General features: G+C 36.3%; 4 protein-coding genes and 2 long non-coding RNA genes across 6 annotated transcripts; 4 read left to right on the forward strand and 2 right to left on the reverse strand.

The window, feature by feature from the left end:
• Window positions 1-37,779: 37,779 nt before the first annotated feature.
• On the forward strand, window positions 37,780-42,963 carry LOC133805141 (glycolipid transfer protein 3-like). Its single transcript, XM_062243247.1, has 6 exons — window positions 37,780-37,969; window positions 38,216-38,271; window positions 38,669-38,799; window positions 41,672-41,813; window positions 42,275-42,421; window positions 42,928-42,963. The coding sequence occupies exons 1-6, from the start codon at window positions 37,780-37,782 to the stop codon at window positions 42,961-42,963; spliced, it is 702 nt and encodes a 233-aa protein (XP_062099231.1).
• A 4,179-nt stretch (window positions 42,964-47,142) lies between these two features.
• LOC133804310 (uncharacterized) lies at window positions 47,143-48,395 on the reverse strand. Its single transcript, XR_009878416.1, has 2 exons — window positions 48,216-48,395; window positions 47,143-47,458 (listed from the first exon to the last, which is right to left on the reverse strand). It is a non-coding gene; the product is annotated as an uncharacterized LOC133804310 (long non-coding RNA).
• A 5,188-nt stretch (window positions 48,396-53,583) lies between these two features.
• On the forward strand, window positions 53,584-57,999 carry LOC133805585 (protein argonaute 6-like). The gene is made up of 4 exons (XM_062243766.1): window positions 53,584-53,619; window positions 57,272-57,386; window positions 57,472-57,545; window positions 57,901-57,999. Exons 1-4 carry the CDS (start codon window positions 53,584-53,586, stop codon window positions 57,997-57,999), a joined length of 324 nt encoding a protein of 107 aa, XP_062099750.1.
• Window positions 58,000-58,256: 257 nt separating this feature from the next.
• On the forward strand, window positions 58,257-61,529 carry LOC133805020 (uncharacterized). Its single transcript, XR_009878760.1, has 6 exons — window positions 58,257-59,219; window positions 60,369-60,442; window positions 60,558-60,656; window positions 60,751-60,838; window positions 60,931-61,099; window positions 61,179-61,529. It is a non-coding gene; the product is annotated as an uncharacterized LOC133805020 (long non-coding RNA).
• Window positions 61,530-75,765: 14,236 nt separating this feature from the next.
• On the reverse strand, window positions 75,766-80,825 carry LOC133805586 (endoglucanase 10-like). The gene is made up of 6 exons (XM_062243767.1): window positions 80,447-80,825; window positions 80,023-80,333; window positions 78,331-78,825; window positions 77,997-78,132; window positions 76,990-77,165; window positions 75,766-76,149 (listed from the first exon to the last, which is right to left on the reverse strand). Exons 1-6 carry the CDS (start codon window positions 80,823-80,825, stop codon window positions 75,766-75,768), a joined length of 1,881 nt encoding a protein of 626 aa, XP_062099751.1.
• A 2,714-nt stretch (window positions 80,826-83,539) lies between these two features.
• On the forward strand, window positions 83,540-84,643 carry LOC133805587 (uncharacterized). The gene is made up of 2 exons (XM_062243768.1): window positions 83,540-84,218; window positions 84,315-84,643. The coding sequence occupies exons 1-2, from the start codon at window positions 83,540-83,542 to the stop codon at window positions 84,641-84,643; spliced, it is 1,008 nt and encodes a 335-aa protein (XP_062099752.1).
• The last annotated feature ends 59,536 nt before the right edge of the window (window positions 84,644-144,179 follow it).

A 144,179-nucleotide genomic window follows, 5' to 3' on the forward strand; every position in this document is an offset into this window, starting at 1 on the left:
TTCCTTGCTGGGCATTAGGCTCATTCCTTTTTGTTTTATGTGCAGGAAAATAGCTTTAGAGGCGGTAAGATTCGTGGACGCTTAGAGAATGTGTATCGATGATGAATGGAGTCAAGGAGTTGAGAGTTCGATTTCGAGGATGTAGTCATTTGTTTATGGTCTTTATATGTATTTTCCGCACTTACTATGTAATCCCTTTATTTTATAAATCATGTTTTGTTTTGTTTTTTTTAAAACAATGGGATCCCATATCCTTTTTGGTATTTATGTAATTAACTCTTATTTCTATAAGTTTTCTAATAAAATTATGGTATTTTCGCAAATGTAAGTTTTAGTAAGAATTTGTATGTATAGTTTCGTTAATGGTCCAAAAGTCTAGAGTAGTGGTCATTACAAGAAAATAAAGAGTTATTTTAAGTTTTAAACAATAAAGATAAGAATATCTTATAAATTCTCTAAGATTAATTTGACCGACCCTAAGGCGACACTTTAATTGTTATAAAATTTTATCGTGGAAATTAATCTTTATTTTATGTGTTTTAATTGTGCTCATGCATCACGTTTAATTTCCGAAACTTTGATATTTATTTTTCTAAATATATAATAATATTTGTATTTATTTATTTATTCACAGCAAAAATGTCTATTGGTGAATTACACACCGATGCTTTTCTCAAATCCTTGGTTTTTGAACCTGAAAATATGCAACACTGGTTTCGAGGCATGTTGACCATTTTTTCTTATAAGAAGATGATGTCAACAGTCTATGAAAAACCTCCAATAGAACCACCTCTGGCTACTAGCTATGAAGCTGAAGAAAAATATGCAAATTGGATGAAATCCGATCGGTTGGCACATTATTGCATGCTTTCAACCATGCCTGACGAAACAAAAGAAAAATATATACACTATAACTCAACACATGAGATGTGGCGAGCAATGACAGAGGAAGTCTTTGCTGAGTGTCATCGTTTATATCAAACGAAAAAGGTAAATAAGATTTACATATATTTTTTCAACTTTGAATAGTAGATTCAAATACTATGAATATCATATTCAAATTTTTTGATAGTAGATTCAAAAAATATATGCCACTAATCTATTTTTCTTTTGTTTTTCCTTTCGTAGAATTAGAACCCTGAAAAGGAGGAAGAGACTAATGAGGATTTTGATAGCGAGTAAAGAGCTGGAGAAGTTGGAGAGTAGTTTTTATTTAGTAATTTTATTGTTAGTTGAACAATTTAAATTTCTTTATTTTGTTTTAGAAATTTTAAATTTCTTCAAACAAAGAAAACTACAGTCTAGAAATTTAGTTTATTGTTAGTAATTTTGATTATTAATGTTTGGAAACTTATTTCTATTTTTGCATAACATTTATTTCTTTATTAATAAAGTAGTTATTATATAAAGAAATTATCTATTTACTTATTATGAAAATGCTTTGGGATAAACAAAATATTTACATACTTATAATGAATGACAAATTTTTATAATTCTGAATTATTTAAAACAACTAATCCTAGATCTATTAAATTGATTCTGATAGTGAGACATATCTGTAGCACTTGAGATTGGGCCATATTGGTCTGGACAGAATAAATAGGCTTATAAAGGATGGTCCTTTAAGAGAACTATCTATTAGATCTCTCCCTGTTTGTAAATCCTGTATAGAAGGCAAAATGACTAAGAGACCTTTCTCTGCAAAAGGTTCAAGAGCCATAGAGCCACTTCAGCTAGTACATACGGATGTTGCAGTCCACTTAATGTACAAGCAAGAGGAGGTTATGAATATTTCGTCACTTTCATTGACAATTATTCAAGATATGGTTACCTACACTTAATGCAAAGAAAATTTGAAACTTTTAGAAAGTTCAAAGAATTTCAAGCAGCGGTTGAAAAGCAATAAGGTAAATCACTAAAAGCACTTCGATCTGACCAAGGAGGAGAGTACTTGGATTTTGAATTCGAGGACTATTTACATGAGCATGGAATTCAATCCTAAACTCACTACACCTGAAACGTCACAGTAAAATGGTGTTTCAGAAAAACGGAATAGAACGTTATTAGATATGGTTAGATCAATGATGAGTTTCTCATCATTACCACTGTCATTCAGGGGCTATGCGATTCAATGTGTTCTATACATATTGAATGATGTTCCATCTAAGTCTATCCAAAAGACACCCATAGAATTATGGAATGGTTGTAAATCTAGTTTACACCATTTTCGAATTTGGGGATGTCCTGCACATGTGCTTAAAAGGAAAGACTGGGAAGTTGGAATCACGCTCTGAAGTGTGCATTTTTGTGGGATATTCCAAAGGGACTAGAGGTGGAATTTTCTATAGTCCAAAAGAAAATAAAACATTTGTATTGAAAAATGCAACTTTTCTTGAATATGACTATGTTAATAACCACAAACCTCGCAGAAAGGCTGTTTTGGAGGAGATGATCTCGAATGAAGTTGCAAAGTCACCAGCAATAACCAATGAAAAATGGCAAGAGGAAACTGCTAGTTCTAGTCAAAATTGTAGATAACCTCGTCGTAGTGGGAGGATTAGTAAGTAACCCACACACTATGAACACGAAGTTCAAATGCTTGTGTCTGACACAAACAAAGACGATCCATTGATATTTAAAGATGCAATGAATCATTCTGACGAGGAAAAATGGCAAGAAGCCATGAACCAAGAAATGGAATCGAAGAATTCCAATTCTGTCTGGGTTCTTGAAGATCCACCTGAGAATATCAAACCCATTGGTGGCAAGTGGATATTCAAGAAGAAAAGATGAGTGGATGGGAAAGTAGAGACTTTCAAAGCAAGGCTTGTAGCCAAATGTTACATACAGAAAGAAGGAGTTGACTATGAAGAAACCTTTTCTCCTGTAGCCATGCTAAAATCCATTCGTATACTCTTATCCATAGCTACGTGCATGGATTACGAGATTTGGAAAATGGATGTCAAAACAGCTTTTCTGAATGGCTACCTTGACGAAACCATTTACATGTCTCAACCAAAAGGGTTCGAACGAGCTTCTTAGGTCCATTCATGGACTCAAACGAGCTTCTAGATCTTGGAATCTTAGATTTGATGACACAAGTAAAACATTTGGTTGTTGAACAAAATGTTGACGAACCTTGTGTCTATATACAAATCAAAGATGATATAGTAGTTGTTGATCGCGTTTTTGGCCAACGACGTGAGAACGTAAAAAACGATAAAGCCTTCAAGAGAAATTAAACGACACAGACAATTTTGAACAGAAAGTAAATAACACACACAATTTTTATAGTGGTTCAGCCCCAATATATTGGTAATAGCCTAATCCACTTAGAGTTGTGATTATAGATATGTACTCAAGATCAGATGAACTGAGCCAACTGAGTTTCTTCAGTACAGATTACAAGAATACACGAATTCTTTCAGATACAAGCACTTTCTCTCTCTAGAAAACTCAGACCCAAAATTTCCCAAAAAAGTCTCAAAAGAAGAAGAAGCCCCTTTTCTAATCCCATAAGCCATATATTTATAGGCTTAGGATCATACATCTGATAACCCCTAGAATCGGGATATTCCATTATATTTATTATATTTAAATTACAAAAATATTCAAAATGTAACAGAACCCCAAATTTGTGAGAAGAATAAGAGATTCCCGCGTGTGCCAAGACCGATTCTTGTTGAAGCCGTTTCTGGGAATCTTGACGTAGTCAAGCTCTATCTGGTTAATGAATATCACCTTCTGGTCACCTCTACTTGGACAGTCATGCACTTGGCCGGTAAGACATACACTTGCTTGTAGGACATGCACTTGTTGGTAGGACATGCACTTGCTGGTAGGACATGCACTTAGCTGGTAGGACATGCACATGACCGATCGACCAATGTCATTCCTAGCAGTGTCACTCCTGGGCAGCAATGTCACTCCTGGGCAATAATGCCACTCCTGGGCAGTAATGTCACTCCTAGGCAGTAATGTCACTCCTGGGCAGCAATGTCACTCCTGGGTAGCAATGTCGCTCCTGGGCAGCAATGTTACTACTGGTTTAACATGGCATATCTGGTCTAACATGACATATCTGGTCTAACATGACATATCTGGTCTAACATGGCATAATGAGCTACCCTTAAGCCAAGTCACTTTATCACAACTCTGAGGAGCCAATATATTTATTGACTTATCAATGTGTCTTTTACGGACCATGTACTGCCACTTGTCACCTCTATTGCCACATCATCGATCTCCAATTTTTGGGGATAATAGTAGTATTCCTCATTTTTTACGTTGATGATATATTACTGATTGGAAATGACGTAACATCATTATCAAGGGTAAAGGACTAGTTAGCTGAACAATTCCAAATGTAAGATTTGGGAGAAGCCAAGTATGTTTAGGGCATTAAGATTCTTAAAGATAGACAGAACAAAACTTAGGCACTGTCTCAAGCAACTTATATTGATAAGGTGCTAGAACGCATTAATAAGCAAAACTCCAAAAAAGGTGATATGCCAACCCATTCTGGAGTCTTCCTTTCCAAGGAGTAGTATCTCAAAACACCTCAGGAAGAGGAAGAGGAGACAATATCCTTATGCCTCAACAGTAGGCAGCCTGATGTACGCTATGTTGTGTACAAGACCTGACATTTGTTATGCAGTAGGGATAGTCAGCCATTATCAATCCAATCCTGGATTGAGTCATTGGATTGCAGTGAAGAATATTCTCAAGTATCTTAGAAATACTAGAGATTATATTCTTGTATATTCAGGTGGAGACCTGAACCCCACTGGTTACACTGATTCTGATTTTCAATCAGACAGAGATAGTCGGAAATCGACTTCTGGATCAGTGTTTATTCTTGGAGGAGGAGCATTAGTCTGGCTAAGTATTAAACAAGCCAGCATTGCAGACTCCACCATTGAAGCCGAGTATATAACGACTTGTGAAGCAGCTAAGGAGGCTAAGTGGCTCAAAAAGTTCTACTCCGATCTGAAAGTTGTTCCAGAAGTGGAGAAACCACTTGTTCTTTACTGTGACAACAGTGGAGCAGTGGCTAATTCTAAAGAACCAAGAAGCCACAAGAGGGGAAAGCATATAGAGCGCAAATACCACTTGTTTAGAGAAATCGTACATAGAGGAGATGTGTCCATTCTGAAGTCGTATCAGAACACAACTTGGCAAACTCGTTTACGAAGACGCTTCCCGCAAAGCAATTCGAGGGTCATGTACGTAATATGGGATTGAGAGTAATGCCTCACTTGCTTTAAGTACAAGTGAGACATTGTTAGGAGTGTGTCCTAAAAGCATGTAAAAGATGTTTGTTATTTCTATGAATAAATAAATACAATGGTTTGTTATTATTGTTATATTTGGATTATTAAATTATTGTTTGAATAATTTTGTAAATATCAGAAAAATTCTATATTCATTATTGAGGATGTGATCTTGTATTAGTACGAGAGAATTAAGATCACATGAATGAATAAAAATAGTCAACAACAACAAATTAAAATTATAGAATTCTTTAATTGGAGTTGTAAGTACGGTTTGTTGAGTATCATGATGATACAAATAATCTAGATTCGGATTATTGATGTGGTAAGACATCTCGGTAAAGGTAAATACAAAAATGGTCAAAATGACTTATTTCATAAGTAAAATATTTTTCTATGCATCAAACATAATTATTGTATAATTATGTGTAATTAATTAATTGTGAATTAATTAATTATTTGATTTAACAAAAATATAATTAATTTTGAATTAATTTATTTTTGGGAATTTTGGTATTTAAATAATAATAAAAAATGAGAAAAATCACATGCCATCCCTGGCATGTGATACACGTGTAGCACAGTACACAGTCACTGTGCTACACGCATAAGAGACTCTGAGTAGTTTCTTGGTTCCACAATTTTAGTTATTTAAATATTAAATAAATAATGAGATATTGTAATATGATTAAAATATTATTATTTAAACATAATCTGATAACTGATTAGTTATTTTCAAATTGTTTAAAATAACTAATATTTTATTTTTAATATATTGGATATATTAAATATATGATATCAGTTTTTCAGAACGTAACTTTTCAGGGATAGAAAAATACCGTGAAATCTCTCTGAGAGAAAAAGAACAGCGATACAAGTATAGGTCACTGTTCTTCACAAACTTAGGTCCAAACTTTATCAGATCTCATGTGTTGAGAACATCTGATAAATAGATTTTGTCTATTATTCTGTATAGCGAGCCCACACTCATTATTTGTGTGCTGAGAACATTTTGGAAGATCTTGGTGTGAGATCTCAAGGATTTTTGCCATACAAAAAGATAGCAGCAAGGAAGGACCTGAGGTAATTTTCTATTCATGCCTTTGATTCAATATATATATGCATGTGAAGAAGTAGATCTAGAAATCTTATGGGATTAAATTAACAATTTTGATTGTTGTTTCGCTGCGTATAATCTCTGATTTGATCTATAAAAACCAACAGAAACTTCCCAAACCTTACTCCAAATGAGCATTTAAGGGGGTTCAACTTCATGCAATACTTTCTAAGTATTGCAAAGCACTCCCCTAGATCTCGTACATGCCCCCCAACTTCTTTTGACTTGACCAACATGTCATCGACATATACCTCCATGTTTTTGCCGATCAAGTCACAGAACATGCCATTCACTAAACTCTTGTAGGTGGCACCTGTGTTCTTCAAGCCTTATGACATAACCTTATAACAGTAAAATCCTATATCTGTCCTGAAGTTGGTATGCTCCTCGTCAGGAGGGTGCATACTTATTTGATTATACCTAGAGTAAGTGTCCATGAAGGACAAAATTTCATGACCAGAAGTTGTGTCAACCAACTGGTCTATCCTGGGCAGAGGAAAATAGTCCTTGGGACATGCTTTATTCAAATTGGTGAAGTCCACGCAGGTCCTCCACTTCCCATTGGACTTGGGTACTGACACTGGGTTAGAAACCCAGGCTAGGTAGTAAGCCTCCCTGATGAACCTGTTTTCCTTCAGGCGCTCGACTTCTTCTTTTAGAGCTCTTGCTCATTCCTTGTCAAGTAGCCTTCTCATATGTTGCACTGCTGGGTAGTTTTCATCCACGTTGAGCACGTGGCTAATCACAGTTGGTTAGATACCCACCATATCCTTGTGAGACCAAGCGAAGACTTCTTGATTTCTTCGCAAAAATTCTACCAGTTGTGCTCTCACTTCCACCTTTAAATTCTTTCTAACTTTGAGCACTCTGGTCATTTCATTCTCATATATCAGGACCTCTTCTAAATCTTCCACAGGTCCTACTCCACTACCCAAATCCCCAAAGCTAGGATCAATGTCATTCCCTCACTTTGGGCAACACCCTATTTGGTGACTTCATCACCGAATAGGGTCTGCTGCACAATAACACCAAGAGTCATTTCCTTGTCGGTAACTTTTAAAACTTTTTCTTGGTCGATAAAATTCACAATGTCGTATTGTTCGATGCCCATCTCGTATACTACTTCTTCTTTCTCCCCACACATAATCGTGTTATTCTCGTTGGTTCCCCTCCGTGCCTTAACCATTGAAGCATTGTAGCACTCCCTGGCTTCTCTCTGGTTTCCCTAGACACATCCTATGCCCGCACTGGTCAGGAATTTCATAGAAAGGTGCCTTATAGACATCGCTGAGTGTAGAGCCATGAGTAGTGGTCGACCAATCACCACATTGTATGCCGACGAGAAATCTACTATAAAAAATTATGTCATGACTGTCTCGTGCCTTGGAGCATCTCTTGCTGTGACCGATAACTTGATTGTTCTAGCCTGTGACAAACCTTCTCCAGTGAACCTGTAAATAACTTGAGAGCATGGCTTCAAGTCATTGACAGACAACTTCATCTTTTCAAAAGATGACTTGTAGATAATATCCATGGAGCTTCCCGTATTAACTAGGCACCTCTTTACCTCCATGTTTGCAATCTGGACTGTAATGATGAGGGAGTCATTATGAGGATACCTGACGTGTCCACCATCATCCTCTGCGAAAGTAAGAGACTCACTCTCATACCAAGGATTTTTTGGAGGTCGCTCCTCAACAGTCATGACATCTGATGTTGCAGCAAACTCATGTTGAAGTGTCCGGGCATATCTCTCCCTTGATTTGTTATTGTCCCCAGCCAAGTGTGGACCTCCACATATAGTGTCTAAGGTAAAATCCACAAGCTCAGGTTGCAAGGGTGGAGATCGCTGTTGTTTGAACCTAGGATTGTTGTTGCTTCCTTCTCCTTGGGGTTTATCTGCCCGGTACTTTTTCAACTTGCCCGACCAGAGAAGAAATTCTATCTCATCCTTGAGGTGATTACATTCATTCATGTCGTGATCATAATCTCCATGGAAATAACAAAACTTATTCATGTCTCTCTTACTCATCTATTTTCTGATGGGTGGAGGCTTCCGGTAGGGAACCTCCTGATGACTAACGAGATATATATCCGCCCGAATGGTCGAGAGAGTGGTGTAATTAGTGAACTGAGGTTCATACTTGGTTGGCTTGTCGTTTGATCCCGACTTAGCCTTCTTCTCTTCATGGCGGTCAGACCCATTATTCCCATGTTTCTTTCCACCATTTTGACTATTTCCACCATTAATAGGAGGGTCAACTGATCCGCTCGGATTGTTTATGCCTTTCTCCTCTTTCTCAATTGCATCATCCAATTTCATATACTTGTCAGCCCGGTCAAGAAATTGTTGAAGTGTTGAAATTGGGTATCTATGAATACTATCCCATAAGGGGCTTTGGTAAGTGATTCCAGATGATATGGCAACCATCTTCCCCTCATCTTCTACAACGCTTGCTCTATTGGCCTCTCTCATGAATCTTTGTATATAATTCTTTAGAGATTCATCCTTTCCTTGTTTGATATTTGCCAAGTGGTTGGTGTAAACTGGTGGAGTCCGGGCAGCACTAAATTGTCTACAAAACTCCTTCCTGAATGTGTTCCCATGAGGTAATGTAATTCGGTTTAAGCTTCCAATACCATTCCTGAGCAGTATCTGATAGCTTAGTCGGGAAGAGTCTCCACTGATAATCATAACTCACCCCGAGCAGTTCCATCTGATCCTCAAATTTCCCAACATGCCTAATGGGATCTTCTTTTTCTGTATACACCAGTAGCACTGGTGCTTTATATTTTGCTAGTGGCTGGGCTGCCCTGATCTGAACACAAAATGGGCTGCCACTCATGTGGTCTACTGCATCTATCCCAGAAGGCCGTTTAGATAGGCCCTGCACTGCAGCTGTTAGTGCGACAAGCTGGGCTTGGATGGCTATTGCAACTGACAAGGCTCCAATATTTTTACCTACCTGGTCGGGCATTTACATCTGGTGGATTGTCCTCAAGTATTTCTACTTGATTGACAATGCAGACAAGATCTCGCCCTTCAACTTGGACGGTCTTCCTCTTGTTGCTGATAGCATCCCTAAGATCCTTCCGGGTAGCATGTCCTCCTAACTGATTGAACATTATACTTTTCGATTTTTCAGAGGGCTTACTACGCGGGACCTGTTCCTTCCCACTGCATTGCTGACAAGATGCAACGACGACTTTTCGGAACGGCCCGGGCGGCCCCTTCTTCCTTCTTGTTGGTCATTGCCCTCTTTTTCCTTTGACTGGTTGGTTTGATGACTATGAGCCTCATCTCGACCATATCCATCTTTGTATTGTGGAGTTTTCTTGTCTTGAGGAGCTCTGGTCTAGTTATTCTCGGGCGGGGTTTTCTTACTACCTGACTGGTGATTTCCTAATTGAGAAGTTTCTGACCAGTGGCTTTTGAAAAGGTTTCTAGAATACTCCCTTTGTGTCGACACAGTCCTAGACGGGCTTCATCATCTGCCCGACCAGTATGATTGCTTCGACTTCGGTTTGGTCCCCGAGAATCAGCCCTGCCAACAAGGGACTTCTGATCAGCATTGTTGTTTCTTGCTCCCTGGGCAGCTGCTCGTGCCGTGGCTTGGGCATTGTCCTGGGCTGATTGAGTAGCTGCTTCTAGAGCAAGGGCTGCTTCACAATGTCGCTGATCGGATTCCTCTTGTCGTCGTTTGATCTCTTCGCTTCTAGCGTCCATGTCCCATTTTTGCCATTCGAATTCGGCCTTCTACCTGACTATTTCTTTAGAAAACGACTCTTGTCGAGCATTGAACTACATCATCTCTTCCTGAAAAGCCCCCATGGCTTCTTGGAGTTATTCGACCTCTGGGGTTATCTCCTCGAGAGTGACCCTAGGCTCAGTGTCAGGGTCCTCAAGTGCTGGACCTTCTGGTCTAACAGTTCCTTTTGTAGTTGATACACCGGGCTTCTTGGGCGCCATAATTGTAGGATGGTAATGTGTTTCTTCTATTCATGCTCTCAATGAAAGCACCAAAAATATTGACCACGATTTTGGCTAACTACGAGTAGACGCAAAAATGAAAATAATCCTAATAGCCTTGAACAGAAAATAAAACGACATGACTAATTTTATAGTGGTTCAGCCCTAGTTTATGGTAATAGCCTAATCCACTTTAAGTTGTAATATATGAACTTATACTTAAGATCAGATGAACCTATTGGTTGTTTTAACCAATTTTAAATTAAATAATAAACAAATTAAGATTACAACAATGTGGCTACTACTTCGAGATATATGCGAGATTCACGCTTTGTAGTTGTTACTGAGATTCGTAAAAAAGTCACTGGGCAGCTAAATCTTGAGACTCTAACAAACTCGGTCGACTAAATCTTCCTTCTGATGTAGCTGGTCGGGTAAACCTCCCTTCTGATGTCGCTAGTCGGGTAAGCCTCCCTTTCAATGTTGCTGGTTGGGTAAGACACTCCCTGACCCGGTAAATTCATACCTGGTCAGGTGAATCACTCCCTGCCTAGGTAAATTCTTACATGGTCGGGTAAATCACCTCCTGACCAGATAAAATCATCTTTTTGGCCAATGTTCTTCCGACCAGTGAAATGACGAATCTGTAGGTCATCTTCTAACCCTTACACTTCCCTTAGCCAATACGTTCATTGACCATTATTGTGCCACTTGATGTCCATCCATTGTCATGTGTCACTTCTGATTGTCACGCCATTGAACTGAAATTTTGGGGATAACAGTATTTTCAACACATGAGACTCTTGATTATATGCTAGAGAGAAATGTTTATCTTTTGTGAGAAAAAGATGATCAGTTTTTCTGATTTCTCTTGTAAAATGTTATATTCCTATTTTCTATCATATAGAATATAAAGATATTATTAACATAATAATAAGCAAAAAAAATTGATCATCTTAATAATAATAAATAAATGATTATTAAAGACAAAGTCTCACATTCCATTTTAAAAACCATTTTCAAAATGTTTTATTAATTAATTAAATAAAAATAAAAACCCAATAACTGATCACTATCACTAGTGGTACATGCATATGATCGAGGAAGGCCTATGTGTGTAACACTTCCCTAAAAAAAGGATTTTATTTTTGTTGAATTTTTATTTTAATTAATTAATAATTAGAAATTCAAATAAGGTATTATATTTTTAAGGAAAAGATAATAACTTAAATTTCAAAATTCAAAATTTGAATTTTCATTATCATCTTATTATTAATTAAATAAATATAATAATCAAAACCAATTTTGACTATCATATTTATCATCTCACACTTAAATATAATAATTGATTAAATCACATCCATGTATGCTATGTTAATATTATTTAATTTTTTTATATTTTAATATTATTTTAAATTATTAATGGAATACACATGTCATTAATTGATTTAAAAACTACAAAAAAGAATGGTGCTGTTTGGTAACAATTAAAAAAATAGTTTTTTATTTAATTAATTAAAAATTTGAAAATTAAATATAAAATAATGTTTAATAACTCTATTTTTATTTATTATTTTTTAAATTTTAAACAAAATTTATTAAATTTTGAAAATAGAAAATTTTCACTTTCAAAATTTTTTTAAACCGATTTTTACTTTTAGTTTTTTTCTTCTTCTCTTCTTCAAATCAGCACATCATTTTATATTGTTAAACAAAAAATAAAATAAAAGTTATCAAACATATTTATTATTTTTTGTTTTTAAAAACAAAAAACAAAAATAATTATTAAACATATTTTTATTTTTTTAAAATAAAAATAAAAAGAACAAAAATAAAAATAATATTTTCATTTTTGTATTTAAAAAATTCAAAATTTTTTTTTTTACCATGCACAACCAATGTAATGTAGAGTGTAATTATCATTACTCTTTAAATTTTCACCATTTGATAAGTTGATCAGTAAAGTATTTTATGCGACAGTAATATGTTATTGCCGTTTTCAAAATTATGAATTTAATAAATATATATATAAAATAAAAATAAAATAAGGATTGATAATCACATTATTTATGATTGATAGTCACATTAATTTTACTATAAACCAAGTGGCGGCAAGATTGCAAAATAATAGAGTGAAAGAGTTGGATAAGGATCATGTATTATTAGACACTAATTTACTCTATTAATTAATCTAATACGTACCTTATAAGTAAAGTAAAGTGAAAGTTTCAAGCCAGATTGGTTTCAGCTTTTATATATATGACCTAAGTCTAATAACATGCTACTCCACAATATATATATATATATATATATTTATTTATTTATTTATTAATATATTGAATTGATTAGTTCACATAATGCACAAAAAAATTGGTTAATATATGTCATTGCCATATGCTCTTGTAGGTCTTGTCCTATTTTGAGATTATAACAAAGAATTGTCGCTTAGGTCCAATAATTATTTTTTATGTATGATTCGTTTATGTTAATTCAAGTAACTCTTCTAACTGTAACTGCAGAAAAGGTGGGTTCTAACGACGGCATATACATATATTAATGAAAAATTAAAATTATATAATAAGAATTATATTAAATCATATCTCTCCTATATAAAAAAATATCTTAGTTTTAACAGTAAATTATAAATATGACTTAAAGTTAAATAGATAAATAATTAAACAAATTAAAATATGATATTTTGGAGATATTTTATAATGATAATTATTTAAAAATAATAAAAACATATATTTTATAACTTAAATCAAATTTAATTAAACTTAAACTTCACGTATTAGAATAATATCATATTAAACATATAATATAATATAATATACTATCAACTAGTAACAATTTTTTTTAAAATAACAACAAACTTAAATTTAAAATCACATATAATATTAACATTATATTAAACATGTTATCCAAAAAATTAGCGTTGATGACGTGGCAAGTGATCCATGGACACGTGGCTGACACTTGGAAGAGCTCTGCTAGGGCATCGACCAGAAGACGCATTAGAAGCAGTAAGCAGCCCAGTCTTACCTGCGACCAATCTGGTCGATGGTTCCGCATACAAAGCGACATTCCTGTGAAGATCTTTGTAAATCCCGAATTTAACTCACGCAATCTCCTAAGTATCCGATTATTCAGGAGAGAATATCTGTAACAATCTTTTTCTAATCCCCATTGAGCCTATAAATTGCAAAAGATAGCTCAAGGAAGGGACTTTTGGCTTTTGAACTATTTGAGACTAGAGTAATTCTCCTGGTGATATTGTATTGTTCTTCAGAGGTTAGTGAAACTCATTGAATCCTTGTTCTGTGATCACTCCTTTGATTCTTATATCAATAACAGTCTAAGTGGACGTAGGTTATTACCAGACTCTGGGGCCGAACCACTATAAAAATATCGTGTTTTTATTACTTTTTGTCATTACGTTCTTCTCCACACATTCATTCATATCAAGCATATTCTGACTCTGTGTCAGTTGACCAAAATCTGGGTCAACATTCTGGTGCTTTCATTGAGAGCTTGATTTATCATTGCTGGGAAAACTAATGGCGAAAGCTGGAAGGAAAGCTGGATAGGCGGCCGCTGCTGCGCCATCAAATCCACCTCCTCCTCCCCCTGCAAGCGTGGCGGAGGATGAGCCACATCTGGACTTTGAGGAGGAAGAAATGGATGATGCAACGCTGAAGAGTACCCTGGGGGCGTTGCAGGAGGAGCTGGCTAGTCTGAAAGCCAGTCAAGAGACTGCTGCCGAAGTTGTGGCGCGGCAGCAGCAGGAAATTGAATGGCAGCGCGTGGAATTAAGCGAAAAGCAGGCAAAGATGGACCGCCGCCAGAGCGAAGCCATGGCAGCCCTTGACGCGGCCTTGCAACTGGCAAGGAATCAGGCCACACCTGTTTTGCAGCCCGACCAACCTGTCAATGGGCCACCCCAGAGGGGTCCTAATCCCAGCCCACCAATCTAGCCCTCGAGTCCGCAAAGGCCCGAGCAGCCTCAGGTGCCCCATGACGATGTCCCACTGGACCCCGAGGCGCAGCCACCATCCCAAGCGGGTCGCGACAATCCCTCGCAACAGAGGCAGAATAGGGCCGAGCATTAGCCTCTAGTCCTAGACGCCGTAGGGGCGATGAGCCAAACCTACCGAATGGAGGTCAATATCCCCCTGGTAACAGGAGGGACTCAGAGTTAGGCTTTGCGGTCCGGGGTCCCCCACGGCATGATAATGCACGGGGACACCACGACCAGCGCAGGCCACCCTCTAACGTTCGGAACGTTTCAGTCAGGGATGGAAATCGAGGGAACAGTCAATCCCACCATAGCCAATCAAGGTTCAGAGATGGCCATGGGTATAATGAGGCCGACTCAGGCAAGGGAAACGCTGGCCGAAGGAACGAAGAAAGAGGTAAAGGTAGGAGCCAGGTACCTCAAGATGACCAACTCGATAGACGGGATGCTGGAGGGCAGCCCAGGCAAAATAATGTCTTCAATCGGCTCGGGGGTAGCGAGCAACGGAGAATAGACAAAGATTTGCGTGACGTACTCAACGTTCACCGCGAGCGGCATGGCGAGAACGTCCCCCCAGCAACAGAGGCCACAGCGATTCGTGCCGCTGTACAAGCCCAGATAGACGCCCTCAACCAAACAGTGCAACAGCTGGTCGGGGGAAGGACATCTTATATAGACCACGATAGGAGGAAAGGCACTCCTTTCGTATAAAGGATAGCGAATGCTGAAACTCCAAGCAAGTTCAAAATGCCTACACTTCCGAACTTTGACGGGTATGGAGACCCAGTGTCTCATGTCAATAAGTTTGAAATACAAATGGACATTCAGAAAGTGTCCGAAGACGCTCGGTGCAGGATCTTCACTGCAACACTTTCTGAAGCCGCGCAGGAATGGTTTTTTAAGTTCCCTCCCACAAGCATAGTTTCCTGGGAAATGTTCGTAAGGGAGTTTTACGAACAGTTCTATGCAGGTCGTGTGCATCCGACCGAAGCAAACCAGCTAGTTGAAATTCGCCAGCAGGATGGAGAGTCAGTAAAGGACTACATCCAGCGCTTTATGCGAGCGGCGGCTGGAGCAAAAACGGTGGGGGACGAAGGAAAAATGATGGCCATTACCGCAGGGGTTAAACGTCGTTCTCCCCTCTGGAAAAGTCTCCGAAAGGAAGGAGTGAAGACTACCCAAGAATTTTTGGACCGAGCTGATCGCTACATCAAGCTCGAAGAAGCCATTGCTGACGATGGAAAGCCCTCAAGCAAGGATAAGAAGGCTTCCGAACCCGCTAAAGCTGGCAATGGTTCCAAACCTAATGGCAACGGCAAAGGCAACGACAATGGTAAGAATGGTGGAAAACGGCCGTATAACGAGCCTTCCACCTCCGACAATAAACGAGCCAAGGGTAATCGTTATGAACCTCGGTTCACTAACTACACTGCCCTCGTCGAGTCTCGGGGAGAGGTTTATCAGGCCACAAGTTCTAGTGTGCCTTATAAAAAACCTAGCCCCGTTCGAAAGGATATTTCGAAAAGAGACACTACCAAGTTCTGTCGTTATCATAACGACTACGGACATGACACCAACGAATGCAACCAGTTAAAAGACGAAATCGAGTTCCTTATTAGACAAGGACACTTGAGAAGATACGTACGGGCCTCGGGAAATTCCCAACGAGAAGCTCCGGGTAGCAACGAGCAGGTGCCCACGCGCCAACGCTCGCCACCCTTATAGCCTGCCCCTGTGACTGGCACACTCTTAACCATCTGTGGAGGCCCGCACCTCGCGGGAAATAGCGGAAAGGCCAGGGAATGATATGCTCAGACTCTGCGCCACGACCAGGACATCGAGATGATGATTGTGGAGGACCATGCACCAAAAAAGGCTCGATTAGAGGAAGCTGAGATAACCTTCTCTGACGGTGATGCCCAACACGTCCGGTTCCCACATTCCGATCCGCTGGTCGTGGACATCCAGATGGCCAACATGATGGTGAAGAGGGTACTGGTCGATACAGGAAGTTCAGTCAATATCCTGTATAAATCAACACTAGAACGCATGAAATTGTTCGTTAAGGACTTGGAGCCCTACAACCAAACAATATACGACTTCTCTAGAGAAGGACTCGCCCCCACCGGATTGATCAAACTGCCAGTGATGACGGGTATAGTGCCTGCAACACGGACATTACTCGCCACTTTTGTAGTGGTCGATTGTCCTTCGGCGTACAATGCCGTTATTGGAAGGCCTATATTGGTTGATCTACGGGCTGTCATCTCTATGTGGCACTTGGCCATGAAGTTCCCAACAGACTCGGGGGTAGGATGCGTGTTGGGGAACCAGAGGGAAGCCAAGGAGTACTACAACTCCTCAATCACAAAGGCAAAGAATGGAACGTCGACGAGCACTACCTCAGATAGGTTACAGATGGCAGTAGATATACAAGCCCAATCCGGTGATGAAATCACCAAATAGGGTGTTGCCCAAAGTGAGGATAGAGACTTAGATCCTCGCTTTGGGGATTTTGAAGAAAACGTTGGACCCGTCGAGGACCTGGAGGAGGTCCAACTCGACAAAGAAGACCCGACCAGAGTCATGAAGGTTGGGAAAAACTTAGAGCCTACCACGAAGCACGCACTGGTGGAATTTTTGCGAAAGAACCAGGAGGTTTTCGCCTGGTCGCATAAAGACATGGCTGGGATAGATCCCGCAGTTATCAGCCATGTCTTGAATATAGACAAGACCTTTCCACCCGTGCAACAAAAGAGAAGGCTGCTCGATAAAGATAGATCGAGAGCCTTAAAAGAAGAAGTTGAAAGACTAAAGGAGAATGGGGTCATCAGGGTGGCATTTTATCCATCGTGGGTCTCCAATCCAGTGTTGGTTCCCAAGCCTAACGGCAAGTGGCAGACCTGCGTGGATTTTACAGACCTCAATAAAGCCTGCCCAAAAGACTGTTTCCCACTCCCAAGAATCGACCAGCTAATCGATGCAACTGCAGGGCACGAGATCCTCTCATTCATGGATGCATATTCAGGCTACAACCAGATTAGCATGCATCCCCCTGACGAGGATCACACCAGCTTTCAGACCGATACGGGCTTATACTGTTACAAAGTAATGCCCTTCGGACTGAAAAACGCAGGTGCGACTTACCAGCAGCTAGTCAACCACATGTTTAAGGAGCAAATCGGAGTAAACATGGAGGTATACATGGATGACATGCTGGTAAAGTCTAAGAAGGCAGAAGGACATATAAGGGATTTGTAAGAGTGCTTTAGTGTATTAAACAAATACCAGATGAAGTTAAATCCCCTCAAATGTTCCTTCGGAGTTGGATCAGGGAAGTTTTTAGGGCTTATTGTAAATTCAAGAGGAATCGAGGCCAACCCCGACAAGATTAAAGCCCTGATCGACATGGAGTCGCCAGAAAAAATCAAAGATGTACAAAGTTTAACCGGGAGAATCGCAGCCCTAAGTAGATTCATTTCGAAATCAACAGACAAGTGTGTCCCTTTTTTCAATCTACTTAGGGGAAATAAGAAGTTTAAATGGATATGAGACTGCGAGCATGCATTCCAAGCCTTGAAAGCCCATATGGCACAACCTCCCATCTTATCGAAGCCAATCGAAGGAGAAACTTTGTTTATTTACCTGGCGATTACTGAAGTTGCTGCTAGCGCGGTACTAGTGTGAGAGGAAGAAGGCATACAAAAAGCAGTCTACTATGTTAGCAAGAGACTGATCGGGGCAGAATTGAGATATCCACCAATCAAGAGGTTAGCATATTGCTTAATCCTGGCCTCTAGGAAGCTACGCCCCTACTTTAAAGCCCATCCTATTACAGTTCTAACTGACCAGCCCCTTCGGCAAGTCCTCCAAAAGCCAGAGGCGGCTGGGCGATTATTAAAATGGGCAGTCGAATTAGGGCAGTTCGATATGACTTATTCATTGCGAGCAGCAGTCAAGGGACAAGTCTTGGCCGACCTTATTGCAGAGTTCACTGAACTCCCAGACAGTGAACAGTGCGAACAACCTAAAGTGCCTGAGCCTCAAGACAAAGCTCCTTCGTGGAAGTTATTCACGGATGGGTCATCCAACGAATCCCACGCTGGAGCGGGAGTGATATTGATAACGCCGGAAGGGCATCGATTTCACTGCGCCATCAGGTTCGACTTCACCGCGTCAAATAATGAAGCGGAATATGAAGCACTCCTCGCTGGGTTGAGGATGGCGAAAGATATGAGCATAAAGATGCTTGATATTTACAGTGATTCACAGCTGGTGGTGAATCAAGTGCTTGGAGAATATCAAGCACGAGGCTTAAAAGTGGTGGCCTACTTAAATAAAACAAAAGACCTGCTAGCCCAGTTCACTAAATACACCCTCCAGCAAATTCCGCGAGATCATAATTCAAATGCAGATGCCTTAGCCAAACTCGCAAGCACGAAGGATGCTGACACTTTAAACATTGTGCTAGTAGAAAGACTAAGTAAGCCAAGCATACAAGCGGCCGAATCCAGTATGGAGATTCGAATGGAAGATACATGGATGGCACCTTATTTGGAGTATCTGGCAAATGGTACGCTACCAACAAATAGAAACAAAGCCAGAACTCTACAAAGGCGAGCTGCTAGGTACATACTGTTCGATGGTGTTATGTACCGAAGAGGATATTCCTTGCCACTACTCAGATGCGTTACACCAGAAAAAGCTAAGGAACTCATGAAAGAGGTGCATGAAGGCTTCTATGGGGATCACGTTGGGGGGCAAAGTTTAGCAAAGAAGATTCTAAGGCAAGGCTACTTCTGGCCAACTATGAACGAGGATTCGATGGAGTTTGTACGAAGATACGATAAATGTCAAAGATTCTCCAAGATTCCACGAGCAGCTCCAAACGAATTAAAACAGATGCAAAGTCCGTGGCCTTTTGCAGTATGGGGGATAGATTTGATTGGATCCCTACCCACAGGGAAAGGCAGAGTAAAGAACGCAGTCGTAGCAGTCGATTACTTCACCAAATGGGCCGAAGCTGAACCGCTCGCTACCATCACGACCAAGAAAGTCCTTGACTTTGTTATCAAGAACATTGTCTGTCGATATGGTTTGCCTAAAAAGATAGTTTCAGACAACGGAACCCAATTTGACAGCGATTTATTCATCGATTTCTGCGAAAGATATGGAGTCATTAAAAGCTTTTCTTCAGTTGCACACCCCCAGGCGAATGGGCAGGTTGAAGCCGTGAATAAAACTCTTAAAGACACCCTGAAGAAGAGGCTTGAAGAAGCTAAGGGAGCGTGGCCAAAGCAACTGCCTGAAGTCCTTTGGTCATATAGAAAGTCTCACCAAAAAGCGAGAGGGCATACCCCATGTTCCTTAGCCTATGGATATGAGGCAATGTTTCCTGTCGAATTAGATCCCCCTCACATCGACGCCTAACATACGACCAGGACCAGAACAGCCAACTAGTGATGGAATCCCTAGACTCGATTGACGAGATACGGGAGAAAGCCCAACTCCGAGTTGCTGCGTACCAACAAAAAGTCGCTCGGTACTTTAACTCCAAAGTTAAAGAAAGAAAATTCAACGTCGGAGACTTGGTGCTACGACGAGTTTTCTTAAATACCCGCGACCCTACTGCTGGGGTGCTCGGACCTAACTGGGAAGAACCTAATCAGATTGAAGAAGTCCTTCATCCAAGCACCTACAAACTTGCACGCTTAAACGGAGATCTCGTTCCACGTTATTGGAATGGAGAACACCTGCGCAAGTATTATCAGTGAACAGTTCTTTTTAAAGGACTGGCTTGTATTAGTTTTTCTTTTTACAAGTTTAGCAAAGAGGGTTAGCCACATTGTATGGCTAATCGCTCGTATATGTAAGATTCTATTTCAGAATCACTCGTAAAGACATGTTTAGTCCATTTTTAATACGAGATTATAAGGGACTGTGCGCAGCCAGTCATTCTTGCCAACCTTTGTGAATTTATATTTACAAGTATTTGTTCATTACGTGTGTTGTTTTGCTGGATTACAAGTATAATTTTTTCACACGAACATGAATGTTCGAACAGGTCATGGTCAAGGCAAGTGACCAAGGACCTAAAGCTCATCGATCACTTGGGGGGCATATAAGGCACATCGATAGCAAAGCATACCGTGAGGTATGTAAACACATGAACAAAATGAGTGAAAGCATGCTAAGGTACTTAGAGTATTTTTCAAAATTTATATTTTGTTAAATCATGCCAAAGTACTATGCTAAGTTCGGTCATACGGACAAATGTTATAATAAATGAAAATGTTATAGCATCATGCAATCTTTTACACCGCAAGCATCACTGCTTGGATGTAACTGTTCAAGTAAAAGAAAAGATTTACTGCCCGTGCAGCAAAGTTTAAAATAAAAATATTGTCTTTACATCACGACCCGTGGGTCGTGTAATCAAAAGAAAAAAAATAAATGAAAAAGCTCAAGAGGCATTGGGAGCAGGAGAGTCCTTGGCAGCATTCTGGTTGACAGCATCCTCAGCAGCCCCTTCTTCCTCTACGCCAGCGATGCTTGGGGAAGTAGGGATCCTCGCTCTTGCCTCCTCTTCAGCTAGTTGGGCAGTGCAGCGAGCCAGCTCGGCAGCCCTGACATCCTCTGAAAGATAGCTGAAGTCGGCTCCCTGATTGTGTTTCCAGAAGTTGTAGAAACATCGGAGCGTCGTCCTCTTATACCTTTCCAGATTTTTGGAGTTGTCGAGCTCCAACTGCTTTACTTTGCCCTCAAGAGTGGCGATGGCCTCGTCCTTGGGCTTAAGCACCTCTTCCAATCTTTTGACTTCGCGAAGATGGGTTCGGCTGGCATCTTGATACTCCTGCCTCGACTTTATCGCAGCTACCTTTGCAGCTTCAGCCTCCGACAACTTGGTCACCGCAGCATCCCTCTGTTGAACCATCGCCTCCAACTCCTTAGTATGCCTGGCCTCTACAGCCGAAAGCTCCTCGACTTCTTTCACCTGATACCTCTCAATGGCCTTTGCCCTAGCCTGTTCGATGGTGGCTTGGGTGTGGGTGCGGGCAGTGGTGGCAGACAGCAATGCCTGAGGACAGAGGATAAAAGTTAGAACCTGTGGCAAAGACTAAAAAGACTGAAGCCAAAAAGATAAAGAAGTACTTACGCTGGCTATTTCGTTCAGGGTCCTATTCAGAATCAGGTCGACCGTCATACTCTCTGCCTCAACCATTGCATCCTTGACGCGGTCATTCTTCCCGATGTGTGCAATACGGTCTTTGGCTGCACGTACGGCACGACTCGAGAGTTTGGCCCCAAGAGTTTCTTCTCGCTTGTCTTGCTCCCTTCTAGGTGCGGCCGGAGGAGGGTTCATTGAAGCAGGGGGAGTCTCCTTCTCAACAGGGGCCGGAGGATGAGCAGAAGTTTGCCCAGTAGGCACGTCCCTAGGAGGGTCTTCTGTTCGACTCTTTTTTGCGGGTCCCTGGCTCGTCTCGCCAGTGTGTCTCCGTGACGAATTTCTCCGAAGCTGAGGAACTTCCTCTTCCTCCTCAGTTTGCTATAAGTCGAAGACGTTGGGAGTGGCCATATCTGCACATAAGTAAAAACATGCAAAGGGTAAAGATAAAAGCAGATGAAGACTCTTTATCAAAACGAAAAAGAAGGTCACAAAGTTAGTACCCGAGCTACAACTACTGGTCGTTATACTATTGACTCTATTAGTCACACACTCACTATCTAGCATGAAGAAGTCTGGCCCTAGATTTGGAGTATATGTAAAGTTGCCCTCCCTGTCAAACAAATGACAAGGAATTGGCAAACTATTTAAAAGCAAAATAATTTTACTGTTCTCATCAGAGGATCCCCCCAGATCCACAACTGGTTCTTTGGCCTTTTGTTTCCCCTTGCCTTGGGGAGCAGAAGGCCATTCTGCGGAAGGATTGCCCGTGGGCTCCCTGATTGTAACCCCCGTTGGCCTCCTTCGAGGAGGAGACACAGGAGGTTGCTGCTCGGGAACCCCCTCGGCAGTGGCATCGTCTACCACGGACCCTCTTGTTTCATGGCGAGGAGCCAGGAGGCCAGACAACCTCAAGTTTTCATCAGTAACCAGGGACTTGACGCTTTTTTCTGCGTCTGTCATCCTGGCCAGCCTATTGGACCTCAACACCATGTCTGGTGTTGGGGTCGGACGTAACCATGGGCCTGAAAGACAAAGTGCAGTTTGAGAAAAATGAAAGGAAACTCCTTGATTAAAAGTATCGACCAGTCAAAGACGGTACTTACCTCCTCAAGCGAAGGCCAAGTTGTTGCTGGTTATGTCCGGCGTAAGGAGGTACTCCTTATTATACTGCCCCACGTTCGATATGTGCGTAGTGTCACTCAGGAATGTCCAGTTTGTCTCCTGGTGACAGAAGTGGAAGAAACCCGTTCCATATTGTTGCGGGTTGGATTTTAGGTCAAAAAGATAATTGACCTCATGAGGGGTAGGTTCTGGCCATTTCTTGAGTTTGTACAGGATATAGAGTGCGACCAGCATCCTATATCCATTTGGAGTAATTTGGAAGGGGGCGACTTCGAAATAATTCGCCACCCCCTAATAAAAAGGATGTAGAGGGAGGAAAGCCCCCGCCTCTATTTGATACCGAGACCAGGCGCTGTATATACCTCCGGGAAGGTTAGCCCTTTGGTCTGCGGCAGGAAGTTTGATGGTGACCCCCGTGAGGGGATATTTCCTGAAGTAGTTAGCAACCATCCGAAGGGTCACTACGCTGGTCGGGGAGGTATACCACTCGACATCAGGTAGATTCTGATGGCGAGGGCGGGCTCTAATTTGGATGTTAGGGTCAGGAACAAGATTGTCTCGACCGCTAGTCGAGGGAGCCCTAGCCTGCGAATCAGGCTGGGCAGGAGAATTTGGACTGTTTTCAGACTCAGGTCTTTTCTTGCCTACGGATTTGGAACGGGCCATTTGAGGAGGAGAAGGACGAGGTCTGGTAGAGGATCGTGAGAAGGGAATCTCGTGGACTCGGTCGGTCGGTTGTTCTTCGCCTTCGAGCAACTGGGCAAGAAGGTCGTCGTCGATGGGCTGTTCACCTCCCCACAAATCTGGCATCAATGTCTGCAAACAGAAGAATGAGGAGGTGAGGATAAAGAATTTTTAAAGGCTTTTTAGAATAACGTTGGTTGAGTATAAAAGCCAAGCTTTTATACAACAACATTCTAACAAAAAGCTAAATTTTCCGAACGAACAGTTTGAAAGACGGATCAAAGGGTGAAAGTAAAAAGTTTTTCAAGAAAGCTTTTTCAACTCCCCTTAGGGCGGGAAAAACCTATTTTCCAACTAGCCTAAAGATCGAATTTTTACTTCGATTTTACGTCCTAAAAGTATGATCCTGACTATTAAACTAACTCGTAACCCTTTTTTGCCTACAAAACATTCTACTCACAAGCGTCTCAAACCAGAAACAGATGAACTCAAACAGTCAACATACAGAAGCATGCACATGAAAATTTGGAGCATAAGAATTCGAAAACTTACCAAGAAAATGATCGTGGAGATGGAAGAAGAGTCTTTGGAAATCAAGGAACTCTCGGGTTGAGTCTTGAAAATGCAAAAGAATGGTCTCTGGAGAAGATTGAAGCTCTGGTTTTTAGGGTTTCTTGAGAAGGCAATGGCGTGCGTAAAAAGAAAAAGAAGATTTCGGAGGTATTATATAAGTTTGTCTGTGACATTAAAAAGGTGTAATCATCAGTTTCCCTTTTTCGAAGTATGGGGAAGCGGTATGGCCGTCGAATTATTACTGGGGAACCGAAAAGTCATGATTAGACAGAAGTAGGTTACTTTTTCCAAGAACACACGAAGGGTTCTGACACGTAAGGCGGGGTTACCGAAGAGTCGTTCACTCAAAAGTTTATTTATTGCTCGTGATAAATAAACTTGGGGGGAAAATGTTATCCAAAAAATTAGCGTTGATGAAGTGGCAAGTGATCCCTGGACACGTGGCTGACACCTGGAAGAGCTCTGCTAGGGCATCGACCAGAAGACGCATTAGAAGCAGTAAGCAGCCCAGTCTTACCTGCGACCAGTCTGGTCGATGGTTCCGCATACAAAGCGACATTACTATGAAGATCTTTGTAAATCCCGAATTTAACTCACGCAATCTCCTGAGTATCCGATTATTCAGGAGAGAATATCTGTAACAATCTTTTTGTAATCCCCCTTGAGCCTATAAATAGCAAAAGATAGCTCAAGGAAAGGACTTTTGGCTTTTGAACTATTTGAGACTAGAGTAATTCTCCTGGTGATATTGTATTGTTCTTCAGAGGTTAGTAAGACTCATTGAACCCTTGTTCTTTGATCACTCCTTTGATTCTTATATCAATAACAGTCTAAGTGGACGTAGGTTATTACCAGACCCTGGGGCCGAACCACTATAAAAATATCGTGTTTTTATTACTTTTTGTCATTACGTTCTTCTCCACACATTCATTCATATCAAGCATATTCTGACTCCATGTCAGTTGACCAAAATCTAGGTCAACAAAACATATAATATATAATCTCTTGTTGTCACTCTCAAATTCAAAAACTAGAACAAACATAAACTTAAACAAAAATAAATTAAAATAGAATATTTTAAAGATATTTTATGATAATTTAAATAATTAAATCATATTTATTTAAAAATAATAAATTCATACATATCAATTTCTGTGATAGTTTTTTTTATCAAGTGATTGGAGTTCTTTTTCTTTATCAAATTCACCAAAAGACATTAGGAGATACATTAGAAATTAAAAATAGTTGATACATTATGACTTTTTCTATTCTTATTTTATTCTATTATTAATTTCTTTTTAAATATTATTGTAATTTATATATATCATGTAGTCATGTAAATATATATCTATATCAATGTTGTGTTTAGATGTCATATATGTACAAATTATTACAGATTATTCATATAAATATTTATATATACTATAAAACTATAATTCATTCTATTATATATTAAACATCTTTTATTTATTTTTATGATATTGTTTATTTATTTAAAATTTAAATGATAATTAAAAGAATATAATAAAAATAAATACATGTTTGAATAAGCATGTTTACAACTTTAAAACTAAGCAAACGTGCATTGCACGTTGCTACCTAGTACATATATATTAAACTGTAAAATCTAAAAGTTGGAAAACTTATTGTAGACATTTTTTATATTACTCAATCACTTTTATTTAATTCTCACAACGTCAATTATCAATTAATTAAAGATTTTTGTGGCAATAAAATATCTTTGATTATTTCCTTAAATTGTGTGATTTCAAATATGTTTATTTATACCACCTTATATAAATCAATTATGCATATTATTATAATAAATACCCTTGTGATTTTTGAAACAAATGTTGCTGGTTTGTTTCATTTTCTTAAGTTTGTCTGGGTACATGCTTAGTTGTCTGATTGCCTAACTGGCTAGACAATTTAAGAATCTGACAAATCTGATAGACTTTCCATTCAGGGATATATTATCATCCCTGATTTTGTGAGCTGCGAAAGGTGGACTTCTGCTTGCTACAAATAGAAGCTTTTGCAACACTTACTTATTCCATAGGTCGTTGTGTGTAATTCTTATTGAAGAGTGAAGTTTGTATTTTGTGAGATTAAGAGTGGAAATATTTAGTCTTGTATTTTAGTGCATGTTACTACAAGAAAAACCACTTTGAGGGGCGAAAATATTAGAGGCGTGTAGCCCCTAATATAGCAATATCAGGGACGACATGTTGTAAGTCGCCCTAATATTATGGAAAATTATTAGGGGCGACAAAATGCAATATTAGGGGTGACATGTCACCCCTGATAATGAGATATTTTACCTGAAATTTGGGTGCCATTTTAAAATTGGTGAAAAGTATTAGGGGTGACATGTTGCCCCTAATATAGCAATATCAAGGACGACATGTTGTAAGTCGCCCATAATATTATGGAACATTATTAGGGGTGACAAAATGCAATATTATGGGAGACATGTTGCCCCTGATAATGAGATCTTTTACCTGAAATTTGGGCGCCATTTTAAAATTGGTGTCGCCCCTGATATGTATCCGTGAAGACTTTTAGGGTTATTAGGGGCAACACGCGTCGCCCCTAAAACCCATTTTTGTTGTAGTTATTTCTATTGTGATTGCTTATACAGTCTTCGGGAAAAAAGCTGATCAAAGTCTTTCTTCGGGAGGAAGAAAGCATCAAGGTTTTCGAGAGAAGAGCCACACAGGTCTTTCTTTAGGGGGAAGAAAGTAATCAATCATTATCGAAGGGAGTTCGAGTGAAGAGCTGATTATTGCATAAACAAGAATGGTATTGGAATACAAAAAAATGTGACAACAATATATAGGGAGTCTAATTTTGTATAAGTTATTGCTTTTTTATTTGTGTTTATTACTAATAAGTTTCTTCTCTGAGTGTGGCTCCATGCACTAGAGTAATCGAACCATGTAAAAATCTCATGTGTTGATTTTTATATTCTTATGATTATCCTGTTTAAGTCTGATACATCACCATTCAATTGTGATCAATCAGATTGTGTGTTTGACCCATCTTCTCATTACGTTCTACAATTAAAATAAGCTGATAATTACTTGGTAATTAATTAAGAAAAATATAATTTTAATTGGTATCAGATCACGTCACTAAACTCTTAGTGAGATCTTGTGGTTATCCGTTTTTGTGTGTTTTCTACTTTGTCTTTCTTTACAGAAGCAGGATCGGTATCACGTGCCCCATTGTTGAATGATACAAATTATCCTCAGTGGTAGGTAAAAATGAGAGCCTTTATCTAAACAATTGATGAGAAGGCTTGGAGGTCGATCCTATCAGGATCGACAACACCAATTGACACAAATGAGAAAACTATTGTGACCACGTTAAAACCTGAATTAACTTGGACAACTGAATATGACAAATTGTCGAGTTACAATAATAAGGCATTTCATGCCATTTTTAATGGTGTTGGAGAAGGTCATATCAAACTAATCTCTTCTTGTGAAATGACCAAGGAAGGCACTACAGGAAAATAGGTCTACAACGACGAATTTTTTCATCGCTATAGATCCAGAAGTCGTTGCTATAGACCTACAGCGACAACATGTCGTCGCCAAAGCATCATCGTTGTAGGTCTGTATGTGTAAAGACCTACAGTGACGACAAAACGATGTCATCGCCATAAGGTTTTTCTACAGCAACAACATGTCGGTTGCAATAAGAAATCTTTTTTTCTTGGTTGAACTAGGCTATTGCGACGACATGTCATCACTATAGGTGTTTATTGAATTTAAAATTTTGAATTTCAAAACCCTCAACTATGACCAATTTATTAATTAAATAAATAAAACCATTTTATGTAATTAAATAATAAAATCAATTTATCAATTAAATAATACAGTAAATTTATTAATAATAAAATAATATTTAATATTAATATGATATCAAGATAAAAAATAATTTTGTTCAACTTAGTACAAACATAAGTAGTATAGTCTCCAAAATGTAAAAATCAACACAAAATGTTAATAAATTTTAAAAAATAATACAACCAAAATAAATGTCATCTAAATTAATCTCAAAGTCGTCGTCATTGTCGGGCTGCTATGGTGGTTGTGGCTGTTGTGGTAGAAATTGGTCCAAGCCTGGAAAGTTCACCATCATGGACTATATCATATTCATGTCCAAGTTCACATGCTGAAATTGTGGAGTTCGGATGTTCGGATTTGTACTTGCATAAATTGTTGCATTTGTTGGAAGTTGCTGTTTTGGGTCATAATGGCTTGACTGAAGTGTTGAACCATGGACTAGAAATCCTAGCTGGTACCATTTAAGGGCCGACTGTGTTGGGCATAAATGGTGATGCCTCCAACTATGAAGAGGATCTGGTGGCCCCTGAGGCAAAGGTACTAGTGCCCTTCAACTTGCGTCCAATACCTCGGTTGTGGCCACGACGTTGACCAAGTACCTTTGAGACGACTTATGTCTCATCGACAGACGCACTTCTTGCTGAAGATTCAGATTGGGATTGAGATTGTGTCTGGACTTCTTGCTGCAAGGCTTCCTGCAGTTTAGAAACAAGATAATTAATACATAATATAATTAAATAATAAACATTTATACAAAACATAGAAAGTTACTTACATATGCATCCTTAGCATTCGTATTCACCAATCCACGTTTGGGATGATTGTGCATGTCATGGAATGTATCAATAATGATGGACAACTCCTTAGTCTGAAGATTCATCTTTTGAAAAGAAAATGTAACAAAATATTGGTTAAATATTGAAATTATTATTAAGATAACTGAAAATATTTCAATTTATCTACATATTTTTATTTACCTACTTAAATCGAGTATAAGCATAAGAGGTCGATCCATGAAGACTTGGATACTTTTGTTTTGCTCTGTTGGCAATATTTTCCTTTGAGCGTGGAGTGGTAAGAATTTCAACCAACTTCTGCCAACTCTCGTTGTCCATGTCCTTCGGTGAATGCTTTCTGGCTATCTCAATATTATCATACCCTCCATGTCCATTGAAGTATTTTTTCTTGCGACCTTTTCTATCATTGTAGCAATCCTAAAACTCTCGATCAATCCTAATCCCTTTCAGTTGCCACTCAGGGAGAGCTCAAGGACGAATGGAAAATTCCTTCAAAAAAAATTAAAACTTATTAGAATTTTGAAATTATAAAAAACATTATGTGTGAATAAGTTGATAAATTTACCTCAATCTTTTGCATCAATCCTATCTTGTGCTCATCCGGATACTCTACCACGAATCATAATATAACGACACATGGCGACCAATAAGGTTACCAACAAGTCTCGTGAACAATGTCCCAAAATCACCAACTGCTTTGTAGGTTCCCTCCTTCATATCAAATTGTAGAGTCAATAGACATTTATTGTCATCGACGAGCTGCTGCAAATTTTTAGATCGAGATCGACCTCTTCTTTTTGCGGCAGCCGCTGCATATTTTAATTAAACAATAAAATTAAATTGAATAAAATAATAATAATTTGTTATTTATTGATAAAATATAGACTAATTATAGTATATTACTTGTCTCACTGGAAGTAGGCACCAACGTAGGATCTTGAGGAGGATCACTACAACAAAAAACAATTTTAGGGGAGACCATAAAAATCGCCCCTAATAAATTGTACCTAATAGTGTACATTAGAGGCGACATGTGGGTCGCCCCTAATATTCCAATATCAGTCGCCCTTAAAATTTGATATGTCGCCCCATACTTATTCACATGTGGCAATATTTTTGGTCGATTTTTCGTCCCTAATACTTGATTATTAGGGGCGACAATGTCGCACCTAATACTATTTTATTTATAAAAAATAATCGATTAAAATTTATATTATTAAAAACATATATATTTAAAAATAAAAATATTATATTAAAATATACACGTAAGCATATAAAACAAAAAACATTAAACACATAAACAAAATAACTAAGATAAAAAAAAATAAACACACATATACACATATATCAAATTAAAATATACACATAAACAAAAAAAAATAAACTTTAAAAATTATACAAATAAACATAAATATTAAATTAAAATAAACATATAAAAAAACATGCACATAAACAAACAAAAAAATTAAACTCATATATCAAATTAAAATATACACATAAATACATAAACAAAAAGCATTAATTAAATTAAACACTAAACACATAAACAAAAAAACTTAAACATTAAAAATTAAACACATAAACACACATAGACAAAAATCAAATTAAAATATACACATAAACTCATAAACAAACAAAAAAACATTAAACACGTAAACAAAAAAAAATTAAACATTACACATTAAAATATAACACACAAACACACACACACACACATATATATCAAATTAAAATATACACATAAACATACAAACAAAATACTTTAAACATTAAACACTAAACACATAACAAAAGAAAATTAAACCCATAAACGTACATACACAAATATCAAATTAAAATATACACATAAACACATAGATAAAAAAAACATTAAACACATAAACAAAAAAATAATAATTAAACATTACACGTTAAAATTAAACACATATATCAAATTAAAATATACACATAAACATGCAAACAAAAAACTTTAAACATTAAACACTAAACACATAAACAAACAAAAAATTGAACATTAAACACATATAAATAAATTAAAAAAACTTGAACAATAAGCACAAAAACACATATACACTTGAACAAACTTATCAAGATTTTCATATTAGTTATTTTTTTAATTATCAAACTTATTTTCTTAATGTTTTTTAATTATCAAACTTAATTTTTTTAATACTTTTTAATCACTAAATTTAATTTAATTTTAATTAAATATTAACATTATTTATCATTTTATATTTTTTTAAAAGGTTAATTTAATTCTTAATATATTTCTTAATTTAATTAATTAACAATGGTAAACTCAAAATTAAATAATTATTTATCACATCAATTAATTTTATAATGATTGATCCTAACACTATTAAAATTTCTCATAACTCTACAAAAATTTCGGCAACATAACGACTATATTTTAACTTATCCCAAAAATTTAAAACCCTGCAAATGACACTCAAAAAATTCCCAAAGCATTCAGAATATACATATTATTAATCTAATTTAAACACTATCATATCATACATTTTTATACACACATTCACAATATATGTTCTACACGTACACATATTACTAGCACTACACATCGATCTATACACACATTCACATATTAATTAAATTAATTAAAACAACATAATCAAGAAATAAATAAATATCTTAATGCCACAAATTAGAGATACCCCAATACATATATAAATATATATACACTCAGTACACACACATTACATATATATATTTACAAAAAAACTAAAAAAATATATATAAATATATATACACTCGACACACACAATATATATATAATATATATACATACACACAGCACACACAATTATGTATATAAAATATAAATAAATAAAAAATAAAATTATATATTTTATATCGGCACACATATATATTTATAAAAAAAATGAAACACATATATATATATACATACACACGACAATATATATTCTTATACAAAAAATATAAATAAAAAAATATATAAATATGTATACACTGCACACACAATATATATTTATAGATAAATAAAAAAATTAAATAAATATATTAATATATATATATTGTTACACCCAAATTTCGAGAATATAAATTTTGATCTTGAAAGTCAGGCTCATAAAATATAAGCTCGAAATAAAAATTTTCGTCATGTGATCAACATTAATGAGAATTGAGTTTGACAGTCTCACTCAGTATTAAAACGACGACGTCGGAATTGGTGAGCTCGGAACTATGCAGTCTCGAAGGTGTTTCGAGGTTACGAGTCAAGCTCGAAGTTACAATGACAAGGGTTCAATACTTGTATAAATTTCTTGGTTTTTTTTTGGCATCAGACCAGAAAGTTCGAGCTTAGGCATTGTGAACTCGAAGAGGACGATCTCAATAAAGTTACTTGTTAAGACCGAGGCAAATCGAGGTAGCGAACTCGTGATGATTAGTCGATCTCGAAGGTATGTAAATCATATGTTCGAGGTCGATAATCTAGTGTGAATATAGTTACTGTTTTAAAATCCCGATATTTAAGAGATTTGTTGTAATCTGTTAATAAATCCAAAATGTCAGGGGATATTATATATTATAAACGCATTTAATTTTATTTATTTGAAATTTGAATAATAACTTCCCGAAATGTGAGGGGAGATATTCTGTAAACCAGTCTATAAATAGACTAGAGAAATACATTTTTGGACACACTGAAATTGGTACTGGGAATACTATGCTGAATTGCTTTCTAAAGGTTTTTGAGAATTCCACAATTAAATAATATCGACTCGTGGACTAGACAGATTTTAATTGCTGAACCACATAAAAAATCGTGTGTTTCTTATTTATTTTTCTGATTTTGTGTTTAGTGCTCTTCATTTTTAAGTTGACGAAAAATAACGTTAACGTATATATATAATAGTAAGAGAAATAAAAAGCTTACCGGTGGTGGTCCAAGAGCATCGCAGCGATCTCCCCCTTGTGGTTGTGGTGGTGGTGGTGCGACTAGCTCCACGTCCCTGTCATCGTCGTGGTCCGACAGGCCCAATGTTGGTGGTGCAGTGGAGAGAGAGAGAGGGATTTTGATTTGGGTAAAATTTGGAGAAATTTTAATATAATAGGTTTTGATTTAGAGATTTGGGTAAAGATTTTGGGAAAATGGAAGGGGTTTAGAGATTTGGGGAAGAAAGAGTTACTGTGTTTTTTTTTTCCTGTTTTAGGTGCAAATGGTTAAGGAGACAAGAGGGTTGGGGTATATATAAATATCAGGGGCGACACGTCGCCCCTGATTATTTTCACTTTAAACAATCCACCGCCTAAATTTCCCACCAAATTTTGGTCAAAAAAGTCTATTTATCAGGGGTGAATTTTTTCTATATTAGGGGTGACACGTCACCCCTAATATTGTTTCAGAATATTTGGGGTGACTACCCATTGGTCGCCCTCAATTTCTTGTATATTAGGGACGACTCTCTGTCGCCCCTAAAAGTGATTTTTCTTGTAGTGTGTCACCTGCTCCATCACTGCCATAAGAACGAGCAACAACAACAGACATATCTCTATAGTTTATATAATTATTAACTTTAAATAAGTTATAAAATAATATTAATAAAATGTAGGGCATCCACATTAAAATTTCAGTAATGGATTGGAAACTATTGAAAAACAAACATTGTTGAGAAAAGTCATATATTGATTGAAAAGTCTTCAAATGAAAACATACACATTAAACATACAAGAAAATATTATTCTTCATCAATGTTGATTCCTACATCATCTTCACTAATTTTGTCATCCTCATCGTCATTGATGAAATCATCATCCACATCCGGAATAGATCGAGACGTTTCCCCAATTATGCTGGTGTGACCAAGTCGATCCAAAGGCATAACCTCCAAATCTCCTAATTCCACAGTGAGCACAAAATTCGATGAAGTACTATCATGCACGACATCAACCTCGTTATCATCATCTATACTTGGATGATCTCAGATCTTTCAATGATTGACTTCTTCTACTACCCTTCAGTTTTTGTTTCATAAATGATCTTCCAAGTAGAAAACTTGTTTGGTGGAGTGGCAAGAATAAACTTCTCATTTTTGTACCATTTAGAATTAACCATGATATTAGTGATGTTATTCTCAATCACATTTCGACCCTTGCGTACATCGGTGTTAAACCATTTGCATCGAAACAATGCTACCGAGTAACCATGGGAATAGCATAACTCTAAAATCTCGTCAAGTTGGCCATAGAAAGTGAAACCATCAATTCATGGCACCAAAACTCCATTATTCTGAGCGATACGTCTTTCTTCACGACTATGTACCAAAAAATTCGCACTATTAACAATGCATGCAGTGTAGGAGTATGCATTCTAATTGAACCCATTTGCTAAAGCAAATAATTCATCGGTACACTCAGTTGACTCTACTTGTCGCAGACGACACATCTATAAAGTATGACACAAAAAAAGAAAACACAATGAGATGAGTATTAATCGATTGGAATTTCGTAAGAAGTCTACAATTTTGATAATTTATCTTAAATAACGGGATTTCAACCCAACAATGTTTTCATCATTGTCAGTTACTTTCTTAGAGAAATTTGAACCGAAACCAGTAAGAAGTCTAACTCCTTTTATGAACTGACAAAAAAACAGAAGCAATCAGTCATCATCGCAGGGAGATCGAGTGAAGAGTTGATTATTGTAGAAACAAGATTGGTACAAAAGAGTGCAACAATAATATAGAGGGAGTCTAATTTTGTATAAGTCATTGCTTTTGTATTTGTGTTCATTACTAATAAGTTTCTTCTTTGAGTGTGGCTCCATGGACTAGGGTAACCGAACCATATAAGAATCTCATGTGATTATCATGTTTAAGTGTGATACATCACCATTCAATTATGATGAATCAAATTGTGTGGTTGATCCATCTACTTATTACGTTCTGCAATTAAAATAAGCTTATAATTACTTGGTAATTAATTAAGAAAAAAATGGAATTTATAAACTTTGAAATTAATTTACAAGAGTTTGTTAATTAAAATAGAAAATTGTACTAAAACTAAAATACATATGTAAGAGTCCTACTAGCACAGTGTTGTAGGAACTTGATTATTGGGGGGAGGAGGTGCCTGTTGAGAATATATGAATCCCGAGCCTCCATCAGCCACCAAATGTGCTCTTCTAAGGCTCGTATGCGCTCCATCATCTCCTGCATTGCCTTAGCAGTAGGCGGATGTGGAGGAAGTACTGTTGTTGATGTATGTTGCACCCTCAAGCTAAGCCTATGATTGCATCTCATCTGATGGCCACGATGCCTTCCAAAGACCAATTCAACAAGGGAAATTTCGTCCTCTTTAGGCGTGGAACTCACAACTAACGAACTCGCAGAAGATTGTGACTGTTGCGTCTCACACCACACACAACTTTTCCTATATCATACATTTTGCAATATCAATATGAACTGTAAATAAACAAAGTAAAAATCTCAAAAATATAAAAATGAACTTATATAGTTTTTCTTCACTTCTTTAGAAACCCACCCTTTGCTTGATTTATAATGAATTGATATCCAAGTTTTTCGAGATCCTAACAGAATACTCATATATAAATCTTTTGTGACTAAATGACACTTTTAGTCAGAACAAAACAATGCTTGTGACTAAAAAAATATTATTTAGTCACAAGTTATGTTACTAGTATATTTTAGTCACAATCTACTATATATAGTGATAAATTTGTTTTTTAGTCACAACAAAATTGTGACTTTTGTGACTAATACTTTTAGTCGCAACATTTTTAGTGATAATTTTTTAAGTCACAATTTTGTCAATTCTATACACAAAATTTGTTGTGACTAAATATATGTTTTTTGTAGTTAATTGTTTGATAATTTGATATGGAGTGGTCATTAGCAATTTAATGGTAATATCTCATTTCTATTAATTTTATACAAGAATAATTTTGCAGTTGTGTTTGGTGATAGTACTCTGATGCTCTTGTTCAAAATAGAACATAGGAGTTAGGCATTATTGGACATAAATTGGTTTTTCAAAAATAAAAACCTAACTCTCTAATGTTTTTGCTGGCATGTATAAAAATCGTTTGATGGCGAAAAAGAAGCGACCCAAAGTTAACTATTGTGATACTTTTAGTTTTGTGTGGTTAAGTCTACCATTGTAGAGGTTATTCTTTCTCCTGCTCTGAATGAATAACGAGTCTCTGCGACTATTGGATGATAATAATTACGGGTGTGTAAAATCTAACCGATCTAATTACAACCTACTACCAAAAATTGGTTATCTAATTATGATTGGATCCAATTTTTGAAGATCCAAATTGAATTGGTCAGTTATTAGATTAGATGTGCAAAAATCTAATATAACCGACCGAACCGATCTAATTACATTTATTTATAAGTTTAAAATATATTTAGGTTGGATTTGTATTGTTTTGTATCATTCAAACTAATTAGTGTTTCTATTTATATTATTTTTTAAATTATTTGGATGAGTAATTAATATTTTAGAATTGAAATATATATAAAATTGGGTTTAAAATTTTATTTTTTTTAAAACAAATATTCAGCCTAAATAAATGTTCCAAACATTGGATGGTTCCAATCTAACCTAATATATAAGCAGATGAGGCATCCAATGGATAGAACCAATCATAATTAGATTGAATTTGATTGGTTGAGTCAAGTTAATTGGATTTGATTATTGTGAAAATCCATCCAAATAATGATTTGGATCGGATAGGCCTAAAAATATTAGATGTGAACCGATGAACAATCCATGACAATAGTACATTCTTCTCCCTCCCCCCCAAAAAAAACCCCAATTTGATATAGTTTTGTTCAAATAATCGTATCTTGAATGAAATAAATCGCAATTGTTTCATTTATTAGTAGATTTCACCAATTAAACCTCTTCCAAATGACTTTATTTCTATATCTCAAAATACAAGTTTGGACTTATTTTTCGATCAGCTCCAACATGTGGGGCCCTATTAGTTAATTAAATGTTGTACACAGATTTAGGTGTCTACATACATATTTAAATGCTTTATCATAATGAAAATATAAGAGATTATCTCCCTCAAATACTCTTTGATGTTAATATCTACAGCTGAGATGTTAATAGTGGAATTAACCTAATTAAAGTCTTTCTCATTGATTTATTCAAAATATATATCGAATGTCAACACATTCACGTCATCAAAGTGATTTAAAGTCATGTTTTTATCCATTTATTTATTTTATTGATTATTGATGTTAATTTGAGGATCAATTTGGTCGAAAAGATAAATAAATTAGTTTAAGGGTTAAGGTGGCACATTTTGAAAGTTTTTAAAAATGGACATAAATAACATGACTAGTAATAGCACCAGCTGGCATTAATTAATGATATATACTCTAAATTACTTTAAAAAAATTATAAAATAAAAAACTTGACAGTGTATAGATAGATTGGATTTGGTACTTTATTGGGGAAAAAACGACTTGCATGCATGTTGGTGATTAAAGTAATTCATCATTTCATATATATATATATATATAATATAAACGTTTACTGTTCTTTCCAAAGTCAAAATAGATATAATTAAGGTCATCATTACCTTGTTTGATCAAATCTAAAGGTCGTATTTGGTGTAGATTTAACCAATGTTAATTTCAGCATGTTATTTAAGTTATTCCTTATTATACGCTCTCATTTTAGGGCACAACAAATTAGTCAATTTTAATTAAACCCAGAACAAGTACTGGGAATAATTAGTTAGCTTTTATAATATACCAAGAAAAACGAAACTACCAATTTGACAAATACGTCTATTTTTTAAGTTTGAAATAGCAAAGCAACCACTAGAATTATTTTAAATTGTAAGATTTTATTTTCATTTATTTTGGACGAATATCAACTATGTATTGAACAAGGAAGTCAACACATCTGGCTTTCCTGAATTTTATTTTCCTTGACATTGAAAAGATAACATAGAATCTTAATAAATTAGAAGATTATTCGATATATCTATTGAACTCAAACTTAAAAAAATGGAAATTGTGTACGGGAACACTTTAATTTTAAATTAATAATAATGCATATACAATGTTTCTCGATATTAGATAAAACAAAAATAATGACGAAGACTTATATATATAAGTAGTACTAATATATATATATATATATGCATACTTCATTTATTTATAAAGAGTTTTCGATTCTCAATGAAGAGGAAAAGAGAGATGGAAGCTATGTCATCGGAGAAAAAGTCAGAGATAAGATCTGCTATTGAAGAGCTTTCCATGTTAGCTAATCTTAGAGCAAGTCATGATGATCACAATCATGATAATATTGAGCCAAAAATCCCCTTTCAGCCTTTTGTTTCAGTCTGCAATCTTCTTCTTCTAGTCCTTGGTTTGTTCTCTTTTTTCACATATATATATATATACTGATATAGATATTTTATTGTTTTTAAAAACGTGTCATTCATAAAACCCTAACACCGGGCTAGCTAGAGACCTGTATATTCTTGTTTATAAAAGAATCCTGTTCCTGTGTATACACGTATATTTATATGTATAGGCCCCATGTATATATATATATATATGCGAGTCTGAAAGAAAATGTGTGTACTAATATATAGTCAAGCTTTTTGTGTAGATAAAATTGGCCCAACAATGGCTGTTCTGAGACAAGATATTCATCAGAATATTCAGGTATAGATAGGGAGTTACAACTACGTACGTAATTACATTAATTCCATCATATATAGTGAATTATTATTACTACTACTAAATTTAATGTTAATTTTCTAATAATTTCAAATATTATAATAATAATATATTCTCTACTACTGGTTTCTAAATTTTCCAATCAGATGGGGTTTTGATTTTCGTTTGCTTTTGTTCTTTGTTATTTTTACATCTGTATCTCCAATGATTGCTTATAGACATAGATATAAATATTGTTATATATGTATATATTTATTGGTTAGGCATAACTAATAATATATATTACCTTATCCTTTTATTTAATTAATTATATATATGTCTGACATGCATATATGTAAATATATATATATATTTATTGATGACACATGCAATATTAATGTAGAGATTAGAAGTGGCTCATGAGGCTGATTCTTCAACTTATTCTAATTTGGTTGAGATTTTGAAGAAAGAAGCTGCTCAAGGAAATGCAAAGAAAGTTAACAGCTGTAGTAGAGCCTTGCTTTGGCTTACTAGGTAATTAACAATTGAACATTTTAATTGCACTTTTACATATATATATATATTATATAAACGTATAAATATTAGGATTATGGATAGGATCGTTCTACGTAGTTAGGACAATCACTACAGTACAGTATAATATAGTAATTTTGTATATATATTAGCAATACTTGCGGCCAAAGTGATTAATTTATTCAAAATGTTGCACTTAAATACTTAAGCTAATTTTTTTCACAGGAAAAATACACAAATTTAATTTTTATTTGCGCCATTAGTACTTTACATTATCATCTAACAGCATGTATTAATGGTGTAAGCAAAAGTTGAACTTAAGTACTTTTGTTGCAAAAAAAAAAAGTTGGATACTTAAGTGCAAATCCAGATAATTTATGTACTTTTACCGCAAATATTATTTTTTCATTAAGTTTTATTATAAACTTATAAATTCATAATCTTAAATAGAATAACAACAAACCATTAAAATCAAAATAAAGATGTCAATTTTTTTTAAAGATATGATAATAATCAATTTTTTTTTATTTTGATTGTATTAAATTAATATTTTAGGATAAAAGTCAATATGTCAAAATTTTAACTTTGTTTTAAAAAATTGGTAAAAATAAATCAACTTTGATCAATATTCTAGGATAAGTATATTAAAATTTAACTTTGTTTTAAATAAAAAAAAAACGGATATCTTTCTTTTGATTTTAATAATTTATTATTCTATTTGAGATTATAAATTTATAATAAAAAGTTAATAAAAAAAATGATATTTGCAGTGAAAATATTCAACTTTTTGCACTTAAGTATTCAAGTTTTTTTTTTGTGGCAAAAATATCAAAGTTCAACTTTTATTTATAGTATTAGTAACCGCATTAACTATGTCGTTATATAGTAACGACGAGTATTAACGGTGCATGTAAAAATTAAATTTGGATACTTTTGCCATCCAAAAAATAAATTGTATACTTAAGTGTAATATTTTGAATAACTTAAATATTTTCACCACAAATATCTCTAAATATTATAAAACAATTAATTAAGTTCATACATAATAATGTTTTTTGAAAATACAGTTTATATATGTGTTCTTAATATTACGTAAAGGGGTTAGTTAATTTCTTTCTTTTGTCCAGAAGGACCACATCCAAAAGCTATTATTGTTAGATTTTTTAAATATATATATTTACTGTTAAAAATGCAAAAAAATTATGATTTTTTTTTTTACAATTTTATATTAGTATATATTTTGAAATGTGGTAAATTTTGAAATAAGTAGAGAACATGGTGTTTTTAAGAAATAATTATTTCAGTTGGTCATTGTTGATGATTGAGAGTGCGTAACTAAGTAAATTACAATATTCAGTAATAACTTTACACATGTTATAAACTAAATAACTATATTGGTAAACTATAATGAGTCACCAATAAACATTACTATATATCTTAGAGGTGATCATAAGTCTTAAAAATTAATTGCCTTTGTTAGCAAGATAAACCATAGTTTGGGGACTCATTTTGAAAAATATCAACCAGCAATTATAAGTGTTAAAATACCTGTAATTTTAATTAGTAAATTATGGTTGTATTATATATAGGGTTTATACCATTTTACTCTTTGTTTTGTCTAAATACACACACCTCTGAGATTTAAAAATATCATATTGTACTCCCATTGTTTTGCAAAAGTGTATAAAAAGACCTTTCAATTAATTTTTGGTTGGTTTTCTTAAAAAAGAGACCAAAATACCCTTATTAAAATTATTTAATATAATATTTTATTTATTAATATTTATAACAAATAAAATATTAATTTTTTATACCATTAATATATATATTTGTCTTATAAATAGATATATCATATATGTAATACCTTTATAAATATATATATATATATATATATATACTAGATATAAGTATTGTACGTTAGTTTTATTTATAGAATTTATTAATTATTTTTATTAAATTTATATTAATGTTATATAAATTTCAAATAAATATCTTATTTTAATTAAATAATTTATTTATTTTTGTTTAAGTTTATATTTGTTCTAATTTTTTAATATAGGAGTGACAACAAAAGATTATATATTATATGTTTAATGTAATACTAAATATTATACACAAATTTCAAATTTAAGTTTATTGCTAATTTAAAAAAATAATAATTTGCTGCTAATTGACAGTAGATTATATTATATGTTTAATATGATATTATTCTAATAAGTAAGTTTAAGTTTAATTAAATTTGATTTAAGTTATAAAATATATAATTTTATTATTTTTAAATAATTATCATTGTAAAATATCTAAAAATATCATATTTTAATTTGTTTAATTATTTATTATTTATAAATAATTATCATTGTAAAATAACTCAAAAATATCATATTTTAATTTGTTTAATTATTTATTATTTTTAAATAAGTATCATTGCAAAATATCTCAAAAATATCATATTTCAATTTTTTAATTATTTATTTCATTTTATTTAAGTTTAACTATTTACAAACTACCGTTAAATATAAAATTATTCTGTTAAATATAAGAATATGCCATTAAAGTTAACATTAAAAAATAAATAAAAAACTTTTAAAACCAAGAATTTCCCTTATCTACACACTTATTATATAGAAGAAATATGTATTTATAATCTATATATTATTATGTTCATCAAGCATTTAGGCATCACATACAAACACTTTACTATAATGTTCTTTTTAGTTTAAAGTTCTTTCAAAATAAATTCAGAAGTATACATATGTATATGTATGCAATTACCTTATTTAATGTTTTTGTTTCTTATATTAATCAATGACTATGGTGTTAATTAAGATACTAATAATAATTAATTTAAATGCTTTTCTTATAATAATGCCAGATCATTGGATTTTACTGTGGAATTATTACAAAACTACTCAGCATCAGGTTCGGATGATGAGAATATGAATCAAATAGTGGAAGATGCTTACAATATTACCTTGAAGCCATGGCATGGTTGGATTTCCTCAACTGCCGTTAAAGTAAATATATTATTACACTATATATTTATTTAAATATTATTTTAATTTATATCTTCAATTAATATTAATTGATCATTCACCAATCATAATTTCATAAGAATTGAAATGAAGATCTACCTAATTACCCTTTGCCAAGTCCGTTTCATTAATGAAATTTCCTTTAAAAATAAAATTATAATAAATAATAATACTCAATATCAAAATAATTATAGCACTTTATCTTCTAGTCAAATTTTCATTTGTGTACAAATGATTTTTACTAATATATATTACTAACTCACAATATATGTTTTTGCAAATCTACTTAATCATCATCCAATCTCTTGGGCATATGCTTCAAGTTATGGCTTGATTTTATTGGATTTTTTGTTAATAATATATTATATTTTTTATATGCACTAATATATATAATTAGTTTTACATTGCACATTAAATATTAAGAATTGAATAATATTTTGCAGGTAGCACTAAAACTAGTGCCTGGTCACAAAACCTTCTTAAACGCACTCATGGAAAAAGATGATGAAAACCCAGACTCCCTTAGAGAGGAATTACAGACTTTCGTTTCTCTACTCAAGCCTCTTTTGGAAGATATTCATTCTAGCCTGGTACAAATATTTAAGTTAATCTATATTATTACAAATATATTGATCATGATCATATTTAAGTTAATCTATATTTTAAGCATTACTAATATGGGTGTTTTAACCCCTTAGAGTTTTCTCTTATTTTTGGCATGATGTAGATTATAGTTATAGTAGGTATCTTATCAATTTTTGATAATTTAGAATAATTTATGATGATGAAATCAAGTTTAAAAAGTCTGCTGATTTTACACGCGTATTAACAGGCATACGTGAAACTTATAGTCTGAACTCTTATTATTTCGATCCCATAAATTATTCAAAATTTATTGAAAATTGACGAGATATTTGCTATAATTACATTGTACACCATCGTATAACAAAAATTTTAGGTTATAAATCTTCCACGTACTGAAAATAAAGAATGCATTACCGATATAGGGGTAGTTAATTGATCTAGAATTTTCATATATATATATATAAATATATAATTATTTCATTTTTACATATCTGTAAGCTTATTTTTGCAGAGAGCGCATGGGGTGGATCGGCTAAAGTCTACCTAGCTAACTAATATATAGTAGAAAGACATAAACTTTTTATATAACAATGTAACATTCACCCTTCTGTATAGAAATTCATTTGAAAAGAAGATAATAGTCTACTCTTTTCTTTACGGGTCGAATAAGCAAAAATTGTAATCATTTTATTTACTATTTGTTTTTTTATCTAAAAAAGTTATTTTAAATAGAAGATTCCATATCAAAATTTTATCAATAGTTTCCTTGAAAGCAATTTAAATATATAGGAGAACTCGAGCAAAGAAATAATTTGGGCCAAATGAATTCAAGAAGTACTCGTAATTCATTAGGTTACGAATGTAGTTATCATCATCACATACAAATAATATAAGGAAAAATTACACATTGCACTCTAATTTTTTTTAAAAAAAATTAAAAAATATGGATAACAATTTGTAATAGTTCTATAATCCTTTGTTATAATTTTCTATTTAATCTGTAAATGTTGCTTACTGTTGGAATATCACAACAAGGCTTGAGACTAATCTAGAACATTCACAGATGCAACACGAATTACCCTAGTTTAGCCCCAATATGGAACCTACATCCAGCTAGAGCTCGTCTACACAGAAGTTCTTGAATCCACTATGTACAGTAACGATACAAATCCAGTCAAGACAATTTGTTCTTGACAACTCTCACAAATCTCTCAAACACTATGTGAACAATCACTCTTAGAAAAGACAAACAAGTAAATGGTACATACTCTCTTACGCTATTTTCTCTCCAAGAATCAACTCACTCTATGTTAGTTTCTTAATTAAAAAGTATTACAACTCTATATATATACTGACCTAAGTGGATACAAGAAATAAAGGAATAAGAAAATGACAAGTGGCTGTCAATGTTGTTACTATGAGAATTAAACACTGCAAATTCCACCTTGATTCTCATGAGTAACAACTTGTCTTTAAGTCTTGTGTGTGGAGTCCTAACTCAAATCCTTTGTTTTCCTTAGCCAACACTAATATGCAGCAAACTTAAACAATGCAGAAATTCGCTAACAGTTAAAACTTTGGTACTCAAATCAGTTGGGTTATCATCTGTAGAAACCTTCTCTAATTGAACAACTTTCTTCTCAATCTTGTCCCTTACCCAATAGAGCCTAACATCAATATGTTTACTCTTTTCATGGTAAACTAGGCTCCTACACAAATGGATTGCAGATTGGCTATCCGAGTAAACTATAGCTTCAGTTTTTAACACCTTTATCTCTTTCAATAACCCTTGCACCCATATGGCTTCTTTGAAAGCTTCAATTTCTGCTATGAACTCAGCTTACGTGGTTGATAAAGCAACCACTGACTGAAGCTGAGACTTCCAGCTTACACATCACTTGCACACAGTAAACACATAGGGAGTTAGAGATTTTCTAGTATCTCTGTTTGTCGCATAATCCGAGTCTACAAACCCATCTAGACTCACTTCACCTTTTGTTCTTCTGAAGATGAGACCATAATACATTGTCCCCTTGACACATCTCAACAGCCACTTAACTCCTTTCCAATGTGGTACACCTGGATTAGCCATGTATCTACTCAAAACACTTAAAGCGTGAGCTAAATCAGGTCTTGAACTCACCATTAGATACATAAAACATCCTACTGCCATTGCATATGGATTCTTGGCCATTTGATCCTTCTCTTCTTGTGTCTTTAGTGACTGCTCGTTTGAAAGTATGAAATGACCTGCTATAGGAAGTTTGACTAGTTTTGCATCAAATATATTAAACATCCTAAGCACATTCTCTGTATATGACTTCTGAGACAAGACTAGCAATTCATTAGATTTGTCTCTCTTTATATCTATTCCCATAATCTTTAAAGCACTCCCCAAATCTTTCATTTTGAACTCTGAATTCAACAGCCCCTTCAACACCATTATTTTATTCTTATTCTTACTCATCAATAACATATCATCAACATATATGCATAAGAACACTGGTTCATTCTCTAAATTTCCAAAATAAAGACAAGTATCATACTTGGACTTCTCAAAACCAACTTTAGTGATAAACAAGTCAAACCTCTTGTTCCATTTGCTTGGAGATTGCTTCAAGCCATATAGAGACCTTTTCAACAAACACACTCGATGTTTTCCTTCTGAGTTCTCCACCTCGAACCCAATTGGTTGCTTCATGCAGATGACTTCATCTAACTCTCCTTTTAGAAAAGTAGTAGTAACATCAAGTTTCTCAATCTCCCAATCAAACTGAGTTGCTAAAGTCAACATCACTTGGATTGTCTTATACTTGATCACGGGATAAAAAAATATGTGTAGTCCACACCTTCAACTTGAGTAAACCCCTTGGCTATCAACCATGCCTTATACCTTGGAGGTTCTAAAGCATTGGCCCCTTATTTCAACTTATAAACCCATTTGCATTCTATAATATTGTACTTTTCTGGTGTGACAACTAACTCCCAAGTATTATTCTTCTGAAGTGAATCCATTTCTAACTTCATGGATTTGAGCCATTCTTGAGCATTAGGCCTAGACATAGCCTCTTCATAGTCTTCAGGTTCATTCTCAAACACTGCCTTGTCTGCTGCTAATATTCATTAATGCAAGAATTACAATCTTTCTTCTTAATAAGATAGTAAGTTTACAAAATCTTTTTATATTCAAGTTACGGATTATAAAACTCAACCTAGAGCAGAATTTTCTATATTTCTATGTCAAATTCAGCATTAGGAGGCAATAAGAACAATAACTCAAGAGAACCACAAAAATAATCACGATACTTTCGTTCAATGATCAATTTTATGTCCCAGCAATTATAGCATATCCAAATCTCACTTTTCAGGTTTTGATTCAAAATCATATAGATTATGAAAATAGATGTCCAATCAATTCTCAAACAATAAAAATAAATTGACAAGATCTCAATAGAGGAAGAAAGAAAAAAAAACCTTACTTTAATTCATAAAAGAGTTTCAAGTGATTCAATTAAAATCCCTAGTACAAAAACTAGTTCATGTTCATCATTAAGAAATCCATAAACAAGAAATTAATATAAAGTAAAGATAAAAAGAAAATAATTCTATGTCGATCCAAGCTCTTCTCCAAAATTATCCCAATACTCCTCTCCCAGTCTAGGTCTGCCAAAAGTCTATTTTCTTCTCCAAAAATCGTGATTAAAACCTAATTAGAATTTCTACTAAACTTGCAATGACCAAAACACCCTTCATTAAAAATCTATGTTTTTCACATTTCTGGACATATCCTATGGTCGCAAGATGTCATTCTTGCGGTCATAGGATTGCCCTAGAAATGCCCAACTTTTCTGGAATTGCAGCCGCAGAATCATATTCATGCGGTCGCAGAAAGTGCTATGAAACACTGTTTTCCACCAATTTTTGTCCTTTTCCCGGCTTTTCCACTATGTTTCCACACCTAAGCCCTTCTACACCCGAAAACATAAAAAAACAAGTGTAAAATAGAACAAAACAAAACTAAACACCTAATACTCTACCTGAAAACACATAGATAAACGAGTCTAAAAATCGTTTATCAAACTTCTCCAAACTTAACATTTGTTCGTCCTCAAGCAAAGAAAACAAGACTCAAGACAAACTAAACAAATAAATACAAACACTAAACAAATGAATTAAGACAACCACAATTTTTATGCCTCAAAATTACTGAATGACAAACATATATAATTTTCAAAAAATAATTGACAAGTAATCTAGATTTCACTACTACAAAAATTGCATGAGAAGTCGGTTAAAAACCGACCTATAAACGTTCATAAGTCGGTTTGGAACCGACCTCCCATGTAATGACTTACCATGTAAACACATGGTAGGTCGGTTGGCGCCAAACCGACCTATGGTGTACAACAGGGTAAGTCGGTTGTACAACCGACCTATGGTGCGCAACAGGGTAAGTCGGTTGTACAACCGACCTATGGTGTACAACAGGGTAGGTCTGTTGTCCAACTGACCTATGGTGTACAACATGGTAGGTCAGTTGTACAACCGACCTGTAGTGTACAACATGGTAGGTCAGTTGTCTAACTGACCTATGGTTTACAATATGGTAGGTCGGTTGTCCAACCGACTTATGGTATTCTATTTTTTTTCTTCATATTTACCTGTATTTTTTCATATTAACTTATAGAACCCTCACACTATTGAAATATATTGAAATCGAGCACCAAATAAAATAGAACCAATATCAAAATTACTAAAGTCACCAAAAAAAATACACTTAACATCACCAATATATATCAATAAATTTACAATCTTCAGATCTATGAAAATCAAACTTAAATCTGTACAATTTTACAATATTCAATATATATATATATATAACACAAATATACACTCAAATCTATGCAAATTTACATATATAACTCATAGTACAAATGCCCAACTCTAATCATAAGAAGCAGAGCAACGAACTTCATGATCACCACAGGCACTCTGATAGGCACCAACATCATTCTTTGTTATGCCATTGATAGCGTCCATTCCTAAGAAGCTAGAAAAATTCATGATCAATATACAAAGCAGTAATCTTATCACTTAAAATTCATAATAAATTTTAAAAAAATCAGTTTGAATGCGAAAAATGAGTTTCATGCAAAAAATTTGAAACATTTCTGTTGTGGCATCTTAAAATCATTTAAATACACTTGTTATATCAAACACTCTACTAAAAGCTCAAAACTCTAAAAAAATATATGGCAAGTTTTCAAGTTTCAGCATAATAAACTTAAATAATCAGATTGAATGCCAAATATGAGTTTCATGCAAAGTTTTTGAAATATTTCTTTTGTGGTATCTTAATACCATTTAAATACACTTGTTAAAGCAAACAAACCACTCAAAATCAAAAGAATATGACAAGCTTTCTTGAAATTCAGCATAACTAAAAAAAATTCAGATTGTATGCCAAAAATGAGTTTTAGAAAAAATTCTTTTGTAACATCTTAAAATTATTTAAATACACATGTTGGAGGAAAAAAAACCACTGGAAATTAAGAAATTCAAAAAAATGGCAAGTTTTTGGACTTGCTGCAGCAGGGGATCCAAAAAAAAAATTAAAACAATAAAGGCTCAAAAGTAATAACAAACAAACATAGTATGTATATATAAAAATTAAGAAATTAAGTTATTTTTCTATATAAGTATATATAATGACAGAGAGAAAGAGAGTTCAGATTAGTATAATATTAAAGTGAATCAAACTCAAACAACATTTGCAATAATATTAACACAAATATTTACCTCCAAGGCTTCTGTATAATTCCTTTCAGTCTCAGAAATCTGATTTTGTGCCTCTATGGTTATTCTCTCAATTTCATCAGAAAATACTGTCTGCATATGGTTGGCAACTGTTACCAAAAACACCATATATAGCAACAGGGTACCTTTGATTGTAATTATACACAATCAGCAAAGTTAGCATCCGCTATCAAAAAAAATGGGAATGATTCAGTTTACATTCATAATCATAAAAAAAAGGGAATATTATCAGTGTAATGATCAAATCAATACTATTATCGTGAATATTATATATTCGTATATCCTTAGAGTGACTATTTGAGGATGAGCAGTGGATATTATTAATAATTACTCAACATCATGATGTATTTATATTTAGTTATTTATACATTGAATGATTACCCTTATTATTACTTTATGTATGAATGATTACCCTTAAATGATCCCAACACTGCACATGCTTTCTTTTTTCTTTATATATATATTGTTTAGAATTATTTGGGTTCTATGAACTAGCCTTTCAAAACTTGAGTCAATGCATAGAAAATGACACAAAAGAAAAGTTTGGAACAATTTGTTGTATGAGTCGTCCAATCTGTTTGGTTGAAAATTCTAGACCACACCAGCATGTACTGTTGGACCTAATAAAGTTGTGATTGTGAAACAGAATAATATATATACTATACTATACCATGCACTGGCTAGTTATGAAATGAAACAAAACAGAATAATATATAAGATAAAAAGAGGTAAACACATGAAGATAACAAACTCAAATGCTATATATATATACTATAAACAAACTATAAAAGGGAATTAAACAATATTGGACATGAAATTAAGCAAAGCAGAAAAACTTTTGGATAGAATGCATTATTTTACCTCTAAATTATACTGTTTTACTCTAAGAATCTCAAGCAAAAAGATGTACAGAATGTACAAATTGAGAATTGGATAACATAATACTTGGAGCAACGTGAGAAAACATAGCTACATCCTACATAAATTGTTTCCATGTCATTATTCTCCTATTAAAAGTTTTGGTCAACTGATCTTCTAGTTTCCCACTTAAATATGCGAGTATTCTTTCAATGACACATTTACCAATATAATTAGTAAAGAGAGGAAATTAAGCCAATTAATGCAGCAGCACAAAAGTAACAAGGACATACATTAATTAATAAATAATACACAATCAAAAGAATAGAAGAGGTAAAATAAGGTTAGAGAGTAAAGTGACAGGGTGAGATAAGAGCGTATTGTTTAATTCTATATAAAAGTTTTTCTGCTTTGCTTAATTTCATGTCCAATATTGTTTAATTCCCTTTTATAGTTTGTTTATAGTATATATATAGCATTTGAGTTTGTTATCTTCATGTGTTTAGAATGCATATATAGTTGAACTTTTACTGGAAATTTCGTTTACAGTTGAACTTTCAATCCATACAAGTGTCAGCAAGAAGATAATTTATTTTAATACATACTCTTTGATTTGAATTTAGAATGCATATATAGTCAAAACAAGATAATATTTATATGTTGCCTTTGACAATGAGAGGTTTGGTTTCCCTATATTTGAAAGAGTTTATACATACCAAAAAAATTAATGTGTGTTCAGTTCAGGTTAGGAAATGGAAATATATGAGCTGTAAAACTAAAGGGTGTTGAGTATGAATATGTAGAAGAGGATCTCCTTTTACAGTATAACCCAGCTCACAAGAAGATTCCAGTGCTTGTTCATGGTCGACAAAGTTCATAGATGGCAAGGTAACAAAAAATTAATGACAATTCCAAGAAGAAGTTCGAGTCATGGTCAAGAGTCAAAGTATTGACAAAAAATATGGTAGGTTTATATGATCATGCAATTATTTTATACTAAACAGTCATTTTTATACTAAACTACTATTTTGATACATTAATTCCAGCTTATTTTGCAAATACACAGTACAAACTGATCTTTTCCATTTTCTTTTTCTTACTTATCTTCTTGGCAGGAAGATAGGGTAAGAGTTCACAAAAAATGGAAGAAGTCCAATTGCAAAGCAAGTTTAAAAGCTCCCATGACCGAAAGTCAAAAAAAGGCATACCATATACACATTTTCTTTATTACTCAAACAAGAAGCAAAATCATATGAAATGGGAGAGCCAAGATCTCAATCATATTCTTCAATTAAAAACAGAAGAGAAGAAACCAACCTCGTGCATCATCCTTGGCGGCTGCAGTGGAGCCACCCGTTGAGCCAGTGCTGCTGCGGCGGACCCCAGAAGAAGATAGAGGCTTGGATTTGACAGATGAAGAAGACTTGGAATTGGAGTTAACAGAGAGAGGCCTATCGACCATGAGTGAGCTCCTCTGAGCACCACCATTCCGGTGATTAAAGCCACCAGAAGCAGCAATTGCAAAGAAAGAAAGAGACTTTTCAACAAAAAAGATTTAGCACCAAAAAAGCTTAAGAAAACATTTGAAAACCCCTATTAACTGCTTTGGCACCAAGAAAACCCCTCCTCTGCGAGGACTACAAAGAAAACCCAAAAACTAATAGAAAATCCAAAAAAAAAAAACACCTATATATATTTATATATATTACCTGATAAGAGAGAATGAGGTCCGACCAAGGGTTTATTGGGAGGCGACGACGATTGCGACGGGAGCTGCAAGGGAAAGAATCAAGGCTGGGCTGTGACGGCTTTGAGGGGCTGGCCTGCAACGACTTCGTGAGGGTGGCCTGCAACGACTTCGTGAGGGTGGCCTGCAACGACTTCGTGAGGGTGGCCTTTAGGTGGCTGAGCGTCGAGGACTTCGGGAGGCTTCAGGTAGCTGGCTTCGGGAGGCTTCGGGAGGCGTCGTCGGAGGCCAGGTCAAGAAGAGAAGAGTGGGAAATCGAGAACAAATGAGAAAAAAGAGTGGGAAGCCGAGGAAGAGAAGATGCAGCAATTTTGTTTTGTTTTTGCAGAATTTTCTTTAATTCCAAATAATTATTTAATTTATTAATTTATATTAGAAAATTATAATATATGTAATATTAATAATTATTTATTTGTTTATACTTATTTCTTCCCTAAATAAATTATATATATGTACTATTTAAATAAATTAATATGTTTTAAAATAATTTTAAAACAAATTAGAGTATATCATGTCTTCTAAAATATTATTAAAGAGATACTCTAAATTATTTTATGAAATTTTTTATTTTTAAATTATAAATACAATTAAACTAAAATATTTTGTTATTTATAAAAATTAAATTAATTTTTTTTAATTACAAATAATTTATTAATTTATTTATATTTTAAAAATTATAATATATATAATATTAATAAGTATATATTTTTTTCATACCCAAATAAATTATATATATGTATTGTTTAAATAAGTTCATATATTTTAAAATTTCAATAATATAAAACAAATTAGATGATCTTCAATAATGTATTTTTATAATGACATGGTAGGTCGGTTCTATACAACTGACCTACCATGTCACATGAGAAGTCATTTCTCACACAACCGACCTACCATGTATTCTAAAAAATTATTAAAAAGATACTCTAAATTATTTTATGAAGTTTTTTATTTTAAATTATAAATTCTATTAAATTAAAATATTTTCTTGTTTATAAAAATGAAATTATTTTTTTAATTACAAATAATTTATTAATTTATTTATATTTCAAAAATTATAATATTTGTAATATTAATAAGTATATATATTGTATACTTATTTCATACCCAAATAAATTATATATATGTATTGTTTAAATAAATTAATATATTCTAAAATTTAAATAATATAAAACAAATTAGAGTATCTTCAATAATGTATTTTTATAATGACATGGTAGGTCGGTTCTATACAACCGACCTACCATGTCACATGAGAAGTCATTTCTAATACGACCGACTTACCATGTATTTTAAAAAATTATTAAAAAGATACTCTAAATTATTTTATGAAGTTTTTTATTTTAAATTATAAATACTATTAAATTAAAATATTTTCTTGTTTATAAAAATGAAATTAATTTTTTTAATTACAAATAATTTATTAATTTATTTACATTTCAAAAATTATAATATATGTAATATTAATAAGTATATATTTTTTATACTTATTTCATACCCAAATAAATTATATATATGTATTGTTTAAATAAATTAATATATTTTAAATTTTAAATAATATAAAACAAATTAGAGTATCTTCAATAATGTATTTTTATAATGACATGGTAGGTCGGTTCTACACAACCGACCTACCATGTATTCTAACAAATTATTAAAAAGATACTCTAAATTATTTTATGAAGTTTTTTATTTTAAATTATAAATACTATTAAATTAAAATATTTTCTTGTTTATAAAAATGAACTTAATTTTTTTAATTACAAATAATTTATTAATTTATTTATATTTCAAAAATTATAATATTTGTAATATTTATAAGTATATATATTTTTATACTTATTTTCATACCCAAATAAATTATATATATATATGTATTGTTTAAATAAATTAATATATTTTAAAATTTCAATAATATAAAACAAATTAGTGTATCTTTAATAATGATATGGTAGGTCGGTTCTACACAACCGACCTACCATGTCACATGAGAAGTCATTTCCCACACAGCCGACCTACCATGTCATCTAAAAAATTATTAAAGAGATACTCTAAATTATTTTATAAAGTTTTTTTTATTTTAAATTATAAATACTATTAAATTATTAAAATATATTTAATTAATTTATTTATTTATACTTCAAAACATTATAATGTAATATTAATAAATATAAATTTTTTACATTTATTTCATACACTAGTAGCTTACATGCATATATATTTATAGTTTAAATAAATTAACATATTTTAAAATTCTTATAATATGACATGATAAGTCGGTTCACATAGTAGCGACCTACCATGTCAGTAAGGTAGGACATGGTAGGTCGGTCTACACAGAACTGACCTACCATGACAACATGGTAGGTCAGTTTTGCATGAACCGACCTATTATGTCTTCTACAAGCATGGTAGGTCAGTTCTCGTGCAACCGACGTCCCATGCTTACCTTTGGCATACATGATAAGTCGGTTCTGTATAAACCGACTTATGAACATGTGTTAAGTCAGTTTAAGCGGAACCGACCTCTCATGGCCGATGACTGATGTCCAAATTGTGGTAGTGTTTTCAATCCAACCACTTCTTCAATTCACCTTAACCCATTGATCATTTTTGCCTACTCAACCATGAACAATAAATAATAAATTTAAAATAATTTACACATGCTGAACTCTCACCATCAATCCATCAAGTCCAATAATTCCATATGCTTGCTAACTCACTATTCTACACTAATATAAACCAATGCGTGTTCAAGAATCAAAAGGTCTTTTAAAGCCTGTATTGAAAGGCTTAGGTAACAGTGGAAAAGATAGTCATTTAGGCTCATATATATCATAAGCATATAATCCAAATAAACCACACTTGATATTCACATCATAGTACAACACAACCACAAATTTCTCTTTATTTTCCAAAATTGAGAAAAATTCACACCAGATATATATTTTTTATTTTACTACACTTCCCCAAACTTATGTTTTTCAATGTGAACAAACATAAGAACTGTAGTTTATTTTCAATCTCAAATTATTTTTTTTAATTTTTCTCTCAATCTTTCCTTTTTTTTTTTCTATTTTTTCACAACAAAATCACAAAATAACACCCATTACAAATCAATCCACATTTATATATTTATATGCTCATGGTATAAATCAAGGGAATGAAAAATAATAAAGTGTTCAATTAGGCTCAAAATAAATGTTTAACAATAAAAAGTTATTCTTTTAGGCTCAAAAATGGCAACTAAGGATAAATTAATCAAGGTTGGCTTGAAATGCTCAAACGTTCCAAAAAAAAAAATCGCCTAAATCATTTTCCTAAATATGAAGTTTCTATGATTCACTACTACAAAAATGTACTTAGACGACACACATGAGATAACGTTTTTAGTAGAACTGTCGTGTCATATTAAAAATAAATATGACACAACAGTCACTCTCGAACTGTCATGCCCTACAGAGTAAAACTCACATCAGATGTCAATTTTAGTGAGACTGTTGTAACATGACTACTTTTAACATGAGACAACATTTCTACTAAAACCATTGTCTAATGCAATACAAATTTTTTAATAAAAAACTAATTTGATTTGTATTTTTTAATAGAAGGGGAAATAGAGGCAAAAGTACCCAATGTTTTGAAAAACTAGTGAATTAATACCCAATCCTTTTTTTTTTGGGAAAAGTATACAATGTCCACTTCTGTTGGTATCCATCGGTACCCAACCCATTAAGTCCGTTAAAAGCTGACTCTGGACCCACGTGTCAGCTCCTTATTGGCCCATATATAAAATATTTTTTAAAATTAAATTTAAAATAGAAAAAAATTATTACAAAATATTTTAATCACTAAAAAAAATTAAAATTAGTATAAAAAATATAATTAGTGAATAATTTAATTTTAAAAATAAACTAAATTTTCTAAATATATATTTATAAAAATTATGTATTTATTAAAAACTTTTAAAATTAATTTTTTTTGTTTCTAAATTTTTCTTATTATTAACTTTTGTATTTATAATAATATTTATATTAAAATTTAAATTTAATTATATAATGGGATAATAGATGGATTTATGTCCCAAATTAGGTATCATTCCTTGGAATAATTAATAAGTGACATTAAAATTTAGAAATAGAGAAAAAATTGAATTTAAAGAGTTTTACTTTTGTTAAATTGCATTATTATTTATTGAGAAATAAATAATAAGAAAGCTTTAAATTTGATAAATGAGATTTATCAAGTGTTTACCCCAAAACGGCTGTTGATGACGTGGCAAGAATTTCTCACACGTGGTTGACACGTGGCAGAGTCAAAATGAAGAGGTGTTGTTTGCTTATCGACCATCTCCCTAATGCTTTATCAAACCTCACGATTAGATGCGACCAGACTAGTTGTATGCTTCAGTTTATTTCTTTAAAAGATTGTAATCTTATAATAACTACGTTGATTATTTCCTCTCTATTGCCTTGATACACGGATATTAAGGATAGTTAAGGCCCATTGGGCCATGTAACCCCCCTTGAGCCTATAAATATGCATGAGAGAGCTCAAGGAGGGGACTTTTGACTTTTGAATCTTTTTTCTAAATACTGAGGGAAAGAGCGTATAGTGCGATTATCCTCCAAAAGTTGTATTTTCTCTTAAGGCTTGTGAAACTCAAGAGCCCTAGTTCTTTGATCATGACATTTAGATTCAATATCAATAATATCACTAAGTGGACATAGGTCATTACCATTCATTGGGGCCGAACCACTATAAATCATCTGTGTCATTTCTTTACCATTGGATTCCATTCTTGATTATCATCCCATTTCTTGTCGTATTTTTGACTTCGTGTCGTTGGCCAAATCAAGAGTCAACATCAAGAATTAAATATTTATGTTTTAAATTATGAGAATCAAAATAAATAAAAAATTTGATCACCTATTCATTAATATTGAAGTAAAACTTGTCAAAGTAGTAACTAATAATTTGTAATATTACTAAGTAAAAAAGAAATTTTAAAAATTATAATAATAGTTATTTAAGATATTATATTAAACTAATTAGTATTTTTTTTTCTTTTCCAAAACTTATAATAATGATTTTTAATACAAATAAATAAAAATAAAATAATCTTGAAAATTAGGTCACCCGCCCAAATCCCTCCCTTCCCCTCATCGTCTTCCCCACGATATCAGCGCCCAACACCCACCCACCCCTTTCCTTGTGTGTGGCCTACCATTCTTGGCACCGCCCAACCTCTCCTGGCCTCTCTCCCCTGCATCGCCCATCTACTGAGTCAGCGAACGACGACGTGCGGCCTCCGCTCAGCCGCCCAGCTCCGGCCTACTTCCCTTGTCGCAGCCCTTTACTAGCCTCTCTCTGTATCCCTCGCAGTTTATATCCATTAAATTTTGGTATTCCTTTTCTACAATGAGTTTTATTTTTCTGCAATGGTTTTTTGGTAATTAATATACAAATATGTGTTTATTTTATTGTGTGTATTTACAATACCTATATATCTTTTATTAAATATTGATAGTTTTGTTGAAATTTCTTTGACTGTGAAACCTATTACTTGTGATTCATTTGTGTTTAGTGGATGAAAGTGTTGATAAAATATTATTTTTAGTTATGTCGTTAATGTAATTAAGGTGTTTGATTGAATTCTTGAATGATAAAAGATATAGGCTTCTATTTATTTGGAGATGTGGTGTGGTTCGATGTAATATTGTGTATAAAAGATAAGTTTGTTTTTTAAAAGAGAAACATAAAAGAGAGAAGTGGGGTTCTGTATAGTCAAGTTGAAAGGATTTGAAAGTTATTATATCCAGATATATTTATAAGACTCTCCAATATAGTAAGTTTCCTTAAAAAAAAATTCTTTGCGTATATATATGTATTGTCTCCTCTTGCTGCTATGTTAATCTCTTACATCTTGCTCCGGTCTTTCCTTGTCTCCATCTTACACATATCTTATTTCTCTTTAAATTATTTAAGGTCTTCATCCAATTTGCATTGTTGAAAGGTAATTGCTCTAATTTATTTGATGCATTTTTTTTTGGTAGATTATTGTGCTTTTCAGAATAATAATTTTGTTGGGTTTTCTTTTTTCAAATCATAAAGGTTATAAACAAACCTTGACTGGATGACTTACTGTGCTTTATGTCTTCAATTTGATCAATTTTTCACCAATTCAGGATTTGATATATCATTTGAACTTTATTTTTAAGCGGCAATTTACAGTAGAGACTATCTTATCAGTTTTTTTTTTTAATATTCTAACCCTACTGTTTCTAGCTAATATTGTATTAAGCTCTTGAATATTTTCTGCACTGATTTCTATATGTAGTCTTTTCTGCAATGGACTATTAGTTACTTTAGATGGTTGATGATAGCCTGTGTAGTCTCATTTTTTTTTCCTTTGACACTGTTTGTGTTACAGGCATATCAACATCTAGGGGAGGAAAACATTCCCAAGTTTACTGTGATTGTGGCTCAGAAAAATCATCACACAAAGTTATTTCAAGCTGGCGGTGCCAACAATAATGTCCCACCAGGTTTGCTGTGTGCTTTCAATCAAGATATACATTATTTCTTTGAGTGAAGCTGTACATACTTATGTAATTCCTGTTTTCATTTCAGGGACTATCGTGGACACTGGAATTGTGCACCCAAGGAACTATGATTTCTATCTGTGCTCTCATGCTGGGATGATTGTAAGTCTCTTGTATCTTAGGAGAGTCTGTGTTGTGCATCTCATTCTTAATTTTATGAGCATATCATTTATTTGTTTTTCCAGTTTAATCTTTCTATTAGTTTTCCAGTAGTGTGTAGATTACCATGAATATTTTTTAGGCTGCCATAATGAGATTTGATATTTAGTTCGGATAGTTGGTTGTTGGTGATATTTGCATGTGTTTTGAATTATCATATTCCAGATTGATTACATACTGATCGACACAATTCAATTTTCCCTAATTTGAACAATTAAATGCGGATTCAAATAAAGCATTTGATCTCTTTGTAACTATGTTTCTTTTTCCATTTTTTATCGGCTGCTACAAAACACAGGGAACTTCTAGGCCAGCACACTATCATGTCCTAGTTGATGAAATTGATTTCTCTCTTGATGACTTGCAAAACCTTATCCGTTCCTTATCTTACGTGTAAGATTTTATTCTTTAGTGTTTTATTTTACTCTCTTTTTATTTGTTTATGGTACCTTTTTACGACTTACTGAACTTGTTTCAGGTACCAAAGGAGCACAACTGCAATTTCAATAGGTAGGTTATTAAGGATTGTAGTTTCCTCCTATTACATGCATATATACATATATTACTATATTTTGATCTATAATAAAATTTTATATTACACTGCTTAAACGATCAATTTCACTTTCCAGTTGCTCCAATATATGTTATGCCCATCTTGCTGCATATCAAATGGGCCAGTTCATCAAGTTTGAGGATTTATCAGATACTTCTTCAGGACAGAAAACTTTTACTTCTTCGGGTATCATTCCTGTTCCAGATCTCCCTAAGTTGCATGACAATGTTAAGGGATCTATGTTCTTTTGCTGAGGTGCTGTGGATAGCTTTTGGCGGACATATTTTGACTTTCATTTTGACACAAGAAAAGGTCTTTGAAAACGTACATATTACATAGACGGGGAAAACGACAGATGGGTTCTTTAGGTGAGTAGTGAAATAGGAAATACTCGAAATAATAGTTTAGTTGAGTTGTGGACTCTTTGAGATGCACAGTGCTTTCAACAAATAGTTAACTTTATGTTTAGGAATTGAGTTATCTGAACAATCGGTTACCCAAGAAAAGTTTTAACCATATAATCTTGCTACCTACGTCCTCAGTCTTCAAAGTACCAAGTCTTGAGTTCAACTAACAGATCAAGCTATTACAATAGACTTTTCCAAATGCTCTATTCCACCGGTGCCAACCTCACCAATACAAATGATATAGAAGTTTAAGTACAATAATACACCCTCTCGTAAGATGATGAATACAAAATAAAAACCTAGAGAGAAATGCACACAAATGAATAATCACAATCTTGGCTCATGTGTTTGAAAAGATTTACACTAGAAAAGAATTTGGAACACTTTTAGCTAGCTTAATAGTAATATATCTGATAGAAGCTTACACACCCCATTTGGAAAAAAGCAATTAACTACAAAAAAAAATGTGGTTCAACTTGTGGTTTTGAAGCCATGAATTTATTCTGAAGGAAACAGAGTTCATAGCCTCTTTTCATTTTCTATGTTTTTCAGCCATGTTTATATGTTTAGCTTGTTTGGACTCTTGAACTCACAATCACCAAAGGGGCTGATGCTTAATGGTTGTCAATTTCTAGCTTAAATGTCACTATTTTTTAGGTAAGTTCAATATTGTCTTTGCCATTTATTGGATCTTTATCCTCAACTTTCTTTTCAGCCATGTTTATATGTTTACACTTGCTGCTATATTTGGTTATGTTTAAGTGGGCACAAGATCACAACTGTTATTTTCTTGTCATTTTTAGTGTTCAAGTAAGATATATATATTTATATATATAAGGTCTTGATTAATTTCCCCACTGCATCTCTTTCTTGCCCACTCTAATCCTATTTGTTATATTAGAAGGTGAGCTAGAACAAATAGCGAATGGAAAAGGTTCAATACGCCTATATTCTTGGTGTAGAATAATTCATATAATGCATATATTTATGTGTGGAATATGTTTCAGTGACTCTTAAACTATTGGTTTCAACTAATTTTATGTTATCTTCTACAGGTATAATGAAGTTTCTTTTGTTAACTTACTAAGAGTCCAGTGCACATTTTAATGTGTGAGTGTGAATGAACTTATAGTTGATATATATGATACTAGGTTTTCTACCTCAAAATGAAATTGCTAAAAAATCCCTTTCACAACCCTGAAGTAGAACTAATGACATAGACCAATTTAAAGGTTGTTGCAATTAAGCTAGTTATAAAAGAAATTATCCCAATTTTTTCTTAGATTTTATTTTTGAAATGATTTGCTCTGTTTTTCGTTATTGTGAAATTGAGTGATTTCATATTTCAATGCACTTTTGATCAAGTACTCGTAGTTTCTCTTTACATTTCATTATTGAGTGGCCTTTTGTAATTTAGGAAAGGAATCTAAGAAAGTTTGATATTATAGTAGAATCTTACACCTAAATATGGCAGCGATATTATTGGTTTTTCTCGTGCTTCAAAAGAGTCTATCTACTTTCCCTGAGCTATAAGTAAAAAGAATGAGTTGTGATGAAATAAGAAAGGAAGGGATCACAATTTAATCGTATCTTGTAGCACATTTTTCATATTTATGTAGTTGGGTATTTTCTTGGGAGGTCAATAAAATTTTCTTTTAAAAACCTTTAACCTTTTTCCTTGACTTTGGTGGTTAGAATAGCAAAATCCCAGAATCTAAAATATGTTGTTAATTGGGTTAATTCTAAGTTGATAGATCTTGTCTGTTGAAAGACCTCCATTTATGATGTTTGATACATCAATGGCAGGGATTCAAAAATCTTACTTCTCTCACAAAGCTTGATCTATCTGACAATAACATATCAACACTTCCCCAGAGTTGGTAAGTATAAGATGCCTTTCAAGATTTGTGTATTGGAAGCATAGTATAGTAACATCAACAAGTTTGAAATAATTTTTCTTGCAATTTTATGTGTCTTGTCTATTACTTTGTGAAGTTATTGTGTGTGTCTTGCACAATGCTATAAGAAAACCAAACTTTTGCTCCTGCTGCAAACTACTACAAGAGGCCTATTTATAAGGACATGCCATTTCTTGTAAGTAAATTTTCATTTAATATTAATTTTACTTGTACCTTATGATGTTTATTTTAATAACTTGGTTTTAAATGCAGACGTCACTGGATGTTAGTGTTCATTGATCCAGATGACCATAATTGTTACTATCTTGATTCACTTAGAAAATGTCCTCCAAATGATTTGAAGAACCTTATGAACAGGTAATACATTTGAAACTCATTTTAGAATAAAATATGGTTATTTAATATGGAAATAAAAAATTAATATGCTCTTAATATTGATGTATATAGAGTGTCTCTTCACACATTAAGTGAAAGACAGGAAGGAATAAAAAAAATTACAAGTGGAAAATAGTCAATTGCCCTCGTCAAACATCGTCAGTAGAGTGCGATTTTTATATCATAAGGATGATGAAGGACTATTGCTTGAATGAGACACCCATGCGATGGCTAACTAGTAATGTAAGTGTATTTATAATTATTGAACTACAATTCTATTGAATTTAATTTCTGACTTAGTTTTTTATTTTGTGTTTTGTAGTGTGGTGGGAAGAATACATATACACTTGGTGAAATTAATGAAACTCGAAATGAATGGGCAGCCAAGCTTCTTGAGCGGATGAGTCATAGCTAGAGTAACTTTTGAAATCAAAATTAAAAAAATATATTAATTTTTGTTTTTAGTTAGCACTTACATAGTTATTGCAAGTGTATATTTTGATCTTGTAATTTTTAGATTTTGAACATACTGAGTTTTATTGATTTTGTCTGTCTGTTGATTCTGTCTGAACTATGCTGTAATTACACATGAAATTATAAATGAATATAGTAGTTGAAAATAGAGAAATAAAAAAATTCTCATACTCTACATGGGACGTCGGTCTCCACAAAACTGTCGTCTTATGTATGGCAGGGGACGATGCTTGCACATAAATTGTCATCTCATGTATTGTAGGAGGGTGACGCCTGAGTAGGAACTGTCGTCTTATTTACTGCAGTGGATGACGCTTGCACAAAAACTGTCGTATCATGTACCACAAGAAACAACATTTGTATAAGAATCATCGTCTCATGTACGACAAGTAATGATGCTTTTATTTAAACTGTTGTTTCATGCTTTACATGGCATGACATTGCATGGGACGACGGTATTAGAATCGACGTACGAGTGTCCATACGACGGTTTAAAACCATCGTCCCATGTCAATTTTGTAGAAGTGATTTCTCCTCAAATAACAAGCAAGCAAGTTCTAGAATCGTTCATACATTCTTTTCACATTCAAAATTCAGCAAGTGTACATACATTTAAATGCAATAATTTACCAATCATGATAAAATATTATGTTTTAAAATTAATTAAAGTAACCCAAAGAAGTGGCCAAACCATGCACACATTTTTTTTTTTAAAATAAAATATATTTTTCTCTAATTATATTACAAGTCATTCACGTATTCTCATAAGCTAATCATTGTTATCTTGATTCGACAGACTCTCTAGATACCCTAGCACGCAACACAACTAACAACCAAACCAAAGACAATTTAACAAAACACCAAACTAAACAGAAACTTGACTCAACTAACCTGACACAAATAACTAAAATTAATCCCTCTTCCCCAAAGTTACCAAAAACATTGTCCCCAATGTTTAAATAAAAGCTAAGGAAATTAACCTTACCTGACTTGACTCATGACGAAGGACCTGCCTCGTCATCCCCTCAGGTGGAGAATACCCAAAGTTGGGTTGTTGTGGATATGGTGCGAATCCACTAGTGTCAATGCCAAAACGAGTGGCGAAGGCTTGGTCGTAGGCATATTGGTTCTGCGTCACATTGACACTCCGTAAGTGGTGCGACTGGAATTGAGACACCAAAGTGTCAATCCTTTGGTGTATGTTTTGGGCTCCTAGTGATGGACGAGCTGACTATCTCGAGGTACCTGCACTAGGAACAACTGAAAAAGTTTTCACATTGTTAATCTTGATCGAATCATAAACTAGAGGGGGAAATTTCTCCTCTAGTTCAGTAATGGGGGCCCCTTCTTTCAGACATAAACAGGTGATAAGGCTAGGAAAATACAGCCCCACATAACTAGTGACACACACTCATTCAGGTTGTAGGCAATAATATTGCCTACATCTATGGATTCCCCTTGTAGGACGACATAGAGTAATACCGCCTTACTAGGGGTGACAATGATAAAAGCTTCTGTGGGTGTCAAATTTGAACAAATAAAATATAGCCACACTCTTGATGTGATTCTAAACGATTTGAACCCCAATAAGAATAATGGGACCCAAAAAAACAATTTAGAACAAGGAGGCCTTGGTTCGTTCTAAAAAATCAGATTCTATAAAAATAAAGAACCTTGACCCGTTATCTATAAAGAGATAAGAACCAAAGGTATAAGAAAGATATGAGATGCCACACTCAAGAAATGAGAAGGATTGTGAGTGATAAGTCAAGGGTTTGAACGCCACAAGAAAGATCTTGATAAGTTCTACGAAGTTCTTTGAAGAACCAAAGAGAAAACACTCTCAAAAATATATTAATTCCAAATCTGATTTGCAAACTCGTATGTCCCCCCATTTATACTTGGAACAACCCTCCAAGAATAGGAAAAGTTATATTTTAAGCATTAAATTGATACATGCATTAATATAGACCAAAACCCTTCAATTCTAGACTATTAGACTTCTAGAAAGTAGCTAAATGGCTGAATAAAAAAAGTCTTAATTTAACCAATAGAAATATAACTAAATGCATAAATAAAACATAAATATATGCCCATAACTCATCCAAACTGAAATGCCACGTTTTGGGAGGTTAACCAGCCCTTTAAATTGCTTCAATAACATTAACTAGGCATTGATCTCCATTTTGAGTAATTTCTGACTTTATCTTTCCATAATCAGCCCATATATATTGGATTAGCCCATTAAGTGCTTCTTTAAACCTTCTAGCTCTTGCTCTTGTAATTTTCCCAATTGGAACTTGCAATGACTCTTTTAGTGTTGCTCCTTTGTTCTCATCATTCCCTCCCTCTTGAAAATGATTTGTCCTCAAATCTTCACCTACATCAAAAGGAAAGAAATCAGAAACGTTAAAACTTGCACTCACATTATAGTCACTTGGAAGTTCTAACTTATAGGCATTGTCGTTGATCTTTTCCAACACTTGAAATGGCCCATCACCCCTTGGAAGAAGTTTAGATCGTCTTTGAATAGGAAATTGTTCCTTCCTCATATGCACCCAAACCCAATCACCAGGTTCAAATACAACTTTCTTTCGCTTTTTGTTGGCTTGGGCTGCATGTTGTTCAGTTCTCTTCTCAATTTTCAGTCGAACCTTCTCATGAATCTGTCTAACAAAATCAGCTTTTTTTTTTCCATCTAAGTTAACACGCTCAGTCAAAGGCAATGGTGTTAAATCCAAAGGTGTCAATGGATTAAAACCATACACAATTTCAAAAGGTGAAAACTTAGTTGCAGAATGTACACTCCTGTTATTTGCAAACTCTACATGTGACAAGCAATCTTCCCATGTTTTCAAGTTCTTTTGTATTATGGCACGCAACAAAGTAGATAATGTTCTGTTAACCACTTCAGTTTGACCATCAGTTTGTGGGTGACAAGTAGTAGAAAACAAAAGCTTAGTACCTAGCTTTCCCCACAAAGTCTTCCAAAAATAGCTCAAGAACTTTGTATCTCTATTTGAAACAATGCTTTTGGGCATGCCATGCAATCTTACAATTTCCTTGAAAAACAAATCAGCAATATGTGATGCATCATCGATTTTATGACATGGAATGAAATGTGCAATTTTTGAAAACCTATCTACAGTCACATATATAGAATCCCAACCCTTTCTAGACCTAGGTAAACCCAAAGCAAAGTCCATAGATATGTCAATCCAAGGTTTACTAGCAATAGGAAAATGAGTACACAAACCATGTGGCTTGACCTGAGACTTAGCTTTTCTACATGTAATACACTTCTCACAAACTCTTTCAACATCTCTTTTCATATGAGGCCAAAAAAATGATCATGAAAGATTTCTAATGTCTTAGATACACCAAAATGCCCCATCAAACCACCCCCATGAGATTCTTTAATGAGCAAGTCACGCAATGAACTTTTAGGCACACATAGCTTATTTTCTCTAAACAAAAACCCATCATGCCTATAGAATTTTCCAAAAGCTTCTTTTTCAGAACCAAGCAATTTTACATCTAAGGTAGAGAGTAAAACATACCTTCGAGATAAAGCATTAGCCACAATGTTTTCCTTACCTTGCTTATACTTGATGACATAAGGAAACGTTTCAATGAACTCAACCACTTGGCATGTCTTCTATTTAGCTTTTGTTGTCCCTTCAAATGCTTTAAAGATTCATGATCAGTGTGAATCACAAACTCTTTTGGCCAAAGGTAGTGCTGCGAAGTTTCCAATGCCCGAACTAACGCATACATCTCCTTGTCATAAGTTGTATAGTTTAAGGCTGCTCCACTTAATTTTTCACTAAAGTATGCAATAGGACGACTCTCCTGCATTAGAATTGCTCCAATACCTATTCCTGAAGCATCACACTCAATCTCAAAAGTTTTAGTGAAGTTAGGTAAAGCAAGTAAAGGTGCATTAGTCAATTTTTCTTTAATTAAATGCCTTCTCATGATCATCACCCCACTTAAAACCAACATTCTTTTTAATAACTTCAGTCAAAGGTGCGGCTAAGCTACTGAAATCTTTCACAAATCTTCAATAAAAACTAGCCAAGCCTTGGAAACTTCTAACATTACCCACACTTGTAACGACCCAAAATTACTATTAAGGCTTAAGGGCCTTCATTAGTGTGTCGGGAGGGCATAATTGGAGGTTAAGAAAATTAATGGTAAGAAAGCATAAATATGGGTATTGGATAAGTAGGTGGGCCCCGTTTGGCTGGTAAGGGCATAATTGTAATTTTGGCCCGTTAGGGCGTAAACGTGATTGTGTGTGATAAAATTGTTGAGACCACATTATTATGTGGATAGGTGGATATATATATATATATGCATATGTGTGTATGTTTGTAGCTTTCGGCACGAGGCGATCCTAGAGCTTGATAGCGGGATAAATCACAAAGGGGTTTAACAATTGACTTTGGACAGGTATCTGGTAGTTATTTAGACTATCGGGTTATAAAAATAAATATATGGAGATATATTTGAGGTTAGGAAGTCTAAGTGTGAATATTGGGGAATTTTACCATTTTTCCCTCGGGGATGTTTCCGGCACCCCGAGGCTCGGGATTGACTTAACGGGATAAAGGATAGATTTAGTTAAAACAGAAGCTAGTGGAAAGGAAGATTAGACCGACTTTCATTCTCTCTCCCTCTTCTCTCTTAAGGAAACTAGAAAAAACACAAGGAAAACAGAGGAAACTTGGAGGATTTGGGCTGGGATTTCAAAGGGTTTCAATGGGGATCTAAAAGCTTAGCTCAAGGATTATCCAAGGAACATTTAATCAAAGCCAAGGTGAGAATCAAACTGTGTTTTTGAGGTTAGAAGCTCTGAGTTTTTTCTGAGTAGTAAGATAATTATAACTTTGATGTTTAAGGTTGAATTGAAGCTAGAAACTTGGGAACTAGCTGGGATTCTGCTTAAAGAAGGGGTTCAGCTGAAGAGGTAAACTTTAATTTATGATTTAGAGGCTTAAATTTGAGTTCTGTATGGTTGGTTTTAGTGTTTAATGTACTTGAGTTTCAAAGATTGAAATATGGATTGCAATGAGTCTTAGGTTGGGTTTTCTGTTGAATTATGATGTTAAAGTTCTCTTGAAAGTGTTGGGAATGATTGATATTGAAATAGGGAGCTTTGGTATGATTTTGGGTAAGGTTTGGAGGTTGGAAATGGTGAAAATTCTGGGTTCGAAGGGAAGGGCTGTGGCTCTGTTCTAAAGCGCTACGGCCCTAGGATGAAGATGACCCAGGAGGGCTCGGCCAAGGGGGAGCGCCGCGGCGCCCAAGGCAAGGGCCGTGACGCGTGTCTTCTTTCAGGGAGGGCCTTGGTTTTGTTTAATGGCAGGGCCACGGCAAAGCTTTAGGGGCCGCAGCCCTTAGACACATACTTGAACGTTCAAGGTTTTAAAGTACAGGGATCGATCCTAGGGTGCTCGGGATCAATCTCACCACCGTGCTTGGTGGGATTCGACTTCCCGGAAGCTAGTTTTGTACATGAAAACCTATATGTGAATATTAATGGAATCCATTATCTTGGTTGTGACTAGGTGATAAGCTAGGGCTCGGGGAATGGATCGTGCTCGGGGGTCGTCCTTCCTAATTAAAGCACTTGGAATCAAGGTAAGAAAACTGCACCTATGTAGGTGGATAGGATGGGACTATGTGTTCCCTATATTTGAGAGTATTGTTATGTGAATGTGTTAGGACTAAGAGTTCCCTATAATTGTATAAATGTCATGAGGTGGTATTATGCCACGGGGACAAGAGATAAGTGGCCTAAGGGTGCCGAAATCAATATTTGCGCACATGGCGTGGCTCGGACACTGGTATCCAAGGACAGCTTATTAATCACTGAGCTCGGTTAAGCTGGCCGGAGTCAGTGGGTATGTCACTGGGCTTGGCCTAATTGAGCCAAAGGCAGTGAATTAAATAGAGGGTGCGGCCCGCGGGCATTAACCCTAGTTATTGCTTGACATGTGTCTATTGTGGATTATTGTCTATGATTTGATGAGTGTTTGGAGCTGAATTATTGGTTAATGACCAGTGTGTAGCCTTAAATGTATTTTATAGCTTGATGGAACTGATTAATGCTTTGTGATTATTGGATTATGATCTGCGAACTGTTTAGCTGCTAATACTGTTATGTTATGATATTATGTTTTCTTGCTGGGCTTCGACTCACGGGTGCTACATGGTGCAGGTAAGGCAAGTTTACCATGGGTTGGAGAGCTCTGGGGGCGAGGTGTACATTGTCAGCTGCTCGGCCACCACGGTCGAGGATTTGTACAGGGACCTAAAGCGTATATTTTGCCATTAGAGTGGCTGGGTTACTTATTTGTGATTAAGAATTTTGTATTTACATCATTTAAACCCTGATTTGGGATCCCATGTATTAAACATCTGTTTTTAATAAAATCTAATCGTTTATAACCAAAATTCTTTTTAACCTAATCTGCTTGTGTCATTAGAAACACATTTCGTATTAAATGACTTGATTAGCAAGTCTTGCACTATTTCAAACACACAGTGTAGCGGTCTTGGTTATCCAGGGCGTTACAACTTGGTATTAGAGCGTCCTAGGTTTAAGGGTTCCTGAAGATAGGCTGGACATGTACACTTGCCGCTGAAGACAAGCTCGAATCAGGGTTCTATGATTGAATATTTGAGACTATATGCTTAAGCTTTTGATTAAAATGTGAATGTATTATGCTGTATGACCATAGGGAGCATGAGAACTGATAAGGCCTGGCCCTTGACTAGTATCGCATGATGAGATGGAGGCGTGCTGATCAGCATTGCTGTTGCATGTGAATGAATATTTGAACAATGGTTTGCATATTTGAACAATGGAGGCCCTTGTGAATGAATATTAATATGTTATCCTTGTCTATTGATTTATAGGAAGCATGAGAAGGTGTGAATAAACGTGGCAGCAATAAATTTGGTAGCTAAGTGCATAGAAATGTGAATTAATGTTTATTATGTTCTATGTGTGTATGAATATTGTGATTACTTGGACCTAGATATGGTTTGGTTCGAAGTGTGAACCTTAGGGTTGAGAAGTTTAGTCAGCAGTGGCAGATGAACTCAGATTGTTTGCATATAGGATGGTTTCGTAGACCTGACATCGTAATACAAGAGGGTTGCAGATGATGACTGGGGTTGGAAACCTCCATCTACCCTGAAAGAGATGTTGGTTAGCGTATGAGTAATGGTGTTGGTTCAATATAGGGATACAGACGGACAAAAAAATATTAAATGGAAGGCCTAAAAGGCGTTATCCTTTGGTTTGAAGAGGAAGGTTTGGGTTTGCTTAAGAATTATTTAGTGGATGGGCAAAGCTAATTCCATTCTTGGTTATATAAAGGTGAGAGGTCATAACTAAGGGATCGTGCTAAGTACTTGTGGCAGAAGGATGCTAGGAAATGGTATTCAGATTGAGACATTGGCATGATGGGTTGGAAAGAACTTAAGTGGGGATTCGATAAAAGAAGTTATAAGGACACAGTCTGAGCTGCGGAGATTAATAAATCTATGAGCATGATTTGAAATGATAAGACAGCGACAACATGTGTTAATGAGTGTTAGGAGTTGGATACTTCATTTTGGAAATTTATATAAGTGGTGGTAGTTGGGAATAATGACCCATGTAAAGGTTAAATTCTGGAATGGTCTAGGGTGACAGGGCTGCTCCAACGTTTTAGATCTTCGATTGCATTTGAGTAGCAGAGAGGGCCATGTTATTTGAGATCTGTGGAATGAGGTATAGAGCATGAATGCTGCAGGGAAAGGGATGCAGAAGATTGTACTTCTATTGGTAGAATTCAGTAAGGACAGATTCTCAATTCCCTTGGCACTAACAACAAAACCAAGAAACACAAGCTTATCTGTACAAAATGTACACTTTTTGAGATTTGCAAACAACTTTTCTTCTCTTAAAACATCTAAAACAAGTTTTAAATGCCCGACATGATCATCCAAGTTTTTGCTATATATCAAGATATCATCAAAATACACAACACAAAATTTTCCAATAAAAGCACACAAAACATGATTCATTATTCTCATGAAAGTACTAGGTGCATTAGTTAATCCAAATGGCATAATTAACCACTCATATAAACCGTGTTTTGTTTTAAAGGCAGTTTTCTATTCATCTCCTTCTCTCATTCTAATTTGATGATATGCACTTTTTAGATAAATTTTGGTAAAAACACAAGACCGTGCAATTCATCAAGCATATCATCTAATCTAGGGATAGGATGTCTATACTTTACAGTGATTTTGTTGATAGCTCGACAATCAACACACATCCTCCATGATCTATCTTTCTTCGGAACAAGCAACACTAGTACCGCACAAGGATTCATGCTCTCACGCACATCCCCCTTCTCCATGAGCTCAGCAACCTGCCTTTGAAGCTCTTTTGTTTCCTCGGGATTGCTCCTATAGGCTGGCCTATTTGGGATTGTCGCTCTAGGTATAAAATCAATTTGATGCTCGATTCCCCTTATTGGCAGTAAACCATTGGGTACCTCTTCAGGAAATACATCATCAAAGTCCTGCAAAAGCGAAACAACAACACTAGGCAAGGAAACATTAAGCTCATTAGTAATGGAACAAGCCTCTTTGTACAAAAGTACAATCATAGGGTGTTTTGTCAACAAAGCTCTTTCTTTCATTCTTTTGCAAAGAAACTCATTTTTTTCCTCTCTTTTTTTCTTCGCTAACCAATATTTTTTTTCTGTATTTTCTTCTCTTTTTTTAATCTTTGCCTCTCTTGTCTTTGTATTCTCATTCTCTTTTTTTAACTTCACTTGATCTTCATACACTTGTTTTGGAGTTAATGGTACAAAAGTGATTGGTCTTTCATTGAATACAAATGAGTATCTATTAGAATAACCATCGTGACTAACATGTCTGTCAAATTTCCATGGCCTTCCCAAAAGAATATGCCTTGCATGCATTGGAACCACATCACATAAAACTTGATCTTTGTATTTTCCAATTGAGAATGACACCAAAACTTGCTTGTTCACCTTAACTTCTCCACAATCATTCAACCATTGCAACTTGTATGGCCTAGGATGTTTCAAAGTTGGTAAATTCAATTTTTGCACCAAACTAGTGCTAGCCACATTAGTACAACTTCCACCATCAATAATCATGCTACATACCTTCTCATTGACATGGCATCTGGTATGAAAAATATTTTCACGTCGTAGCTCCTCATCTTCCTTGACTTGTACATTTAGAGCTCTCCTTGCAACCAAAAGCTCCCATTCAACTGGAGACTCAACATCACTTGCATCCTCCAATGGTGGCATAGATTCATTATCTGATTCACCATCGGTCTCAACATCACCATTTTCTTTCAAAATCCTCACTCTTTTATTTGGACACTGACTAGCAATATGGCCCCTTCCCAAACATTTAAAGCATTTAACATCTCTATTTCTAGAAGTTTGAGAATCAGTTTTACCTTGGTTATTGGTGCCTCCATTTTTGTTGTCTTTAGGATCAACATTTTTCTTGGAATGTGGTTTGTCACCCTTCTTGCTCCAATTTTGATTCCATGTTGAAGAAGAACCATAACTTTGACCCATATTTGTGGAACCTTTCCTTTTCAGTTGACGCTCCACTTTTATGGCCATATGCAGCATGTCATCCAACTCAACATAATGTTGTAGTTCCACCACGTTTGCAATGTCATGATTTATACAAGCTAAGAACATGTCCATAGTAGCATTAGGAGGCAATAAGAACAATAACTCAAGAACCACACAAATAATCATGATACTTTCGTTCAATGATCAATTTTATGTCCCGTCAATTATAGCATATCCAAATCTCACTTTTCAGGTTTTGATTCAAAATAATATAGGTTATGAAAATAGATGGCCAATCAATTCTCAAACAATAAACATAAATTGACAAGATCTCAATAGAGGATGAAAGAAAATAAAACTTCACTTTAATTCATAAAAGAGTTTCAAGTGATTCAATTAAAATCTCTAATACAGAAACTAGTTCATGTTCATCATTAAGAAATCCATAATCAAGAACTTAACATAAAGTAAAGATAAAAAGAAAAGAAAAGAAAAGAACTCTATGCCGATCCAAGCTCTTCTCCAAAATGATCCTAATACTCCTCTCCCAGTCTAGGTCTGCCAAAAGTCTATTTTCTTCTCAAAAAATCGTGATTAAAACCTAATTAGTGTTTCTCCTAAACTTGCAATGACCAAAACACCATTCATTAAAAATTTGCGTTTTTCACATGTCTGGCCATATCCTACGGTCGCAAGATGTCATTCATGCAGTCGCAGCAATACCCTAGAAATGGCCAACTTTTCTAGAATTGCGGCCGCAAAATCATATTCCTACGGTCAGAAAGTGCTCCGAAACACTGTTTTCCACAAATTTTTGTCCTTTTGTCAGTTTTTCTACCATGTTTCCACACCTAAATTACCTAAGCTCTTCTACACCTAAAAATATACAAAAACAAGCGTAAAATAGAACAAAACAAAACTAAACACCTAATACTTTATCTGAAAACACATAGATAAACGAGTCTAAAACTCGTTTATCAAACTTCCCAAGTATTATTCTCCTGAAGTGAATCCATTTTTGACTACATGGCATTGAGCCATTCATGAGCATCAGGCCTAGACATAGTCTTTTCATAATCTTCAGGTTCATTCTCAAACACTGCCTTGGTTGCTGCTAATGCGTAAGCAACTACATCTACTTCTGCAAACCAATTTGGTGGCTTTATTATTCTCTTGGTTCTGTCTCTCACTAGCTGATACCCTTCAATTTGTGGTGTTCCACCTTGATCTGTATCTGTACTTTTACTTGTAGTTGAAACAGAAGTGGAATCCACCTCAAAACCAATATTGTTGCGAATTTTCTCTTCATTTTCTGCATCAAACAACTGACTTTCTTTTTCTTTGGTTAGCAATGGAAAATTTAATTTATTAAAATGAACATCTCTACTTATGGTGATTCTAGGACCATTTTTATTTAAGGACCACAATTTATAACCTTTGGTTCCCTTGGGGTATCCAAGAAAGATACACTTTTGTGACCTTGCATCTAGTTATCATTTTTTTGGTGTGCATAAGCTGCACAACCAAAATTTCTTAAATGTGTAAGTGTAGGTGGTTCCCTTGACCATTTTTCTTCAGGTGTAACAAGCCCAATAACTCTATTTAGACACCTATTAACCACATAGCTAGCTGTAGTAACAGCTTAACCCCAAAAATATTTTCTCAAACCAGATCCTAGAAGCATGCTTCAAACTTTATATAGCAATGTTACGTTCATACGCTCGGCAACTCCATTTTGCTAAGGTGTTCTAATCACAGTCCTATGTCTAAGTATCCCAGATGCATCACACAAAACACCAAACTCATCATTAATAAACTCCAACCCATTATCAGTTCTCAAAACTTTAATTTTCAAACCAATTTTATTTTCCATTAAAACTTTCCATTTTTTAAACTTTTCTAAACATTCATTTTTATGTTTCATTAGAAATCCCCAAACCTTTCTACTATAATCATCAACAATAGAAAGAAAGAATCAAATAGCTCCATGAGTTGGTGTTCTACTCGCCCCCCATACATCAGCATGCAAGTACTCTAAAATTCTAGTTGATTTATGGTGTCCTGTTGTGAATTTCACCCTATGTTACTTGGCAAAAACACACCTATGTTGCTTGCCAAGAACACATATTTCACAAAACTTTAGAGTTACAGGCTTCAAACTACTAAGCAGCCCATGTTTGCCCAACTGAGCTAGACCTCGCTCACTTATATGGCCAAGTCTTTTATGTCATTTCTCTGTTTCTTCATCAGCTTCTTTGACTACACCAGTCACTCCATTTTCTACTATTTTACCATCAAGAACATACAACCCATGATTCTTTATACCTTTCAATACCGTCAACGACCCCTTTGAGACTCTCAACAACCCATTGATTGATTTGTAACTCAAACCTTTATCTTCAAGAGTACCAAGTGAGATGAGATTCCTTTTGAGAAGAGGAATGTGCCTTACACTCTCTAACAACCTAATTTTTCCATCAAAATGTTTCACAACAACACTTCCTATACCTTCAATTTTACAAGACTCATCATTTCCCATTAACACCTTCCCTTGATTCACCTTTCTATAATCTTGGAATCATTCTCTCCTTGGGCACATGTGAAATGTGCAACCAGAATCAAGTATCCATTCATTTGGATTTCTATCTATGGAAATTGATAGCATCTCACCATCCGAAGCTTCTTCATTGTCAACAAACGCAGTTGTACTTGATGAAGGTGTATCTTCTTTAAGCTTCCTTTTATAAGCAAAGTAATTCATTCTTATGTGTCCACTTTTACCACAAAAGAAACACTTTCTTGTATCTCTTCCTCTTGAAGCTGATCGAGCAGGAGACTTCCATTTTCCAAATGAATTCTCATTCCTTTTGTTAAAACCTCTTCTTGGAGATCTACCTCGAGCTATCAAAGCTTCATATTTCTTGCCTTTCTTAAGCGATAATTCAAAGTCTTTAGTTCTTAGAATCCCCAAGACATCCTCCATTGTAATAGTATCTCTACTTAACTGAATAACAGTTTTGAGATCCTTAAAAGCTTCAGGAAGACTATACAACAAAGTAATTGCTTGGTCTTCTTCACTAATAGTTTCTCCTGCATTTTCTAAATCTAGCACAAGCTTGTTAAATTCATCCAGATTTTGTTCAAGATTCCTTGTAGGATCCATCACAAATTTGTAAAACCTCCCTTTCATATGAATTTTATTAGAAATTGATTTTGTTGAATAGAGAATTTTGAGTTTAGACCACATATCATCAGGATTAGTTTCATTTATTACATGTCGCAACACATTATTTTCCAGATGCATCACAAGGGTATACCTTGCTTTCTTCATCATGGTCTTTACTTCTTCAGGTTTGGACGTTCTTGCCATCTTCTCTTCTCCTTCAAGGTTTCATCCAGATTTTGATGAATCAAAACTGTCATAAGCTTTTCCTTCCATAAACTGAAGTCTCCACTTCCTTCGAACTGCTCAAGATCATACCTTGTAGTTCCTGCCATCTTCTTGAAACTTCAAGAAACTCAACTCTGAACCAAGAATCTTCAAGCTTTCACCCTACGGATCGAAACATGGCTCTGATTTGTTGGAATATCACAACAACAAGGCTTGAGACTAATCTAGAACATTCATAGATGCAACACGAATTACCCTGGTTCAGCTCCAATATGGAACCTACATCTAGCTAGAGCTTGTCCACACACGAGTTCTTGAATCCACTATGTACAGTGACAATACAAACCCATTCAAGAAAATTTGTTCATGACAACTCTCACAAATCTCTCAAACACTCTGTGAACAATCACTCTTAGAAAATACAAAAAAGTAAATGGTACACACTCTCTTACTCTGTATTCTCTCCAATAATCAACTCATTCTATGTTATTAGTTTCTTAATGAAAAAGTATTACAACTCTATATATATACTAACCTAAGTGGATACAAGAAATAAAGTAATAAGAAAGTGACACGTGACTGCCAATGTTGTTACTATGAGAATTAAACACCATACTTACAAAATTGTAACATATGATTACAAATTTGTAAATTTTAGTTACAAATTTGTAAACTTTTGTTATAAAAAATTATATTGTTACAAATTTGTAAACTTAGTTTTCTAAAAAAAAAAGCTCCATATTTATGATTATGCCTCCATATTTTGTATTTTTTTTCCAGATTCCGTATTTTTCTTTAAATCTTAGGAAATTTTGTGAATTTCCCATAATATAATTTGGGGTTCACCTACTCTATGTCATGATTTTCTGTTGGCACTTTTTTTCATACTACTGTATTTTTGTAGCTAGTAGGAATTATCATTTTAACCCGCCAGTACCCACTGTTAGCTTAACGGGGACGGGGCAAAACCTATGACAGGACACTCATAATTTTTAATGATAAAATTTTATCAAAGTATATTATTTTTTTAAAAAAATATATATTTTACAAATTTTTTATTTTATTTTTTATAATGGATACCTATAGGGCCCTCAACCCTGATTATATGAAGACAGAGACAAATGAAGACTTGAGAGACGAGGGATTAGGGTGAAGGAAATCCCTCCTTCGCCACCTCGTTTACTTCTATAAGCCCTGGCTAACTTCGACTTTTTAAAATTTTCAATTTTCAAAGTCCAATCTCAAATTATCTTCAATGAATAATTGTCTTCTAAACTGTAAAAAAAAGTGTTTATAGTAATCTGAACTCAAATAATTATGTTGAAATCATAGCTAACCATATTCTTCATTTCATGTCCAAATTCAAAAATAACAAATTATTTATCAAGTGAAAACAATTTAAATATAAATTATAATTTGATATTTTCAAAGAGACCTAAAATGTCTATTCCCAAGTTAGGGCTAGAGGAATGGGTAGGAAGAGGAGGATCATGGAGAGCAATGAGAGCAGCAACCAAACCAACATTGCTTGAAATAGTGGGTTGGGTGAACCATGGTTTGTCCCTTTGGTCTAAGAACTTGTCAGATTGGTCTGGTCCGGCCACCATCGCCCCGACCAAAATATTAGGGTCTGGGTCCTTAGACTGTAGCCATTTGTGTCCATCCTCGCAGGTGTAAGGTTGATCGTCCCATGGAATGGAGGCACTCCTATGGTGAACTTGTTTTGGATACTGGCCACCAAATCCCACCATGTAGCTCATCTTCATTGGGTTATCTCCTAGTATATAATTCACCTAATTATTTTGTGTGGGAAAACAAAAATTTCCAATTAATAATATGGCATAAATCAATTGCAAAGTGGATTTTGCAAAAGTATCTATAAATTTATCAATTCCTTTTGTAAATTAGTCTACCATACAACATTCCATACATGTACTTAATTTCTCGACAATTGTCCAAATAGGGCCCGAGCAGTACTAGTCCCCCAAAAAATTTATCCTGTCTATATTTCATAAATATATAAATTAAACTAAAAATTATTATTATAAGCTAAATTTTCTTAGAAAAAGTTGTGATAAAGAGCCCTCCTAAAAAAATGCAATTAACCCCAATATTAATCACTGGTCCAAATGAAAGAGTAAATAAAATAAATAAAGAGAATATATTTATTATTAATTAACAAATATATATACAGCATCACTGTAAAAAAAAATTAAAAAAAAATCTTCAAACAACTTGAGGTAATTTTTTTAATCTAAATTATTAGATGCCTAAGTAATGAAATTGAAACCTTACATGTCTTCTAACTTTAAAAACATCTCACAATTAATAGTAATTTAGGTGGAAAACCAATTTTACCATAGTTTAAGCACTGATAAGAATAATTTAAATGTATTTTCAGGTAAAACTTTATATCTCAATGAAGCTCATAAATATATAAAGACTTCTCAATGATTAATATATATAACTTCTTTCTACATAAAATAAAAATTTTGCATGCAAGACTATAATTTTGGGAATTAATAATATTCCAACAGGACAACAAGGGTTACTCATATAAATATATATAGATATATGTATATATAAACATATAGATAAAAAAACATATATAATGAAACTAGCTAGCTAATTACCTGAGATGTGGAGAAGGTCCTAAGCATTTCAATGGAGAAGCTATGATCAGTGCAGCTTCCACCAGACCTTCTTAGGGCTTGGAGATAGTCACTGTACAACTTACTGAGGAAAGAGGCCGTTGCACTGAATTGGAGTAGTGGTGCCCCATCTTCTACCGTTTGTATCACTAATCCACCTATATATATATATATATATCAAAGTTCTTATTATATATTTCGATAATATAATTGATTGATGTTACAAACTATTTGTGACTAAAAATTGTCGTTTAGTTAGAATGTTATATTATTTTATAAATAATATAATATTTTGATTAAATGAATTATGTGATAAATGATAGAGTTTGAGGAATGTTATTTTGTCAAATGTAACATATATTGTGGATCAAATTAAATTTTGTAATACAATTCTTAAGAAATGATGATCATAAATTTTGTAATTCTCACAAATATATTTATCAATTGATGTGTAAAAAGAGTTACACATCTTGAATTTGATTTTCATTAGCTATAATACTTTATAGTTGTTGTGTGCATATAATTAACTCTAAAGGGAGTTTGGTGAAATTAGAAAATCAAATGGTGGATGAGAAATGTAGAAAGAAAAAAAAAACCATTTTGCTCACTTGGAGATAATGTGTGAATGTGAAAAAACGCACTACATAGATTATAACACTTGTGATGACATGCTCATATTTAAAACACTATGATGAATATAAGAGAATGCGTGATAAATCATTAGTAATATTTCTAGAGAGTATTCTCAAAGTATTTTTATGCTACATGAAATAGCTTTTAGGATAAATTTTTTTTATCATTGTTTAAGCCTTGTGTTGTTGTTTAAATCTTCATCTTCCACCTCTTATGTAATCTCTTATCATCTTTTTCTTCCACTTACCTAATATTATATTTGTTAATGTTATATATATTGTGTTATTTTGATTGTAAATATTATCTCCTTTGTTAATAACATATTATCATTTATATATAGAGTAAGATGTATGTACCTGGTGTAGTGTTGTTGAAGTTTGGAGCCGAAACATAAGAGCACATTAGGGAGTTTATCATAGCTGCCGATTCACTCATGGCGTCTTCGTAAGGAAAGCCAAGGTCATTAAAGAATTGGAGACGAGTTAGCAAAATCTACAACTTTTCAATAACCCCCAGTTAGTCTAAGATCAGTACTCTATATATATAACTAGTGGATCTATTTATATATTATTGTATTCTTTTATATCATATAAAGAATCAATTACAGCATTCACGACCACAATAAAAATACTTCAGAAATAATTCTAATAGTTAACAAGTCATGAAGATGAGAATAAAGAAAGTACGTACGGCGTTAGCAGTAAGCTTGTTGTTCCAATAGAACAAGCCTTGGTCGAAAATGGTCTGATTACTGCGTGCGGAAGTAAACATTTGGGTTGCATATTCAAGATGAGAAGTGTTCCCAGTAGCGAAGAACAACCAAGTGCCTGCCCAGACAAGCTCATCTAAGTACCCAGATGAATTATAAAACTGTCTTGCTTCTTTTCCACACTTATCATCAATATCACTAGTGTATGTTCCTTGCTCAGAAGGGTCTTTCCTAGTCGCCACTTCAAACAACTTCTCAGCTGTTTTGACCAATTTTTCTGAGTATTGATCACCATCACTACTTTCTTCCTTGAACACTAACGATGCTGCTGATAACGCCGCCACCATTTCTCCCGCCAGATCCGATGCCTTTGAACTATCACAATACGAAACTGGTCTCGTATAATCCATGTCCTCTGGTCTTTCCCAACAGTTCATGTCGTTTGGTGTTTTTGTGTCTTTTCCCGCTGTCCCAACCTGAATTTGATTATTAAACCATAAGGTCACGTTTGGATAGAATTAACAAAATAATAATAAAAAAAACATTAAAGATCAATGAATGAGTTGGTGATTTGCCAACAACAAATTAGCAAGAGAAAAAAAAAAAACAAGTTTGATGCATAGTGGAATCTTTTTTCTTATTCCATGGAAATACATAGAGATGAGTATTTGATAGCATAAAAATTAGAGTTTTTAGATTGTTGGATTAATTTTTTCAATATGCCCTTTAATTTTATAACAAAATTATATTATAAAATTATTTCTATTCAACTAAATCTCACCCTCCAAATGTGACCTATAGGTTTAAGTTTGGTTGACATATTATACTGTGTGAAAATGCTTGTTCAATATATATGTATGTATCTTTTTTGGTATCTCTGTATTATAACGTTTGGTGACAGAAGTGGAAATAACATAGATGATAATTTTTTTCACCAATAATCAATCATAAAAATAAAAATAATTTTACAGATATATAAATTTGTATATTAAACATAAAGAATACAAATTAAGTAAATTAACATATACCAAGTAAGGGAATTAAATAATTAAAATGAAATTATCTTAAATTATTAAAATTATCTATTAAGTGAATTAAAAGTTTTTTTCAACACACATCTGCAAATTATAAAATTTATAGAATCTTCCTATATACTATCTTGCAAACTCGTGATGATCAAATGATTATTAAAGGCATCAAAGGTGCAGTATCAAATAGTTTTTCCAAACTACTACAAAAAGTTGGGAGTAAAAATAAAAAAATTGTGTGAGAAAAATATTATATTATTACTAAAAATTCCTAATTTAAAGTATTAGTTATAAAAAAAAAGATACACTTTATTGTAACTTAATATATTTTTAGCCACAATAAATTTTATAATTATATATATATAAAATGTGATTTAATTATGTTAGTGATTAAAAATTATTAGTTTTTAGTCACAAAATATTATTATTTGTAACTAAAACTTAAACTTAGGGTTAATAAAAATTGTGTTATGATCAAAAGCTTGTCACTAAATATATTTTTTTAGTAATTCCTATCCAAAATATGAAAAAAAAAAACTATATACCAATATATACTGATCTAGCTAAATGTAATTTGAGTCCACACCCAACAATTATAAAGATTAAAAAACAAAAAGAGAGAATTTCTTTTGATCTTAGCCTTGCCTGGGAATACAATCTGGTATCTGAAGTTGAATTGAAAGGAGGAACGAAAAGTTTGAGCAAATAATCAGTACCCCATTTGATGATGTCCTTAACATGGTCAAGCTCACCTATCTCACTATATTTTTGGTGATATTCAATCACACTCCAACTCAATAACGTTACTGTATAAGCTGTAGGAAAGCTAAACTTCATGTTGTTCCCTGAATCATAAAAACCACCCACAAGATCAGCTTGTACCGTACCAAATTTGCCATCCTCCAACCCCGAATCTCCTCGAAATTTCACGGGACTGTTCTTCGGATAGGGCCCAGCTGCCAATAAAAACGAGATTTTTATTAGAAAAAATATACCGGACTCTGATATCATATGAAAAATTCTTGATACCTTGTCTGAAGATTATTTTAAAAAATACATAAAGTATTACACTTTTGAGCGTCAAAGAAAGTGAGAGCTTGGTTGACCGCAAGCGTGAGATTCTTAGAAGGTCCATGGTGATGATTTTTCCGGGGAAAAAAGTGTACAAGCAAAATGAGAGAAATGATGAGAAAAATGACTAAAGCTGATATGTAAAGAAAACGTTTGAAGAACTTTTTGTCAGTGATAACAAGATCAAAATTAACCGATTTAGAGAATTTTGAGGGAAGTGAATCATAAGTTGAAAGAGATGGTGGAAAAAGGCTATACTCGAGCTCTATCGAGTTCCACCGGCTCGACGAGGGGAGTAAACGACCGGCTTCTGATATGGAGTGGACGAACTCAATGGGGTGTCGTTCTATGTTAACTCGAGTACTCGCAGAGGACATTGTTGTTGTACTTGTCAAAGTTGAAGATATGGCTAAACAAAACTAACCCATTAGTGTACTTAATTCTCGGTAACAACATATAACAATTTATTTGATGATAAGAACAAAGTTTTGATGATATCAAGAAGGTATATATATATCATTATTTTAAGTATATATAATCAAGAGAGATTGTTAAGTACTGTAATGAGAATCTGGCTCTTTCATATTCATTCTTTCTTTCTTTAGCTATGGTTTATAGTTTTAATAATACTAACACACAAGATAAATATCAATATCTAACTTCTAAAAGAAAAAAAAGAAAAGAAAAAGATATGAAGGTTGTGTGCATGGACTTGAATTTGTCAGCCTATATACAGTAAACGTCAAAGAAAAAACTCATTTAACATGTAATTAAATAGCGAAGAAGCCGTCCTTTTTAACTGTATTCCCAATGCTATGTTATAATTTGTCCCTTAAGCAATACCATGCCTATCTCCAATGGTCGCAAATTAGGCACAAGAAATTATAATAATTATCTACCTACAAAAGTACCACAATTTACACTTATACGGCTATCATAGAAAAAATATGGACTTGGTAGCTATTTCCAAAAATCTTTAGGGCATGTTTCACATTATTATTATTATTATTATTATCAAGGTTGTGCTTTCTTCGAAAACAAAATAAGATTTTTATGTCACTCAATGTGTGACATAAAAGCCCTATTACGTCGAACAACAGTTTGACATAAATTTAGGAGATATAAATTTCGGAAGTTATTATGTCAAGTTTGGCTTGACGTATGCTCAAGTTATTACATTGAGCAAAGCTTGACTCTGCTCAACAAATAATACACTTTCGGTAAAAAAAATCATAATAATATTATCACATATAACCCTATAATACAAATCCCTAATTCGAAAAAAAAAAATACAAATACATTCTAATACATGAATAAACTAAAATACAAATAAGAAAATCACATTTGATGTTCAACAACTTCAGTTGATCAATATTAAAATCAATTACAAACTGAGAATTCTCAACACCTAAATCAACAAAAATGAACACTACAAGAAAAAAATGCTTTTACTTCAGTTTTTATGTTGGACTCACTTTGATTTTCGCTTAAATACGCAACCCTAGTAGTTCAAGGCGAAGTAAAAAATAGATAAAAACTGAAGTGAAATATAGGCTTTCTACTTCTGTTATTATGTAAAAAACGAAGTAGAAAGTGTAGATTCTACTTCGGTTTTTACATAATAACCGAAGTAGAAAGTTGTGTACACCTCCGCGCGGTTCCTTCTTAAATCTTTCTACTATGATTATTATGTAAAATTCGAAGTAGAATCCCCACTTTCTACTTCGGTTTTTACATAATAACCGAAGTAGAAAGCCCCATCCCTATTATTTTTTGGAATAATTATTTTTTATTATTTTAAAATGGCTCAATTCTTAATTTATATATATATATATATTTTTGGATTGATTTTTTTAAATGGTCTAATTATATGAATTTATAGTTATATATATTTTTTACTTTGGTTTTTGCTTAAATTCGCAATCGCAGTAGATCGGAGCGAAGTAAAAAGTACATAAAAACCGAAGTGAAATATAGACTTTCTACTTCGGTTATTATGTAAAAATCAAAGTAGAAAGTGGATATTCTACTTCTGTTTTTACATAATAACCAAAGAAGAAATTTGTGTACACCTCCGCGCGGTTCCTTTTTAAATCTTTCTACTTCGGTTATTATGTAAAAACTGAAGTAGAATCCCTACTTTCTACTTCAGTTTTTACATAATAATCGAAGTAGAAAGCATCATCCCTATTATTTTTTTTGGAATAATTATTTTTTATTATTTTAAAATGGCCAAATTCTTAATTTATAGTTATATATATTTTTGCAATTAGAATTAGTTATGATTTTTTTTAATGAAAATATGCTAACTTTCATTAATTAGAAATGTCATACATAAGCATAAATAGAAGTACTTCAGTAAGATATCTAGCCTTAACATTAATACATTTACATAAAACTAAACTTAGAACTAGACGAACTCATAAACAAAATAGGCTTACTAATAAATGTATGTCATCAATCGAACTAACCATTCGTGTTGGATTGACAAGAGGTCTGCAATATCACAATATTCATTCTTCCCATCAAACTGTAAAATTAATAAATAACAATTAATTAATAACAACAATGATTATTTTATAGGTTATCGATACCATAATAAGTTATAAAAAATAAACTTACTTTTTCTTTTAGGGCTTCTATTGCATTTGATGCCCGTACAAGATCTCTAATGTACTTCAACACATAAAAACCACATTCATGACTTTGTGGTTGTTTTGGACATGCAACATTGAATACCTTTGTAGGATTGTCGAGTAATTCATTGGAAGAAGCCTTATAATATGCACTATATATGCAGATGGTTTTCAATCAGTTACCAAGGGAATTAAGACACAGGAACCTAATGCCATCCAAACGAGTGTGAAGAATAAATTTTGCCTGCTAGAGGGGGACCCTGAGATAGAGCTTTTACAGAGGAGTAATACAGTAAGAGAGGGGGGAGGACCCTCTGTACTAGATGGATAGAATCCTAACTTGGAATGTACGAGGGATTAACAGTCAACATAAGCACAAGGAGATTAAACACTTAATTCTTTCAAAGAAGGTTGGCTTGGTTAGTCTACTTGAAACAAAAGTGAAGAATAAAAATATGGGGTCTATCTACACGAATCTGTTTTCTGGGTGGTGTTTCACTAATAATAACCCTTGGATTGATAAGGGTAGGATAATAATTGCTTGGAATCCGAGAGCTTTCTCTTTGGATATCAAATTATGTACTACACAATTAATTCACTGTCAAGTACAGGTCCCTAATCGAACAGGAACGTTCTTGGTTACCTTTGTATATGGTTATAATGATGCAGCCTCTAGGGAGATCCTATGGAATGACTTACAAGGATTGGCTGTGGATATATCTGTCCCTTGGTTGGTGATAGGAGACTTCAATGAGATTCTTTCATTGCATGATAGAATTGGCAAAAAAAGTAACATGAAGATCTCAAGTAAATTTTCAGAGTGTTTGACAGCTTGCCATTTGGAAGATTTGAAATTTTCTGGCTGCTTCTATACTTGGAATAATAAGCAGAGAGCAGAGGAGAGGGTTTATTCCAAGATTGATAGAGCTTTAGTTAACTCAAAATGGACTAATCATTTCCCTAACTCAGAGGCTGTGTTCTTGCCCGAAGGGATATTTGATCACAGTCCAATTCTTGTTCATGTCACTTTGGAAATGCACTTGGAAAAGAAGCCATTTAGATATTTTCGGATGTGGAAAGAAGCACCCTATTATGAAAATAAACTCCAGACCAGTTGGAACTTATCAGTTAGTGGTATGCCAATGTTCCAAATAGTATCAAAATTAAAAAGGCTGAAACAGGTGCTAGTGAGCATAAATAGAGAGGGTTTTTCTGATATTCAATAGACAGAATTTAAGGCGGGACTTTTATTGAAGGAACTTCAGGAACAATTGCAGAAAGATCCATTAAATGACAGGTTGATTTCTCAGGAACAAGTGATTAGAGAACAGTATATGCATTACCATAAAGCTTACATGATGTTCTTAGCTCAAAAAGCTAAAGCTTCTTGGATGGCTAATGGTGATGAAAACACTCACATCTTTCATGCTTCCCTTAAGGCCAGGAGAATACAGAACAGAATTCTGTCCATCAGGAATGAGGCAGGGATTTGGGTCGACTCTCCTACAGATATAACAAGGCCTTTTTGGATTATTATAAAGGCTTGTTGGGGACAGTAATGGTGCACAGGAAGAAGGTGTCTTGGTCAATCATGAAGCTCGGACCAGTTCTAAATGCAGCTCTCATTCAGACTCTTTCAACGAATTTCTCAGCTCAGGAGGTTAAGAATGTGATGTTTGCAATTCCCGGATTGAAAGCCCCAGGCCCAGATGGATATAGTAGTTACTTTTACCAAGATAATTGGGATTTGGTGGGTTCGGAGGCTACTACAGCTGTGTTATCCTTCCTTACTTCAGGTAAACTACTTAGGGAGATTAATAACACAACAATTACACTCATTCCCAAGCATATTTTCCCTGATTCTGTGTGTGATTTCAGACCTATTTCATGTTGTAATGTTATATATAAAGCTGCCTCCAAACTGATTTGCTCAAGGATCCGGAAAGTGCTACCTGAAATAATTGCAGAAAATCAAGGGGGATTTGTTCATGGTAGATATATAGCTTACAATATCATGATATGTCAAAACTTAGTTCGGCATTATGGGAGACAAAATTGTAAGCCAAGTTGCATGATCACGTTGGATTTGAGGAAAGCATATGACACCATAGAATGGGATTTTATTGAAGAAATGCTCACTGTTTTTCAATTTCCACAGAAATTTATACAGCTCATCATGGTATGTGTTCGAACTACCAGGTTTTCATTGATGATTAATGGCTCATTAAATGGATATTTTGAGGCTAAACGAGGATTGAGGCAAGGAGATCCTATGTCCCCCTTGTTATTTGTACTTGGTATGGAATACTTATCTAGGATCATGATTAAAGTTAGCTTTTATCCTGGTTATAAATTCCATGATCGGTGTGCTAGTTTGAAGTTGAATCATCTATGTTTTGCTGATGACATATTGTTATTCAGTCATGGAGACTTTATATCTATCCTTTGGATGCTTAGGGGACTCAAGTTATTTTCCAAGACTTCAGGACTCTTTCCAAATGAGGCTAAGTCTGCAATATATTGCAGTGGCATGTGTGAGTCTGAGATTGAGAAAGTAGTGACTGCTTCAGGATTCACACGATCTTCATTACCTATCAGGTACCTGGGCATTCCTATCTGTTCTAAAAGAATTTCTAATGCTGAGTGTGGGATCATTCTAGACAAAATGGTAGCCAGGATTAAACAATGGAGTTCCAGAAATTTATCATATAGTGCTAGAGCAACATTGATCAATGCGGTTTTACTGTCAATACACTCTTATTGGGCTCAAATAATGGTGTTGCCAAAACAGCTATTGAAGGATATAGATGCAATTTGCAAGGCTTTTTTGTGGAAGGGAGATGCAGAAGCTCATGGTCCAGGGGCAGTTGCTTGGTCTACTGTTTGTTCTCCAAAATCTGCAGGAGGGTTAGGATTCAGGAAAATCTTAGAATGGAATATTGCTGCCTTAGGGAAATATGTATGGGCAATTGCCTCTAAAAAGGACAACCTATGGGTTAAGTAGATACATAGCATTTATTTGCAAACAATGGACTGGTGGACTTACTCAGTACAGCAAAGTTGCAGCTGGTACTGGAAGAAAATAGTTGAAATCAAGGACCTTTTTAGAGCTAAAATGGATAAAGCAGCTTTCATGGCAGTGAAATATGGTATTCAATCTGGGCATGCAATACTATATGATCAACAAACCAAGGTCCAATGGAGTAAATATGTCTGGGAGAGATGCAATATACCGAAACACAGATACATACTCTGGCTAACGTTACACCAGAAGCTGAAAACCAGAGGCTACCTCAATAAACACTGTCAGGTAGTGGACACAACGTGCTTGCTGTGTGGAAATCATAAAGAAGAGATATCACATTTATTTTTTCAATGTAATTACAGCAACTTATGTCTTGTGAAGTTGAAGGAGTGGATTGGTTGCAGAGCTCAAACAGAAAATTATCACACCTTATTACATTGGATTTCCAAAGCAAAACACCTTACCAAGCTCAGGAGAGGTTTTTACATAGCTACTGTATCAGCTCTAGTTTATCATATCTGGAGAGTCCGAAATGATGTCTTGTGGTCATGTAAGATTTGGCATGTCAATCATACAATGGAGGTCATTAAGAGAGAGCTAAAGTTGAGACTTGATGTATCAATGTACAAAGGGAAACAAAATAGGGATAAGGAATGGTATCATAAATTGTAAAGTTAGATATGTGGATTTTAAGTCACATAGGGGTAGAAGGAAATTATAAGTGTATATGATTTGTTTTTGAGCAATACAATGATTCTTATTCACCAAAAAAAAAAATATGCACTATATAAAAAGGAAAATTACAAAAGTTATTACAATGTAGTAATATGTAATAGTTGTTGTGTATTAAGAAATATTTTTCAGATTTTAAAACTTACCTCATTATCATTGAATCAATTTCTTTAGGACATTTGTGTGCTTTTAGTGGATCAAATAACACGATTTTTCCTTTTGGCACAGTAATCACCAACATCCAATGTTCCCTAAAATAATAAGCATGTTAAATAAAATAATTAAAATTTTAATATGAATAATCAAATAAGAAAAGTTTATAGTATTTCTTACCATTTGTTCCAAGGTATAAAGTATAGTTGACCAACTCTATTCATGGTCATCTACCAATTTTCCAAGTCAATTGTTGATCGTTCTACATCTTGTGCATTATTAATGCTAAGACGCTCGGTGTAAAAGACACGCTGATTTGGAAATAGGGAGTCCCAAATGCATCTGCAAAATTTTCGTAAATGATGGATCCACTGGAACTGAGACTACTTTGTTTATTCCTTTAACTCTGCAAAATTCCCTCACCATAAACTGAAGGATAGTATGGATGTAATTCATTATGTGATCGCCAAATGGTTGGCCTTCTATCGGAGTGTTTCCTGGATTGACGTGAGATTCAACTGATGAAAGATGTGGACTGGACGTAGAATTAAGGTTCCTCTTATCCTTGGATGGGCTTGTTGACATAGGAGGTCTCCTTTTTAGAGGACCCTGCACAACATCAAGTAAAATGAATATTAAAATAACGAACCAACAAATATTTTAATAGGTAACAAATGAAAGAATTCTTTTATACCTGATCAGTCATAATTAATTATTTTGGCCAAGGAATGAATATGTCATAGGTATCTCGAACATAGCGTATCTCCCCAACAGAACATAGGATTTCAGCATCCTCTTGTAATATTTTGGTGACTCGCACCCTCGCGTATTCGTATGTCAGTTGAACACCATGAATAGTCAGTGGACCCACCCCATCAATGATAACACCATCAGCCACCACATTGTGAATATTATCTTAACAAAGTAACCCATCAGATGTAAATTGTGGAGACACGTCATGCATAACAGGTTGATAGTTGTAAAATTTTGGATCATCCTGCATGCATGGTGTGTGATATTCTTCATCATTATGCTCGTCATCATTGTCTTGTTCTTCCATATCATCTATCCTACATGCTTGTTTAGCTCTTTCCTTTCTCCAATGCTTCAATTTCTGCTCTAAGCCTCACAATTTCTGCATCTTTCTGACTAACAACATCAACCATTTCTTTTGTTATTTTTTGTTTTCTTCCAAAGATGGAAGAAATCTTCGCAAATGACCTACAATAATCAACCCAATTATTTAAAATCTAAAATATTAAAGAATAAAGTCAAATGAAATAAATAAAGAACAATATCATACCCAACTACTCTAACACGGCCTGGGTGCTCAGGTGTCCCTAAAGCTTGCGTTAATATGTCATCCCGACCCTTTGCAATGATTTCTCCACTACTATCTTTTTCTTTCAGCTCATTCTGTGAAACAAACCAGTAATCGATTATATTAGTAACTTATAAGAACTTAAACACTTACAACTCTTGCTTCAATTTGTTTGTCCAAATATGTGACAAGAACCTTCTTCTTTTCTCGTGCTCTTATCCAAACTTGGTATCGTTCTACATCTACCACACCTAGTTCGTTTTTCTACAACATACAACAATTAATTAAAGTTTGGTGTGTGCAATATTCTTCATATCAGGGTGATAGTAGTAAAATAGTGATATGAATTACTTACCAAGTCCTCTCTAACATTAGCAAGCCCTCTACGAGATGTGTTGTAATGCCCCAAGTCACTATGGCTGCTTCCTGGAATGACAACTAGCCCTACAAACCAACATGAGTCTTTCCAGTGTGTTTTGTCCTCACTCGCACGCTTCCTAGGAAAAATGCCCAGGAGGTCACACATCTTGAGATTACTCCAGGTCAAGCACGCTTAATTTTGGAGTTCTCAAGTGATGGGCTACCGAAAAGAAGATGCATCTTGTGCTTATAGTTAATACTCATCAATCCATTTAAGCCATCTTCAAATGTGCAGTTCCATACCTACACATTCTTAGAATCATCACACTTGACCTTCCCCAGGCGATGTGGGATTGCACAACTTTTACGTGGTCTTTCCCCTTACGGATCATGAGATTCTGACTGTCACAATCATCCACCCTTAAGGGTCCAACATCCCCGTCGGCCACACTTCCGGCTGGGTCAAGGCTCTGATACCATTTGTAACGCCCCACATCACTATGGCTGCTTCGTGGAATGACGACTGGCCCTACAAACCAACACGAGAACTTCCCAAGAGGTCACCCATCTTGAGATTACTCCAGGTCAAGCACGCTTAACTTTGGAGTTCTCAAGCGATGGGCTACCAAAAAGAAGATGCATCTTGTTGTTATAGGTAGTACCCATCAATCCATTTAAGCCATCTTCAACTGTGTAGTCCCATACCTACGCATTCTTAGAATCATCACACTTGACCTTCCCCAAGCGGTGAGGGATTGCACAACTTTTACCCAGTTTTTCCCCTTACGGATCACGAGATTCTGACTGTCACATGTGCGATGCCTCAAAGTATATTTTAGAGCTCTTTCACGTTGTGCTTCTTGCAGATCCTACATAAAATAAGTAAAGTTAAGTTTTTAAGCAATTACTAATACTTCAAAACTAATAAATCATATACGTAATAGTTCCTAAACTCAGAAGATAAACGGTGGCTAACAAAGGTCCTCCAATCTTCTAGGTCAAGTTCTATATATTTCTTAGGAGGGAATTAGAGTTCTTGTATCATAACCGCTTTTTCCAAAGGGTAGATGTAGTCACTAGTGATGTTGGTCTTAAAATCTCTCATCATTCTTCCCACAAATTTAATTAATTCTGGTTTCCAAGTTTCTAGAATGTTAAAGCCACGCTGAAATAGAAAGAAAATGATTAATGAAATACAAAGTAATTCATGAAAATGATCAATATATTAAAATAACTAAAATATTTTCTTACATATACATCCTCCCATATTTTATTCTTGAATTCTTGTGGGACTTATCTCTAATCCTTATAATAGAGAGAGGTCATTCTCTTAGTTTTAACTCCAAGGTACAATTGCATCTCGCCATATGTTTTCCCTATAGGTTGACCATTATCATTAAACTTCATATTTCTCCTTATTCCCTTAGCTTTTTTATTATTTATATTGTTCTTCTTTGTTGGGCCTCACCTATTTAGTGTATTCTCCTCTTCAGAATTTTTCATCTGCACATAAAAAAGAATTAACGTTCCAATTATGACATACATAAATACATATTTAACATAAAAATTAATACATTACTCACTGGACACGTTTTCTTTTCTTTTTTCTTTTTTTGTTCGATTCACAATCAACCCATATTTCATCTCTAATATCATTTCTAATGTATTCCCCATCATCATCATCTTCATTGAAATCATGGATTTGCTCAACTTCCTCATGCAGTGCTTGTCCAACAATAAAATTATCATGAAACAAATCATCATTTTCTTCGTCATTTTCATCTTCTAAAAAATGCCTCTCTGGGGTTCGTAAAACAACTGACTATTTATCATCAGTATGATCAGTTATGTAAAATACTTGTTTTGCTTGGGTAGCCATGATGAAAGGATCATTCTTGTGACCTTTCTTACTTATCAACCAAAGTGAATCCAAGTTCATCAGTTCTAACCCCAAATATCGTCAATGACCCATATAACACATTTTGTGTCCATTTGACAAGCGACAGGCCCTTGTGTTGGTGCAATGAATTGGATAAGCTTGGTAACATTTTGTCCTCAACCCTGATAGGTTACCATATGCTGGAAAATCATTAATAGTCCATAACAACACCGCTTTCAAATTAAATACCTCTTTGTTAAAACCATCATATGCCTCAACACAATTTTCATACAACTCTTTCAAATCATTAATTAATGGTGCCAAATAAACATCGATATCATGTTCTGATTGTTTTGAGCCTGAAATCATTAATGAAAGCATCATAAACTTCCTTTTCATGACCAACCAAGGAGGAAGATTGTACATAATGAGGAAGACAGGCCATGAACTATGCCTACTACTCAGAGATCTATGCAGGTTTACTCCATCAGCATCTAAACCGAGACAAAGATGTCTGGGTTCATTTTTGAATTCTAGATTGAAATAATCTCCTTACTTTTGTTAGGTTTGTACCGTGGTAAACCACATTCTGGGAAAGTGTCCATGTCTCCATACTCCTTACGATATAAAACACAATCATTCGGACATGCATGAATCTTCTCATACCTCAACCTTATCAAACTTGCAGTTTTCATTACTTCATATGTAGACTTTGGAAAACAATTTTCCAGTGGCAAAATCTCCTTGAAAGCAGCTAAAAATTGACTAAAACACATATCACTAACTCCATTTTCTGCTTTTATGCTATAAAATTTAACCATTGTTGGCAATCTTAGTTTATTGCAACCACTGAACAATTGTCTATCTGCATCTCTAACCATACTATCTAATTTTTTTGGATTATGAACAAACTCTTCTTGTGCTTCATCAAGCAATTCTATAGGATGATCATCAAAATCATCTACACCTCGCCTACCTAATGGATATGAGTCATCATTTAATAATTCTCCATGCCAATATCATCTAGTATAACTTATATTAAATCCCCTACAAAATACATGATCATTTATCATGGTAATATTCCCCTTTACTCCATTACCACAATCAATACAAGGACAACGAAATCTTTGTGGATCACTACAATTCTTTAAGCAAAATTCTAAAAAATTGTTGAATCCATCTTGAAATTGTGGTGTTTCTCTCCTCTCAAGCATCCATGATTTATCCATAATAATAACAATATTAAATTCCTAATAAGTTAGGAAAAAAACTTATATAAGTTGCAAAAACAATTCAATCATGTAAAGAGTTATACTCTATGCATGATAACTTTAGGCATGTTATTAGGTTCTAGTCTTATAAAAATTTAAAAAAAAAACGGCAGAGTTTCCTCTGTTTCTATAGCATACCGTAATTTCATAATTACCTATAAAATCAATACAAACAAACACAATAGTCAAGCATAGATGAATCCATCATTATTAGGTCCTAGTCTTATAAATTTTTTTAAAAAATCGGTAGAGTTTCCTCTGTTTCTATAGCATACCGTAATTTCATAATTACCTATAAAATCAATACAAACAAACACAATAATCAAGCATAGATGAATTCACCATTATTAGGTTCTAGTCTTATAAATTTTTAAAAAAAATTCGGCAAAGTATTTTCTGTTTATATGGCATACCACAATTTCATAATTACCTATAAAACAACACAAACAAACAAAATAATCAAGCATAAATGAATCCATACTTATATCACCACAACACGCAAATTTCCCTGAGCCTACTTCACTAATATTCAAACATAACTTTCACTAAATCTAATATGCATGATTTATTTAACCTTATCTTTAGACATAAATCTTGTAGTAATATAAATAAAATTAAAAAATTACCAACCTTCAATATTACTTTTCAATTCACCTGAAATGAACAACAAAGTCACCACTCAATCGACGACCCTACTAAAACATTGCTTGCATAACTAGTAAACTACATAATTAACTATCAAACCACTAAATAAAAAAAATAAATCAAACTAGTTATAGAAACTAATGAACAACAATTTGATCATCTTCAAGCTATTTATTTTTTCAAATATTTAAAAAGTAAATTCACCTTGTCACAATTTCTAAAATATACTAATATACACACACACATATATATTTATAATCAAACAAATTTTTATCACATTATATAAAATAACAAAATAAACAAATAATTAGAAAAGTTCACAAAATATTACTAAATCTAATTATAAAATTCTGAATAATATAAAAAAATAAAAAATAACTCAAACAAAGTTTGTAGGATCAAACCTATTCATTGATGATTGAAATAGCATCTATCACAATTTTCAAACTCAAACACCTATACACATTCAACACAAAATATGAGAACAAAAAAAATTGAAAAAAAAACATAGAAAAATAAAATATTGTTATCAAAACAATGATTTAGCATTCCATACCTATTTTGAAGCTCAAAAACACCTTACAATGACAAAAATCTGGTCAAAATCCGGCAAAAAACACCAAGAACCAATGAGAAATAATACTCACGGCCAAATGTATTTTTTTCCTCTAAAAGACCAAAATAGAAGGATTTCTAGGCTATATTTCAGTTTATAATTGAAGGAAAGTTGTAAGAAATGATGAAAAAAAAAGGTTTGATTCAAGAAAATGGTTTTGCCATATGGTTGGCGTCAACGGAGCTCTCTATTTGCACAGAGGGAAGAGAAGGGATTATGGGTCGTGAGGGTGGAAGAAAGGGTTTTATTAAAACCCTTCTACTGTGGTTTTTAGATAAGAACTGAAGTAGAAAGTAGGCTTTCTACTTCAGTTCTTATCTAAAAACCGTAGTAGTAGGGATTTAAGAGTAGTGGGGCAAGCGTGGCTGGGCACTTTCTACTGCGATTTAATGTAAAAACTGAAGTAAAAAGCCTACTTTCCACTTCGATTTTTACATAAAAATCGCAGTAGAAAGTGCCAAAAAACTAATAAGGGGCACGTTTGGCTTGACCCTTTTTTTACATTCTTATTCTCTCCAAACTGAAGTCATGGGCCTGTGTAACCAAACGTGGCCCTCTTTCCATTTAATTTTTAACTTCGTTTTTTTTAAGAAAGTGAAGTAGTATCCAATTTTTTTTAGCGCCAAATCCAAAAGCGAAGTAAAAGAGTTTTAAAATGCTTTTACTTCAGTTTTTTTGTATGCTAAGTATAAAAACTGAAGTAAAAGTCTATATTTCTAGTAGTGAAATATCATAAATCAGACTCTGTACACAAAAATCTTTAATAATTTTATATATATTGTTAAAGAATAAAGATATACAAATGACTAATTACACAAAAAGTTTTTTTATGGATAATTTTAAAATTTTCCAAATGAGGTCAAGGAGGCATCATTGAGGGTAAGTTCTATTTTTGTTCATTGGTTTTTTGTTAGATTGTTCTGTGGTCATACTAGATTTGTGGTTTTTTGTTCATTGGTTTATTGGTTTGTAGATGGTCAAAGAAGAAGAATAGAGAGGAAAAAGTTCAATTGGAATAAGAAGAGAAGAAGATGGAGGAGCAGGGGAGGAGAAATCGGCTGGAAAATAAAAAAGAAGACAAAAACACAGGGATTGAGAAATTGAAGAAAAAGAAAGAAAGAAAAAAAAACAGTTAAGTTTCATTTTTGTTTTTTAGTTAAAAATATTTATTTGATTTTTTATTCATTAAAATATAGTTTTTTTTTTTAATTTTGAAATGAATTAATAAGTGTTTTTTTTAAATATGTGTGAACCAATAACATTGTGACTCATGGCTGCCTAGTCACTTTGTACTACACTTAACAGAGCTAGTAGTGACAGATGCAACAAAAATGTAACTCTCGTTATTTTTGTCGCAAAAAAAAAAAAAAAAGGTATGTAAGTGTATAAAATAAAAAATTGGGTATTTATGCCACAAATACCCCATTATATTCTTATGCAATAAATATTTTAATTTTATTATTAGGATATAATATTTTGAGATAATTATATTTATCTTTGCTTAGTAATTATTCTTGTAGGTTTTTTATTGGTTTTTAAGTTAGTTTCCAAATGTATCGTGCTATTTCAATTATTTTGAGAGTTTATATGTATATTTATGTTGTGAAATTTCTACTACGCAAGTGTACACAATCAAGCAAGTAATGATAATAGAAGAAAAGTATCGTTCCCACAGAGAATTGATCTACTAATTACCAAAAGTGAACTTTAATTTCTATTTGACTAACGAAAATAGAGTAAAAATTAACTATGACCATAAACTAAAATAACAAAATTAAATTAATGAAATTTAATAGAGAAATTATGAGAGCATTTTAACTTCATCAACCTTCAATTATGTTCAAACAATAATACAATTAATATTATTCTTCTAACAATGATTATAGCAGTTTTATTCTATTCTCTTTCAAGATATAAAAAATTCAGTTTACCTTTAAATTTTCTACATGTCCGTGATAAATTCTACACATAAATCACATTAAGAACAGAAACCTAATTGCTACACAAACCAATTTGATACTTTCGTTCTAAATTGAAATCTATGTCTATTGCATATAGCTATTCCAATTCTTGCTTTTCAGATGTTGAATTAAAACCAAAAATCATGCAAAAGATGGTCAGCCAATTACAAGCATTAAACGTAAGAACAATAGATAATCATAGATTCAAGAAATCATAGAAACTGCATTAAAGATGAAAAGAATATCCAGCGACTACATTAAAATACTCTAAATAGGAATTTAGCTCATACAGTTAAACATAATTTCATAAAAATAATCCAAAATTGAAAAACATAAAGAGATGAAATCAAACTACTGAAATCTTGCTCCGTTCTTTCTCTCTGCCGTCTAGAGCACTCACTCTATTTCATCTAAAAAATCCTTTTTCTATTTCCACGGAAAAGACCTACATAATTACATGAAAATTCCAAAATGTCCTCATGCCGATATATTGCCTCCCATGTTGCAATATATCGGTTGTACCATATTCTCAATACAAACGCAAAGTCTTTGTTGTCGTTTCTGTCTTTGCGAAAAATCCATATTCCTCAAGTAGCGATATATCTGCCAAGATAGGGGATATATTGTTGGAAAAAGCTTATGCAGGATCTTTATTTATTTTCATGTATATCTAATGTTAAACAAATTAATACAAGATAGCCTAAAACATGTTTCTAAAATTGAATTCAAAGAGAAACAAATAATATAATACTTACAGTATACGCAGAGGAATTAAGAGTCCTTCCTTCAGTTTCTCTAACTCTTGTATCATTTCTGTCGCAAAGTATTATCAAGAAACTGAACCGATCTTCTATTTTCTTCACAATCTTCCAATGTATCCTTAGAACCACCTAGACTAGTGTGGGAAATTCTCAACACATGAGATAGATATAGAGAGAAGAAGAGAAAATAACAAAGAGGTTTAGAAAAGGACTTGTGTTTAGAGAGAATCTAAAACTATCAGAAAATCTGACTTGAGACTTATCAAGCTTATGTTTTGACTTCTCTCTAAGCACTCCTTTTATAGACTCAATTAGACCATTTAATTTAATTAAAAAATCAATAAAATAACAGCCATTTTGAAGCCCTAGGTCGAAATTATCATGGGCTATAGGCCCGTAAAATTTCTCATTTGATTATAAGCCCATTGGACTTAAAATCAAGGCCTGTATTATTTTCTATTGATTTAATTAATTAAATAATTATTTAAATCCTTTATAAAATTAATTATTTATAATTTGAACCTTGATTTAAACTTATTTATTAATTTAGATACCAATTTATCTTAATTAATAAATCTGCCATAATTTCTCTTTTCTTCTCAAAATTACACAACTCTGTGAAACTATCCAAAATTGACCTGGTCAACTTTGATAATTCTAATTGATGATTAAATCAATTAATTGAGACTATCTAGATGATTTTATCCAAGGTACAATGGGGACCATGGGCCTATGAAATCAAGCTCCAATAAGTTATCATAAATCTAACAAATAAATTTACTAACTTATTAATTCCTCGTGACTCCACTATATACTTGGAATTGCACTCTTGAATTCATAGAACGCTCTATAACAAATATAGATACGCTATTAATTATCCATTGTTACAACCATAATTGTCACTCAATCCTCTATAGACGGTCTACAATGAGATAGGACTAAAATACCGTTTTACCCCTCATTGTATTTTATCCTTAAAACACTTAGTTACTTGTAAATGATATTTCAGTAAACTAATTTAATTACTGAAATGAGATCTCTATCATTTAACACCTTGAACCAAACTAAAAGGAAACCATCATTTCACTTCTTCATCAGAAGCTATAGATGTTCATATCTATGATTAACACTCCCACTCAATTATACTACCGAGTTCCCAAGATGTAAGTATGGGCTAGTCCGTAGGGTAAGCTGGTAACGAACAAGTCAAAGAACTCAAATAATACAATCAGTTAGAATACTAACCACTCAGAATTGAGATTGAATTGACCTATGGTCAACTATATGATATGACTAGAATAGATAATAACGGTATGTTTACTTATCTTATCAACTGTCAATATCGGTCCAGTCCGATGTAACAAATACATCCAATCTTATCTACTTTGCTAATGTTCTGGAAAGAACATAACACTATAATGCGTAAGTAGATCATATCGTAGATTGGCAAGTCAGTGTAAATCCGGTGCACTGACTAATCTTAGGACTAACTTATTTTGAACATATAATCATATTTATATTCCACTGTGATTACGTCACTATAAATAAGATTAGCTATATGCTCGGGATTTAATAGAAGTTTATATTAAACAAATTATCATGAAAATAAAACATGTGAGCAAAGTGATTGACCAAGTCAAAAAATGATTTCTATTATTTTATTGATAATAAAATGAGATTACAAAGAATTTGGGTTTTAATTAGGGCATAAATCCCCAACATATATCACATGTGCTAAATTTCTGACACTTAGCCAATTTCGACTATTTACGCAGATTTCTAATTTAAAAACTCAGAATTCGTGTACTAATTAAAATTATAGTGACAAACTGCACAAGTTCACAAAATAGATCAAATACGTAATTTCACTTGAGAAAAACAATCAAATCAAACTGAAAAGTCATGAATAAACGTATATTTTGTACGCTTATCACACCCCCAAACTTGACTGGTTGCTTGTCTTCAAGCAAACAAAAGAAAGAATAAAGATAAGACTCAAAACTAGAAACAACCATTAGATGACTTAACTTCACAGAAAAATTTAAACTTAGACTAGGGGCATAATTTTCTCAAAATACCAACTCTTTTTCAATCATTCAACCAATGCTTCAGACCATACAACTAGAATTTCAACCTATCAACAATTTCTCTAAATATTGTCATTCATGCAATTACACATTTCATTTCATAAATACTGTACAAAACATAATTCTACAAGTATCAAAATTTATCCATACCACAAACCGATCAAAATTCACCATAAGCTTGCTCAATTAACTTGTCCCCACTAATATAAAATCTATATCAAGTAGATCAAAAGGATTTTGTTAGGCTCATAATGTTAGGCTTAGGTAAAGGAAGATAAATAGTCATTTAGGCTCACAAATACCATAAGCATATAAACCAACAAACCAAAAAAAAAATTCATTCCATCACACCAAAAATCACCCCTTTTACACATTTAAAAAGAGAGATGTAATGACCCACTACTCTAGACTTTTGGACCATTAACGAAACTATATACATACAAATCATTAATAAAACTTACATTTGCGAAAATACCATAACTTTATTAGAAACTTGTAGAAATAAGAGTTACTTTCATAAAATAAAGAAGTAGGATATGGGATCCCATTGTCTTAAAAACAAAACATAATTTAAAATAATAAAAAGGAATTACATATAAGTGCGGAAAATACATATAAAGACCATAAAACAAGACTACATCCTCGAAAATCGAACTCTCGACTCCTTGACTCCATTCACCGCCGATACACATTCCCCAAGCATCCACGAATCTTACCGCCACTATAGCTATTTTCCTGCACATATAAACAAAAAGGAATGAGCCTAATGCCCAGCAAGGAAAAATCTAACACATAGTTCATATACATAAATTTCATAAGAAACATAAAAACATAACATAACACTTTTATATCATACACATACTATAATGGCCATTATTACTTGGGGTCCCATAGACTAAACAAGTCATATGCCCATTAGATTAGTGGGGTCCTACTAGCTAAGTAGGTCATATGCCCATAATCTATTTGGGGCTTGTTAGTCAAATGGGTCATACGCCCAAGCCTACAAACATACATATCATAACACTTATCATAACATAAGAAACATAAGATAACATATAAAACATATAACATATGAATTTCTATCCTATTTTCCTTACCAAAGTTACGGGGATATGAGGATAGAGTTGGGACTTTTGGAACACTTCTAAAACCATATATAACAGGGTGAGTAGATTTGAAGAAAAATAAATGAAAGGAAAGGAAGGACTAAACCTTGAGAAAAATACTTACCAAAACCTTTTTGCTCAAGAACTTAGATTCCCTAACCAAACTAAAAATTAAGGTTAGAGGCTGAGTAGAAGACTATGAGAACTTAAAAGGACAAGTACAGAAATGAACTAGAGTTTTGGGTTACCTTGAAGACTTGTAAGACCAATCTACACCTCAAACCGAAATACTATAAAACCTTACTTCCCAAAGTGTTTGATAAGCTTATGATGATCAAGCTTATGATTCCCCAACCCAGGTGTTTACACTCTCACACTCACTTAGCACTTGCAGCCTCTGAACTTAGAGCAAAAGATGAATAATGGCTGGGTACTAGGTCCTATTTATAGAGTTTAGGAATGAAAGGATCTTGATTTTACTTGAATAAAAATAATAGCTTTTTAGGTGAAAATAATTTGAATAATTGTTCAGCAGAGGCTGAAGACTCGTTCAAAAAGGTGTTGGACTTATCAAGAGGTTGAAGGGCTGAATGGAAAACGATTTCAAAATGTTTCAAAATATACTGAAGGAGGCGATATATCGCCCCCTGTAGGCGATATATTGCCTGGGCCAGTATGCCCGAGGCTATCATGCATCGTCTCTTGTTTTCCGTATCTACGTGCTGCGATATATCGGCACACGCTGATTATTTAAACACGAAATTACACATTTTTAGCTAAGTTTGAATGGAGTAAACAGCCTTGACTAAGCCTTCAACGTATTCAAAGCTGCTGACTGACCTTATAGCATTCAAACTTTACCCCTTATTAAATTTAATCCTCAAAATACTTAATCCTTAATCACCCATTCATAACATGTGCTTAAAATCCTATTGGTTCTTATCTAAACCTTATAGTATAATAAATATTATCCTTAATATCAGTCATATTAATCAAACCTTAGGTTAAAATTAATATTCTTAAACTATAGGTTTGTAATGACCCACTAATCTAGACTCTTGGACCATTATCAAACTATACATACAAATTCTTACTAAAACATACATTTGCGAAAATACCATAATTTATTATAAACTTGCAGAAACAAAGGTTACTTTCATAAAAATAAGTAGGATATGGGTACCCATTGTCTTAATAACAAAAATAACTTAAGTGAAAAGAGTTACATAGAAAATGCGGAAAATACATTTAAAACCATAAAAACATAAACAAGACTACATCCTCGAATCGAATAACGCTCGGCCCCTTGACTCCATTCACCATCGATACACATCCTCTAAGCGTCACGAATCTTTCCGCCTCTAAAGCTTATTTCCTGCACATAAACAGAAAGGAATGAGCCTAATGCCCAGCAAGGAAAATCTAACACATAGTCATACACATAAATTTCATAATAAACGTAAAGACATATCATAACACATAATACACTTATTATAATGGCCATTATTACTTGGGGTCCCATAGACTAAACAAGCTTATGCCCATGAGATTAGTGGGGTCCTACCAGCTAAATAGGCATATGCCCACAATCTTTTTGGGGTCTTGTTAGTCAAATAGGGCATAAGCCCAAGCCTACAAACATACACATTCATAACATATTCATAACATATCAAAACATAACACATAAGATAACATAAACATAAACATATAGATTCTAGCCTATTTTCCTTACCAAAGTTACCGGGATATGTGGATTGAGTTGAGACTTTTTGGAACACTCCTAAAACCATAATGAACAAGAGTGAGTTGAAAGAAGGAAAGAGATGAAAAGGAAATGGGAAGACTAAACCATTTGAGAAACATGCTTACCGGAACTTATGTACTCAAGAACTTAGATTCCCTAACCAAAATGAAGATTAAGGTTAGAGATTGAGTAGAAGACTATGAGAAAGAAAATAACATAATACAGAAATGAACTAGAGTTTTGGTTACCTCAAAGACTTGAAAGACCAATCTACACCTCAACCAAAATACTATAGAACGTCACTTCCCAAAGTTTTTGATAAGCTTATGATGTTTAAGCTTATGATTTTCCCAAACCAGGTGTTTACACTCTCACACTCACTTAACACTAGCAGCTTCTGAACTTAGAGCAAAAGGTGAATAATGGCTGGGTACTAGGTCCTATTTATAGAGTTTGGGAATGAAAGTATCTTGATTTTACTTGAATAAAAATAATGGCTTTTTAGGTGAAAATCATTTGAATAATCGTTCAGTAGAGGCTGAAGACTCGTTCAAAAGAAGCTGGACTTATGGAGGAGTTTGAATGGCTGAAAGGAAAAGAATTCAAAAACGTTTGAATATATGCTGAAGGAGGCGATATATCGCCCCCTGTAGGAGATATATCGCCTGGGCCAGTATGCCCGAGGCTCCTGTGCATCGTCTCGTGTTTTCTGTATCTACGTGCTGCGATATATCGCCCCCTATAGCTGCGATATATCGGCATACGCTGATTAATTAAACACGAAATTACACATTTTTAGCTAAGTTTGAATGGGGTAAACAGCCTTGACTAAGCCCTCAACGTATTCAAAGCTGCTGACTGACCCTATAACATTCAAACTTTACTCATTATTTTTAATCCTCAAAAATACATAATCCTTAATCACCATTCATAACATGTGCTTAAATTCCTATTGGTTGATATCTAAACCTTATAGTATAATAAATATTATCCTTAATATCAGTCACATTAATCAAACCTTAGGTTAAACTTAATATTCTTAAACTATAGATTAAACTTAGAAAATCTATAAGTACTACTATGAGTGTCCAAATAATTCCCGGTCTGAACCAAAAATCCACAGTAACAAAGATAATGCTATAAATACTATCATACTATTATCTATCTTAGCTAAGTAAAGTTCTTGGACTCTACAATTCTCCCCTACTAAAAAGAATTTCGTCCTCGAAATTTACTTATCACATAACTCCGGATACCAGCCTTGCATGTCCTCCTCTAACTCCCACGTTGCCTCGCGTTCAGAACTATTGCTCCATAGGACTTTGACTATAGGAAGGCTCTTAGACCGTACCTACTTCATCCCTCTATCTAGGATGCTAACCGGTCGTTCCTCGTAACTTAAGTCTTTCTGGAGCGCTATCGTATCGTACTTGAGGACGTGAGATGGGTCTGACACATATTTGCGTAACATCGAGATGTGGAAGACGTTGTGACCATAGGCTAGTGCTGGCGGTAGGGCTAGTCTATACGCAACTGTTCCCACTTTGTCCAATATCTAAAAGGACCTATGAATCGGGGACTAAGCTTGCCTTTCTTTCCGAACCGCTTGACACTTTTCATAGGAGACATCTTGATCTCCAACTTGGAATTCCACATCGCGTCGCTTGGTATCCGCATATCTTTTCTGACGGATTTGAGCAGCCAGCATACGCTGTCAAATAAGCGTTACTGCTTCTTGAGCTTGTCTAACAGCTTCGGGCCTTAGAAGCTGCCTTTCTCCTACCTCGTCCTAGTGCAACGGTGATCGGTACCTTCGTCCATATAGCAACTCATAAGGTGCCATTCCGATCAGTGACTGGTAGCTGTTGTTGTACGAGAACTCGATCAGTGGTAAGTATTTGTTCCATGATCCTTCGAAATCTAGTACACATGCGCGTAGCATATCCTCTAAGATCTGAATCGTACGCTCAGACTGCCCATCTGTCTGAGGATGGAAAGCTGTACTAAGGCTTAACTTAGTACCCATAGCTTGCTGTAAGCTTCTCCAAAATCTTGACGTAAATACTGATCCTCTATCTGACACTATCGTCTTGGGGATTCCATGCAATCGTACAGTCTCTTGGATGTAGATGTCTGCATATTGGTCTGCCGTATATGAAGTCTTAACAGGCAGAAAATGAGCCGACTTGGTTAGTCTATCTATGACTATCCAAGCGGAATCATGCTGCTTATTCGTCTTTGGCAGACCCGTCACGAAGTCCATGGCTATATCGTCCCACTTCCATTCCGGTATGCTAAGCGGTTGCAATAATCCTGCAGGCCGCTGATGCTCCGCCTTCACTTGCTGGCATACAAGGCACTTAGATACATACTCCGCTATGTCCTTCTTCATCCCTGGCCACCAATAGACGACCTTGATGTCATGAGTCATCTTGGTAGACCCTGGATGAACCGAGTATGGGGTGTTGTGCGCTTCTTCTAGGATCGTCTTCTTAATACTCTGATCGTCTGGCACGCATACCCGATCCTTATATCTCAATAAACCTTGACTGGATATTGAGAAATCTGTAGTCTTGCCCTCTCTGACTGCATCCGTGTGTGCTGCTAGCGAGTCATCATGTCTCTGACCATTCCGTATGTCTTCTAGCAGATTTGATTGGATAGACAAGTTAGCCAGCTTGCCTACAACCACTTCAATTCCGGCACTGATCAGCTCCCGCTGTAGCGGCTTTTCTATTCTGGATAAGGCTGCTAAGTTCCCATAGCTTTTCCTACTAAGCGCATCGGCAACTACGTTCGCCTTCCCTGGGTGGTATAGGATTTCGCAGTCGTAATCCTCTACTAACTCTAACCACATGCGCTTGCCTCATGTTGAGCTCCTTCTGCATAAAGAAGTATTTTAAACTCTTGTGGTCCGTATAAATCTCGCACCGTTCTCCGTAAAGATAATGGCGCTAGATTTTCAACGCAAAGACCATCGCTACCAACTCCATATCGTGAGTTGGATAGCATTGTTCATACTCCTTCAACTGACGTGAGGCGTAGGCTATCACCTTGTCGTTTTGCATCAACACGCATCCCAATCCTAGCTTTGTTGCATCGCAGTAGACAACGAACTTGTCGTTGGGTGTTGGGACACTAAGTACTGGTGTTGAGCAAAGCTTATCTTTAAGCAACTAGAAGCTTTCCTCACACTTATCATTCCAGTTAAACTTTTGTTGCTTCCGGGTCAGGTTGGTGAGTGGAGTGGCTATCTTAGAAAAGCCCTCTACAAACTTCCTATAATAACCTGCTAGCCCTAAGAAGCTTCTTACTTCCGACGCGTTCTTTGGTCTAGGCCAATCCTTCACGGCCTCTACCTTTGATGGATCTACTGCAACTCTGTCTTTCGATATGATGTGCCCGAGGAACGCCACTTGCGAAAGCCAAAATTCGCATTTCTTGAACTTGGCGTAGAGTTGATGCTCGTTCAAACACGTCAAAATCATCCTCAATGTTCCTCGTGCTCTACTTCATCCTTGGAGTATACTAAGATATCGTCGATGAATACCACGACGAATTTATCTAAGTAATCCTTGAAGACCATATTCATTAAGTCCATAAACGCGGCTGGTGCGTTAGTAAGACCAAAAGATATAACCAAGAACTCGTAATGTCCATAATGAGTCCTAAAGGCTGTCTTAGGAATATCTTCTCCCTTTACTTTGAGCTGATGATACCCGGACCGTAGATCGATCTTTGAGAATACCGTCGCACCTCGGAGTTGATCAAACAAATCGTCGATCTGAGGTAGCGGGTACTTGTTCTTAATCGTTACTTTGTTCAGCTCATGATAGTCTATGCACATGCGCATACTTCCGTCCTTCTTCTTCACGAATAGTACCGGAGCTCCCCATGGTGAATGGCTTAACCTAATGAACCCAAGTCTAGGAGTTCTTGTAGCTGCGTCTTTAACTCCTTGAGTTCCGTAGGTGCCATCCGGTATGGTGCCTTAGAGACAGGCTCGGTGCCCAGTACTAATTCTATTGTGAAGTCTATTCCTCGATTTGGCGGCAATCCTGGCAAGTCATCGGGAAATACCTCTGGAAATACTTGTATAACTCGAACATCTCCATCCTTAAGTGGCGTCTCCCTTTCCACGTTCGTGATGCTGACTAAGAACGCTTGACATCCTTTCTCTATCCTTTGTTGAGCTTTGAGAGATGACACTAACGAGGTGCATAATCCTGAAGCTTGTCCCATGAAGCATCGTCTCTGGCCGTTCAGGAGTCTCGAACATCACCTTCTTGCGTTTGCTATCGATCATTGCGCCATGCCGTGCTAGCCGATCCATGCCTAGTATTACGTCGAAGTCCTTGATCACTAGCTCTATCAGGTCTCCTTCTAGTTCTATGTCCTCAATCTTGATCGATACGCCTCGTACTATTCGTGATGATAGAACTACTTTGCCTGAAGGCAACTCGGTTACAAACCTAGTTCTAAATCTTTCACTAGGTTTGTCTAGTTTTTCTATCATTCCTAACGAGATATACTAGTATACTGTTACTAATCAAGCGATACTAGAACATATACTATCGAGGATAGGATCTGACCTGTAAATGCTTGTTACTAGCATGGGTTCCTCCTTGGGTTAAGGCAAAGACTTTGGTCTGGAACCATCGTTTAATCCTTCTTCTCCTTACTAACATCAATCCTTTCTACTTATATTGTCATTTCTAGAACATTGGCATAGGTAGTGGTTCCCAGGTTTGCTAACTTAACCCCTAATTCCATCTTTGGTCTAAGTCCTCTGACGAACTTGGTCAACCTCGTAAAGTCGGTTGGGACCAACTCTGGTGCAAACTTGACTAATCTGTTGAACTGACGAGCATATTCTTCTACCATTAGCGATGACTGCCGAGGTGTAATACTTCTTGTGGAACGGCTCCACAAATCTTGTCCATATCATGGTGGCGACATCGTTAGTCTGCTGAACTAAGTCCCACCATATTCTGGCATCCTTCCTGAGTAATGACGAGACGCAGGATATGCGGTCCGTATTACTGAGGTTCATGTGCGTAAGAATTGGTTTCACATTCCTTAGCCACTCTTCTGCCTCAAAGGGTTCTATAGTCCCTTCGAAGTTTGGAGCGTGCTGCTTGCGGAACCTCTCATACACTGACTCCATATTCGGTACTGGATGTGGCGCGTAGTTCGTCACTGGCCATCCCCCATATGGACCAACTTGTTGGGGTGCTAGGGCCATTTGTTGTAGCTGCAGCTGCGGTTGCGGCGGAGGCTGAGGCTGAGTCTGCGCCTGTTGACGTTATTGCTGCAAGAGTTCCTCGACTTGTTGTCGCCGTCTAGCGATTTCCGCGGTGTTGTTAGCTGACGGTGTCGGCGCGTTGCGGCTAGTAGTAGCACGCACTCCTCTTCTGCGAACTGGAGGGCATCATTGGTCGTTGGAACAACGTTGGAGGCGTTTCCGTTGGTGCGTGCAGATCTTCGGAGCGACATCTTCACCAAAAGTTCTAACAGTCGAGAACTTGTTAGAACTTACCCTAATAGGCTCTAAGGCAAAAACTTATTCTAAAACAAATATATCTCGGACCTATTTATTATGACTTCTTATGAAAAATTATATAGGTCTTTATTCATTATTAGAGTGGGTTTCTATACTTAGAAAAACAAGTCACCTTTATTTTCTAAGTGTGTTTCTAATCATCCTAAATGACTTAATTCTCAGGCTCGAAACTTATCTTTGTTCCAAAGTTAACTATATTGAGGGAGGGCTGGGATCAGTAAAATCGTTCCCACTACTAAGGCCCCCTAACTCTCAATAAAGAAACTTGGTTCATTGATTTGTATCCACCCTCACTGAACTTAGTCATTATTTATTTTATTTATTACTTATTATGATTGTGAAAAATAGAATCAAACTCATACATGATGATAAAATAACATGAAATTAATTTGAAAAAAAATAATTTTCACTTATTACAATCATAAAATAAAGAAATAAACAAAACAAACAATGAAAAACTAGCTATTCTAAAAATCGGGATCTTCTACATCCGATCCTTCATCTAGCATATCATCATCTATCTCCTTATAATCATCGTTGTCTTGAGCCTCAAAATTTCCTCGGGGAAGATTCAAGAAGATCCTATGTTGTTGCTCATTAGTGAATTGAAACTCTAAATCATAGGTGAACTTAAGTATGAGAGAATAATATCTTAGGGCTGCTTGTAAGTCATCATCATTATTTATATTCTCCCATATTTCTTCTAAAGTTAAAATTGCTGAAGGAAAATCTTTTAAAAGCCTAATTACTAGGACATATTATTCTGCAGCTCTCATCATGATTTGCCTAGATTCTTGAAAGTGACCTATCTCATTGTGGAACAAGATCAATCTCCGAGTGATCTTTTCTAGTGCTCCTATGGTGTTCCTTGGCTCCCTTATTCTTTTTAAAGCCTTAATGGCTCGGATATCCTCATTGCTTAAAGCTTCGTTCATTCTTAACTGAAAACATAAACACTAAAGGTGTTAGCTATACACATAAGTAACATAACTAGTAACTTAAACACTTACTTGGCGGTCCGATTCGGAGCTTTGAGCATGTGTATCGAGGAGAACTTCATGCAAAGGAACCGTTGCTCTGATACCAACTGTAATGACCCACTAATCTAGACTCTTGGACCATTATCAAACTATACATACAAATTCTTACTAAAACATACATTTGCGAAAATACCATAATTTATTATAAACTTGCAGAAACAAAGGTTACTTTCATAAAAATAAGTAGGATATGGGTACCCATTGTCTTAATAACAAAAATAACTTAAGTGAAAAGAGTTACATAGAAAATGCGGAAAATACATTTAAAACCATAAAAACATAAACAAGACTACATCCTCGAATCGAATAACGCTCGGCCCCTTGACTCCATTCACCATCGATACACATCCTCTAAGCGTCACGAATCTTTCCGCCTCTAAAGCTTATTTCCTGCACATAAACAGAAAGGAATGAGCCTAATGCCCAGCAAGGAAAATCTAACACATAGTCATACACATAAATTTCATAATAAACGTAAAGACATATCATAACACATAATACACTTATTATAATGGCCATTATTACTTGGGGTCCCATAGACTAAACAAGCTTATGCCCATGAGATTAGTGGGGTCCTACCAGCTAAATAGGCATATGCCCACAATCTTTTTGGGGTCTTGTTAGTCAAATAGGGCATAAGCCCAAGCCTACAAACATACACATTCATAACATATTCATAACATATCAAAACATAACACATAAGATAACATAAACATAAACATATAGATTCTAGCCTATTTTCCTTACCAAAGTTACCGGGATATGTGGATTGAGTTGAGACTTTTTGGAACACTCCTAAAACCATAATGAACAAGAGTGAGTTGAAAGAAGGAAAGAGATGAAAAGGAAATGGGAAGACTAAACCATTTGAGAAACATGCTTACCGGAACTTATGTACTCAAGAACTTAGATTCCCTAACCAAAATGAAGATTAAGGTTAGAGATTGAGTAGAAGACTATGAGAAAGAAAATAACATAATACAGAAATGAACTAGAGTTTTGGTTACCTCAAAGACTTGAAAGACCAATCTACACCTCAACCAAAATACTATAGAACGTCACTTCCCAAAGTTTTTGATAAGCTTATGATGTTTAAGCTTATGATTTTCCCAAACCAGGTGTTTACACTCTCACACTCACTTAACACTAGCAGCTTCTGAACTTAGAGCAAAAGGTGAATAATGGCTGGGTACTAGGTCCTATTTATAGAGTTTGGGAATGAAAGTATCTTGATTTTACTTGAATAAAAATAATGGCTTTTTAGGTGAAAATCATTTGAATAATCGTTCAGTAGAGGCTGAAGACTCGTTCAAAAGAAGCTGGACTTATGGAGGAGTTTGAATGGCTGAAAGGAAAAGAATTCAAAAACGTTTGAATATATGCTGAAGGAGGCGATATATCGCCCCCTGTAGGAGATATATCGCCTGGGCCAGTATGCCCGAGGCTCCTGTGCATCGTCTCGTGTTTTCCGTATCTACGTGCTGCGATATATCGCCCCCTATAGCTGCGATATATCGGCATACGCTGATTAATTAAACACGAAATTACACATTTTTAGCTAAGTTTGAATGGGGTAAACAGCCTTGACTAAGCCCTCAACGTATTCAAAGCTGCTGACTGACCCTATAACATTCAAACTTTACTCATTATTTTTAATCCTCAAAAATACATAATCCTTAATCACCATTCATAACATGTGCTTAAATTCCTATTGGTTGATATCTAAACCTTATAGTATAATAAATATTATCCTTAATATCAGTCACATTAATCAAACCTTAGGTTAAACTTAATATTCTTAAACTATAGATTAAACTTAGAAAATCTATAAGTACTACTATGAGTGTCCAAATAATTCCCGGTCTGAACCAAAAATCCACAGTAACAAAGATAATGCTATAAATACTATCATACTATTATCTATCTTAGCTAAGTAAAGTTCTTGGACTCTACAAGGTTAAACTTAGAAAATCTATAAGTACTACTATGAGTGTCCAAATAATTCCCGGTCTGAACCAAAAATCCACAGTTACAAAGATAATGCTATAAATATTATAATACTACTATCTATCTTAGCTAAGTAAAGTTCTTGGACTCTACAAGAGATTACAACACATGCATCATCATCATTTTTTTTTCAAACTTATCATTTTTCTCAAATCACACTCCCCCAAACTTTATTTTTTCATATATTTTTTAATTATTTCGGGAGTGTGATAATCATAAGCATAATATTTCTTTTCGAAGAACTCATAAACTTATGTCTCTCTTTCTTTTGTACAATCATACTACATCCAAATCACACCAAAACTTCACCATTTTCCATTCCCCTATCCCACAAGTTATATGCTCATGATATTCAAAGGAAAAGGAAAAATAACAAAGCTAGGAAATTTTTAGGCTCAACATAGTATAATAAAAAATAAAAGCTAAATTTTTAGGCTCCAAAAGGATAACTAAGGATAAAATTTTCATCGGTTAGCTTGAAAGGCTTAAACATTCCAAAGAATGCCTAAATCATCTCTACTTAACACTTCATTCAGAATTTCGTCTCAACAAATTAACCGAGCAAGTTCTAGCTTATTTCAATATCCACCAAACATATCAAATCCCACAATACTTGTAAACTCATATCATGTAAAGCAAAAATGAAATGAAACCATATAATACAACAAATGACAATACTTAGATCAATTATCAACAAGTCAAGCACACGGTCTACATATCCAAAGCATCAATCCAACAACATCAAAGAGTTAGCATATTTCATCATCGAAGCCCCACCTGTCTTAGTCAATATTAGTTTAGTACAATCATCCACAGTCGAAAATTAAAACTAAATTAAACCCCAGAAAAGAAAAGAAAAAGAATTAAAAGAAAAGCAAAAGAAAGAACATAAAAGAAAATAAATTGTCTCTCCAAACTAAAATAAATAGTGTCCCCACTGTTTCATTATAACCCAAGGAAAAGAAGAAAAAAAACATCATAAACATGACAGTAGAAACTTTATTCATCATCATCTGAATCTTGGGGCATTTGATATGGCTGGCGTAATTTTGCGGGACATTGTGGAAAGTCATTAAATCCTGTGTATCACGCAAATGCCCCACAAAAATCTGCCAAGTAGTTTCTCATGTGGAACTGGAAATCTCTAATATCAACCTGACCATGCAGTAACAGCTGTTGTTGCCTCTTTAAGTCTTTAATGTCTTGCTGCACGCTACTATACGGCCTTGAAATGGAGCCTTTAGTAGCTCTAGATGAAGATGGTTTTCTACCTTTTCTTTTCGGCCTCGACGAATCAGGTTGTGCATCTGTGGGAGGCAATTACAAAAGACTTGGGTCCACAAGCTCATATCCCAAGCCAGTTGGCCTAGGAACACCACCATAGTTTTCATTTTGATGCAATACTGACTGGTGGTTGATTATAGTGGATTGTTCACAGACTTCATTTATGTTCAATGGCACCCCTTGATCCTTGCATAAAACAGATGTGACCCTTCGAGCAATATAGCTAATACTCTCATTAATAAGCCTCCTCACATTTATGGACTTCCCCGAGCATATACAGTGTAACAGGTATAATCTTTCGACTGTCACCTCCATTTTTTAAGTTGAAGGCATAAGAGTGCTTATGAAGAACTTGTTCCAAAGCCTCCCATATGGACTTAAACATGTGGCCTTGATAGAGCACGGAATTACCATGTCACTGCCCATTTTGTATGTTGATCCTGGTTTAGTCATTTCTCTCAAAATCATATCATAATCCTTCTCATTAATTCTCGCTCGGTAATCATCATCCCAAGGATCATTGAGACCATAGAACTTGTTTATAATTTCTGGATAATAACAAACCTTTTTACCTCGAACTAAGACAGTATGATTCTCGTGATCCACGTAAGCATTGGTATAGAATTCCCTTACCAAACTTATGTTTGGCATACACTTAGGCTCACACAATTGCTGCCAATTTATGTTAATAATCATCTACGGGAGGATTCCATCCAACTCACTTAAGTGAAAATGAGACCACACAATCACTATTTTATTCCTCACAATCCATTCCTCAAACTTATTCTGAGCAGTGGGGTTAACAAAAGTATGAAGAATGTTCACATTTGCTCATTGGACTGTGGACGTATTTTTAGCTTTCTTAGGTGCCATTGGTATTCTTCAATCACAATAACAAATACCAAAGTAGCTTAACACCCTCACAACCCCCAAATTAACTCAAAAATGCACAAAAATCCCAAAAAATCTTCAAAATCTTTCACTCAGGACTTTTATCGAACACTTGATATACAATCTTCAAAAATTCCCCAACACACTTGAATGACCCCCAAATTTCCTCCAAACTTGCAGAATAATCTCACAATAGTATAATAACAAAAGCCACACACCAATCTAACAACAAATCTCAAAATCCTTTAATTACTCTTATTTCTTCAAATTTCCTCAAAATTTCAACAAATACTTCAAAACACAACAATGTACCTTGAAATTCTTGAGGAGAATGATGAACAATTTCTTTAATCACCGTAAAATCCGAACCTTGATGCTTTAAGGTGGTGATTTGATGAAGAAATGGAGGAAAATGAAAATAAAATGGGAGAGAAGAAGGATCTTTTTCGGTTCTGTAGTGTTTTGGGTCGAAATGGGGTTTCATTGAGGGTAACATCCATAATTATAAAATGTAGTCATTACATCCATAATTATAAAATCTAGCTATAATATCCATAATTATCTATTAACAAAATGTAGTAATTATAATTAAGTACAATAATATACTACTCATCCTCTCCTAAATCAGTAGCATCCTCCATATCATTACCATGTGGTGGCTGCGACCATGAATATTGTGGAGGTAAACTTGACGATCCTTCTCCAAACGGGTAGTAAGGATATGGTAGAGGTTGCGTCGACGATGCTCCAAACGTGTAAGGATAAGTTGATGAAGGTTGTGACGATACTACTCAAAACATGTAAGGAGATACCATGGGTTGTTATGAGGGTGGTGGTGGTGCTCTGCACATGTAGGGATGAATTGGGGGTTGATGGGAAGATGAAGTTGCATACATGTTCGGAGAGATCGAAGGTTGAGACGAAGAATTTTGTGGAGGCTAAAACTGCACATTAGGTCCACTTGGAAGAAATTGAGACATAAAGTTGACTTGGTCAGTCAATTTCTTTATCGTCTCCACCAAATCACTGTATTCACCAGTCGATTGTTGAGGAGCTGCCTGAGACTGGATGTTTTGAGAGGGATGGCTAGAGGATGGCCCTGTCCCCCTCAATTTATGACCTAATCCTAGCTCGTGACCACACCTCCATCCCAGTACTTTTTGTAGGACATCCACCTGGTTAACTATGGTTGAACCATCATCATTCGAGGCAGAAGCATATGTCTGCTGACTTTGTGATATAAAATCAGACTTCATTTTTTCCTATTTTAAAGAAAACTAGGAATACAAAACATAATGCTAAGAATAACATAAATATAATTAGGTAAACTTACATAATTTGATTGAGCAGCTTTGTCGACAAATTGTTTTGTTTCTTTCTTCTAGTGATAATCCTTCTAATCCTCAATAAGGTCTAGGTTCATCTAAAAAAAATATAAACATAAGGTTACATAACTCATAAGTTAATTAAAATTAATCGTGTTAATATATTTACTTACTTTTTCGTGACGGCGAGTCGCCAACAATTTTGAACCCTTGGATACTTCTATTACACTTTATTTTCCTTATTATATTTTTAGTACTCTATCCAACGAGAACTGGTAAATAACTCACAAATCTGCTTCCACTCGTCCATGTTGACATTCTTTGGTGGGTTGTCGAGGATCCCGTCCCAATCCTCAGGTCCATTGTAATATTTTTCAAAATGTTGGTGTCTTTTTGTTTTCCAATCGTAATATCAATCTTTCATCTCTCGATCGATACCCTCTATACACCACTTGGAATCCTCTCGACCTTCTATTTGATAATACCACTGCATTGAAAAGAAAACATATTAATAATCGATTATATAACTTAGTCACCTTAAAAGACACATTCTTTAGTAACAATTAAAATAAATTACCCACCTTAATATTTGCAATGACTAGGTCCTTCTAATGTTGTGGCACTAATTCCCATGTATTGTAATATCTGAGAATTCTCTGTAAGACCTGGGGGCCGACGAGGCGAACAAAATCAGCATGTTCGGCCCCCACAACCTTGTACGAGTGTGGATTAAATATTAGATCCAATGGTTTAATAAGTGTTTTACATCTGGCATCCAAATCTTTTCCAGTAGTCGATCCACAACCTTTTTTCTTAGGTGGGGCCCTTGTATTTGTTTGAATAACGAAAAATAATTAGAAACATTAATATATTACAAATAAACAACATTAGTGGATAAGATAGAAAAAGAAAAAATTACCTAAATCGCATGAAGTGGGGATCCTACTAGGATCTGGCGAAGGGTCACCGCCAGCTTCTCCACCGTGCGCTCGTGCCACATCTAAGGACATCTTTATACTAAGTATAACAAATTTGTTTGTTAGTTTAAACATGCAACAATATATTTAAATTATTGGAAGGATTATACTTGAAAACATATTTATTATTTCTTAATATAAAGTCTTACAAACAAAGATATAAACATCTAAGTAGAATAATCATTACCATCACTAATTAAGTTTACATATATTGGGGACAAATGTTCGACATTATCATCTCTAAGGTTGATAAACAATTCATCCTCGTCATTTTCTTCTTCTACATCTTCCAACATATCATTTTCGTCGTCATTAAAAAAATCTTCATTATCCTGCACAACTGAGGAAGGTTGCCGAGGGGTTTCAACATTTGTTGCTGGTTGAACAGATTATTGCCTTTCAGAAATTGGAGGAATTCTCATCGCTGATCAGGGGTTAAGACATATGGAGCATGTGGCTTTAATAATTTTTTGTTCTCTCTTCATAAATCCATATCAAATTCCTGACTCCCATATTCTTTAGATCATGTCTTGCATTAGTATTATGTTTTAACTGGTTTGAGCTCCAGTATTCAAGTTCAAAGAAGTTACTTTTTTTTCTCTAATTACTTTCTCTTGCATCTTGTTTGCGCTTGACACCCCCAAATCTATCAGGTTTACTAGGAACTTGAGGAGAGAGACCATTGACTTGTTCTAAAATTTGTTGACAAGTAAATTGTGTTGGACGACATCTTCTCTCAATTTGGCCATCGAATTTTGTATCCTTTCTATACTTATGATTTTTTCAAGAAACGCCTACGACCGACATAAGATGTATTTTCAAACACTTGGATTGACAAAGTGTCTTCATTACATGTTGGACAAGCTTTGTATCCCTACCTGCTCCAACTAGACAAACTACTACGGGTAGGAAAATCGTTAATTTTCCACAAAAAGGCATACGTATCTTGAACAATTCGTTCTTTGTGCCATTTCTTGTATCCACCCCGTTATTCGACAACTCTTTCAAATCATCCACCAACGACCTTAAAAATACATTCATATCCTTACCTGATGATTTTGGCCCAGGAATAAGGAGAGTCAACATGAAATACTCCTCCTTCATGAACATCTAGGGTGGGATATTGTAGTTTGTCAAAACCACAGACCACATACTGTACGAAAGACTCATGTTCCCGAATGGGTTAAGCCCATCGACAGCCAAGCCCAAACGGACATTTCTGGGATCTTCTACAAACTCAGGATGTGTGGCATCAAAATCTTCCACGCAGACCCATCAATCGGATGACGCATCACCCCCATCGTCTTTCTATCTCCCAGTATGATGCCATAACATGTCATTTGATGTATGCCTTAACCTGCACATTTGTTTTAATTTGGGAGTCAGCGGAAAATAACGCATCACCTTATGCGGAACCTTTTTCCCCCTCGTCTTTTCATTGATCCGTTTACTACTCCCACACACCGGACATGAATCTTTAGTTGCATGTTCATTGTAAAATAAGCAACAATCATATTTACACACATGGATGGATTAGTATCCCAACCCAAACTTTCTTAGTTTCTTTTTAGCCTCATAGTGTGTGCAAGAATTTTATTATCTTTCATAATTGCAAACTTCAGTAGCTTTAATAATTCGTCAAATGAGTTGTTAGACCACTTCCCCATCATTTTCATGTGTATTAACTTCGCTAAAAAGTTCAGGTATGATATCCAATCGCACCTTGTATACAACTCAACTTCAATCTCGTCGAACAACTTGTCGTAATACTGACCCATTCAGCTGCCTTCCACACCATCTGCTTCATCTGCATTTGTCGGTAATACAAAATCGTCAATGACGTCTCTCATCTCATCTATGTCTTCATTCTCCTCAACTACCTCATCGGCAACACTGTAACGTCCCAAAATTACCTAATAAGACTTAAGGCCTTGATTAGGGGGCCGGAATGGCAATATATGGAATTACGTGTTTAATTACTACATTAATTGTGAATATGTGAATTATGTGATAATATGATTAAATGAGCATATTTAGGGGTATTAAATATGCATGTGGGCCCACTTCTTATTAGAAGGGCGACTTTGGTAATTTGACCCATTGCGGGCATAATTATATATTTATGTGCATATGTGTGATATATGTGAGAGACCACATTATTATGTGGGTTAATTTGGGTTACTCAGCACGAGGCGATCCTAGGAAGCAAGTTAGCGGGAAAGTCATAACAGGACCCAATACCTGACTTGGGGCGAGTCAAGGGGTATTTTGGGTAATAGTCATTTAATTGGGTTATCGGGTTATGGAAATAAATATTTGGAGATATATTTGAAGTTGGAGAGTTTAGGAGGGAATATTGGGGAAATTTACCATTTTCCCCTCGGGGACGATTTTGGTACCCCAAGCCTTGGGATTAACTTAAGTGACTTAAGTTAGATAAGACAAAAATAAGGAAACAATTGGAATCTGCCTAAACCGACCCCCTCCCTTTCTCTCAGCTCACTATTTTCTTTTCTCGAAACTCTCTCAAGCTAAACCATTGGAAAACAATGGGATTTTAACTAGAAGTCACAAGAATTGAAGCTTAGGACTTGGGCATTAATTTGTCACAGCTTGTGGATTCAAACCATAATTATGGTGAGCTTTGAATTTTGATTTTTTGCCATTAAATTCTGAGTTTTCATGGCTGGTTTTAAGTGTTCTTGAGCTCTTAAAGTTCAAAGATTCAATTGGTGGTTTAATGAGTTTTGGGACTAGTTTTCTGTTGGGTTTTGTTGCTAGGAGCATATTAGAGCTATTGTATTGATTTAATTGTGTTGTTGGGATGATTTTGAGTTAAATTGGATGGGATTTGGCTGTTGAAATGAAGGTTTTTCTGGGTTCGAAAGGGTCGAGCCACGACTCTGTTCTTGGTGTGTCACGGTCCTCTAGAACAGATGGGAGCTAGGAATGAGGGCGGGCCACGGCGCCATTATTGCTAGGCCGTGGTGCGTGTCTGCTGGTTGGGGAGGTTGAGCCTCTGGTTGGAGGTGGGCCACAGCATAGGGGCATGGGGTTGCGGCTCTTAGGGGTTTTTGGACCCCAAGAAGATTTTGAGTGCGGGAACTCAATCTTAGGGTCCCAGGATTTTTTCCACTACCCGGTTTGGTGGAACCCAAGGCCCCGGAGGCTAGGACTTGGTCTGGATGCCTTTGATCGCTCAACATTAATAGAATCCTATTTTATGATTGTGACTTAGGGTATCGCTAAAGGCTCGGAACCGGGATCGTGCTCGAGGGTCGTTCTTGTTTGCGCTTGCTTGGACATAAGGTAAGAAAATTGCACCCAGAATGTGTTATATATGATTAGGGCTTAGCCCGTCTATTGAATATTAATATGATTAGGGCTTGGGCCCCAGGGTTTGTTATGTTAGGTTATTGTTCTAAATGCTTGTCGATAAATGCTTAAGTGCATATATTCGTTACATGAATTCTATGAGTAGGGCATGTGGCCCCGTTATATGAATATGTTAGTATTATGAAAAAGGATATTCTATGGGATTATATGATTTGCATGAATATGTGCTTAATGTGTCGAGATGTGCCTATCCACATCTGTTTCTTATAAGTAAGATATGTAATCCTGGATCAGGGCTTGACTTATGAGTCAAGGACGGCAAAAGCGCAATGTGCGTTGGTCGAGAGGCATTGGCCTAAACCAGCAACATACTATTACATTGATCGACTCTAAGGTCAACGGTGAACCACGAGGGTTGGGCTAGCTCTATGGCTAGTGAGACAGAGCTAAGGGCGAGGCCCCAGATGACTCTATGGTCACATAGTTAGGGCATAAGGCCGGGAAGTTGGCTTAAAAGCCAACTAAATAGGGTAGCGGCCCCAGGTGGATCCAATGATCATGTTATTGAACTTAAATGATATTGGCTATGAATTAATGTTTTTGATTTTTATTGAATGGTTATTTTAAAGTTATACTTTCTATTGTTGCACGTTCTGTTTTCTTGCTGAGCCTCGGCTCACGGGTGCTTTGTGGTGCAGGTAAGGGGAAGGGAAAGCTTGACCCGCCATGAGTTGGAGAGCTTCGGTGGCGGCGTGTACATATGCGACTACTCGACCATCACGGCCAGGGTTATCTCATAGGAACTAGGGTTTTAGCCCTGTTTTGCCGCTTAGGCCAGCTGATGTAATCATTTGATATGTATCTATCCTTTTTAACGGTTGAGTTGTAATATTTTGGGATCCCATGTTATATAACACTTTTGTTATAAAATTCAATGGTTCTTTGACCAAAATTTTTAACCTTAACCCTTGTCATTAACCTTAGTTACACGCTTTAAGCCAAATGACCTGATCAGCAGGTCTGACACAATTTTAAATACATAGTGTAATGGTCCTCGATTAGGAGGGCGTTACAACTTGGTATCAGAGTTGCCAAGATTTAAGGGTTCCTGAAGACTGGCCGGGCATGTACATTCGCCACTAAAGACAAGTTCGACTTAGGGTTCTGTAATTGTTATGTGTTTATATGTTTAAATGCTTAACCATGATATGAATTCCTTATCTACATGCATGTTTAGGAAGCCTGAGATTATCTCATAGGGCCTGGCCCTTGACTGTTGCGTGACTGTTAAGGAACGTGCTTAATAGCATTGTTATTTCTTGTGGATGCAAGGGAACCACTTATTAGCCCTATTATTTGTATATAGGCCAGGTGAAAATGTTTATTAGCATTGTTATTACTGGCAGGAATTAAAGGAACATGCTTATTAGCTATGTTGGATTTGTGAAAAATTCTTGGATATGCCTATGTGTATTGTTATTTGTTGATGGATATCACGAGGTGCTTATTAGCACTATGAATGAATATATTATGTGATGGCATGCTTATTAACATTGCATATGAATGTTATCTGATGATTTTGGACCGTCAGGCGGCAAGTGGTATAGTTATGACTTACCTAATGACCGATTTGATCTCTGTAGGGTGGATAGAGTGTCAGAATGAATCCACAAAGGTCAGAGAGGCTGGCTGGCCAAGATTTATAGGCCAATGAAGGGAATAACCAGGGCCAGGTCCCACCGCCAGCTCCAGAGAACTGGCAGCAAGTGCTTGCCAACATGCAAGCCAGGTTAGAGAGGCATGAAGAAGAGATACGCCTCTTGAGATAGCAACACGTTCCCGCAGTGAACCTACAGGCCGCGGTACCAGCAGTGGTTCAACCTAAGTTATCGGCAGTTGTACAGCCCCAAACATGGGGAGATAGGTGGGAACCCTTATATGAGAGATTTAGGAAGCAACGCCCTCTAGTTTTTTAGGGTAGTTCTGATCCATTGAAGGCTGAACAATGGATGACTATGATAACAATTATCCTGGACTTTAAAAGGGTAGGTGGTAGTGAGAGACTGGCCTGCGCCACTTATATATTTTGGGAGGATGCCCGAATATGGTGGGAGGTGGTATCCCAGACCAGGGTAGTTTCCACCATGGAGTAGGAAGAATTCAGAACTTTGTCCAACGAGAAATACTACAATGATGCAGTTAAGGCTGAGGAGTTCAGCAGGTTACTTCAGGGAAACATGACAGTGACTGATTACGCTCTGAAGTTCAACAGATTGGCAAAGTTTGTTGGGGATCTGGTGCCCACTGATGGGACCAGAAGGGAGAGATTTCTGCAAGGGCTACAGCCTATGATAGCCCGAGATGTTCGCATTACTACTGTGCCGAGAGTGACTACTTATGCACAGGTTGTGGAGAAGGCGCTTACAGCTGAGAGCGCTGAGAACAAGATCTGGCGTGATAATGCAACCAGAAGGGATTCTAGGAGGCCAGGACCTCCATTTCCAGGTTTTGGTAGGGGCGAAGGCCCTAGTGATTAGAAGAGGAAGACCCCAGATACAGTTTTAGTTCCAGGGCCAGATATGAGGCCATGGGGTATACAGATGGGCCGACAGGGTGGCGGTGAGACATAGAGGGCATTCCCAGAGTGTCCTAGGTGCAGGAAGCGCCTTGTTGGGGAATGTCTGGCGAAGGCCTATTTTGTTTGTAGTAGTACGGGGCACCTAAAGAAAGATTGCCCGAGAGCCAGAAAGGAAGAACTGAAGAAAGTGGATAGCCTGACGCCAGCTCGGGTGTTCACTTTGACCCAGACAGAGGCCAAGGCTAGTCCCTCGGTGGTTACAGGTCAGCTTTCTAGTGTTGGAACCTTTTACACTATTCTTATTGATTCGGGTGCTACGCACTCCTTTGTTGCTCGTAGGATTATAGATGGATTGTGTAGACCTTGTGATTTCTTTTCTGTGGGCGTAAAATCGAAGTAAAAATTCAATTTTTAAGCATGTAGAAAAACTGGGTTTTTCCTGCCCCTTCAGAGTCGAAAAAGTTTCTTCTAAAAAAAACTTTTTACTTCTGTTTTTGGATTCATTTTTCAAATTGTTCGCATAAGATTTAGTGTTTTTGTCAGAATGTTGCTGGTCGTATAAAAGCTTAACTATTATACACGAGCAACGTTATTCCAACACTTAACACCTCCTGGTCTTTTGGGTCGTACATTCTCATCTTTCCTTCCTATGTTTGAAGATTTTCATGCAAGATCCGTGGGGAGGTGAGAGGCCAATTAACGACGACCTACAGCTCAACTGCTCGTGGACGAAGAAGAGTCGTCGCTACTCATTCCAGGGATTCCATTTTCTCGTACTCCAACCAATAGACCTCAAACCAGTCCATAAACCATGGGTAAAGTCAAATCCACTGCCCAGAAAAAGAGATCGACCAGACCCTCTCCAAACCAGCCCGCTCCTCAGGCTGGAATTCCCTCGACCAGTGGTCGAGGCGAAAACTTGCAACCTGAAATCCAAAGAAAGGCCCGTCCCCGCAGCGTCCTTCGACCATCCATCTAATGGTATGTTGCTCCTCCTAGCCAAATCACAACTAGGATGGTAAATAACTTCCTCATAAAGTGCGGACTTTCTGGGGTGACTTTATTCTTACCTACCACTGACCAGTGGGCAAACCTGCCCGGAGGCGCCTTCAGCGCCTGGTCAAGGTATCACATTGAGGCAGGGGCAATCCTGCCTCTCCATCCTTTCTTCAAAGGAGTGGCCAATTATTTTGGGGTCGCTCCTTTCCAAATAACCCCAAACGGGTATAGATGCTTTCCGCACTCTATATCCTTTACCTCCATAAAAAGTGGCCTGTTCCCACGCCACACGAGGTCAACTACCTGTTCGACCTTAAATCTAACCCCAACTAGAACAACATGGGGTTTTTTCATTTCTACCACCAGGAATCGACCCACACGTTCCTGGGTGAGACCACCTTCAAATCCAATGTGGGGAAGTACCACCAAGGGTATTTCTTAACTACCGACCTGGTCGCCAACAACCTAGCCTTCACCTAAGGAGGTAACTTCTTTGTTCTCTGGTCGCTTATTTCTTTTTGTTTTATCTGCATCATCCTTAGAACATTAGAACTCTTCAGGTCCTTGGCTGCGACCAGCTCCTACTCCGGACATGGAGATTCGAGCAGCCTATTAGCCAGCATGACTGACGTAGAAAAAAGCATCAAGCAGCTGGTCAATGAAGCCAACTTAAGGCTGGTCGGGCTTCTAGCACCTCACCAGGATGTGAGGGAGTCAACGGCTGGGAGTGCCACTGGCGAGGAAATTCCCAAGCAGCACCAGAACGTGTCGCAACCTCCAAGGAGAAGGGAAACTGGGGTGACTATCAGGGAACCCTCCAGCACCCCACGAACAGATGCTTCCCCTGCCCCTTTGGGAAAAGGAAAAAAGAAGGTTTCTGAACCCCCTGCCCCCATCGAAGAGTTTTCATATGAGAATGATACTGTCTTTTCATTCTTAGACAGTTTACCCATTCCCTGTCATTTATTTGACGGGGACAGTAACTTTAAGTACACTCCAAATTTAAATTCAGAACTCTTCCAGGCAGTGAGTGAGTGTAGCTGTTGACTGTCTTTTTAGCCAACGACGTGAGAACGTCAAATACGACAAACCTTCAAGAGAATGTAAACGACAACAGACGGTATAAACAAGAAAAGTAAATAACACACAGGATTTTTATAGTGGTTCAGCACCGATTGTCGATAATAGCCTAATCCACTTAGAGTTGTGATTTGTAGATCTATACTCAAGATCAGATGGCCTGAGCCAACTGAGTTTCTTCAGTACAGATTGTGAAAATACAAGAGTTCTCTAAAATATCAGCACTTTCTCTCTCTAGAATACTCAGACCCAATTTTCTCTCTCTAGAAAGAAGAAGTAGAAGAAGCCCTTCTCTCATCCATAGGCCCTCTATTTATAGGCCTGGGATACTCAACTGATATCCCCTTTAGATAGGGATATTTTATTATTCATCTTATATTTATATTACAAGAAATATTTAAAATACAACTGATTCCTCAATTTGAGTGAGGAATGAGAGATTCCCGGATGCTTAGACCAACTCTTGCTGAAGTCGTTCCTGGGATTTTGACGTAGTCTCACATGCATGTTGATTACTCCTTCAAGCTTTCCTTGGACCAAAGGTGGTATATGCATGGCTCTCCTCGGACCAAAGGTCATGCAAGCTTGGCTCTCCTCGGACCAAGGTGGTCCGAGCCAACTCCCTTGGCACCTCACCTCGGGTAGGTCCGAGGCAATTCTCTTATTTCTCACCTCGGACAACTTTGAGGCATCCTTCTCCATGACATGTCCGATTGGACATGATGGCCTTCTCCTTGAACCAAGGTGATCCGAGGCACCTTCTCTTGCCTTCTCCTCGGACCAAGGTGGTCCAAGGCATCCTTCTTGGCATCTCACCTTGTACAAGCCCGAGGCACTTCTCTTGTCAAAATCTAAGTCTCAATTCTTGGTTTGCATGGGACTCCTTCTCCTTAGCTACTTACCTTGGACATGTTCGAGCCAACACTTAGGAAACCTTGGGAGGTTTACCTCGGACACACCCTTGGGGTCTCCTAGGACCACATCCTCCTTGGGGTCTCCTAGGACCACTTTCTCCTTGGGGTCTCCTAGGACCACTTTCTCCTTGGGGTCTCCTAAGACCACTTTCTTGAGTTCTCCTCGATACACCCCCCTTAGCTCTCCTAGGATGCACTCCCCTTAGCTTTCCTAGAATGCATCCTCTTTAGCCTCCTAGGATCAAGGTACACTTGGCTTGGCTATGACATCTTTCAAGCAGTCCAAATTCTTCGTCAGTCTACCGGGTCACTTTCTTACAACTCTGAGGAGTCAATGTATTTATTGACTATTAACGTGTCTTTTACTGACCATGCACTACCATTTGTCACATTTATTGCCACGTCCTTGATCTCCAATTTTTGGGTATAACAGTAGCAGTAGTAAAGTAAATAGTGTAGCAACTAATAATTTCTTCTCGGGTATTATACTTTTAATTTCTCTGCAGTTTTTTTCTTAACTTAGCAAGCTCCTTACATTATATTGCCCGATTGTTCGCTTGCTTCTCCCTTGCAAACATGCCTGCTGACCGAGCCTTTGACTTGTACGCCAATCGGTGAGCAAGAAAAAGTCCAACAAGCGCTAGCCCGGGGAAGGCTGCAACAATCCCTCTGCGAAGAGGTCTCGAACAGAGGACCCTCCTGCGCCTACTCCCACAAAGGAGATAACTCCTCCACCAGCTCCTGCCAAAAAGACATTCCCACTGATTCCAGCAAATCAGGACCCCTCAGCTCCGGTCGAATAGACTCCTCCACCATATCCCGTCGACCTCACGCCTCCAGCTTCCACTGACCAGCAGCCTGCTGGTCGCCGAGAAGAAGCCTCGAGAGAAGATCTCATGGGCATGGTGCTCAATTCAGCCAAGGACAGGCTGTCCAGAATAACAAAGCATCGTCGCAGCCGAGAGGCAATTCAAGAGACTGGTTCCATGGCAGTTGATCAAGTCTTCAACCGCGCACTAAACGAAGTGCTTGCTGTAAGTTGCTATTTTTATCGTATTTTCCTAGTTTTCTTCGTCAATTTATTCCTACTAACAGCTTTATCTCTTTTTGATTTCAGGGAGTTCTTACCATGACCTCTGGCTGGCGGAGCTCGAGGACACTGACTGCCCAGTTCGAGAAGAAACTTAGCGATCAACTCAGCATTGTTGAGGCCCAACATGCCGATCAACTCAAGGGGATTGAAGCCATTCATGCCAATCAGCTGAAGGAAGTTGAGGCAAAGCATACTAAGGCACTCAAGGGGGCCGAGGCGAAGCACATCAAGGCATTGCAAACGGCTGAGGCCAGACTTGCCTCTCTCCTCTCTCGAAGAGGAGCTGAAGAAGAAGGAAGCGAGCATTACCAAGATCACTGCTTCTAAGGAGAAGTACAAGGAGGCCTCACTCATGAACTACCGGGAAGCCCATAAGCTCCAAGAAGAGATGGAGATAAGCCGCAAAGAGTTTGCTGCTCTGGAGGAGGCGAATGCCCGCAACCTTGAAGACTACGAAGGGGCGGCGTTTGAATGCTTATACATGTTCTGGAAAAGCAACCCCAGCGCCAATTTTTCCTATCTTCCAGATCAAATTAGGGAGGCGGAGCTGGAGAGGTGTGTTGCTCGCCTGGAAGAAGAAAAAACTCCAGGGTCTCCAGAGATCTCCTTAGCAACTGGCATTGAGGGCGCCCAAGAAGAGGCTGGAGTTACTATCGACCAACAGCAACAAGAATCACCGCAGGATCCTCCGGCTACCTCATAAGTCTATCTTCTATTTTGGAGTTATACAACCCAAGGGTCATGATGTAAAGACAATTTCTTTCTTTTCTTTTTTACTTTTATTGCTGCACGGGCAACTTTTTCCCTTTTAATCAAACAATTACATCCGAGCAATAACCGTTCACAGTGTAAAAGGATTCTTTTTTGACATTATAATATATTTGCATTTTATTATAACACATGTTCGCATGACCGAACTTAGCATAGTACTTTGGCTTGATTTATCTTCTTTTTTTTTTTCATCAAGAAGAAGGGATTTACTTCAATAATCAAACAAGCAAAAGAATACAAAATCCAGACTAATAACCGGAGGCTAAGAATAGCAAGCCTCACCAAAACTAACAGAACATTCTAAATACAAACAAATTCAGGAAACCAACAACTCAGCTCAACCAAAATTTACATAGTAAAATGTGATAACACTCTTTGCTCCTGGGAAGATAGCTTCTTCTTACTAACAATGTAGAGTCGATTATGAATTAATGATTTTACTTCAAAAGCTATACTAGTAGCAGACCTAGAGTAATTGTTAAAAATACAACCATTGCGATTCCTCCAGATGCTATATAGTACAGCTGCTAATATCATGATAGATATATGAAAAAGGAAGCCATTATTTCTACTAGAGAGCCAGGTCCTCCAGCTATCAAATTCATAAGGCCAAGCACTAAATGTCATCCATTCGAAAATTTGATCCAACACCTGGTTTGACAGAGTACATTCAAAGAACAAATGGGAATGACTTTCATCACAACTGCCACAAACCGGGCATAGCAAAGAGTCAAGAGGCACTCTGAACCGAAGCATGTTATCTCTAGTAAGCAGCTGAGCATTCACAACCTGCCATAACAGGAACCTGTGCTTAGGTAAAGATAATCTACACCAAACTGCTTTGTAGTAGTCAACCTGTTGATGGCACAGAGTAATATTGTATAGGATAGAGGAGTGAAATTTCCCAGTTATACCAGCAGCCATAATATCATCCCAACTGAACTTGCCTCTCAGTTTGCATAATTTCCTCCAGTAGCAGCTGGTATCCGGAGGCAGCCTATAGGACCAGAAGTCTGAGCCTTTCAAATAGATTGAATTTGTCCATTTTACCCACAGCAAATCATGCTTCTCAGAGATCGCCCAAATATACTTAGCCATTATAGCATAATTCCAAATCTGTCCATTTCTGAATCCGAGCCCCCCATATGCCTTAGGAAGACATACCTTTTCCCATGAAGCCATATGAATATTGCTCCTATTGCCTTTAACTCCCCAAAGAAAACCACGACAGAGCCTCTCAACTTCCTTTATTATGCTTTGGGGAAGAACAAAAATACTCATCCAATAGTTCCTCAGCCCAACTAAAACCGAATGAATTAGTTGAATTCTGCCAGCAAATGATAGGTGCCTACTTGCCCAAGTGTGTAATCTCATTTTGATTTTTTGAATGATGATATCACAATCTTCGTGCTTCCATTTGGTAGGCCCACCAAGGTATTTAAGAGGAAATGATCCCTCTGACAGATTCAATTCAGCAGAAATTTGCATTTTTTCAGCAGCTGAAACTCCTCCAAAGAAGACCTGAGACTTGCTCTCATTGATTTGAAGCCTTGTCACAGAACTAAACTCCCCGATCACACTCTTAATAATTTTTATTGTTGACAGGGACTCTTTACAAAATAGCAATAAGTCATCTACAAAACATAAGCTAATGAGTTTGAGACTCTTGCACATAGGATGATACCTGAAGGCTGAATTTTGAGCTGCTAAATGGCTAACCTAGAACAAAGTAATTTTGAAACACATTTATAGATTGTAGAGCAACATGCAATAGGCATGTAATCCACTGCCCGAATAGGATTTTCAACTTTAGGGATCAAGGACAATGAAGTATTCAAAAGCTCTTCTGGTATGAAACCTGTAACGCCCTACTTCCTTAGAGTCGTTACTAAGTGAGTTTTAAACATGCATTTAACTTGCTAATCGAGGTTTTAGGTCAAAAGTGTAATTAAATCATAAACAGTGAAATAAACTTTGAAAATAATTCCATTTACTTTAAATCATTGAGTGTTTGACACTTGGGATCCCAAGATATTGTTTGGAAACATTTACAACATATGATTTACAAATCAAATCGACTAGACGACCAAATCTCGGTTTTAACACAACCATCTTCCAAAAACCACTAGCTGTGGCAGCCAGGCAGGCCAAATATGTACGCGTCGCTTCACGCTCTCCGTACTCATGGTTGGTTTCCCTTGCCCTTACCTGCACCATAGAGCACCCGTGAGCCGAAGCCCAGCAAGAAAACCCTTACACGCAGATAACATAAGCATAACAAACACTTAGCATATAATCAGGCCACCAATAGGCTAAACACATATGGCCATGCCGTCCCAGGCGCTTTACCATGCCCTGGGTTCGCGGTCCACACCGTGAGGATATCTCAGGTATCCTTTAGGGTCTCTCCCTGGCAGCTCGCACTCCATGTGCTAAACGCTGCTCCCGGCCCCTTGCTGCTCTTGGCCTTGCACTCCATGTGCCTAACGTCGTTTCTGGTCCCTTACCGTTTCCGGCCTTGCCGAACTCGGCCTGCGCCATTCCCGGCTCTTGCCGAACATTTACACATATGCATACATAGCATAATAAATCATATACTAATTATGAACAAATCAATCAAAAGGGATACGCCCTGCAACATAATCATAAAGGGCTCAGCCCTGCATACAAGCTCTGTGGAAGACAGTGGTTTTCTTACTTGTGTTCCGAGCTCCCCAAGCACTGAACCCTCGAGCACGGTCCTCAAATTCGAGCCTCTCCGAGAACCTAGTCACAACATATAAATAGCATCCCCATTACTAACCAATTTAAAAACATCTCCCAGAACCAATCCCGAGCTCTCGGGACCTCCCGGACCCCCACACAAGGTGGCGAAAGCGTCCCCCGAGCCCCATGGGCAAAAGCCTAAAAACTGAATTTTCCCCTGTCCAGAAATGGCCTAGGGCCGCGGTGCCCCTTCGCGAACCCAGAATTCTGGGTTTTCCCTTGCATTTTCCCCGAGCCAAAACACTCCCAAATCAACCCCAAAGCATACCTATGTCCCAAATTCAATTCAAAACCCCACATAGACCATCTAACAACTTAAAAACATCAACAATGAGCTCAATCACACAATCAAACCTACAATTCACAATTTGGGTTTAAAACTTCAGAAACTTAAACCTTCCTTTAAGAATCCTAAACCAAACCAGAGATAACCTTCAAATATACATGGAATCCATACCTCAAGTGAAGATTCGACCTTGAGCTGCTTTTCCCAATCAAATTCCAAGCTTAATTCACAAAATTCAAGCTGAACCTAACCACAATCCATCCTAAGAATTCACCAAACAAAACACACAATTCAATTCTCAAACCATGATATTCATAGCTGAATTCCACAACATAATCACATAAAATTCCCTTACCTCAATATGCAAAACAATCCTCTAGGTTTTCTGGCCTCAATTCCCTTCATGATTCCATAAAAATTCAGAAACTCCTCTCCTTCCCTTCTGTTTTCTCTAGTTTCCTCTAGAGCTTTCCAACACAATGTTCAGACTATACTTATGTAAAATAACGTAAAGGATTCTTCCTCAGCCAAATTCATCTATATCCCAGCCAGAAGACTCCTTTGCCCCTCCATCTAACTCTCTTTCTAACTAAACCTCAAGGGCATCTTAGACCTTTCCCAACCCTTTCAAATATACAACTTTTCCAACTAGAGTAGTTATCCTTAACGGTTACCAATGGTTACCTAAGTTACCAAAATGTTACTAACCATTACTTACAAATTCCCAAACTCAAGTTGTAATACTCCCAAAATTTCCCCTAGGCTCCTCCCGAGCCGGGTATTTGACCCCGTTGTGACTTTCTAGCTAAACGGCTCCCTAGGACCGTCTCGGAACGTGCATCACAATTATATCACCGTCATACCATAAATTTCACATATAGTACATTTATGCCCTCAACGGGCTAAAATTATCAATTTTCCCCTAACAACCAAATGGGGCCCACATGCATATTTATTTCACCTAAACATGCATTCTAACCACATATTCATTAAATTCACATAAATTAATACGGTTTAACAATTATTGCCCTCCAGGCACACTAATCAAGGCTCCAAGCCTTATTAGCAAATTTGGGTCGTTACAAAACCTGTCTCAAAAAATTGACCTATAGCTCTACAAACTTCATCACCAATGTCTTGCCACATCACCTTAAAAAATGTTGAACCATAACCATCTGGGCCCGGAGATTTGATGCTAGAAATACTGAACATGGCACCTCAAATTTCCTTATGCGTGAATGGTTTCAATAACATCAGCTGCTGATCTAAAGAATGCTTTAAACCCATATCAACACACTGTTTATTTAACTCCTTGGAAGTAGAACTAGGACTCCCCATTATACCTCTAAAATGATTCAGAAAATGAGAAACAACTTTAGAGTAATTATTCACCACCCTTCCTTGCTCATTTATGTAAGTTGTTATTCTATTAGCCTCCTTACGCTTCTTCAAACACGCATGAAAAAATGCAGTATTCAAATCACCTTGTCTCAGCCAATTTATCTTACTCCTTTGAGTCAAAAAACTGTGATACATTTGCTCTTGAATTCTGAAATTTTCAGCAGTAACCTTAACTTTGTCTTGAGACGTAAGATTGCTAGGATGGTGTTGAGCAAGAAACAAAGCTTCATGATATTGGTCCTTTTCTTTTTGAAAATGGACTCCTATATCTCCAATACAGTCCATGTTGAATCTCTTTAATTTATGCTTTAACCTCATTGTCTTCAAAAAAATAGACTTCAATTCTGTCCCCTTCATCGGCTGCCTCCAATTGTCTAATACCATCTGCTTAAAATTAACATGTTCAGTCCAGAAATTGTAAAACCGGAAAAGCTTTATACCCATATTCTCAACTGGCATGACAGAAATGGTACACGAGCAATGGTCTGAAATTGTTTCCCAATTATACACAGCTGAAGTGTTAGGAAACCCATCCAACCATTCCTCATTTATAAAAACATGGTCTATCTTGGAGTAAATACGAGCAGCTCCATCTTGATTGTTAGTCCAAGTAAAGAAGGAGCCAGTACTTTTTAGTGCTTCCAAATGATTCATAGCAATCCGATGAGAAGAATCCACGAGTTCCATCTGAGAAACAGACTTTCCCCACTTCTATCCCTTGCTGTAAAAATAGCATTAAAGTCTCCTAAAATCATCCAAGAGAAAATTGGACGAACAATCTGAGATAAACCTTGCCATAAGGCCTTCCTCTCCTCCAATGTATTTCGGCCATAAACAAAAGTAACATTAAAAGAGTGTTTGTGACCTGTCATTTTAACAAGGCAGTGAACATATTGATTATTCTCCTCTAAAACACTTACTTTGACAAAAACTTTCCTCCATATGATCAAAATTCTTCCCTCCTTCACAGGACTAGTGTAAAAGTCCCAATTCCTGAATTTATTAGACATTAATTCCTGTACTCTTATTCCCTTCATTTTAGTCTCCAAAATAGCTCCAACCCCTACTTTATTCTTACTACAAATATCTAACACAGCAATATGTTTTTTCGGGCTATTCAATCCCCTAATATTCCAACTTAGAATATTACAATTATCCATTTGAAGATTGTGATTTACCCTTGCCTCCTTCATTCCCCTCTGTCTGCTCCTGAAGCACCCCAAACAGATTTGTTAACTTCTTCCCTTGGACCTCATTTTTGTTTGTATTCTTGTTATTACTGCCTATTTGGCCTTGCTTATGCAGAGGTCCTGGTTTCTTAGGTGTTTTCCACTTATTCTTTGATTTCTGGCCCTCAACATCAGTTGTCCCCTCAACCACCTCCTTAGTTCCTGAACACTGTCCCTCTCTGGCATCAGCATCTATATTCAGCTCCTTAGGCAGTTCTGGAGTTAAATTCAGCACTTGTTTTTCCTTATCCCGTCCAATCTCATGAGATGTTTTAGGGAGATTAACCTTCTGAACCGGTTGTGGCTTCAGCTCCTTGCGGCAATCAGTCAAAATATGGCCATAACCATCACATTTTTTGCATTTGACAGGCAGCCATTCATAATCCACCCCTTGCTCCACTAGCTGACCTTGCTCATTCCTATAATGTATAATCCTCGGAGGATTTTCTGAGAGTTCAACCTCCACCAGAATCCTAGCAAACTGAACTCTAGTTCTCTCTCGAGTAAACTTATCGACCATTATTGTAAGGACCCAAATTCGCTAATAAGGCTTAAGGGCCTTGATTAGTGTGCCTGGAGGGCATAATGGGAATTATGCGTGACTTTGATGAGTAAATGCATGATTATGATTTAAAGCATGATATATGACTACTTGAATATTTGAGATGCATGACTATGTGTATTAGTATGCATGTAGGCCCTGATTAGATTAGAAGGGCATAATCGTAATTTTGGCTAGTATGGGCATAACTGTATTGATATATGTGATGATTGTTGAGACCACATTATTATGTGGATATATCTGTGATCTGTGACTCGAGACGATCCTAGTGAGCAAAGTAGCGAAAAAGTCATGGCGGGGATTTATACCCGGCTCGGGGTGAGCCTGGGGGTATAAATGGGAATTCAGTGAGTATATTGGAGTCTATTTTGACATTGAGGAATATAATTGGAGATTAATTAGGTATCGGTAATGAAGCGGGGAATATTGGAGACACTCGAGGAGTTAGCGGGAATTGGGATGAAATGACTAAAATGCCTGTAAGTGGATTAAAGGGTTTAGAATTAAAAGGGAGGGGATTAAGGTCATTTGGATTTTTAGAGATAGGTATTACTGAGGCTTTATGTTAGTGGAAGTGGTAGAATGTAATAGAATTCTGAAAAGAAAAGAAGGGAAAGAAAGGAGAAAGAAAAGGAAGGAAAAACAAAGTTGTTTTCCTAGGAGTCGGTTGGTGATCTCCTTCACCATTTCTGGGCGTTTTCTTGGAGCAAAATTCAGAGGGGAGCTAGGTCAACTAATCCATAAGGTTTCTGAGCTAAGCTTGAGGATTTGACAAGGGTTTAGCAAGGTTAGGCCATCACTTGAGGTAAAATTTTGTAATTCCTTCAGTTCTGGTTTTGGTGTTTAGCAAAGATAACTAAGCTGTGTTGATGGGGAATTATAGGGAAGTTGGAGCCAAGGGTTGAGGAAGAGCGAGCCAAGGAGGTCTAGAGGCAACTTGAGGTCAAAGTTCCATCAAAGGTATAAATTCTAAGCTTCTAACTCTGATGTTTTGACTGGTTTCTGCTGAGTTTCTGAGCTTAGAGTCAGCTATGTTGAATTTTGAGATTAGGGATGCATGTGATTGGGTTTTGAGTATTAGGGGTGCTTGGGATGAGTGGAGGATGTTCATAAGGTTGTTTTTGAGTTTGGTGAAGGTTTGGAGAAGTTTTGGTTGAGTTTGGTTCGAGGAAATCGCAGGAAGGAAAACTGAGGTGGTGTTTGTCTGTGACTAGCGCTACAGTGCTAGCCTTTAGGCGTTGTAGTGCTAGGCCATGATTACTGAGGGGATTTTGCTTCTGTTTGTAGCATTGTAGCGCCCTCCAATGAGCGTTGTAGCGCTACCCTGCCTTCAGAAAGGGATTTTAGGGTTATTTGCAAGGGTTTTTGATCAAGGGTTTGGTGTTTGTTTCCACCACCCTATTTGGTGAAACGAGGACTTCCCGGGGGCTCAGGATTGGCCCTGAGGCTAGGTTTTGGACTTAAGGTTTGATGATGACTTTGGCCTATGATTGTGTTTAGGTGAGCGTTAGGTCTTGGGAGGGATCATGCTCAGGGAGTCGAGTGATCAAAGCTAGCAAATTGAAAGGTAAGAAAACTGCACCCGACTATATGCTTGTGATGGAACTAAGTGCTCCCGATATTTGTATTATTTCAATGATGGTATCATGCCATGGGACATGTGATAGCGGCCTAAGAGTGTCGAACACAATATTTGCGCACAGGGCGCGACTTGGCCACTGGTAGCCGAGGACAGCTTAATATTCACTGAGCTCGGTTTAAGCGGGCCGGAGTCAGTGGGATAACGGAGGGAGCAGCCTGAGGGCACTAGCCCTAGTTATCATTTGTGAACTGATATGTGATATGACTTGATATGTTTAGTGTGTTGAATACTTGTTTATACTGAATGATTATGTGGTTGAGAACTTGTGATGCGATATGAGAGATTGATTTGTCTGTTGATTGCTTATGCTCTGTCATTGTGTTTTCTTGCTGGGCCTCGGCTCACGGGTGCTACGTGGTGCAGGTAAGGGCAAAGGCAAGCTGGACCAATCCTAAGATGGAGAGCTGCGGGGTTGAATGTACATAGCCAGCTGTTCGATCGCCATGGTCAAGGAGTGGATCAGGATAGGGATGCTTAACTGTCTGTTTTGCCCTAATATGGCTTGTTATTATATCTAAACCTTATGACTTTTGTAAACGGTCTTCAAACTTAATATTTTTTGGGATCCCGTGTAAACAGGAAATGTTTCTTATGATAAATGTGGCTTTTAAGACCAAAATGTTTTAACCCTAGTTCCTTTATAGTTCCAGTAACATGTTTTAAATTAAATGACTTGATTTAGCAAGTCTAGCACTTTATAAACACACAGTGCAACGGTCTTGGCTATCCAGGGCGTTACAACTTGGTATCAGAGCGTCTTAGGTTTATGGGTCCTGAAGACTGGCTGGATATGTACATTCGCCGCGAGAGACAAGCTCAACTCAGGGTTTGGTAATTTTGTATACATGATTATATGCTTAAATGATTTGAGTGAGATACAATTGTTAATATTTGTTTGATGAATAGGGAGTATAAGATACTGATAGGGCCTGGCCCTTGACTATTGCATGATGTTATTGAGGCGTTCTTATTAGCACTGCTGTGCATGTGAATGAATATCTGGATGTTATAAATTGATTGCTTGTGAATGGTTGGAGTTCTAGTGATGGATCGTAAAAGGATTATTACCCTGTCATCATAGCCTAATTGCCGAGTCGTTGACTGCAGATTGACTTGAATAGTTATGCGTTCAAGAAAATCCATGCGACTAGCCGGCAGGTCTGGGGCTAGAGATGATGACCAGGGCAAGATCCCTCCGCCAATCCCTGAGAACTGGCAGCAGCTAATGGCTGACATACAGGCCTGGCTTCAGAGCCAAGATGAACATATTCGAATTCTGCAGCAGGCTCCATCTGGGAGTGTTGCCCCTATTGTGCCACCTGCAGTGGTACCAGTAGCGCAGCCAGTTGAGGTTGGGAACAAGTGGGAACCGTTGTATGAGCGGTTCAGGAAGCAGCAGCCCCCGATCTTTGAGGGAGGACTAGATCCATTGAAGGCTGCGCAGTGGATGACTTTGATCACTACCATTCTTGATTTTATGAGGGTAGAAGGACATGACAGAGTGGCCTGTGCCACTTATATGCTGAGAGAGGATGCCCGAATCTGGTGGGAGGTGGCATCACAGACTAGAGATGTTACTGCATTGACTTGGGAAGGGTTTAAGGACTTGTTTAGTCAGAAGTATTATAATGTTTCCATCAGGGCAGTGAAGATAAATGAGTTTGTGGGGCTGGTTCAGGGCAGTATGACAGTTACAGAATATGCCCTGAAGTTCGATAGACTTGCAAAATTCGCACCAGATCTTGTGCCTACTGATGCAACTAGGCAAGACAGGTTTATTAGAGGGCTGAATACTATGATAGCCCGAGATGTGAGGATTACCACAGTTCCTGGAGGGACAACTTATGCCCAGGCTGTGGAGAAGGCTCTTACCGCTGAGGAAGCGGAGAATAAGATATGGAGAGAGAGTGTTGTGAGGAATGAGGGTCGCAGGGCGGTGCCTCCATATTCTGGTTCTGGTAGGGGCAGAGGCCCCAATGATTTGAAGAGAAAGACTCCTGATGCTTCGATCGCTCCTAGTCCTGATAGGAGAGGTCGGGGTACTCAGGGCAGCCGTCAGGGAGGCGGTGGTTCATGGAGGACCCATCCAGAGTGCATGAGATGCAAGAGACGTCATCCGGGCGAGTATCGGGCTAAGGCCTGCTATGTGTGCGGGGTGGTGGGACACCTTAGGAAGGATTGCCCGACTGTGAAGAAGGGAGAGACAGAGAAGGTGGACAGCTTGACTCCAGCTCGAGTGTTCACCCTGACACAGGCGGAGGCCGAGGCTAGTCCCTCAGTAGTGACAGGTCAGCTTTCTAGTGTTGGAATTCCTTTTACTGTGTTGATTGATTCTGGTGCTACACATTCGTTTGTATCTGATAAGGTGATTGATAGATTGTGTAGACTTAGTGAGTATAGTACTTTAGGGTTTGGGACTGTTTTGCCTACAGGAGAACTAGTAGTATCTAGGAGGTGGATTAGAGCACTGCCAGTGATAGTTGATGGCAGGGAGTTGTCAATAGACTTGATAGAGTTGAGTATGGAGGATATTGATATGATTCTAGGTATGGATTGACTGGTTAGATATGGAGCTACCATTGACTGCAGGAAGAAGATGGTGACTTTTGAGCCAGAGGGCGAGGATCCCTTTGTTTTTGTGGGAGCGGTGCATGCACCCCGCGTACCCAGGATATCTGCGTTAAGAGCCATAGATTTGTTACACGGTGGATGTATAGGCCTTCTGGCTAGTGTGGTGGATACCACTAGAGTCTCACCAGTAGGACCGAAGGAGACTAGTTTCACCCTCACAAAGTAACCCTTTGGCTTGATTTATCAAAACAACAAAATTTCGAAAAATACTCTAAGTACCCTAGCATGCTTTCACTTATTTTGCTCGTGTGTTTACATACCTTTGATATGCTTTGCTTACTAGATATCTTATATGCCCCCCAAGTGATTGAGGAGCTTTAGGTCCTCGGTCACTTGCCTTGACCGAAACTTGTTCGAACATTTCTGCTCAGAATAAAGACTTGTAAAAATGAAAATACAGCCAAATAACACACGCAATGAGCAAATACTTGTAATAAATACAATAGTTGGCAAGAATGACTAGTTGCGCACAGTCCCTTTTATTTCTTGTAATAAATGGACAAAACATTTTTGTACGAGTGATCAACAAAATGATCTTACACTTATAAGTGATCAGTAACATAAATGACCAACCCTTTTTCATAACTTGTAAAAAGTAAAATTAATACAAGCCAATTCTTTAAGAAAAATTGTTTATTGATAGTACTTGCGCAGGTGTTCTCCATTCCAATAGCGAGGAATGAGATCTCCATTTAAGCGAGCAAGTTTATAGGTGCCTGGTTGAAGGACGTCTTCAATTTTGTACGGTCTTTCCCAATTAGGTCCGAGTACTCCAGCAGCCGGATCGCGGGTGCTGAGAAAAACCCTTCTAAGTACTAGATCTCCCACATCGAATTTCTTTTTGTGTACTTTAGAATTGAAATACCGGGCGACCTTTTGCTGGTACACTGCTACTCGGAGTTGGGCTTGCTCACATTTTTCATCGACCAAATCTAGAGATTCCATCAACAGGTGGCTATTGGAGCCTTGATCGTACGTTATTCTTCGATGCGACGGTGGATCTAACTCAATAGGCAGCATAGCCTCATATCCATAGGCCAAGGAAAATGGAGTATGGCCTATTGCTGTTCGATGGGAAGTTATGTACAACCAAAGGACTTCAGGAAATTGCTCTGGCCATGCCCCCTTCGCTTCCTTAAGTCTTTTCTTCAGAGTGTCCTTTAGCGTTTTATTGACTGCCTCTGTCTGAGACAATCTTTCTTGGCAATCCATAGCGACACACGATGTTTTTGACCATGAAATCCAGCACTTTCTCGTTCGTTATGGTTGCGAGTGGCTCAGCTTCGGCCCATTTAGTGAAGTAATCGATGGCCACTACGACGTATTTGACGCCGCCATTCCCTGCGGGCAAGGATCCGATTAGATCGTTACCCCAGATTGCAAATGACCACGGACTTTGCATCTGTTTTAGCTCATTAGGGTCTGCTCTCAGAATTTTGGAGAACCTCTGGCATTTGTCGCACCTTCGCACAAAGTCCATCGAGTCTTCATTCATTGTTGGCCAGAAGTGTCCTTGCCTTAGGATTTTTTTCGATAAGCTCTGCCCCCCAGCATGGTCCCCACAAAAGCCCTCGTGGACCTCTCTCATTAATTCTTTGGCCTTCTCTTTTGAAATACACCTGAGGAGTGGCATTGAGTATCCCCTTTGGTACAAGATTCCATTGACCAGGATATATCTAGCAGCCTGCTGCTGAAGGGTCCTGGCTTTGTTTCTATCCATTAGAAACACACCCTGTGTCAGGTACTCTACGTAGGGTGTCATCCATGAATCCGCCGTTTGAATCACCAAAGAGGTTTCTTCCGCTCAAATGCTCGGTGCAGACAGTCGTTCAACTGGTACTATATTCAGAGTGTTAGCATCCTTGGCACTTGCTAACTTGGCCAAAGCATCAGCGTTTGAATTTTGGTATCGAGGTACTTGCAGGAGGGTATATTTCTGAAACTGAGCTAACAAATCTCTTGCCTGATTCAAATAGACAACCATCTTTAGACCTCGGGCCTGGTATTCTCCAATGATCTGATTAACCACTAGCTGAGAGTCACAGTAGATTTCAAGTAACTTTATATTCATATCTCTGGTTAATCGTAACCCTGTGAGCAATGCCTCGTACTCTGCTTCGTTGTTGGACGCTGTGAAGTCGAATCTAATCGCGCAGTGAAATTGATGCCCTTTAGGTGTTATCAATATCACTTCGGCCCCAGCGCGATGCTCGTTAGAAGAGTCGTCCGTGAACAACTTCCATGAGGGAGTTTGGTTTTGAGGCTCAGGCTCTTCAGGTGCTTTTGGCTACTCGCTATCTGGAAGCCCAGTGAGTTTTGCGACAAAGTCTGCCAGGGCCTGTCCTTTTATTGCTTCTCGTGGCGAGTAAGAGATATCAAACTGCCCAAGTTGGACCGCCCATTTCAATAATCTGCATGCGGCTTATGGCTTCTGCAGAACTTGCTGTAGAGGTTGGTCGGTCAAAACTGTGATTGGGTGGTCTTGGAAGTATGGCCGCAACTTCTTGGAGGCTAAGATTATGCAATAGGCTAATTTTTCAATAGGTGGATACAACAGTTCCACTCCTATTAGCCTCTTGCTGACATAATAAATAGCCTTTTGCACGCCTTCCTCTTCTCTTACTAGGACAGCACTAGCAGCGTATTCTGTGATCACCAAGTAGACGAACAAAGCTTCTTTATCAACCGGCTTTGAAAGAACTGGTGGTTGCGACATGTGAGTCTTTAAGGCTTGAAAAGCCTGTTCGCACTCCTCCGTCCATTCGAATTTCTTGTTGCCTCTGAGTAGATTAAAAAATGGGACACACTTGTCCATAGATTTGGAAATAAATCTACTGAGAGCAGCGATTCTTCCTGTCAAGCTTTGAACATCTTTGATTTTTGCTGGCAATTTCATATTGACCAGGGCTTTGATCTTCTCGGGATCGGCCTCAATTCCTCGCAAGTTTACTATAAATCCCAAGAACTTCCCCGATCCAACTCTGAAGGAGCACATGAGGGGATTCAACTTCATCTGATATTTGTTCAAGACGTTGAAGCATTCTTGCAAGTCCCCTATATGCCCTTCTGCCTTTTCGACTTAACCAGCATGTCATCAACTTATACTTCCATGTTTGTGCCGATCAGCTCCTTAAACATGTGGTTGACCAGTCGTTGGTAAGTCGCACTAGCGTTTTTCAAACTGAAGGGCATTACTTTGTAACAGTAAAGCCTTGTATCAATCTGAAAGCTAGTGTGATCCTCATCAGGAGGATGCATATTGATCTGATTATATCTGGGGTATGCATCCATGAATGAGAGAATCTCGTGCCCTGCAGTGGCATCGACCAGTTGGTCGATTCTAGGGAGTGGGAAACAATCTTTAGGACATGCTTTATTAAGGTCTGTGAAATCCATGCATGTTCGCCACTTGCCATTCGGCTTGGGAACAAGCACGGGATTAGAGACCCATGATGGATAAAATGCTACCCTGATGAATCCATTCTCCTTTAGCTTCTCGACTTCTTCCTTTAGAGCTTTTGATCTATCTTTGTCGAGTAGCCTCCTTTTCTGTTGTACTGGTGGAAAACTCTTGTCTACATTCATGACATGGCTAATAACCGGAGGGTCTATTCCAACCATGTCTTTCTTAGACCAGGCAAAAACTTCCTGGTTTTTTCTCAAAAATTCCACCAGTGCTTGTTTCGTTGTTGTCTTTAAGTTTTTATCAACTTTCACAACCCTGGTCGGATCTTCCTCATCGAGTTAGACCTCCTCGAGGTCCTCGATGGGTCCTATCTCTTCATCAAAATCCCCAAAGTGAGGATCTAGATCTCTGTCCTCACTTTGGGCAACACCCTATTTGGTGACATCATCACCTGATTGGGCTTGTACATCAATAGCCATTTGCAACTCTTTTCCGGGAACTTCCCTCGATACACCTTTCTTCGCCTTAGATATCAAGGTGTTGTAGCACTCCCTTGCTTCCTGCTGATTTCCCAACATGCATCCTATCCCTGCGTCGGTTGGGAATTTCATGGCAAGGTGCCATATTGAAGTAATGGCTCGCAGGTCGACCAAAATAGGCCTCCAAATTACAGCATTATATGTTGAAGGACAATCAACTACTATGAAAGTAGTGAGTAATGTCCTGTTTGCAGGTGCAGTTCCTACTGTAACTGGGAGCCTAATCGACCCAGTTGGGGCGAGCCCTTCGCCAGAAAAACCGTAAATGGTTTGGTTGCATGGCTCCAGGTCCTTGACGGACAATTTCATTCTTTCCAGTGAAGACTTGTATAAGATGTTGACTGAGCTTCCTGTGTCAACCAACACCCTCTTAACCATCATGTTGGCAATTTGAACGTCAACGACCAACAGATCGGAGTGTGGGAATCGTACGTGCTGGGCATCGTCTTCAGAGAAGGTTATCAATTCCTCCTCTATTCGAGCCTTTTTTGGTGCTCGATCCTCCACAATCATCATCTTGATGTCCTGGTCGTGGCGTAAGGTCCGAGCGTATCGCTCCCTCGCCTTCCCACTGTCCCTTGCAAGGTGTGGGCCGCCATAAATAATGAGTAATGTACCTGCCACATGAGCTGGCTGTAAAGGTGGCGAGTGTTGGCGTGCAGGCTCTTGCTCGTTGCCACCTTGAGCCTCTCACTGAGACCCTCCTGCGGCTCGTACATATCTCCTTAGATGTCCCTGCCTAATCAGGAAATCAATTTTGTCCTTCAACTGGTTGCACTCATTGGTGTCATGTCCGTAGTCGTTGTGAAAATGACAGAATTTTGTTTTATCTCTCTTGGAGATATCCTTCCTTATAGGCGCGGGTCGCTTATAAGGAACATTAGAGCTAGTCGCCTGGTAGACCTCTGCTCGACTTTCGACAAGGGTCATATAGTTGGTGAATCTCGGCTCATATCTATTGCCTTTGGGGCGTTTATTCTCAGACGTTGATGGCTCATTACCCGCCCTTTTTCCACCATTTCTGTCATTTTCGTTCCCATTGCCATTGGGTTTATCCGACCCGTTGGTGGCCTTGGCGGGTTCTTCCTTCGGTCCCTTGTCTTTCGTAGGCGATTTCCCCTCGTTGGTAATCACGTCCTCGAGCTTGATGTATCGATCAGCTCGATCCAAAAACTCTTGGGTACTCTTTACCCCATTTTTCCACAGGCTGTTCTAGAGGGGAGAATGGTGTTTGACCTCGACAGTTAGGGCCATCATCTTTCCCTCATCGCCCACTGTTTTGGCTCCGGTTGCTGCTCGCATAAAGCGCTGGACATACTCCTTTAAGGGCTCTCCCTCCTTTTGGTGTTTCTCGACCAGCTGGTTGGCCTCAGTAGGGTGTACACGACTCGCATAAAATTGTCCGTAAAATTCCTTCACAAACATCTCCCGATATACTATACTAGCAGGAGGGAACTTAAAGAACCACTCCTAGGCGGTGTCAGATAGTGTGGCGGGGAAGATCCTACAGCGGGCATCGTCCGACACTTTCTGAATATCCATTTGTATCTTAAATTTGTTGACATGAGATACTGGGTCTCTGTACCCATCAAAGTTTGGCAGTACTGGCATTTTGAATTTGTTGGGGATTTTTTCCACAACAATTCTCTGCACAAATGGAGTACCTCTCCTCCAGTCGTACTCTATGTGGGATGTTCGACTCCCGACCAGCTGCTGTACTGCCTAGTTCAGAGCATCAATTTGCGCCTGAACCGCATCTGGGATCGCTGGGGCGACCGGTGCTGGAGGAGCGTAATCATCGTGCCTCTCGCGACGGTCATTGAGCGCGTCCCTCAAATCATCGTCCCTGCGAATCTGCTCGCTAACTCTCGGCCGATCAAAGACATTATTTTTTTGGGGTTTCCCCCCAGCGTTATGGCTCGCCGGCCTATTTTCTCTAGGTGGGGGGTTTCCACCTCTTTCTTCATTCCCCTGAACAGCATTCCCCTTGCCAGAATCGGCCTCATTATAGTCATGGCCATATCTAAACTGTGGCCGACTATGGCGCGATCGGCTGTTCACGCTGTTTCCTCCTCGGACTAGCATCTTCCGAGCATCAGGGGGAGCCCTGCGCTGGTCGTTGGGTCCCCGTGCATTATTATGCCGTGGGGGGCTCCAGACCGTAGAGCATGACTCGTTGTTCCTTCTATTGGCAGAAGGACGCTGCCCCCTGCTCGATGGATTTGGCTCCTCACCCCATGGGCGTCTAGGGCTGCAGGGCAGCTGCCCAGCTCTATTCTGCCTCTGGTGCTGGGGATTTCCTCGACCAACCTGAGAGGGCAGCTTCTGATCAGGATCCTACATTGGGACAACCTCCTGAGCCACAGTTGGCTACTCCGACCTTTGAGGGCTTGCTGGCTGGAGCGGAGGACTTGGATTTGGAGTCTGTTGTGGTAGCGCACTCGGTGGTTGATCCGGTTGTGAGGCTGGTGCAACCTGTCCTCGAGCCAATTGAATGGCTGCTTCAAGAGCGATCGTGGAATCCCTTTGTCGACAGTCCATGTCTGCCTACTGCTCATTCAGCTCCTGGCACTGACGCTCAATCTCCCTTTGATGTAGCACTTCAGCTAGTACATACGGATGTTTGCGGTCCACTTAATGTACAAGCAAGAGGAGGTTATGAATACTTCGTCACCTTTATTGACGATTATTTAAGATATGGTTACCTATATTTAATGCAAAGAAAATCTGAAACTTTTGGAAAGTTCAAAGAATTTCAAGCAGAAGCTGAAAAGCAATTAGGTAAGTCACTAAAAGCTCTTCGATCTAATCGAGGAGGAGAGTACTTGGATTTTGAATTCAAGGACCATCTATGTGAGAATGGCATTCAATCCCAACTCACAGCACCTGAAACGCCACAGCAAAATGGTGTTTCAGAAAGATGGAACAGAACGTTATTAGATATGGTTAGATCAATGATGAGTTTCTCATCATTACCACTGTCATTCTGGGACTATGCGATTCAATGTACTCTATACATATTAAATGTTGTTCCATCTAAGTCTGTCCAAAAGACACCCATAGAATTATGGAATGGTTGTAAACCTAGTTTACACCATTTTCGAATTTGGGAGTGTCCAACACACGTGCTTAAAGGAAAGACCGGGAAGTTGGAATCACGCTCTGAAGTGTGCATGTTTGTGGGTTATTCCAAAGAGACCAGAGGTGGAATTTTCTATAGTCCAAATGAAAATAAAACATTTGTATCAACAAATGCAACTTTTCTTGAACATGACTATGTGAATAACCACAAACCTCGCAGTAAGGTTGTTCTGGAGGAGATGGTCTCAAATGAAGTTGCAAAGTCACCAGCAACAACCAATGAAAAACGGCAAGAGGAAACTGCTAGTTCTAGTCAGAATAGTATTGAACCTCATCGTAGTGGGAGGGTAAGCAAGCAACCCACACGCTATGAACACGAATTTCAAATGCTTGTGTCTGACATAAACAAAGACGATCCATTGGCATTTAGAGATGCAATGGATGATTCTGACAAGGACAAATGGCAGGATTCCATGAACCAAGAAATGGAATCGATGTATTCCAATTCTATCTGGGTTCTTGAAGATCCACCTGAGAATATCAAACCCATTGGTTGCAAGTGGATATTCAAGAAGAAAAGAGGAGCTGATGGGAAAGTAGAGACTTTCAAAGAAAGGCTTGTAGCCAAAGGTTACACACAGAAAGAAGGGGTTGACTATGAAGAAACCTTTTCTCCTGTAGCCATGCTAAAATCCATTCGTATACTCTTGTCCATAGCTGCGTGCATGGATTATGAGATTTGGAAAATGGATGTCAAAACAACTTTTCTGAATGGCTACCTTGACGAAACCATTTACATGTCTCAACCAGAAGGGTTCGAGTTAAAAGGTCAAGAGCAAAAAGTTTTCAAGCTTCTTAGATCCATTTATGGACTCAAACAAGCTTCTAGATCTTGGAATCTTAGATTTGATGACACAATTAAAACGTTTGGTTTTGAACAAAACGTTGACGAACCTTATGTCTATAAACAAATCAAAGATGGTGTAGTAGTATTCCTCATTCTTTATGTTGATGATATATTACTGATTGGAAATGACGTAACATCATTATCAAAAGTAAAGAACTGGTTAGCTGAACAATTCCAAATGAAAGATTTGGGAGAAGCCAAGTATGTTCTGGGCATTAAGATTCTTAGAGATAGACATAACAAAACTTTGGCATTGTCTCAAGCAACTTATATTGATAAGGTGCTAGAATGCTTTAATATACAAAACTCCAAAAAGGGTGATATGCCAACCCGTTCTGGAGTATTCGTTTCCAAAGAGCAGTGTCCCAAAACACCTCAGGAAGAGGAAGACATGAGACAATATCCCTATGCCTCAGCAGTAGGCAGTCTAATGTACGCCATGTTATGTACAAGACCTGACATTTGTTATGCAGTAGGGATAGTCAGCCGTTATCAATCCAATCCTGGATTGAGTCATTGGACTGCAGTAAAGAATATTCTCAAGTATCTTAGAAATACTAGAGATTATATGCTTGTTTATTCAGGTGGAGACCTGAACCCCACTGGTTACACTGATTCTGATTTTCAATCAGACAAAGATAGTCTGAAATCGACGTCTGGATCAGTGTTTACTCTTGGAGGAGTAGCGGTAGTCTGGTGAAGTATTAAACAAACCAGCATTGCAGACTCCACCATGGAAGCCGAGTACATAGCAGCTTGTGAAGCAGCTAAGGAGGCTGTGTGGCTCAAAAAGTTCTATTCCGATCTGGAAGTTGTACCAGATGTGGATAAGCCACTAGTCCTATACTGTGACAACAGTGGGGCAATAGCTAACTCAAAGGAACCACGGAGTCACAAGAGGGGAAAGCACATCGAGAGGAAGTATCACTTGCTAAGAGAGATAGTTCATCGGGGAGATGTTACAGTTATGAAGATAGCTTCAGAGCATAATCTTGCAGATCCTTTCACAAAGACTTTATCCATAAAATCTTTTAAGGAGCATGTAAGAAATATGGGAATGAGAGAGATGCATCATTTGCTTTAGGGAAAGTGGGAGATTGTTGGAAATGTGCCCTGAAAGCAT

This window comes from Humulus lupulus, chromosome X (assembly GCF_963169125.1).
Source record: "Humulus lupulus chromosome X, drHumLupu1.1, whole genome shotgun sequence".
Classification (NCBI taxonomy): domain Eukaryota; kingdom Viridiplantae; phylum Streptophyta; class Magnoliopsida; order Rosales; family Cannabaceae; genus Humulus; species Humulus lupulus.

What these genes read in the sequence shown, in the direction of transcription:
- LOC133805141 (XM_062243247.1), top strand. Translation starts at nt 37,780, where the DNA reads ATGAAGAGGAAAAGAGAGATGGAAGCTATGTCATCGGAGAAAAAGTCA. An exon ending in ATATTCATCAGAATATTCAG is followed by an intron (nt 38,272 to 38,668) that starts GTATAGATAGGG and finishes ATATTAATGTAG; the next exon opens with AGATTAGAAGTGGCTCATGA. An exon ending in TTTCCTCAACTGCCGTTAAA is followed by an intron (nt 41,814 to 42,274) that starts GTAAATATATTA and finishes AATATTTTGCAG; the next exon opens with GTAGCACTAAAACTAGTGCC.
- LOC133805585 (XM_062243766.1), top strand. Translation starts at nt 53,584, where the DNA reads ATGCGTGTTCAAGAATCAAAAGGTCTTTTAAAGCCT. An exon ending in CAAAAGGTCTTTTAAAGCCT is followed by an intron (nt 53,620 to 57,271) that starts GTATTGAAAGGC and finishes TTTGTGTTACAG; the next exon opens with GCATATCAACATCTAGGGGA. An exon ending in GCTCTCATGCTGGGATGATT is followed by an intron (nt 57,546 to 57,900) that starts GTAAGTCTCTTG and finishes TACAAAACACAG; the next exon opens with GGAACTTCTAGGCCAGCACA.
- LOC133805586 (XM_062243767.1), bottom strand. Translation starts at nt 80,825, where the DNA reads ATGTCCTCTGCGAGTACTCGAGTTAACATAGAACGACACCCCATTGAG. An exon ending in ACAAGCTTACTGCTAACGCC is followed by an intron (nt 78,133 to 78,330) that starts GTACGTACTTTC and finishes GAAAAGTTGTAG; the next exon opens with ATTTTGCTAACTCGTCTCCA. An exon ending in GGACCTTCTCCACATCTCAG is followed by an intron (nt 76,150 to 76,989) that starts GTAATTAGCTAG and finishes CAAAATAATTAG; the next exon opens with GTGAATTATATACTAGGAGA.
- LOC133805587 (XM_062243768.1), top strand. Translation starts at nt 83,540, where the DNA reads ATGGGGTCTATCTACACGAATCTGTTTTCTGGGTGGTGTTTCACTAAT. An exon ending in TTGGAACTTATCAGTTAGTG is followed by an intron (nt 84,219 to 84,314) that starts GTATGCCAATGT and finishes TTCAATAGACAG; the next exon opens with AATTTAAGGCGGGACTTTTA.